The sequence below is a fragment of the Lynx canadensis genome, chromosome A2 (assembly GCF_007474595.2).
Source record: "Lynx canadensis isolate LIC74 chromosome A2, mLynCan4.pri.v2, whole genome shotgun sequence".
Lineage (NCBI taxonomy): Eukaryota > Metazoa > Chordata > Mammalia > Carnivora > Felidae > Lynx > Lynx canadensis.
The window spans coordinates 153,820,761-153,934,441 of NC_044304.2; the positions used below are offsets into that span (position 1 = coordinate 153,820,761).

Here is a 113,681-nt window from a genome sequence, read left to right on the forward strand (position 1 = left end):
TCCTATAGATTTAAAAAGTATCACCATCTTCCCGCAGAGGCTAAAAAATGTGTCCCCATGATGGGTATAAAAAGCACCATATGATTTTTAAGTTTAAAGAAGAATCACTGGAATTCTAATTTAGATGCATATTATTTAAACATATTTGTGGTGGGATGAAAATGGTTAGTTTCAGGTTAATAAGTGGGGAGGGGGAATAACACTAAGTTGCTTAATTGTAAGTAGATTTTCTTTTTTAGCCTTTTATGGTGTTAATACACGTGTGATTTTTGCCAAGGCCGTGGAGCTGCAGCTAGGTAAAGGTTGGGTGATTGGCTACTGAAGTTGATAAATGATCCTGAAAGTTTTTTCCGTCTCACTTTTCCATCTTCTCAGTCTGCTTTCCTTAGGGCACTTGTTTGGTGATGGAAAGCTAAGCTTTTAGCTTCTAAGCAGGAATGGACAACTCCTCATTCTTGTAAATCAGAGATTGTGTACTGTTCATGTCACTACTGGCTTCTCTGGCTTTGCCCTGAAGGAGCAGGCGCTACACGCAGTCAGCTGGGTGTACCGTTAGCCCGGCGACCTCTGTGTAATTCAGACTCCTTCCACCCACGACGGAGGCGGAGTCATCTGCCACTCAGGTTACAGAAGAATGGGGAGAGGGGAGGCAGGATTCACTTCTTAGCTGGGACACGGGTGGGAAGGGTGGGGGTAGAAGGAAACCGGTTTTTGCTCATCTCTAAGGAAGAAACGAAGATCATTTTATTCCAGTTTCCATCCTGGCATATTAAGTAGTGATGCTTACAATTTTCCTTTATCGTTTCAAACAACAGCAACAACGGGGAAAAATGGATGCTGCATTTTTAGTTAGGGCTAAATGCTAAGCAACAATTATTAGAGAGTGTGTGCAGAATTAAATTATAGCACAGATTCAGGGTCAGGAAGGAGAATGTAGACCGTAAGGAAGAAATTATCCAGCTCAAGTGAGTCAAGAGAAAGCACCATGCCCAAGCAGACCGAGCATCTGGGTTAATTCCCACAACTGGCCAAGGCCCATTTAATATCTAGTGATAGGATGTTTTTCCTTAAAAATCACTTTTTGGTTGTTTACTGCTTTTTCCAGATAAGGCCTTAGTTAGTAACCTCTGAATATCAGCTATGCAGATAAACGTACTCTTTATTTTCCACATTTCCCTCTTTTTCCATGCTTCAGATAATAGATGTTAAATGACTTCTACCCAAAGAAATAAGGCATAAGGGTTTTGTTGAATGTGTGTTTGTTCCTCTAGGGAAAATTAACAGAAGCATAACACAGAGATATTTTGTGTGTTCCTCTATCCTAAAATGTGAACTTTATATTCAAAAACTTAAGTACAGATCCTTTTACTGGTGCAAAACTGTAGTTAGAATCATGGAGTGTCTTTGGGTTGTTAAGATAAAATAGTCCCAGTGTTCAGTTCTGAGAACGTTTTAGATTCTGTGGCACAGTGTTCAGGTTTATAGAGCTGAACAGTTGGTCAGACTCTAATTAAAAATAGCTTTGAATATTTAATGTTGAATTCCTTCTTTCCTCATTCTTCTTACCTCTCGTTTGAGCTCTTAAGTGAACCATTTCATCAGCTAGTTGCTACACCAGAATATCACTTGCATGTTGTCAAGAGTCTGGAGCAGAAAGGTTAGACTTTCACCTCCTTTTCTCACTCACCTGGCCCATCTTTCCTGTGTCTCCACTGAATTCAGAAGGGAAGACTACAATACAGGCATCGTCCAGGAGACTGTTTATATCCTAGCACAGACTCAGACAGGAACTCAGAGGAGTTTAATCAGACTGTCTTTGAACAACTTGACAGTAAATGACATTTTTCTCAGATACTCCCAAAGTACTGTTTGCTTGAAAGTAGCTATTTGTGACCTTTATTTAATTTCCTCATACTGTAATTCTTGAACTTCTCAGTCTTTCTTACCTATTTCTATTTAGAATAGGCTAGCAGTTTTCTGAACTGTTTCCCAAACAGGTCAAGAATACTTCCAGAAATCTCGGTAGTATAATTAAGGGGGTCTGTATTTCCAGGATTCGGAATCATCACTGGTGACTGGAATTTTTTTTTTCTCTTCTCCCTTGTATTAAAAACTAGATTACTCTCCTACTACACAGTGTGGTAGCTGTAATTCATGGCCTCCTCTTGATACTTTTCAAGGTTATTCAAAAAAGATGCAGACTTTTATTAAGGGCTCTTATTTCTCCTAATACTCTTCCTTGCTTATTTTCATACTGCCCCTGGAATAAACCTACTTTTGCAAAGGTCTGAGTCACACAGGCCGTATAAATTCTTGCCAGTTTTAATGTTCCTCAGAAGACTCTGCCCATTATTTTCTCCCATTTTGCTAATAATAATATAATTCTATTTTACCTTAAATCTAGTTTTAAAATATTTTGTAATAGAGCACTAATGGAAACCTAATTGAAATACAAAAAAGATAACTATTCCTCAAGATAACTTGGAAATACTTCTGTTTTTGAAGTTAACAGCTCCACCCTACCCCCAAGCACATTTCAGAGTCAGCAGTAATGAAGACCAGCCACTTGGCATGTTTTTCTGTGTGACAACCTGCCTTTGATTTGTCAGGTCTTACCTACCTTGTATTTTCTGTCCTCGCAACCATAAACTTTCCTCATTTTTGGCTGTCGTGTGCTGTTTGCAGGGTTGACGTGCCCTGTGGCAGCACATAGGATTTTTCTGTCCCATATCTGCAAATTTACCAAGGATGACCCCGGTTTGGGCAAGGGGCATTAAAAGACAAAGAAGTTACTCTCAGCTGATAAAAGTATTGCTGTTTTTATATAGTGAGTTTAGAGAATTGGCCAAAGATGGCCAACTTTTTAAATCCTGGCTATGCCTACGTAATTAATTACATATCCCGTCTGAGACCTTCTGATAAGTAAGGGGCCCTTCCACCAGTAGAGGCAGGTTTGCAACCTACAGATAATTTCCTCTGACCTATGGCCAGCCATAGAAAAGATTCAAGCTTTGTACTGTCCTTTTGTTGGCTGTCGTTGAAAAATTATATTATAGAAAGTATCAAAATATCAAACTGTTCTTAAGAAGAGTATGTAATCTGGGGCTTGCCTTCGTGTTTTGCTCACTAAACGTTGTCAAGCTTAAAAGAAAAGGAAATGAAATCTCTGGCTGGTGAAAATTTTGTGCCCCAAACAATATGTTAATCAAAGTCTACCAAGGTAACTAAGCGATGGGTGTTTTCTCTCTTTCATTACAAGCAAGAAAGTTTATTCGCAGTTGTAAAATTATAGCGGAACTGCAGACCTATTTGCTATAACTGATTGGAAATAAAGATTCTGATTTTTAGTCTGGGTAAGCACATATTTCCAACACTTGTGGTATGCATTTTGATAAGGGAGAGACTTATGTTTGGTAACAGAAGGAAAAAACAGGACTTATTGATACAGTGAACGTTCACTCTGTAGAGGAACTTCCCTCCAGGTACACATCTTCCTCTTACCTTAGCCGCCTCCGCACTTGGTAGAGATGCCGACATGTTTCACAACCGATCTTGAAGGAAGGAGCCTAAAGAATTGCTGCTCCTCTGGGTGAAAGGCACTGATTACTGTATCGCGTTTGTTTGTAGGGAGGTGCGTTTTTGCTCACTTGAAGGGATATACTGTATTTTAAATAAGTGTGTGACTTAATATTTGGGGATTTTTTTTTTCCTCCTTTAAAACTGGACCTGAACACAGCTTTGAGTTGATATTTGTAATAATCTCAGGACCTGAAAGATTGTAGCATTTAGTGTGTCTTAAAAATTATGTACTGTACCAGCCATGGATTTTTGTAAATATACCTGTCTCCCTTTTTTGTATTATTTTAGTAAAAAAAATAATAAATTTAAATAAAAGGGGGTGGTGATGACATGTGAATGGGTGTGGGTATGTATGTGTGTGTGTTTGTATAAGGCTCTTTTGAGACGAACTGGTGCTTGTTTAATTTCCGGCTCTGAGGAGAGCAGGAATATGGCCAAACTGCTGCTACCGACCCTGCACTGAGCCCAGGTGTTTCCATTTTGTCTTTCCCAGTGCTTGATTGGACGCGGGCCACCAGGAAATGACTCAGAAGCTAAACTCTTCTTCCCACTGCCACCTTGCCTTTGCATTCTCGGTTCTGCACACCCTTTGAACTTCTGTGGCAAAGCTTTCCAAACTCTGGGTGGCTTGTCGGTCTGTAGTTTTCAGAGAGCTCTTGTCACTATTTTCTAAGAAGAAAGAAGGACAGGTAAATTTCGTAACCAAAAAATAATCACACATTTCATAAAACCCTGATGAATTCTGGACATGTGAGAGGGCTTAAACATTCCTAAATGTGGATCTGTGAATTGAGAAAATCAGCCCCGTGGATATACGCCTTCAGTGCAGGGAAAAAATTTTTTTTCTTTTTTTTTCTTTTTTTTTTTTTTTTTTTGTTGCAACAGCCTTGCTCATATTCCAGGTATAGTTAGCAAATCCCTGTTTTAAAGCAGGAGCCTTATTTGATTCCGTGTAGATGTTTCCTGTCTATCCTTTGTGACAGGACCTTTTACATGAGTGTTTTTTCTTTTTGTATGTGTTATGTGTTGTATTAAATAAAGAGGAATGTACATATTACTCTTGTGTCTGTTGTATTATTGGGCTAACTTGGATTTTAATACCTCATTCTTTTAGTAGTGGTTGAGCATCTGTTGTCTTTATTGTACTATGCTGAGCGCTATCGGATACAGAAGTAAAGGGCAGGGGCCCCACCTTCAGGGTATTGACAAACACTTTGCAATCTCATGACAAGTTAAAAGGTAACAATTCGAAATTTGTCACAAGGATGTGGTCCATTGCTGCCTGACATGTGAGTTCAGAACAGGGAAGAAATTGGACTGGAGCGATCTGGGAAGATTTTGTCAATTGGATGGCACTGAGCTGGGTCTCAGGATACTGGGATTTGGCTAGGAAGAAGGAAAGGGGAATGTCCCAAGCAGAGTCAGGAAATAGACGAGGCTGGTGTGAGGTGTATACTGGGATTGGTAGAAGCCAGACTGTGGAAGTCCTGGAATGTAGGCTTGCTAGGTTCTTCCTCTGGGTTATAGGGTGTGTGTGTGTGTGTGTGTGTGTGTGTGTGCGCGTGTGTGAGTGTGTGTGACAGAAAGCAAGGAATACTACTAGGATCAAAGTTTGAAATGTAGATATGGGAATTCGGCAGAACTGATCATCTTTGGGGTGTCTGGCTGGCTCAGTTGGTGGTAGAACGTGCAACTTGATCTCAGGGTCATGGGTTCAAGGCTCATGTTGGGGATAGAGATTACTTAAAAAAAAAAAAAAAAAAAGACCCCCAAACAAGAAGTGATCACCTTTTCAATCCTTACTTGTAGAAGACCTCTGGAGAAAATATTATTAAGATAAAGAGTAGAAAAAGAATTCAATCTTAGAACTCTGGTAAAAGAGTGGGGAAAAGATGACATAGAAAGCAACATGTGAGAGAAATTCAACAGTTTGTCATTTATAAGCGAATATGTATATATGCATAGAAAATACAGAAAAGACATATACCCCAAAGTATAGAGTGATTATATGAGTGTTTTTTTCCTTTTACTTATGCATATTTTTGGTGCGTTATCATTAAGAGGAAGAATTTTTAAAAGGATGGTCCTCATGCATGGGGGAGAGCGTAGGCTGCAAATGCCCTCACTAAAAAACAATATTTTAAGACAGATACGCCAAAGCAGATTCTTGGCAGTAATAGCCCCTAAAGATATCTATCGTTATTCAACTACATTCACCTATGTTGTCACCATCTAGTATATTAACATATTTAAAGGTGTTATTGTAAGCAAGATATTTTTAAATCTGTAATTTCCCCGAGTTTCTTTGACCATGGAATTTTTTCCATGTAACTCCAATTAACATTAGGCATGTAAAGCACTTATTAGCACGGTGACGCGTAGCAAGTACTAGGTAAATGTTAGCTTTTATCATCATTCAACCTAGTTCTGTTTTATTACTATTTCTGTAGTTTGGAAAAGTTTCTAAGAAGATACTTGGCCCAAGGAGTTAGGGATTTCAGAATAACCTTTAGAGAGCCAGCAAGTAATCCAGAAATGCTCCCAGCCTTCCAGAGTTGAACGAGGGCCAGGTGTCCAGAAGGGGTTTTTCAAAGGAGTATAGTGGAGTATGTGCAGCAGGAAGCACTTCTGACACTGTCCATGTAGGCAAGAAATTGTCTCAGGCCTGAGCTTTGCCACAGGAGAGTGGTTGGTTAGGAAACGGGTGCATGGAACAGTTCCTAGGGATGGAGTTCAAAGGCAAAGTGAACCAATTGGTGCTGGAGTTAGTTACTTTGCTTTTATAAGTTTATTCAAAGGGAGAAATGGATGGTACAAGGATTTCTGTACAGTGATGTAAACGATTGAAACAGTCTAATGCCATGTTAGGATTTGGTTAAGTAAACAAAAATAATACTAAGTAAAAAAAATTTTTTTAATAAGAAATGACCAAGATATCCAGGCATTAAGAAAGAGCAGACATAAATATAAATGCACACTGGCGCAGAAAAATAGAAAAACCAACACTCCCAAGTCCAGAGGCGTGGTGTGAGTGCTTGTTCTGTATCCTTTTACTTAAATGTATTTTCAACAAACGTGGATGATGTGAGAAAGGGCTTTTGTTGGTTTGTTTTTAAGAAACAAACAGGTGGGCTTGGTTGAAGAAAGAAACAAATGGGAAAGAGGCTCTTCCCTGTCTCATCACTGGGAAAAGGGAAAAGACCTTATTTCTTCTACTCAGATCCTGCTAGAGCCCCAAATTGGCTCTGTTTTGGAGGGAAGGCACAATGAACTGCTTGATTTAAAATAAAAATTTTCTTTGGAAAAGATTATCCTTGTACTTGGTTAAAAAAAAAAAAAAAGTACCAAGTACATGGGCATACAGAGTGCAAAGCGTGTCTTTCCTGGCTATAGTCCCTGTTTTCTTTCCTCAGAGCAACCACTGCTACGAATTCCTCCAGCTATAAGTATAAATATGTACCTGACTCTTTTAACATAAATTCAGCATACGCACTTTGCTGCACAGTACCTAGCATTTTTTCCAGTTGTCTCAGAGATCATTCCACATCAGTACATAGGGGTCTGTTCTGTTCTTTTTGACAGCTCACAGTCTTCCATACTTACGGTATCATCACGGTTTATTGTATTTATTTTTATTGATGAGCACTTAGATTACTATCACAAGGCAAACTGTAACATCCTGTGTATGTACATCACACGGAAGTTCGTTTTGGCGTGGGTAGTAATGACCTAACATCCTAGATTTGAAAGTCACGGTCTGGAATCTCTGACGTTGCTTCTCATCCAAGTAAAGCTTTGAGAAATGCCTGGGAAAATCAATCTCTTGTTTAAAGGAATTTGGAAAATTGGAAATAAAAGCAGAAGAGGTGACTCTGGGTACACCAAGGGTGGAGTCACACGCGAGGGAGATCATGAGTTTCTTCAAAAGACAGCCCCCTCTGATGTGTCATGCGTGTCCTTGCCTCAAAAACGATGGCCCTTCCTCGTCAGTGTGTGCCTTGACATGGCTTGTTTTTTTCTGTCTGTATATTTACCTCTTCTGTGCCCTGTGTCTTTCCCTTTACCATTTCCCCACTATCTTTTTTCTAGTAGGTGGCATAGCATGAAGGAAAACAGGCTGACATTAGATGGGTTCACGAGTCCCCGCTCTGAAGCTGTGATACTAATTCAGACAAGATGCTTACCTTTTAGCCTGTTAACTTATTTCTACAGTGATGATAGCAACGATGGGGTGTGTGGTTGAATTAAGAGACTGGCTATGGAAAGCACCTAGCATAGTGCCTAGCACATAGAGCTAATTAATGGTGGCTACATTATTCTCTCTCTCTCTCCTGCCTTTTTTCTTCTTCAATTCATACTTCCTCTTGCTCTCCTAACTTCCCAAACTATAGAGGTGAAACCATAGTGGTTTTTTTTTTAATCTTTCTTAAAAAAAAAAGCTTACAGTACAGGAGTGGATAAATATCAGAATTCTTTGATTGCAGATGTCAAACCCCTGGCTTAAAAAGTAACCAGAAACTTGTCTAAAAAGTAAAGTCTGTTAAACACAACAGTAAAGAGAATCTTTTGGTTCGTAGAACTGAGTTGTGTAGAGGTGAGCCTGGAGTAGGGGAAGCTTTATCCAGCGATTCGGCGTCCTCACCGTCTAGCCGTGTCTCTGCCCTGGCATTCGAAGTGCCAAGATTTCACAGATAGCCCTCTGACAGCCACAGGCTCTCCCTTCGTGGCCAAGTGGCCGCTGCACTTCCAAACTCCATGTGTGTGTCGTGTGTTGGTTTATTTTTGCCTTATTGTACCTCACGTGCAAAGCAGTGCGTTAATCACGTGCCTCCAATCATAGTACATGGTTCACCATCACTCAGTACAGCAACTCATTCCCTCATTTTATTATACATTCAGCTTCTCCTTCCTTCCTTAGTCCCCAGCGCCCTGTGTCTCATAGGTACCCTCTTGATATGTGCCCCTTGTTATGCATGTTCACTTCTAAAATAGTGCTATTTAGTGCGTGTACAAATTTCATTTGTACGAACGGTCTGGGCCTATACATTTTGCTCTTTCCTACTTTTCTCACTTTTCTTAAATTTGTCCATGTTGCTATGTGTACATCCTGTGTGTTGCTGCTTATCACCGCGTAGTATTCCATACTATGTATCAACCACGTTCTACATACCCGTTCCTCTGGAGGTGGATACCTAGGTTGCCTCTAATTCCCTGTTATTGCAGGAAAGGCTATAGGCCGTCTCCTGCCGATTGCCTGTTCATCTCCGCTTATTATTCGATTGCGTTGTATCCTTTTGTTATAGATAATACTCTCTTATCAGTTGTAGGTGTGCTTGATATTTTAGTCTGTGACCCCTCTTTCAACTTTGTGGAGGACATCCTGAATTGAACAGAAAATGTTAACTTGTAATAGTCAAATTGATCTATTTGTCTACATGTATGTTGAGGCGCTTGTTAGGAGATATTTCCCTATCCCTGTGTCACAAATATATCTTCCTGCTCTTTCTTCTATTAACTTTATAGTTTTAAATTTTCTCCGTAAAGGTATTGTTCATGTATTGATTTCTAGGTACTTTATAGTTGTCGCTTTTATGAGTGGTATATTCTTCTCCATTCGATACTCTCATGGTTTTTGTGGGTAACGAGGAACGCTGTTGATTTCTGAAAGTTGAGTTTGTGTCCAGCAACTTTGCTGAACTCTCCTATTCCAGTAACTCATCTGATTATTTTATTAGCTTTTCAATGAAGATGACCATATCATCTACAAAAAATGACAGGGCGCCTGGCTGGTTCACTTGAAGAGCATGCGACTCTTGATCTTGGGGTTGTGAATTCAAGCCCCATGTCGGGTGTCGAAATTACTGAAATCAATACATAACCTTTTCAAAATGACAGTTTAATCTCCCTTCCCAATTCTTTCACTTTCGTCTTATCTTCGAGCATTAGACTGGTCCTTTAATACTATTTAAACAGTAGTGTGAAAGTGACATCTTTGTTCCTTTGTTCCTTGTCTCAATTTTCTCAAGTGTGGTGTTTATTCTAGGTTGTTGGTATATAGATTTTAAGAAGTTAAGAAAGTTCTATTCCTCATTTTCTGGGAATGCTGATCATAAGTGTGAACTGGATTATAGCAAGTACATTCCCCCTAACCCTGATACATGATCAGCACTCCCAGAAAATTTCTGAGAAATGTATTCATAATTTTTTCATTCTTATAATCTTCATTTTCTTTGTTTTCCTCTTGCATTCTGTTTCATTTATACGCATCTTCTCCCTTGTCCTCCTTCAGTCTTGCCAGTTTTCTTCAGTCTTACTAATTTTTCAAGGAATCATGAATTTTATTGGGTGCACATATGTTCGTTACGGTGATATCTCTTTAATCTATTTTTTCCACCAATATATAATGTCCCTCATTTTTCTTTATGATGTGTTTTACCCTGACATCGCAGTTATCTATATTCTGAATAATATCCCATTGTATGAATATATCACATTTTTAATTTATCCATTTATCAGTTGATAGACACGTAGGCTGTTTGTACATTTTGGATATTGCAAATAATGCTGCTGTGAACATTTAGGTACCATACTCCCCCACCCCACCCCTGATCCAAGTGGCATACGTTCCGAGGGGGATCCCCAGGGGATGCCTGAAACCGTGGATACTACTGAGCCCTCTAGATCCTATGTGTTTTCCTATGCATACGTACTGATGATAAAGTTGAATTTGTAAATTAGGCACAGTAAGAGATTGTCAATAATAACTAAAAATAGAACAATTATAACAATATACTGTAATAAAAGTTATGTGAAGATGCTCTCTCTCAAAATATCTTATCGCACCGCCCTCGCCCTTCTTGTGGTGACGGGAGATGACCAAATGCCTGCATGATGAGATGAAGTGAGGTGAATGACGTAGGCAGTGTACATAGCATTAGACTACCCCTCACCTTCTGACTCTGTGTCCGAAGGCAGATCACCTGCTTCCAGCCCATGGTTGACCGTGGGTGACTGAAATTGCGGAGAAGGGGGACCACTGGACAGGTTTTTGAGTGGATGTATGTGTTCACTTCTCTCAGGTGTGTACCTAAGAGGCCATATGGTAACTCGGCGTAACTTTTTGAGGAACCACAAAACTGTTTCCCACAGTAGCTGAAACATTTTGCACTCCGACTAGCAATATGTGAGAGCTTAAATTTCTCTGCATCCTTGCCAGCACTTGATATTTTCCGTTTGTTTGATGATAGCCATCCTGGTGGGTATGAAGTGGTACCTCATTCTTTTGATTTGCATCTCCCTAATGACTCACGGTGTTGAGTATCTCTTCATGTGCTTATTAAGCGGTTAGTATATTAGTATAATTATAGTATACAGCTTAGTACATTAAGTATAGAAGTACTTTTTCGAGGCGAGTTCCCAAAGAGACTGTGTGCTGTAAACTCTCTGAGGCCTTGCATGTCTGAACAGATTATCTTTGCATTCTCACATTTCAATGAGAGTTTAGCTGGATATAATATTCCAGGTTATTTTCCTTCATCACTTAGAAAACATAACTTGATTGCGTTTTGTCTCCAGTGTTTGTTAGAAACATCGATGTCAATCTAATTCTTTTTTGTGGACTAGCTGCTCCTTCTCTCTAGCTTTTAGAATTTCATCTTTGTCTTGAATGGTCTTAAATTTCACTAGAACGTGTCAAAGTTTTAGTTTTTCCGTATTTACCCTGTGTGGTGCACCATGAGATCTTTGTATTGGAATCTTTTTTATCTTTAATTTTTGAAAGTTCTGTGGCGCCTGGGTGGCTCAGTCGGTTGAGTGACCGACTCTTGATTTCAGCTCAGGTCGTGATCTCATGGTTTGTGAGTTTGAGCCCTACATCGGGCTCTGTGCTGACAGTGTGGAGCCTGCTTGGGATTCTCTCTCTCTCCCGCTCTCTCTGGTCCTCCCCCACTTGTGATCTGTGCTCTCTCTCTCTCAAAATAAATAGACTTTAAAAATTTTTTCTAAAAAAAGTTCTTAGGATTTCTGTAAATATTCCCTTTCCTAAATCTATTTCCTCTCTTTCTGGGACACATATCATACATATATTTACATCATATCACCATCATCATCATCATCATCATCATCTCTTTAATGTTCTCTCATATTTTCCATCTCCTTCCAGTACCTTCTGAGAAAATTCCTTGAGCTGATCTGGATCATTATTCATTTTTCAGCTATGTAGTCATTCTTGTTTTTATCCAATCTTTTGGCTTTATTCACCTATCACGTATTTCATACCCACTATTTCCATTTGGTTCTTATAGCTGCTTGTTTGTTATTACTGTTCTCCTATCTTAGTAAGGATCTTTACCGTGCTTCTTTTTTTAAGTTCTTGTTTTGTCTTGTTCCATTCTGGCTTGTCTAGCATGATTCGTCCCAGTTATTGTCTCTTTTGTGGTGACTCTACTCCTCAAATATCTGATGATTTTCACTTGGGAGCTTGTTTTGTCCTGGGCTGATAAACAGCTTTTTTAGCTGGTGATGTATATACCAAGGGGAGGGGCCAAGCACCCTACCATGTGCTTTTAAGAAGTGGGTTGGGAACCTCAGGAGCATTTCCCAGAGCAAAGTCCCAGGTACCAGAGTCAGATTTTGACCCACACTGTGGGTCCAGTCACATGGGTCATTATTTTCTGCAAACTTGCTCACAGTGGCTTATTTCTGTATATTTGGTGATTTTTTAGTATATATCCCTGCACTTTATAACTTCAGCTCTGGGCATTCTTCGAAGCCTAGATTTTTATAAAGTATGTTCCTCTAAAGGGCATTTGAGTTTGCTTCTTCCAAGCTCCTAGGAACATTACCAACCCAGGACCACTTCAAACTAAATGTTAGCTTAGGGATTTCAGGGCCTCAGACATAGGATGAATTTCAGCCACAAATGCATGTGAATGGTTATTGCTAGTAGTTAGGAACTTTAGAAGAAGGCTCTCCACCCTGCTACCCTACCCTGAGCTGAGATTAAAACAGAAGGGTCTCAGGGCTCCTGGCTGGCTCAGTCAGTAGAGCATGCTACTCTCTGACTTAGGGTTGTGAGTTTGAGTCCCACATTGGATGTAGAGATTATTTAAACAATAAAATCTTATACACACACACACACACGCAGAAAAGTCTCTTCTTGGTGAAGTCAGGGATATTTTTTTCATTCCCACCAATGAGGCCAATGTTAGGGGTTCCATCATTTTGTAAGACTTTTTGATCTGACTCCCACCATGCTAGTCTGAGGCCTTTTTTCCCTTCTGTCTACAGTAAATTGAAATCCCGACTGTAGGCCACCAGGGATGAACAGATAGATATCTTCAGGGCAAATCAGTGCTCATTTTCCTGTTCCTCCTCCTTCCTCACCTCTGGCTACTGTGGCTCCCTTTGCTGTCAGCTCTGTCATGCTCTGAAAAAGTGTTTTTATGTGTTTGTTAAAATTTCACTCAGTGCTTAAGGCGTTTTATATTGAGAGATTTCTCTGCACGCCTAATCTTTCATAATGTCAAAAACAAAAGTCCTGTATGTATTTTGTATAAGCTCATTATCTATGTAAATATATAATATGCAAACATTAGTATTGAATATGAAATTATAATATATATGCTACTTAGCATTTAATTCTATATGAACTGTACATTCACATAAGCTAATTATCTATGTAAATATATAGTATGCAAACATTAATATTGAATATGAAATTATAATATATATGCTACTTAGTACTTAATTCTACATGAACTGTACATTCACAGTCCATTTCATAAGTCAGACTCTTGCAGATCACCTACAGCGCATCAGGTGTCCTGATGTAAGAACAGGAGTTCCATAAGGAGGAGGGGTTGACAATGGTGACTTCATTTACTAAAACGGGACTCTTTCTGTGTCAGTTTCACCAGAAACCCCAAAGGCTGAGAACAAAACCATAGGCGCCAATCTGTCCACATTCTAAAGGGAGGAGGAGCCAGATCACCTATGCACCCACCCTAAGAGGTTGTGAAATGGACCCCGGGAACCGCTAGCTCAATACTGGGAAGGATTAGCTCGGCATCCACCTCAGGCTATGGAAGAGAATGTCAGAGGATTTCTTTGGAAGTAGCTGTCTGTATGCTGGACGTTTCCCCTTCTCCCCAAGCAGGGGAGGGTGGAGGGTGCTCCCTCTTTGCTTCGTGCCAAATGAGGGGGCGCTTCAAGAGGACCACCTGGGGAGTTTGATACAGCCTGCGGAGTTTCAGGAACAAAGGGACTGGTGTCTGACTTCTTCCTAAAGTCTGAAGACAAACTGTCGGCGGCTAGCTCCTTGAGAAGACAGAAGAGGAGAGAAGACTGCGCTCCAAATGGCTTGCACGCCCCAAGTTCCTGGGTTCCCGAAGGCTTGCTGTGCTTCTTGAGAGAGGCAGGCAGGTTTGGCCATTTCAAGAAGGAGTCCAGCCAAAGGGAACACCTGGAGGGAGGAGATGACATCAGTGGCAGGGAGGCTGCTGGAGACCGAGGGGCTGGGGCAGGCACCCTAGGGAACTAGAGACGGCATGGCCCACAGGGGGACGACAGGTGCGAGATCCCCAGTGATGGACGGAGACTCGAGAACCCGTGAGGAAGCGCCTGTGGGACAAGCAGCCATGGCTTCTCCTACTCCCAGGGGACACCGGCGCCAGCTTACAACTCAGCCACTCACGTGAGACTTACCCCCTCTCCTTCCCCTGCGGCCACACGAGAGCAGGCCCGGAACAGCCACGAGTGGGAAGAGGTCCTGTGTGAGAAATCAAAATGACGCTGACCGTGACCCCCGTTCTCCCTCAGATTTCCGGGCCGGGGAAGGGAAGAAGTTTTAAAATTAACTGACATTTGAAGTTTTGATCGATCACTCGATGAGACTTGTTGATAGCCAGAACAAGAGACTATTTCTGAAATGATGATGATGATGACAACTCTTTGGCCTGTTTGTTACTTTGCAGAGACTGGAAAAGCTGTAAATTTCATCCAGGCACACGGGAGACCAAACCATGACCTCAGGTTTGTCGGGGCATTCACGAGAAAACAAAGTTACTTTCTTTTTACACAAGTCTGGCTTGTTCCAGGAACAGGTTGCCTTTGAAGAGGTGACCAGCCGATCAGGGGGATGGAGACGAGATGTTGGCCAGGTCCTCCAGCCCTCGCGGCTCACTTTCCAGCCGGCAGTCTCACCTTGTCAGTGAGGAGTCTTATTGGGTAAAGTCTGGGGTTTTAATGTTTTACAGACTGGACTTTTTTTTTTTTTTTTTTTTCCCAAACCAAAGCAAAACCGCCAATTGTCCTGTTATCTCTTGGAAGAGCTGCGTGAACTGCCGCCGATCTCATGCTGGAAAGGAAGCCTTCAGCCAGGAGGTCCGCAAGCAGCAGGGGTTGAGAGGGATACATCGCGGCTCTCTCTGCCTGCATCTACGGGTCAGCTCGCCTGTTAACAGTCACATTTGCTCCTGAGTATTATAACGTACTGAGCTGATATGCTACAGGATGTCATCAGTTAGGTTAATTGGATGAAAAGTAATACCTTTACATGGAAGAAACTATTACGTAATGCAAAATAGTCATGAAAATCCCGTACACCACAAAGAGACCGAGTGATTCGCTTGCTGCAAAGTATCTACCAGAGTTGCCAAACTTAAAAATGGCTATTTTTCGTTTACAGAAGTGTTTCTCAATTGCTCTCCTTTTCTGTGACGAGAGGAGGCTATCAGGAGTGTGCTGCCCATGAGGTCTGCAGTCTGTTTTTTGACAGCCCGCACTCATTCCCATATCCCTCTGTGTCATGCTGTCTCTGTGTCACAGGGACTGGACCTACGGGAACTACATCTCCCGAACTCCTTTGCCTTCCAGGTTCTGGATGTCACTTCTTTCTGCCAGGGTATTCATGTGAGATTTTTGTAGGTGGGAGGAGAAAGTGGTGTTATTTTTTTCTCTGGCAGCACCTTGCAAAGTGGGTAGGTCCCGGGAGAGCTGAAGCTCCGCCCCAGCCTCTAGGTGACCTGTCAGCCGGCGCGTCAGTACTCGGCTCAGCTCTGATGAGCAAAGGGGGCGCCCTGCATTCTTCTGACCTGGGTGACGGCAGCGACCTTCTAGTGACTGCTTAGAACTGCTGAACCTTCGTGGCAACTTCCCCAAACTCCGGCAGTCCTTCCCATAGTGCCGCAAGCATCCCAGTGCCCTGCACTCAGTTCCTGTTTGCTTGAACAGCCTGCAGTGGGTTCTCTCTTGGTGACTGACCCCTGATGGTCACAGCGCCTACCTAGCTGATATTGTGAGAGAAACGAACATGCCTAATGGGTCTCGTTGAGTTAAAAGTAAGTTTTTAAAGTGATGAATGAGGCCCTGACTGCCTCTTTAAAAGAAATTCATGCTATGAAGAGAGAAATTTAAGAATCGATCTTGAGAAATATTTATCACTATGTGATTCTGTGGCCCCAAATAATGTGTTAAACCAACATTTTCAAAATATTGAAACGTATTGAATTGCATTGTTTTCAATAAAGGAAACAATAATCTTTCTTTACTGAGAGAAATTAGGACGTTTTTTACTGTTAATAAATAAAATAAAAATATTTTCCAAATATTGTATATTTCATTTTTTTAAAAGCATCCTTTTAATTCTGTTTTGTGCATAGTTTCAATGTACGTGCTACATTCATGCAGTAGTGCATGTGTATGGTTTAAAAGTAAATACAAAGAATTATGGGGGAGGCACAAGATTTTTACCGCTATTGATACACCATCAAAAAAGTTTAGAGGGGTTGCCTGGCTGGCTCAGTCAGTAGAGCATGCGACTCTTGATCTCACAGTCGTGAGTTCAAGCCCCATGTTGGGTATAGGGTTTACTTACTTACATAAATGAATGAATGAATGAATGAATGAATAATAAAGTACTATCATTAAAAAATTAGAAATCAGTGCTTGGGACACACATCTAAAGTATCACAACTGATGGAAGCCAGCAGCTACACATATATATTCTCTCAGATATACCCTCTTTCATTGGTCCTGGCTCTTTCCCACCAACAATTTCCCCGGATTCCTGTGTGGCTGACTGGCTTGGCTACCCAGCTACAGTTGCAAAGTTAAGACTGAACGCTCTGGGTCTGTTCCCACAGTTTCACTGGCCACAGAAAACATCCTAGAATCCCTTCCTCCTTCACAGAGCTTGAAGGACCAGAATGGTATCCTCACAACGGTTGGGGAATGGAGGTTGGGTCTCTACTTAAAAGCATGGGCACTAGGGTGCCTGTGTGGCCCAGTTGGTTAAGTGGCTGACTCTTGATTTCACCTCAGGTCCCCATCTTGGGGTCATGAGTTCAAGCCCCATGTTGGGCTCCATGCTTAGCATGGAGCCTACTTTTAAAAAAGTATGGGCGGGGCGCCCGGGTGGCTCAGTCGGTTAAGCGGCCGACTTCGGCTCAGGTCATGATCTCGAGGTCCGTGAGTTCGAGCCCCGCGTCGGGCTCTGTGCTGACAGCTCAGAGCCTGGAGCCTGTTTCAGATTCTGTGTCTCCCTCTCTCTGACCCTCCCCTGTTCATGCTTTGTCTCTCTCTGTCTCAAAAATAAACGTTAAAAAAAAAAAAAAGTTTTAAAAAAAAAGTATGGGCACTGTCCCACCCCAACACATACACACACACAAGCTGACTATGCTTACACCATTTGCGTTTCTGCTCAAATGTCACCAAGCCAGTGAAGACATCCCTGAACACATTATAAAGCAGCAGGTCCCAAACCCCTGCCCCAGTTTTACTTTTCTCCATAGCACTCATCACCATTTGGTAAGTTTTGCTTTACCGGATTATTGTCTGTCTTCCCCTTTCTAGAACGGAAACTTCACTGAGTATCAAAGCTTTACCTACTCCGCTTGCTTTTGCTTCCTCAGCATTTGGAAGAGTGACGGACTCATGGCAGATGCTCACTAAAAATTCAAAGAATGATAAAATACTCGCTTTTCCCAGCCACCCTTGACCAAAACAGGGGGACATGACCCAGGCCATGCTCATCAGAAGTACTCACCCCAGAAAGGGACTCTTAGGAAAATACTTCATCCATTCCGGCACAAGTGAGAGCAGAGAAACCAGCCAAAACCAGTGTCCCGGAGCAGCAGCTTTGGTGCTGGCGCCCAGTCCCTGTCCATGGTCATTGTGTCTGCATCGTGAAGCTGTAGCAATTATGCCTGGTGGTGTTTTCACTGGATCAGATCTGGGGCAGGATAGTGGGTGAGGTTTCTGAGCCTGGTCTCTGGCCTTACTAGGAAATTCTGAAAATTATCCAGCATCTTTTTTTTTAATGTTTATTTCTGAGACAGAGAGAGACAGAGCATGAACGGGGGAGCGGCAGAGAGAGAGAGAGAGAGAGAGAGAGAGAGAGACACAAAATCAGAAGCAGGTTCTGGGCTCTGAGCTCTCAGCACAGAGCCCGACGCAGGGCTCGAACTCGCAAACCGTGAGGTCATGACCTGAGCCGAAGTCGGTCGCTCAACCGACTGAGCCACCCAGGCGCCCCACCCAGCATCTTTTTAATAAAAATCCTTTTTCTGCTGTAACTTTAAAAATGATTTAATAGGCTTTGGAGTCAGATTGCCTGAGGCCAAATACCGGTTTTCCACAGACCAGTTAATAATGTTGACTAACCCATGGAGCTATTCTGAGATTATTCCCACATTTCTAAGTGGGAAAAATCAGTACTACCTCATAGGATTGTGTGTGGCGAAGGTCAAATGGGACATTGCCTGCAAAGTCCTCCGGGACGCAGTTCACACATTTGCAACCCTAGGCTATGTAAGGCCAACAGAAGTGTTCTGTTTGGTAATTTATTGTTTTTAACTCGATTGCTAACGTTGAAAAGTCAGGGCACTGCATAAAAATGCTGGATTTACAACTACTGAAAAATCAGAAGCTCTGGCAACACTGGGTCCACGTGCCGACTTCACACCAATGAGACTGAGCCGAAAGCGTCCAGCTCCTTTGCGGGAAGTAGCCGCCCACCTGGCCTGATTTATTCTTGTGTTACCTGCCTGGTCTCTGCTGTAGGGTTTCGGGGTTGTAGCCCTGTAACTAGGAATAGAAAGATTTTCTAAAGCTGCAAAACCGAGAAATTTGGCTAAATCGTCTCTACAAACTTTTCCAGACTGATTCGGTGTTTTGTTGCTGCACAGTAATTCCAAAACTTAGTGGAATTATTCCCACACAACAGCCATCTTATCATCTTCAATGATTCTTCGGGTTAACTGGGTTTAGCAGGGCAAATCTCTGCTTCAGCTGACACTGGCAGAAACTGTGGACATCTGGACATTCGAGATGGCTTATTCACATAGTTGGCAATCGGTGCTGTCAGACGAGAGCTCACCTGGGTCTATCCCAGTAGCCCTCCTTGTGCCATGGGGTTTTCATAGCATGGTAGCTAGACAAGAAGCAGGAAGTGAAAGTTGCCGGTTTTAAGACCTGGTGTTCTACAGAAGTTCCAGAATGTCACTTCTGCTACATTCTATTGGTCAAAGGTAGTCACAAAGCCAGCTCAGATTCAAGAGAGGGAAGGGTACATGGGACAGGAAATAAGCTTCACCTCTTGATGTAGGGAGCAACATATGTATAAAAAGAGAAGACTGCTGGAGGGCCATCTTTGGAGACTAATGGCTACATATACATATACACAAACATTTCATGAGTATTCACCCTTTCCTAGTGTAAGAATGGCCTAGAGAAGAAGAGTCTCTTGGCCACGCAGTAAAAAGGAACTCACAATTAGTTATTGCCCGTATCACAACATATCAAGTTATTGAAGACCTACTTCCAAAACATTCTCCCAATTCCTCAGAGCTGGTTTAAATTCGCTACATTTTAGAAAGCTGGTTAAACAAATTTATATTGGTAAATAACAAAAATTCAGCCGAGTAAATTTGAAAGATCTAATCAACTTCGGAATCAGGCAGCATCCCCTCTAGCAAGTATAGGGGAGTTCCAAAGGGCTACAGAAAAGGAAAAGTTTTTAAAGGTAGAGAGTTGAAAAAAGGAAATTATTAGCTAAGAATCCATTGTTTTAGGCAAGGTTGCCCTCCTAAGGGGAACGGATGGGGTCTATCAGTAAATGTCTCAATGCTGACCAGGAAATTTCTGCATTGACTGGTTACAGGTTCCATTTGTGGGGGGGGGGGGGGGGGGGGCTAGGTGTTAATTCTTGGTTTAGTGACTTTCGGGCTTAACTAAACGACACCATTTTTGGCCTGTGGTTTTTCTCTTTAACAAGGTTCAGAGAAGAATAACTGATAGCATTCTCCCCAGCCCCTACTGCAGATGAGATGTGCCTTTTATTTTTATTTATTTATTTAAATGAAATTTATTGTCAAATTGGTTTCCATACAACACCCAGTGCTCATCCCAAAAAATGCCCTCTTCAATACCCATCACCCACCCTCCCCACTCTCCCATCCCCCATCAGATGTGCCTTTTAAAATCAGATACTTGTGAATTATAGGTTGATAAATATTTTATGAATGCCACAGGGAGAAATTAATTCACTCATATGAAGTCATTCTAGTCTGGTTTCCTCTAAGGTCGATTCTGGAGGTGTCAGGATTCCAGCCAGAGTATGAACCTTAAAGTTACCTTAAAGTTGGCCACTGTTCTCCAGACAGGGACCTAGGAGGAGGGACCTATTAAGAGTGGGAAGTAGGAGTCTGCGCGGTTGCATCCTGATTCACGGGAAAGATAATGAAACGGAGACACAGGTAATCCACACGTAAAAGGAAAGATTAACATGTCATCTAGAGAATCTAGAGGAATGCACAGGTGAAATAAATCATTTTCGCTTTACCATACTGACCACAAAGGCCTAAAGCAGTGTCTGACCTAGACTTCTCAAGGAAACTGGAAGCCCGAAAGGTAAATATTAATACAAATGGCTAAACTTCAGGCGGAGAAAATAAGACAAAGGGAGGCGAGGAAGACAGAGAAGTTGAGATACCTGGCGCAGAAAGAGTGTGAGGAAACGACTAGTGAGAGATGACGGTTACGATACAGGCAAGTCTCCGGGGCAATGGAGAGCCACTGCGAGATTTTAAACGAGGAATTAAGGTCGCTGATAACTCAAGAAACCCAAGTTATACAATTAGACACAGAATCAGAAAAAGAACTACTAATTATTTCTAATTAACTAATTCCTAGCGAATTAAATAATAAATTCCCGCTGTCCTACGTTCATCTCTGACGGGGCAATTCAGAAGCTACACATTCACAACTCGCCAATGCCTCTGCGGAAACGGCCTCACCCCTACAACCGGAAACAGAAAGTGACCGCTGCGGACGCCACCTAACGGCGTGCTGGAGCCAAGCTAAGTGGGAAAGCCGCACCACCGGAAGGGGCCGGCCGTTTCCGGTAAAAATCCGACCCAGCCGCAACTCAGAGGGCGAGTCTCCGAGATTCGGCCAATGTGCCCCGAGCGCTCGGCTCCGCGACATCGTATGCCCGCTTTTGCGCAGGCGCGGGGTTACCGGGCAGGCAAACGCGTACGCAAAACCGTGCGCGCGCCCGTCCTCCGTCCGGCGCATCGGTGCTGATTCGAGGGTAAAGCCTTTGGAGCTGGAACGCGGACTCTTGTTCTCTGAACTACAACTCCCAGCATGCCTCACCCCTCATAGTGGTACTAGGTGTGGTTTCTCAGGATAGGTTAAAAGGAGACCTAAGTGACGATGACGTACCAAAGAGGAAAAAAAATTGAATACGTTGTTGGAGCGCCTCGCTCACAGAAGCCCCAGTGGCCTAATGGATAAGGCATTGGCCTCCTAAGCCAGGGATTGTGGGTTCGAGTCCCATCTGGGGTGGCGAGACTTTTGTCTTGAAAAGGATTTTTGCTACTCAAAGAACTATACCGAAATATGCTAACTTAATTTTACCTTTTAAAAATGGGAAGTATACGTGTCGTTTTCCTAAGTGTTGGGCTACTGCTTGAGAGAATAAGCATATTCCATTTCCTTCTTCTGAGCCACCACAGTGCCGTAAGATTTCTGGAAAGTCAGTGCTCTGAATTCTGATATCCCCTCTGGGTATCTTTCGTATTCTAGTTCAAATCAACATCCATTCCCACCAGGCCCACTTATTGTCGAGACTCCGCGGTCAGTTAATGACGTCTTAAATGACGCAGTCACCAAAGACCCTCCTTTCCTCTAGCCCGGCCTTTCTCGGTGTTTCTTAAGGAACTTTGAGTCAGTTACACTCGGCTTTCGTTTGCTTCTGTCTTAACTCCTGAGGGCGCCTCTCGGCGTTTGATTAGTAAAGCTGTGCGGAGAAGGGAAGTGAGACATTCCACTACTCGGCGATCGAAGGGGGGACCCGGCAGTGTGGGTCCGACCGTACCATTAAGCAGCTGGGCGGGGGTGAGGGAGTTAGAGGAGCGTAGCGCGCCATTGGGCACCACGCTCCGAGGACATGAAAATGGCGGCCTTAGGGTCGCCGGCACGCACTTTACGAGGCCTTCTACGGGAGTTGCGCTACATGAACGCGGCCACTGGCCGACCCTATCGCGACACTGCAGCCTATAGGTACCTCGTGAAGGCTTTCCGTGCGCATCGGGTACGGAAGCCCGTGTCCGGGTGCTCCAGCGGCCGTTCCCTGAGGAAGGAAGGGGGAAGGGGGTGAGATCTAGCTGGGGGGTAGGGAGCGTCTGGCCTCAGCCCCTGCATTTCTGAAACCGACCCTCCCACCCAGCCCTGGTTCTGGCCAAGCTTACCCAGGCCCTAGTCCTTGGTCTATGGCCTAAGCCCGGGGACTAACCAAGGAGCGGGGATTTCATTGGCTGGTCTTTTGCAGGTGCAGAGGACAAAGTCAGAGCCTTGGGAAGTGGAGGGGATGGGGCGGGGATTGGTAAAGGAGAGATGCACTTGATGGAGAGTGTAGGGTCACTAGCCGCAGCCATCTATCAACCACTCTCCTCATCCTTCCCATGGTAGTTATTCTAAAAACCATTTTTTTGAGGCGGAAAATAACTGTAATAAGATGAGGAATATTAAGAATTTGGCAGGAACCGTGTTTCACTTATGTTGTATTTCATTCCCCATTTAAAGGAAATGGTGGCTGTGGAGCTGAACTAGAGAGATCTGTAATGACATTGCGCTATCACAACATTAATGTGATATCTGACCAGATATATTTTTTCCTTCTGTAGCAGATAAATATGAACATATGGGAAGCTATCCTTGGGAAATTCCTTTGTGAACTCCACACTCCATATTCCCGTTAGGCAAGATCGGGTGAAGATGTTTTATTTTTCTTTTTTTTTTTTTTTTTTTAATTTTTTTTTAATTTTTTTTTTTCAACGTTTATTTATTTTTGGGACAGAGAGAGACAGAGCATGAACGGGGGAGGGGCAGAGAGAGAGGGAGACACAGAATCGGAAACAGGCTCCAGGCTCCGAGCCATCAGCCCAGAGCCCGACGCGGGGCTCGAACTCCCGGACCGCGAGATCGTGACCTGGCTGAAGTCGGACGCTTAACCGACTGCGCCACCCAGGCGCCCCTAGATGTTTTATTTTTCAAATGGGGCAACTGAGGCTCAGGGACCCCGTGCGAGGACTTGTATAGGAACAACTAGAAGTTAAATTCCCAAATAATCGGTCTTCCATTTAATAGCTGTCTTTAGAGTTACGGATTGGGCTTTGAAGGAAGTTGCAAGCTATCTCCAAAATAGTACGTTGGAGAGTCATCTTGGGCTTTAGGGTAGGAAACTGTCTTTTGAGCAATGTGGGAAAAGGGAGAACCAGGATCCTGTTGAATCTTTAAGCTATGGAAGTTAGAATGCATTATGTTAGAACTAAAATGCAAACGTTTTTACCTTTTTATCAAGATAGATATATATATATATATATATATATATATCTCAAGATTATATATATATAATTTTATCAAAGTAAGCGCTATACCAACGTGGGGCTAAAATTCAAAAACTTTTTAAAGGCCACAGTGTTAGGGACTTCTAGGAACTTGGCTAAAATGATGAATCAGATGCACACGGGTCCTGTCTTTTAAGAAGTTTACGAAGAACCCTACAAGAAAGCACTTGGAATAAGAAAGTGCTAAGAGCATAAACAACAGGAGGTCCTTGTATAAAGAAGGATTTCAGGAGGAAACTAAGCAGGGACCTGATATGTAAATTGGAGTTTGCAAGCAAATGGGGGTTGGGGAAGATGAGGTCCAGGTCGAGAAGCTGCACAACTGAAAAGCCCAGAGGTGAGAACAGACATTTGAGACTGGTTGAAGCTTAAGGTGTGGTAGGTGAAGTAGAAGTTGTGGTAGGCAGGAACTTATTAAACTTCATTGTAAATGTAATGGAAGGTCATTCTAAGATTTTTAAGATGACATGATTATAGCTGTACCACCTTATGGGGGCATTATTGCTCTTGAGAGGCTCTCAAATTTTGTGTAAATTCATGTTACAAGTTTCAGAAACACAGCAAGGATATGAGGAATGGTTTGTTTCCTGCTGGCTCAGAGCTAGCTCAATAACCCATTTTCTATGCCCATTTTCTCCATCCTTTCCCTTAACTGAAGGGGTTCAGTTAGGGAGGAACCTCTGCCTTCTCCTCTGAGAAAAAAAAAATTTTTTTTTTTTTTTCACTTGATTTCATTTGGTCTCTTGTGATTCATATACTGTTTATATATTGCTGACCCTTCTGTCCTGACTCATGATTCAGGCTTAGCTGAATCATGGCCTACACTAACAGAATTCTTGTTTCCAATCTTTATCAGTTTTGGTGTTTATTATAGAAATGGATGTTAACCTTTTTTAAAAGTTTGACATTGGTGTTGTTCATTCACAGATTTTTACTTATAAAAAGTTAACTGATTAAAGCAGATAGTTCTTTTTTTGAGCAGCTTATGAGTGTTATTTTCACATATGTGATCTGCAGATCTTTTTTTGTATGTGTGATGTGCAGATCTTAAACCACACTTTCTGGTTTTCAGATTCCAACTCTACATATTCAAGTAAAGAAAGGTCAAAGGGGTTTACATAGGCAGTGGTACACAGAGGTTAATCTACATTTAGAGAAACACAGGGCTCCTTAAGTATTTTAAGCTATGTACACATCTCTGTCTCACCTTTTCTTCCTTTTCTCACAACTTCAGAACGCAAAGTTAGTCAAATAAAGGACAGTGTACTAAATCTGGGAATTAATTGTGATGAAGAAAAAACAAGTTTGGAATTATTGGCGACTTGTGAATGGATATCATTTCTAGCTACTTAACAGTTATCAGAATATGGGTTTTTCAGATGGATAAGTAAATTATAATGAATAGATGCATATTAATTTTATATATAAAGGCTTCATTTTGTTACCTTGAGGACAAAGCTATTATTTTTCAGACAAAATGGTTTTACTTTTCATTGAAATGATAATCATATACCACCTTGACCAAAGTCAGAAATATAAAAATCAGACTCATTTGTTTGAAGGGGAGAAAGTTCTATACACCTTAGGCGACATTAATGATTATAGTTTCCTATCTCTGCCAGTAACCAACTATTGAGCCCCTCTGGGCTTTAGTTTCCTCATTTGTAAAACAAGAGTGTTGAAATGACTTTTTCAGTTATTAAAATATGAGGACACTCAATGAAACTCCTCTGTGAAACTCCTTGTAAACTTCCTCTTCAGTTAATTAGAGGTCAGGTTCCCTAATCAACAGTGTCTCTACATATGTAATTAGTATATACATATGCATGTTTATATTTCCTCTGTGCAGTTTACTTCCATTCTAGAGAATGCTTATTAGATCTCTCTGGCTCTGTATCTGTAGCTGGGCTGTTAATAAAGTATGTGACCTTGCTGCTTCTCCAGGTTACCAGTGAGAAGTTGTGCAGAGCCCAACATGAGCTTCATTTCCAAGCTGCCACCTATCTCTGCCTGCTACGCAGCATTCGAGAACACGTGACCCTTCATCAGGAATTTCATGGCAAGGGTGAGCGCTCAGTGGAGGAGTCTGCTGGCTTGGTGGGTCTCAAGTTGCCCCAGCAACCTGGAGGGAAGGGCTGGGAGCCATGAGAATGGAGAGATGCCTTGGATGCTGCCTTCATACAAGAACTTAATCATTTCTATGTATTTATCATTAAATTTGTTTCTAAGTTTAGGGTTTTTCTCTAATTTTGTCAACTGAGTGTTTCTTAGGTTTTATTCTTACTCAGTGAATTTACCGAACTTCTTACATTAGGCTGATTGATGCTCTTCATTTTTTTAAAACTTTATTATTTTTATTTTTAAAGTATACAAACCTATTGTGTTAAGTAATTCAAATGGTATAGAATATCAAATAAAAGCTTCCTTTTCTTTTCCCTTGTCCCTCCCTTCTCCCATCCCTGTTAACTGGTGAGAAATGTTGCTAACAGTTTGGTGTGTGTCTTTCCAGCTATTTCCTGTCCTTATACAAGCATACAATTATATTTATGCATGCCCGCACACGTGCACACACACGCACACTTTAGTACAAAACACAAAAATATGATGTGTGTTAAGTTTCTGACAGGAAACAGGTGGCATACTCAATTAAATAGGGCTGCTGAGGAGAGTTAATGAAGGGGTAAAGATGCGATGCTCCTAGAGGCTAGCAACATAGGCTGAGTTGACCCTTAGGTGTAGGAATATGACCACCACTCAACTGCAGGCTGCAGAGAGGAAGTCCAGGGAGAGGGAGATGGAATGAGCATAGTGACTTATGCCTTCTAATCTGTCAAATTGTTATTCATCTTGAATTCTCTATCAGGGTAAAGGGCTCCCAACCACACACTTGGCTGACCGAGTAAACTACCTGGGCTTCATTCTGTATTCCTGACTCTTCTTAGTCTCCATATCTAGTCAATCAGCAGTTTTTGCTTCTGCAATGGCTCTGACATCCCACCCCCTCACCCCCCCCACCCGCCCCCGTCTCTTCATTGCCTCTCTTCTTGTTCAAGCACTAACAGTCTTTTGTCTGAACTACTAGTCTCCTAAATGGTCTTTTTGCTTCTAACATTCTTCAATAGAAATTACTCTTTCTGTGAACTACCAGTGGTTATCTGTGACCACTTTGTGGCCTAGGTTGGTTTCTTGTAGGCACGTCTTACAGCTTCTTTTTCCCTGGACTCAAGCTCCTGAAGAGTAAGGGCCAGTCTCATGCATCTTTGTAGGCTCCAAAGCACCATCCATGGTGACTTACACGTAGCATTGTTCCATATTCTGAATACATAGCTCAGTACTACTCGCTAGGAGTATAATCTGAACAGAACTATTCATAAAGCATTCCAAACACCATCTCTTCTAAGAGATCAACATAAAAACAATAGTATTAAGAGGTCAAACAAGCATTTATTCAATTAACAGATCAAAAAACTGGAAAAAAAAATTTTTTTTTTTTTAAGTTTTTTTTTCAACGTTTATTTATTTTTGGGACAGAGAGAGACAGAGCATGAACGGGGGAGGGACAGAGAGAGAGGGAGACACAGAATCGGAAACAGGCTCCAGACTCTGAGCCACCAGCCCAGAGCCCGACGCGGGGCTCGAACTCACGGACCGCGAGATCGTGACCTGGCTGAAGTCGGACGCTTAACCGACTGCGCCACCCAGGCGCCCCAAAACTGGAAAAATTTAACACACTTTGTTTCCCATTTTATTTCATGAGCATGAGTGTATTATTATTTTAATGTTTATTTTTGAGATAGAAAGTATGAGTGGGGGAGGGGCAGAGAGAGAGAGGGAGGGAGAGAATCTGCAGCAGGCTCCATGCTGTCAGCCCAATGTCCGATGCGGGGCTTAAATCCACAAACCGCAAGATCATGACCAGAGCTGAAGTCAGAGTCTCAACTACTGAGCCGCCCAGGCGCACCAGGTATGAGTACATTATCTGAAGATGTCTTACTTTTATAAAATAAAGAAAGCAAAAGGACTAGGGTATGTTGATGTTTTGATTTCCTTTGTTGTTACGATATCATATATACAATAAAGTTTGGGGTGCCTGGGTGGCTCAGTTGAGCATCCGACTTCGGCTCAGGTCATGATCTCATAGCTATTGAGTTCGAGCCCCACGTCAGGCTCTCTGCTGACAGCTCAGAGCCTGGAGTCTGCTTTGGATTCTGTGTCTCCCTCTTTCTCTGCCCCTCTCCTGCTTGTGTTCTCTCTAAATAAATAAACATTAAAGTTATAAAAAAAATAAAGTTTGAGGCAGAATTGCCTAACCAGGGTAAGATATTTATTATGGGTTTGAAGTGATAGAGATAGGTTTTAACCCACTTTTGTAATTCACCAGCTGTGTTATCTTGGGCAGATTAGTTGACCTGAGTTTGTTCCCTCTTTTGTAAAATGGGAATGCCAACAAGGTGGTTGTATGTAATAAATACATAAAATACTTGCACAGTAAATAAGGAGTACTTGACAAAAAGAAAATCTTACTATTTTAATCATTTGACTATACTTTCCTTCTTTTATCATGAACCCTTCTCTAAACCCCATTGCCACCTATCTTCTGGATTATAGACAGGGTTTTTTTTACTTTGATTTGCTCAGGCAAATCTTTTTTAAATAGATTTTTAAGATTTTAAGTATTCTCCATGTCCAACGTGGGACTCAAACTCACAACCCTGAGATCAAGAGCTGCACGCTCTTCTGACTGAGCCAGCCAGGTGCCCCTGCTCAGGCCATTTCTATCCATGTATGTTCAAACCTGTACCTTTTACTAATGGTCTTACCAACAAGAATTTAATGCACTTATCAGTTTTAGAAATAGAAGGAAATGATTTTGGACCACAAGCTATTCAACTTTCTATCTTGGGAGTTCCAAGAACTGAGGTTTTTGCACTGTGTTAATTTGCTGCTCTAGTGTTTGATGTGCTACATGCTTTGTCACATTCCTTTACTTTGCTGTCTCTTTTACCCTCGCTCCTTTATTTTCAACTGCTTCCTCTCACTGAATTATATAGTAGCATTTAAATATGTTCCAGGCTCTTTCATCTAAAAACATACTCAACCTCTTGCACAAATGCCTTTTCAGTTACTACCTCTTCATTTAAAATATGAAATAAGCTGTACTGAAGTATAATATAATAAATATATCCATTTTAAGTGTGCAGGCCAATGAATAATGACAAGTGAATACATCTGTGTAAGAACCACCCCGTGAAATTTAAAGAACCTTTCTGTAACCCCCAAAAGTTGCCCTGTGCCCCTCTGAAGTCAATCCAGTTCCCTTTCCCCACACCTCCCAGGCAACCACTGACTTGCCTGCTGTCAGCAGAAATTAGTTTGGCCTGCTCAGGGATTTAATCCAAATGCAGTCATATAGTATGCACTCTTTTGAGTAGCATACTGATTTTGAGGTTAATAATCCATGTTGCATGTGTCCATTTTCTGCATTTTTCACTGCCCAATTATCCTCAATCCACTGTAGTCTGGTTTCTGCCCCTCTACCAGAACTGCCTTGCAAGCTTACAAATGACCTTCAGGTCACTAAACTCAGTGGATCATTCCTTATCTTGTTTGATGGGGTCATGAATTCATGACCCTGAGACGAAGATTCCCATGTTCTACTGACTGAGCCAGCCATGTGCCCCTCTAGGAAGCATTTGACACTATTCACCATTATTTTCTCATGGCTTCGAGGACCTCACATTCTTGTTTTCTTCTCTTGCTCTAGCCATTTGTCTTCAGTTTCGTCTTCTGCATATCCCTTATATATGTTGATGTTCCTCAGGTTCAAATCTAGGTTGTTACCTCAAACTTGGTATGTTTTCCCTGGCTTCAATTATCATCAACAGGCTAACTCCAGCCAAGCCCTCCTGTAAACCTGTATGTCCAGCTGCTTCACAGACAACACTTAGATGATTCAAAGGCATCTTAAATTCAGTGCATTCAAAATAGAACTTCATCATCTTCCCCTATAAATCTCTCTGCCACTGCCACTTGTGCCAGTTGCTCAAGCCAGAAAATGGGAGTCATTCTTGATTGCTTCTGCTCCTTCATACCCTCAGTTAAATCACCACTGAATTAATTAGATTCTACCTCCTAAGAATCTCTTGAATCTCTAATACTCTAGGTCCAGACTTCGTACCTCTTGTATCTCTTTCCAGAACCACTTTTGTCCCTTATAAATGTAGCACATAAAGACACATATTTGGCTTCAGGGCATTTTCCAGTTTTGTAGTAACAGCTTCAGTATTAAAACTGAGCTGTAGTTTTGGTGGGTTTGTAGGGTTAGGGATGCAAAAGGCAAAGTCTAGGGCCCTTCAAGGTAGGCACTCTAAAAATCCACATCCACTTGCATCTAGAATCCTCAAGTTCACCCTAAAGGATGAACTGTAAGCAAAAAGTCCTTGCTAGGTTTTCAGCCCAGATTTTTGTCATTTTGGTGGTCAAGAGGAATTGAGACCTTGAACTTGTATTATGGTGGTCTTTGACTAGTAAGGTCTTCAGTGACCGACAGAGAAAAATAAAAATCTTCTCTGGAGGAAGATATTAGATCTTAGGCAAGGGGCCCCTGGGTGGCTCAGTCGGTTAAGTGTCCGACTTCAGCTAGGGTCATGATCTCACAGTCCATGAGTTCGAGCCCTGCGTCAGGGTCTGTGCTGACAGCTCAGAGCCTGGAGCCTGCTTAGGATTCTGTGTCTCCCTGTCTCTCTGACCCTCCCCTGTTCATGCTCTGTCTCAAGAAAATAAACGTTAAAAAAATTTTTTTTTTAGATCTTACTTAGGCTTATACTATTCCCATACATATTTTTTCAGATACATGTTCAGCACATAAAGATAACCAGACACACAAGAAAACAAGACTCCAAAAGTGAAAAACAGCAGAAATAATAGACAACAGAAACAAAACTACAAAAAACTTCAGATAATTAGATTTAGTAAACTCAGATTACAAAACAATTATGTTCACTAAGTTCAAAGAATAGCCAGGCTTGAAAATTTTATCAAGGAACCAGAAACTATTTAAAAAAAAAAAAAAAAAAAAAAAGACACAGAAGACTTGAGAAAGAACTCAATACAAACTATAGAACTGAAAAAAATAATTCAATTTATGGATTTAGCAGCAGGCTAGATTCAGCTGAAAGGAGACTAGTGAACTATAAAATTTGTCAGAAAACAAAAGTACCAGAAGGCAGCTTGTCAAGACAAGGTAGAAAATGCAGAGTAAAGAAATCTAGACAATACATTGAAAATTGTCTAATAAACACTTATTTGGAGGTCTAGAAATTGATGAGTGAGAAACAGTATTTAAGAACAGCTAAACACTTCTTGGAATTGACAAAAAACAAGTTTACAGATTCTAAAAGCTCAATGAATCCTAAAAGCAGAAAAAAAAAATATATGTATATATATATATCTCCACACCCAGAGACATTATAGTAAAATTGCAGAAAACCAAGAGCAAAAAGAACAAAATTTTAAAGCAGCCAACTATCTGCAAAGGAGTAACAGGCTGAAAACTGACTTCACAGGACCAAAGTTAAGCAGAAAGATGGTGTGCACATGTTGAAGAAACTTCAAACCTAGAATTCTATACCCAATAAAAATACCCATCTAGAATTAAGAAAAGCAAAAGAGCAAGCTTTTAAGGCAAAAAATGGGACAGTTCCCCACGAGCAGACCAACACAAAAGCAAACTCTGAAGAGGTTAGGCAAACTCCATTAAAATGCTAGATAGTAAATATTTCAGTCTTGCTGGCCATACAGTATGTTCTCTGTCACAACTACTCAACAATGCTGTCGTAGTGCAACAGCAACCATAGACAATAGTAAATGAATGAGCCTGGCAGCATTCCAATGAACTATTCAGAAAAATGGGCAGTGGGCTGGATTTGGCCTGTGGGCTGTAGATTGCTGACTCCTGTCCTAAAGTTTAAACTTCAGACAAAAGGGAAATGATTCCAGATGGAAAGGCAGAGATTCCAGAAGGAATGAAGAAAAAAGAAAGTGGTAAATAGATGAGCATTACGTGAAGTTTAGCTTCAAAAAACACAGAACTGAAACACATATGATAACGGGCATACAACTTCAGGAGAGGTTAAAAGGAGTCTTCTTTGTGTTATCTGGAGGAAGTGAAAAGGTATTAAGAATGCCTATTTTGGGGCGCCTGGGTGGCGCAGTCGGTTAAGCGTCCGACTTCAGCCAGGTCACGATCTCGCGGTCCGTGAGTTCGAGCCCCGCGTCGGGCTCTGGGCTGATGGCTCAGAGCCTGGAGCCTGTTTCCGATTCTGTGTCTCCCTCTCTCTCTGCCCCTCCCCCGTTCATGCTCTGTCTCTCTCTGTCCCAAAAATAAATAAACGTTGAAAGAAAAAAAAAAAAAAAAAAAAGAATGCCTATTTTAACTTTTAGGGTAACTACTAAAAGAATAAAAATAAGATGAAACTTCCAAATTATTAGAATGGATGATTAAAAAGCAGGCAAGAAAGGAGAGAAAATTAACTAGATGAAACAAATAGGCAAAATAGAAGAGCTTTAAGACCAAATGAGTAATTACACAAATATAAATGAATAATTGCTTCAATGAAAAGAAAATATGATTATTAAATTAAAAAAAGCCAACTATATGATGTTTATGATACATTTAAAATGTAAACAACCACTGAATGCTGGGACACTGGATAGTTCCTCCAGTTGTGTCTCAGGTCCTCATCTTGTAATATAAAGAAGTTGAACTGTAAAAAAAAAAATAATAAATAAAATGTAAGCAACCAGAAAAGTAGAAGGTAAAAGATAAAAACTAAATTCTCATTAACACATAGATATTTCAACATGTTAGCTTACTTCCCTCCTAAGTTTTTCAGAAGATTATATATATATATATATATATATAAATATATATATGCCTCCCACTAAGACATGATAATTTGTACACTTTTATTGCGAATTGTGTTCAGTAATATTCTTAGTATTTGGAGTTGCTGGAATTTTGAATTCTTTGAATAATTGGAGGGAAACTATTTTGTCAGTTACAAAAGACAGCATAATTTAAAATTTTTTATTGGCCCAATATAGATTCAAAGTGATACTGGGCCTAGGGCTACTATTTTATGTTTTTTACTAATCTTGCGAATAAATTATAAGTTCCAGGCTGATGCATATAAATTTTTAATGAAAAAATTTTAGTTATTTCCTTCCCAAGTATCTAGGAAGTACCTAGGTCTCGTTTTAAAGAATTAGTATTTTACAAAAAAAGTGAAAATGCCAGGCTAAGCATTTTCTGCTAGCTCATTTAACCCTCACAATGCTGTATGTATTTATATCCACAAACATGAGATTACGAAATAAACTGCTGAAGGTTCCAGTTAGCAATTAGTCGACTAAGATTTTGAATCCAAGGTGATGGCAAGCTATGAACGCACAGGCTTTCTTTCCCGTTGGCAATGCTGCTGATACACTGAAAAGGCCTAATTCTTCAAATTTACCTCTTAAGCAGGAAAAAAAAGAAATTCTCTTAAAAAAAAAAAAAGATCACCTCCTTTCCTTTCTGAAGATACTGCTCAATTTTTATAGTTCCAAATTTAGACTAACAGCTTCCTGTTATAAATAATGATAATCTGAATGGGTTAGATCATCTGTTTCCTAGTGTATTAAGTTCAGGTGTTATTTCATGAAGGGAAACTACCCAGACGTCAGTTCTCCAGGGCTCCTTTTATAGAAGGTCAAGGCAGCAGTGGGGAAAAGGTTGAGTGTACGAGATTCTGGGCGGGCCCCTGAAAGCGAGTTAATCGGTCAGTGAATAGTCGTTAGAAACACGCCTGCATTAACTATTAAGATTGCTAACCTCAGTAGAACCGATCCGCATGGTCTCCACTTACTTTCGACTCGGGGTAACCCTCTGGCACATTTGCTAATTTGAGTCCGGTTCGCCAGCACAGCGTGCCGCGCGACCCTAGCCCACTTGCAGAAGGGTGCGTGTAGTTTGGCGCCTCGGGCGGATCTAGCTCGAGGGTCGTTTGATAAGCACTCTCGCGAGATCTGGGGGAAAGGGGCGGGCAAAGCCCGCGTGCACGCGCCCGAAAGCCGTTAGGGCGGAACCTCTCCCGGGCGGGGCGGGTGGAGCAAATACAGTTGGACGCCAGTTGGTGGAGCCCCCGCGGGAAACAACTAAGCGCGAGGAGCGTGCGCGCTCACGTCCCGGCGACGGTGGCGGCGAGCGGCGTCAGAGCTTGAAGGGGGGGCTGACGGCTTCTGGCGGGTGGCGGTGTTGGAGGCGAGAGCTTGCTTAGCCCGTAACGCTTCTGTCCCAGGACCAGACGGAGAGTGAGGGAACGAGGGTTGCTTTCGGGGGCTGCTGCTTTCCACTTACGCATCGTCGTGAGGAGCGCAGCCCGGACTCTCCTACTACAAGCCCTCCAGCTCCCTTTCCACACGCCTCGAGGCGGCGGCGGCGGCAACTGAGACAGCGTCTCACCTTCCCCCACCCCTTCCCCTGTCCCCCCCGCCCGAAAGGGCCCGGTCTGCGCCCCACCCCCGCCCGCCCGCCCGCCCGCTTGCTACGCCGCCGCCATGTCGGCGCAGGCCCAGATGCGCGCGATGCTGGACCAGTTGATGGGCACCTCCCGGGACGGTAAGTGTCTGCCAGTGCCCTGGGGGTGGGGGAGGGGAAGGGAAAGCGAGGGGAAGGGGCTCCGCGGGCGTACCTGGGCTTGCGTGTGTGGCTGAGTAAGGGGCTCCCAGATTGGTAACACGAGGTCCCGGCTCCCGTCCCATCCAATCAGGGTTGGGCAGGCGGGCTTGGGGGGCGGTGACCGAGCGGATTGGCGGGAACTGCTGCCAATGGGGTCAGACGGGGCCTGGAGGCAGAAAGGAGAGTTTGAGATTCAATGTTGACTTGTCTGGGATGGGGGAGCCCACGTCTCTGTTGGCGTAGTGGGGCATCCCGTCTTGTGGCTGATAAGGTACCGGTGGACCGCTAAAGCCTCCGCCCCTGAACTAATTCCTTCACCCAGAGCTTTGGGATCATCCCTCGCCGCCGCCCTCCCGAGCATCCAGAGACAACTGGCCGCCCCCTCCCCCCACCCCACCCCCGCCCCTTACCTGGGTCCGGAGGAAACCTTCACAGTGATTCCAGCCCCAGAAGTGCACTCTCGATCCCCACAGAAACAACCATTCTTATGGAAAAAATCTGACCCAAACCATGGTTTCTTGAAGTGGGTGTGTTTGGCCCCATTTTGTGAAAAGAAAAAATGTTATGGCCTGTTTTTTCCGAGAGACCTCCATCTTGTTAGAGAATTTAATAGAAGCTTTGTTCAGTAAATATTGACAAATCTTGCATGTGCCCCAAATAGAGCCATTTTGAAAATGTGGTGCCCAGTGAAATAGAATTGAGGGAAACAATCCTTTTAAGCACTTAGGTTAGAGTTTGTGTAGAAAATCACTAATTGCTGGATATCTTGTCATAAAGAATTTCTAATAAAAAGATGAAATGCTGTTGCTTTTTTGGTGATGATAATAACAGTGTATTCTCAAATTGAGCTCAAATCCATGCTATTTGCGAGGAAAGATGTAGTTTAGTACTTTCTCTTATAACAGCAAAACACTTGCTCATTTTTATATGTTGCTTGTTTAGGTAGATTGTTTCTTAGCCATTAAAGAAATGCTTTTTTCTTGAAAAGTTATTTAAATTGCTTGACGTAAGAGAAAAGGCACACTTATATTTTTAACAGTTGCTCTTCTGATTTTCTTGAGTACTTTGCAGCAAAATATGTGAGTAGATTAAAAAATATGTACTGAATTCATATACTTTTCGTAATGCATATTAAGAGTGGCTTTTCAGTGTTCACATTTGAATTTTAATAGAAACCCACATTGGGAACTTGTCTTCATAGGACATATAAACAAATAGGTGGAGGTGGCAGACCTATTTGTGGTTGTGTAGAGAGGAGGGGAAGATTGGGAAGGAAATGAATTTTGTGTAGTAAACCCTTGAAAGTTAACATTAATTAAAAATGCCCCTGGAGAGACTGTTAACCTGTTCATTTTCCACTTTAGATAAGAATGGCTATTTTATAACTGCAGCATGTCTTGACATTGCTCCTTTTCCATAATGAAGACGGTATTGGGAAGAGACCTAATTCAGGATTTTAGTTGATAGAATAACTGATTTTTGGAATAGCAATTCGGAAATCATTTAAGATTTTACATGAAACTTTTAATCCTAGATGGATACCATTTTTGGTACCTTCTGCATGGATTGAATTTTCTAATGTTACTGGGAGGGTAGTTGGAGCAAAGTAACTGTTAATCAGTTGCCTGATAAATTTCCAAACTAGGTAGCCAATCTAGTATTGCAAAGCTGCATAAAAAAATACCTTTCTTTCTATTCCTGTGTGTGTAGACAGCAGAAACATGGGTTTCTTAAAATCCATTCTGCTTTGTATACAAATTTACATTTTTATGTGTCTGTTACTGGATTTTTTTTGCCTCCAGACTAAGAGGATTTACCAATGAACTCATGTAAACAAGTCCACGATATTATTTAGCTGAAATGACTGGATTTTCACTGCTGTGTTGGGCCAGAAGTAAGAAACCTACTACTTTCAAGGAAAAGAATTGAATGTTTTTTTAGATATCCAGATTAATTCTTTTATGTATACAAGATAAGAATCAGAACATTCTTTTCCTTCTTACTAGATGAGTTTACATATTTCATCTTATGATTCAGGACCTTTAAATAATTAGGATTGTTCTTTTTTAGCATACAGTCAACTTCAAGTTATCCAGGGGTAGGGGGACATGGATACGTTTCTGAATAACACCATATAATTTGAAACCACATAATGGAAAGCTTTGTATTGGACAAAGGAACAGCTTACAGGGAATGCTGTTGGGTGTCTTTGGCACTAAGAGGTGGAAATGGGGATCCAAGAGGTGGGAGAGAGATGGAAAAGGTAGGTAGGGGAAGGTATTTAAGGCAGCTTTGTCTCTCTCTCTCTCTCTCTCTCTTTCTCTCTCTCTCTTTTTTTAAATCACCCCAGAGACTATAAGACAACTACAGTCTTCTGGGATAGTGGGACTCAAAGTTGCAATAATGCCCCTCAACCCCTAGTGTCCTGTCTCGGGGAATCTGAAGTGGCACAAGAGGCCTAGGGCGCTGGGAAAACCTTTCCCTCTCACCTCCCCATCTCCTCCACCAATAAAAATATTTCTTCCTTCTTCCCCTCCCCCCAAATCAGTGTTTAATTCTTTTTAAAACTCCTTGGAGATGTAAATCTATTAAAAGTAGACCTTACTCTGAGTTACTTAAACCAGTTAATCATTTAGATTACCTAAACTTCATTGAAATTCTTAGAAATAGGAATTTTAGTGTCAGGGAAATGGAGAGGTAATTTTGGAACACTGGGCACTCCCAGGAAGGTCAGTCCTGGGTGAGTGGTGGAAGTGGGGGGCTTTGGACAACCAGAGGGCAGCATGATGGTGCTGGGAGGCTGGGCAGGGGGATGACCAGGAGGTGGGAGAGGAATGCATAAGGGTGGTGGGAGGGCCAAAGACAAACTTTGCCTTCTTTGCAATTTTGCCTAGGGCCCTGGTGGTGGCAACCGCCTGTGTGCCACTGAAAATCGTGCCGATGCCTGGCATACTGCATAAATGGAAGCAGGGTACCGCGTGAGTTGAAACATTGGTCACACTATATAAAGTTTGTATATGTGAATCAGTGTAACTCATACCCATGTAACTGGGGGTCTGACTGTATTTGGATTTTTCTGATAAGGCATCATGGGCTAAGGAAAAGAGCCCTGGGCTGAGACTCAGGAGACCTGGTTTCTAGCCCCAGCTGTACCTCTAATTATAACCTTGGGTAAGTCGCTTAACCTTTTTTGCCTCAAGTTAAATCAATAATTTGTTAAATGGGAAACCAAACAATTTCCTATGTTACACTCAGAAAGTATTGAAAAATAAGTATATTGTAAGCTTTTTAGAAGAGAGGAACCATAAGTAGATATAAATTAGTATATTATTTTATCTGAAGTTTGAGATACATTAAACTTTATAAATACTTTTCTGTTTCAGTTGTTAGCGTTAATAGAAGGGAGAGGGATAATTTATTTTCCCTGAACGTAGTCCATTTGAAAGTAGGGAGGAGTAGCAAAGGAAAATTCGAGCAGCAGTTTGAGAACTCTTTGTGACAGTTGGAGGAACTCTTGTGTCCTTTCACAGACTGTAGTCATTTCTTCGGAGTTAGGTTAATTGCAGGGATGTCCCTTAGCTAAAGCCCTATTGCCAACACATAAAATTTGGTTATAAGTCTCTGCTCCCGACCCCAAAAAGGCCTGGCAAGGTGCAAGGGATAGGAATTAAACAAAATTGAGGATATGAATTTAGATTACATCCTAAGTTTGGAAACTAGGGAATTTACAGTAAGCAGTTTTGAGGACTCTGTACATTTTAATTACTTAACAGCCTTTAAATAGAGATCATCTCTGAAAGGTTAAAACAGGCCAGGAATGGCATCACCCCTCTCCCCACCCCCACATCCCCTACCCCAAACAACCAGTAGACTAATAGAATATAGAATATGGAATAGAATTTTATAGCATCATTATTTGCCCATTATGGCTAGGAAATGTTGAGGGCAAGTTAAAGCTGTCAGATAATTTTACCTGTTTTTCAGGGTAATCTTTCTAACCATACAATGATGTACTTCCTCAGTTAATAGAGTACATTTCATCATAATTTAATATTTCTGCTAATCAGTTATATTACACAATAGTTTTCTGGAATCTAAAATTAAAAGGATACTACTCATCCTAGGAGATAGCCAGGAAAATAGAGTTCAGAAAATAATTTACTTGTTCTTAATGTAAGTTTAATGGTACGTAAGTGTTGAACCTGTGGGACAGTATGACATTGCTGCCTTTCTGCGAAATGAATAATTGAATCCAAGATTGAAGTAGTGTTTTCTTCAGTGGATTTTCTTCATAAAATCATCTTTACTGTAATCTGTGTTCCTTGACTTGTCATCAACATTGAGAGCATTTTTTTTTAATTTTTCTCATTAGCATAATGAACCATATTTATTTCTTGGTCAGTTGTAAGCCATTCTTCTATTCTACTTGGATTGTTCATTTTAAGTGAAGGAGGCATAGCCTTTGATGTACAAGCACACATTTTAAAAAATAATGGGGTGTATCTTACTCCAGAGCTTGTAAATTCTTTTAACGTAAGAAATTTTAGCAAAAAACAAAGGCTAAACAGTAGTTAAACATAAGCCTAGTAAGAGTTTTGGTAAATATTTGACTTCCATCAGAGGTCCAGGCATATCAAAACATTGAAAGCTCTGCTAACATCCATATAGTAAATCTGTTGTAAACAAACTTTAACTCATTTTGCATTTTGAACTCTGAATATTGCTGTCTGCAAGACGGTCCAGAAAATAAGAATAGTATCATTTCATATAATCTTGTATTGTCCTTGGGTTGTCTGTAGCTGTTTAGCTGTCTTCAAGGAAGCCTATGCAAGAGAGCCTATGCTCTCTTTTACTTAGGTAAATAAGTTGGAACCGAAGAAAAATCATTTTGTCTATCACTGCATAAGCTCTGTAAGCAGTAAGTAAATGATTTGGTTTGGATAGGATGTCCTACAAGGAGAAATGGTGAGCTGCATGTTCAAGATAGGTAGCAGGAACTCAAGGGCAAATTGAAGTCATGGATCATGGTCATTCAGTGAGTCAGATCGTGTTCATTACCAGGTGATTTCATACAGACCTTAAAGCTTGAAGTTGCTGAGTTCAGGCAAGTGGTGGGGTTACAAAGATAGATGGCTTTGAACTGAAGGTCACTAAGTGTAGGCAAAACTGTGATAAATGAGGCAGATGCTCCTCAAGAATGAAATTCTAGAAATGAAATAGGTTGAATCCTAAGAGCCTAGGGCTGTTATGTTAGTATAATCTATCAGAAAGTATAAGTGATTGTACTTGTCCACCTTAATCATTCTTAATAAGAAGTCGACTAAGAAGGTGAAGAAAGTTGGAACATTTTGCTGGAAAAAGAATGAGGGAGTGAGAGAGGGTACATTTCTGATGGGACTCTTACAAATTCAGCACCTTCAGAAAAGTCATTCTCCTTTTGATTTAAATTCTCATACACTAGTAGCTGCTAGGGTAGAAATTGGAAGGCAAGGCCAAAATACATCAGTTAATCAATTTTTGTAAGGTTATTGAGGTAATAGAGAAAAGTAGTTTGTAAACACTGAATAAATGTCATATTTTGCTGTTTAACATGGGCTAGAGAAAGGAGTCTTCAGAATTTTTTTCTAAAAAAACCTCTCACTAGATATTGATCCATATGTTCTAATTTAGTTGTGAACCATGTGCAGTGATGTTTGACCTGTGTGATTCAACACGAAAAGAATTTAACAAGCTGCCTTTGCTGAGTGTTTTGTCATGTCTCCTGAATGCATGGTAAATTGTTTTGTTTTATCTTCTTGAGACCTCAGTTTTTTCTTTCAGAGTTAAACTTTCCAAAGTTTTGCCCTTCAGTTAGATAGGTTGGATAATTATTGGATAGTATCTTCATCATACTCAGTTGCTCACTGCTTCTTTATTCTGTCCTACTATTAGATTACACAGTAGACCATTTTCAGTTATATTTTAGGTCAGGATTGGCACTGTGGCCCACTTGGCTTTTTGTAAATAAAGTTTTATAGGAGCACAGCCGTGCCTATTTGTGTACATACTGTCTATGGCCGTTTTGCCTTAAAACAGAGTTGAGTAGCAAGAGACATATGGCTGCAAGCTTAAAATGTTTGCTGTCTGGCCCTGTAAGAAAAAGCTTATTGGTCACTATTCTAGATGAGTGATTCTCAAAGTGTGATCCTTAGACCAGCAACTTTAGTAATACCTGAGAACTTGTTAGAAATGCAGATTCTTGGGTCCACTCCAGATCAACTGACTCCAGAAATTCTGGGGATTGGGAGCAGTAACGTATGATTTAAGAAGCCTTCTACATGACCCTGATGCACATTAAAGTTTGAGAAACCCTGTTCTCTAGGTAAATGTTTCCTGAATATTAGTCACACTACCACATTGACTATTTTTTTACTGTTTTCTGTTTTTTAATATTTTCTTTATTTCAACTCACTTTCTAAAATTTAATTTTAAAATGAAAATTTATGTCAGCAGAAAAATACAGTGAGAACAACATGGTATTTTAAGAGGTAACTTAGACTCACAAAAAAAGAGAGATAACCTAGACTGTGTTGTCACTTTGTGCTAAACATTAGAACTTGTTAGGTGTTAAGCATTAGATGGACTTCGTGTACTTTTCAACTTAATCGTGATAAAGAATCACCACTAAATGAGTAGTGCTTAAAATGTTGGTGAAATCCTGTTGGTAAAATCATACAACACCTAAAATCATCTTTTGTACAAATCTCATACTCTGGAATGAAAATTGTAGTTGTTCATATGAAAGAAAAAGCTGCTTGAACTGTACGTACCCAAGACCGGAAGTGGAAATAACTGACCAGAAGAAATATATACCTGTGAGATGGAGAGTTCTAGGAGTCCCTAGAGAGGTTCATCTAGACTTCTAGGGTGACATTACCTCATTTAGCTTTAATTCTCACCTCTCCAATAGTGTTTTGGTCTACAGTGACCAGTGGTTTTGCAGGATTTCACCAACCTGTGGGAATGTGAAAAGGTGCCTGGATGTGGGAAAAGTTGCTTATCAAAGATAACCCCTGGACTAGAAACTGGGGCGAGGTGGGGGGGAATGGCTGTGGTTTTACATTGTGGACAGGAGAACAGCGGGACATGCTTGTTAAGATAATAGTGGATTCATCTCAGGTTCTAGAAACCATGCGTTCGTATTTTGAGAAATTGCCATGTTATTTAATTTGCCTCTTAGTATTTAGAGGGATACTTCCCCTAGGCATGGTGTTCTGTATACTTATTGGCTGATGTGCTTTAGGGTATAGTAATTGTTGATAAGAATAGAATCTTTCTTTCCTGAATATCTCCAAGTTGCTGAGTTGATTTAGCTATTCCTTTCCTTAGAGATTATGGACATATTTGTTTTCTTATCTTTTGTCTCTGCAGTAAAGAGTGATACAAGACTAACCTTAGAGGGACTGAAAGTCTAGTAGGGAATGAAGATTTACTCGTGAGCAGTTACGTTTAATTTTAAGTGATGAGTTCTGTGATGCTGATTATAGGGGCCTAATTTTGCAAATACTGTTTAAAAATACAAAAGACTCTCAAACACCTATAGGAGTAAACAGATGTTATTTTGTATGTTTTCTTCAAATTAAAAAAAAAACCAAAGCATTACAAATGAAGTTCCTTCTCTTCGCTTCAGAGTCACAGTCCTTTCCCCAGAGGCAATCCTTGTGAATTTAGCGTGTATCCAATGTGACACAGTATTTCTCCTGTGTCGTTTCAGTAGTTAGAAGGCTCAGTCTCCTTCATGGTAATCTCTGTTTTTCATTTTAACTTCCTTTATCATTGAGATGTCTGTCACTTCTGTCCTTTGATATTCTCATTTCTTTTCCTTTTTTATTTCTTCATTATTTTTTGATTTGGGGAGGCTCCTACTTAGCTTTCATAGCTATAGCCAACCAGTGAGAACTTGTCTTTTTGGTAAATTAGCCAATCACTTTTTCTTTGGTTCTTTTCAGCTATTTCTTCATAGCCAGAGATAGCTTTCGTTACTTCTAATTTTGTGTATAGAAAGTTGTGGATGATAGAAGGCACCAGATACCCAGAGTACAAGTGTTACTGTATCAGAATTGCAGCTCTGCAAGTAAGTATCAAAATACAAAATTTAGCAGGCTGCAACCTTTTAATGACTAATTTTCCTTTATGACGTGTATCATAATAACAAATTCTGTATAATCTAGAACTTAATTTTTAGGTAACAATTTATTAATAAGGCTTTTCTGATGTGTTTCTTAAGTCTAAAAGGAGAAATCTATTGACAGATTTCGTGAAGTATGTATTCCACCACTACCCCTGCCAGTGGCCAAGACTCTGCTTGTGTAATGAGAGAAGATATAGTTGTGGCAAGGGGTGGAATAGAGCCTTTGGAATGTAGCTACTTTAGTATTTCTGTTCTCACATTTCCATCACCATTCTGTTAGCTCTTAAATATCATGCAAGCTTTTTCACCTAATAACAAAGGTTATTTCCCTGTCTCATTCTTTATAATTTGTTACAGGGATTTTTATAGACAAGTAGGCTGGTAGATTTAAAAAGTTGTTTTAGCGTTATTGATCTTTGATCATACTTGGTAAGAACGAACTTGTTCTAGAAATTTATTCTACAATGGGCATTGCATTTTTTAAATGTTGGGGTTGTCTTGGGGCTTCTGGTGGGGGTAACAGTACCTATTTGTAATTATAAACCTGTAGGATCATATGCAAAGATTAGGAGGGATAGCCTTTCTGTACCATATAGTACCCTTACTTTTGCATTTTCCGGGGTAAAGGAAATTTTCTCCTATTCACTCAGTATGATTTTATAAGTTCTGTTAGATAGAAGTGACTTGATATTACATTTGGGAGGGAGAATACCATAATTGGTTTTTCCCACTGCCACCTTCGGCTGAGTACATTTTCTTATGTAGTAAATATATTCTTGAAAAGTTTGACGTGTATCAAGTCACATTAACTGTTTTCAAAGCATCTGTAATCATAATATGCTAAGACATGGTAGTGAGTCCTTTTATGAAACAAATTCTGTACTTTGAAGTATGTAAACATGCGGTGAATCAAACTGAGTGTATTTATTAACAATTACATGGAGTAATAGATTTTTTAAAAGAATAATCACAAAAGAGTTCTTACAGATGAGTTTTAAGGCTGAATTCTAAAGGAACAGCAAAGGTAGGTGGGAGAAGTTAGTAGTTGATGAGAAACTTCAAGGAGGGTGTAAAAGTAAATCGGTTCTTCAGTGTAGTAGGCACTATGCAGCAGTAATCACCTGCTTTTACCTCTGAACACAAGGGTTTACTGAGGCCGGGCAAGTTTCTCCCTGCCCTAGACTAGAAATTGGCTATGGGTCTTTATATAGTTTCCTTGTTACTATATGGACTCAGTAGCTAATACGAGAAATGGTGGTAAGAAGGTGAAGCATTTCTCTGTGTTTGATGATTTGAGGGCACAGGGAAATGAGAAGCTTTAAGCGTTTGGTTAGATGCCTGTCTTTCTTGCTCTGCTTTCCTCTCACTGAAGGGGTATGCATTTTATTTCAGGGGGAATGTGCCTACTCTGTCCTAAGCCATTGGTGACACTTGGCCCATAATAAGTGTACCTGCGGGGAGGGCTTTTCTTTTTCTGGCCCCATTTATAAGCCAGGGGTTGCTTCCATTTGCTCTGTGTGCTGTTGAGTTTTATTCTCTCTGGTTTCCCTAAGCTAAGCTCTAAGCTAATTCTATACAAAAGAAATATTAATTAGTTGTTTTTATAAGTTGCTTGCCATTAATGCCTGATAATATGCAGTAAAATAAGGATTCTGCATACCATTATATATGTCAAATATTACAGACTTTAAGGTTCTTTTAATTACAATACTAAACTCAGTTCACTTTTGCTTAGCCTTCACAGTTGTTGATCACATAGCATGGTCATCCACTCACAGCTTAAAAAAATACAGGGAGCATCGGAGAGAATGGGTAAAGTAAAATTTTGATGTTTTTAAAATAGCACCTAAATCTATGAAAGTTTATTTGATTTATTGTTTGTATGGGAGGGAGAGGGTGGGTGGTACTGGAGGGAGGGTGGGGGGTGGGCATTGGTAAAATAGCATGCACCATGTAAAACGATGTCAGATACGATATAGGCTGGTTTTCATTGTTGCTAGTACAATTTAGGTCTTAAGTCTGTTTCAGAAAAGGTAGGACCATAAAATAGTGGTGTTGGCATTTTGCAGTGGGCTTATTTTTCCCTCCCAACAGATTGGAGGGGATTTTGAGAATAGCAATATTTGAGTACAGTTTGGACAGGAGCCTTCTTTTTAGAGCGGCCTGTTGGCATTCCCCAAGTGAAACTGCTTCACTGCCATGTTAGGCCCTGTTAACTTGCTGAAAAACTTTTGAGAGGAATATTAGGCATTCCAGTTTTTATTGTACCCCTGCAATCAGGTATTCCCAAATACAAATTACAATTTGTGAAGCTCATGAAGGGGTTGAATCAAAGAGAGAGGTAAAATAAGTTGTTACTCTGAAGTTAGTTGCTTGGTAGGAAATATTGACAGAAATTTTGATGCTTGCATTCAGATGAAAGGCACTTTGCCCAGCAAAGTTCTCAGTCAAGTTTCTTATTCTACAAACTTGGCATTGTAGGTATGTACAAAGCCTAATTAATGTAGAGGTTATAGGGCAGAGCAACCTCCATACTTTTATGGTTAGGACATTGTGTTGCTATTAAATCACTTGATCTAATCTCTGCCCCATAATTTTTAAACTTTTTTTAAAATTTTGTTTATATACTAAAAATCTGGATTGAAGAAAAAAATGAAAAAAATTAAGAAATCAGGTATTACCCACACAATATTCTGACCCCAACTTTGCTCTTCCCTTACATTGAAGTCATTTGCCAAAGTAAAATAAGACTTGCCGTGTTTACCATTTCCTAAGCCTTTCTGCCTCTATAAACTCTGTCAAAGATAATACTCCAGTTTGGAATGTTCTTCTTCTTTCCTGTGGTTTAAGTCCTATCTTTTCTTTAAAATTGGGCTTCTACTTTTTGCATGAAGCCTTTTTTCTAACCTCTCCATCCTTGGTGGCCATTCTATAGCGTCTTAGAAGTATTGAAGTACTACTGTTAGTGAAACCCATTTGGCACTCGGGTCATGCTACCTTTATTACTTGTTAAATGTCCTCTTTCTCTCTCAGAATCATGGACTCCTTGAGGGTAGAGAGCTTCTAATTATATGCCTATTTGTAGCCCCATTGACTAGCCCAGAGGAGATACTTTCACTAATAGGTTTGACTCTGTGATTTGGATCCAATGTTAGTGTAAGAAGGTAATTGTTTTTTCATAAATCAGGTAATTTTTATATGAATATAGGCCCAGAAGACCCAAAGATAAAGTATATTGAATTCATAAAGTAATTCTTTGTATTCAAAGATTTGATTCATAATTGTTTTTTATTAATTGTAGTCTCCCTTCCCCCTACCAACACCCCCCCCTCCCCCATGGGCACTGTTTTACCTAGTTTCTTTTGAAAAACATGGTTTGGGCCAGATACCTTGACAGAAACCAAAATTACCAGTATTTTTATTTTAAAAATTCTTTGTTGATTTAGCCAAATTATACTTCCATGGTATATGCCCAAATAAATTAATGAAATACTGCTTGGTAGTGTAAACAAATTATTTTAAAATATTAACCTTAAGACTCTTAAGTAAAGCTTTAAAAATACAAATAAACAGATACTTAGTTGCTAGTTCCTCAGGATATTTCTGTATCTTAAATTATTAGGGGTTTTATTATTTCATTGTCTTAAAGGTTTCTGTAATGCATAGGCTGATATTTGATAGCTGTATTTATTGTGTTTGCAGTTATCAAATGTTTTTAGAGCAAGTATTTTGAGGCACTGAGAAGTTACTTTAAAACACTTTTTGGCATTTATAGAAGTAGATTCTTTTTGTAAAAACTCATCAGAGATAGTCTTTGCTAAATTCATATTTGGAATTGTTTATATTTCACCTGATAGCTGTGTCTTCAGGGCACATATATCTTAATGTTGTGATTTCTGAAGCAAAAACAGTCGCCCTACTTCACAAATGTTTGATTAGTAAGATTCCTAAGAACCTTGATTTTATTCTAAAGCCTGGTTTATAATAATCTTGAGCCATTAGTTTGACATAGCATTGAAACAGTACTCTTGTTACATACTAAAAAGCTTAGATATTGTAGCAGGGAGAGTCCTAGATATGAAAGGGTTTTTTTTTTTCCTACTTAAAACCTACATGATCTTTAAGTTTCTTAATATAATTTGGGTAGAGATTTTAAATAAGACAGTTTTTCTTACATGCCAGTAAGCAAAAAATGTCTAGTATATAGCATTGCCTTTCTGGTGCGAGCTTAACTTATTCTAATGTGAACTTACTTAGGCCCTCCCCAAAGTCTAAAATGAGGTAAAATTTTTTAAAAAGCATTTTTTAAAAACCCCAGTTGGCCCACAGAGCATTTCCTAGAGTTCCAGCATTGGACTTTTTCCTGTGGTCAATCATATTCTTTTGTAGGGTTACACTTGTTAAGTCAATATTTTGAAAAATAAAACACCCTGATTTTGTTCACTTTTGTTTTCATATACAAGAATCTTTACAGTCAACATGTACTTCTAGATGCTGTATTGAAATTGCTGGCAGAGTCTATTCTATACAAACTGAACAATCTGGCCCCTTGTTTTATTTGTAAAGGTTCAATGTATCTATGCCTGCCTACTTCAATCTGCAAGGGAGTGTCAGAAAGGCCCCGCATTCGCCGAGCCGTGAGTTATCACTAACTTTTCAGATGTGTTAATGAATGTGGAACAAAAGCAGTTGTGTTTAAAAGGAAAAAAGGACCATCAAAATAACCTTTATTATAGTAGCAGGCGTGAACACTAAATGATTTATTCCAAATTGTGGTGTCAAAAATAACCTACTTTAACTAGAGACTAGCCTCTAGAAAACCTATTGTTGAACTGCTCTGAAGCTATCATTTTAGCTATAAATTATTTTTCTTAAATATAATATACCCTGATTGCAAATTAGAGTGTTAAGTCTTTTTAACGGAGTTAAAACAATTTGAACAAAATCTTACCCCACCTGAAAATGACATATTTAGTTGACTGCATTAAGCTCTTCAAATAAGACCATGTGAAAGGGGTAAAGGCTTAACCTTTTTGTTGCTCACGTGTGAAAAACAAATTAAATAATTGGATCACTTCCTAGATGAGTTTTTGGAGTGCCCCAGGCATCACATGAAGTACAGAGGTTTTTATAATCTCTTTTGGTACCAACAGTTCTCGCTTCAGTAATTCATCAGTAGGTTTTCATTCATCAATGATGGTATCAATTTAAGGCTAAAATAAAACACATTTCTTAGGGTTGATCATTCTACATAGAGGAAACATCCTTAAGAGATTTTCCCCCCCAAAGAGATTCTAAGCAAAAAAATTGTAACTAACATCTATATTTTGTTATTAGAGCTAGTTACCTTTATTTTTCTTAGACTCTTTAAAATTTGAGTTAGATAGGCCTATTTGATTAGCAGGTTGGATGCTTCTGTTGCTTAGGAGGTATATTGTGTTATATGAAGACAATAAATTTAAATGTACCCAGTTTGGCCATATATAGCACAGACCACCTAAAACGTGAAGGTATGGTACCTTTGGAGGCATTAAAGTTAACGTTTCATTTAGGCAATGTGCCTTTGTTTGACTGGTGTGTAAGTCCTTCTTCCAGGTTTGTACACTCTTAAACACGCTATTCTACCCTCTCTAACTCATCCCAGCAGCAAATGGGAGACACTTCAGCTGGAACAAAATAGTGGAAGAAATGGCGTCTGGGGTTCAGTGGGGATTCGCAGTGTGTATGCAATGTTTGCAAGATTACTTTTTATGTTTTTCAATTAATGTAAATAATTACAAAATAAATCTATGCTTAGCGTCAAGTAGGGAACATTGTATACCAGTAGAAACTCTCCTAGTGGGTCTGCTGCAAGTCGCTTAACCTCTTGGGGCCTCAATTTCCTCATCTGCAGTTTGAAGGAGTTGGACTCAATAATCTTTAAAGTCCATTCCTGCTCTGTATCCTATGCTTTTCTGAAGTACTCTGTTAACAATGCATTGCTTTCCCACTTTGACTATTTGAATTATATTTGCAGTACACATACTGCAGCTGCATGTCTAAAATAGTTTTTTCATGGGATATTATATAAAAAACTAATCCCTCTTGAGCTGATTTATAAATATATATGTGTGTATAGCCACACAGAAAAAGCTAGTGATAGTAGGGCTCTCAGAAAGTAAGTATTTTCCAGTTGTCTAACCTTGAATGTTATTAACTTTCCTATATTACAGGAGATACTACTCGCCAACGAATCAAATTCAGTGATGACCGAGTGTGCAAGAGTCACCTTCTCAACTGTTGCCCCCATGATGTCCTCTCTGGAACTGTACGTATTTATTAAATCTATTGTTTGATTATTGGTATCCTTCGAAAATGAACTACTTGATAAAGACTTAATTCCTTGTCAAGTTATTATGTGGTGATTTTTAAAAACACTGTTAGAGGAGGTATTTGCATCCCTTATATTGTTTGAGTTTCCCAATTGCAAAAATGGGATTCCTCCCAAAAGTAGTTGCTGTGCTTTATCATTTTTTCCTTCTTCAGAGCAGTTTTTGGAAAAGCCTTTCTTATTTGGAATATAGAGGCAATTACTGCACTATAGTTGCACTTTTAGTTCCAAAATAATATAAATGATTTTTAAAATAGTTTTTTTTTTTTTTTTTTTACCGTTGGGCAGAGTAGACTTTTATCCAAAGCATTATATGTTAAGATTTGTGCACTTTATATTGTGGAAATCATAGTGGAGAAAACATTTTAGTAAATAAATTCACAGAGCTTAATTTGCTAGTAATGTTGTCACTTAAATTCATTTTATATTGCTGACTTCTAATGTAAAAGCTCGTTTAATTTAGATGCTATATCTAGTCATGTTGGTTGACCTTGGAGTATCATCATTTTTTTATTTTTCATCATTTTAATTTGAAAGATAAACCACATGATGATGGACCTGTTTAAATGGAACAAAGGATCTGATTTCCTGACTTGATGTGGTTGAAATGGTTACTCACTGTAAGAGCTTCCCTTCTCTGGGTAGCTGTGATGGCAGCTAAACATTTAGTTGGCTTTATTTCTCATTTGCCTGAAATGATGAAAAGCTTTCTGATTTCCATTTTCAGAAGTGATGAGTTCCTGTAGTTAAATTAGTCTAAATGAATGGTTTCTTCTTAATAGGAAGAATTAAATACCTCTAACAGATAGATACCAAGGCATATGCGGTAGGAAACACTTTTGTCTTATTCCAGTAGGAAAGACTGTGGAAACTGTATTATGTTAAAAGGGAAAAGAGAGCCTACGTTTAAAAACATGTAATACTTGAATTTTTTTTTTTTTTTTTTTTAAGAATAACATAAGGTAAGAAATTAGATTCTGAGCATTTGAATTAGAACTATGACAGATAAGTTAGCCCTTGTATCTACTGGGTAATGTATTTTCTACTGTGATATAAAACATTTGAAATGGGAAAAATCGACAATTATCTGTAGTATCCTTTGATGATTCTTACTTACTATTGTAGTAAATTTAACAAAGTCATTTTATTTAATGGCTAAGTTAATCACTTCAAATAGATTTTGAGAACGGGATTAATTACCAAAATGACAAATTTAGTTTTATTTTTTTTAAGACTTAAAACCAGCCATAGCAAGACTTGGACACAGTGTTATATTCTTCAGATATGGCATTATTAGTAAGAATCACAGTTGTGCTTTACATTTTATAATGTACATAGGCAATTACGCTCATTTCTTAAAACTATTTTGTGAGGTAAATGATTCACAGCCTTAATGTTCGTAGGTGAGTTGCTCAAAATCACATAGTTCTGTTGATTTAAAGTAAAACTGGGACCAAAACTGAATTTTATTCAGCATGTTTTCTACTCTAGGGAGTACTTAATTTTTCATTATGTTAAATAAAAAAAGATGAATGGTTGGTCTTGGACTTTCCTTCTTGTAAAGTTCTTGTCTGGTAGATTTGTAAGATGCACATTTTCTCAAATGTTAACATCTCTGAAATGCACATTAAAAATTTTTTTTTTAATGTTTATTTTTATTTTTGAGAGAGAGATGGTGCAAGCAGGGGAGGGGCAGAGAGAGAGAGGGGGAGACACAGAATTCAAAGCAGGCTCCAGGCTCTGTGCTGATAGCACAGAGCCTGACACGGGGCTCAAACCCATGAACCCTGAGATCATGACCTGAGCCGAAGTTGGACGTTTAACCGACTGAGCAACCCAGGTGCTCCAGAAATACACATTTTAAATTGATGATAGAAAAAGTATGAATTGGTTACTTTTTCTTATGGTACAGAATTGAATGCTGAGGCTTAAAATTGATGGTGCTTGGATTATATTAAAAACAGTTAACAAAAGCCCTTCTACATGTACTTGTCAGGGAAACTGTGGATGAAAATACCTCATTTTGTCAGTGTAATAGGCAAGAGATTGTCGTATGTAAGAATGAGATTAAGTAGTTGTGAACCTCTTTGAGAATTAATCAGAACTTTATAGATTGGCTATAGGACTTTGTGAGAATCCAGGGTTATAGAGTGGTCTCCTTGAGAACTCAAAACTATCCATAGTGTGACTTTCTCATGACCCTTATTAGGAAAAAGAGCTATTTATAACAGTTCATCCTGTGTACAGATGGTTTGTAATTACAGAGTTATGACTTCTTTAGCAACCAGTCTCTGTAGAACAACTCCTTTTCTGGCATAGTCTAACTATTCATACATTGTTAGCCTGTTTTCATTTGCCTTTACATTGAAATGCCTGCTTCTCTTTTGTTGTTGTTGTTTTAACAAATTAGATGAAAAGAACTGAATTGTAACTCTTAATTTTATAATGCTTTTTCTTTGTTGCATAACTAAAGTTTACCCTTTGCTCAGATTTGTCACTTCCAACAGAATATGACTCACTAATACTCTAGATTATTTAGCAGAATACACAGAAATGTATTCTCTGGCATTTTTGGAGATGGAGAGTGTGATTTCTAAAAACGTACTCACAGCTATTAGTATGGAATATTTTTGGAATTTAGTTTGGTGAAAATGCTCTGTAATATTTTACCTTTCAGTAGTCTGATACTCTGGTATAACTAATTCATAAACTAATAAGAGGAGGTCAGGTGTACAACAGAGAGGCAAATAATTGTGTATATGTTTATTTGGCTTATGATTTTTAAAGAAGTGCGACTGTTTCTTTATAACTGAGGAAGCTGCTTTATTTTAAAGGCTTGGGTTATTTTCATATTCCTCTATAATAGTGTCTTGCTTTAGTCTCATTCATTGCCTTCTTTAGACACGCTTGGTTTCTTCCTGTTCTAGTCACTATGCAAACAGTAGGCAGCATCTGCTTTCAGGTCAGGCAAAACAGAAACCTAAACAAAATTGTCCTTTTTTCTCCTAAATACATTATTTCTGGTACATACCTTCCCTGAAGAAAAATAAGTATATTGAAGTGCTCAAAAACATATCTTTCAGTCTGGTTCCTTGTGATCTAGGAAAAAGATGTGTAGTAGTAATAATTTATAGAAGCATTAAATCTAAAGCAGAGATGGTAACAGAAGCTTGAAATTAAGATCTACAGAGATGAAAATGTACACTCTCGGGGCGCCTGGGTGGCTCAGTCGGTTAAGCGGCTGACTTCGGCTCAGGTCACGATCTCGCGGTCCTCTCGCAGTCCGTGAGTTCGAGCCCCGCGTCGGGCTCTGTGCTGACAGCTCAGAGCCTGGAGCCTGTTTCAGATTCTGTCTCCCTCTCTCTCTGCCCCTCCCCTGTTCATGCTCTCTCTCTGTCTCAAAAATAAATAAACGTTAAAAAAAATTTTTTTAAAAAGAAAATGTACACTCTCATGATGTGCCTGTCCTAAAATCAGAAATGGCCACTACTAATTTTATTATAGCCATCATAGTACAGTTGTAGGATTGACAGGCGTCATGATTATAGTAGAAGGTCGTTATTTCATAGATGGGAAAAATTAAGGCTCAGAGAAGCTGTGCTTGTCAGATGTCTGACAGAATTATAGAAATACACACGAATCTTAAGAGTTATTTAAATCTCCTTTAAAAAAAATGTTTCTGTTAATTTTTTAGATAGCACATTTACTTAAGGCAGTGACTTTGTAGATGCTTCTGAAATGTCCTTGGAGGCATTTCATGCACTAAGAACATGGGGACAGGCCAGTCTTTACTATTTCAACTAGAATTTTACACATTTTAAGTATAGAGCTTTTCCATGAAAGTTTGTTTAAGTAAAGAGATTCTACTGCTGAGAAATAGAATTTAAAGTTTAAAATTGAGAAATATTAAGGGACAGGGATAAAGTAAAAATTTTCTCTGTCTTTTTGAAGTGATTAGGTAGGATTATTAGTTTCAAAAATTCTGAGTTGATTTTATAGTGCCCCAATAGGTTCTGAGATCATGACGTGAGTCGAAGTCAGGAGTTGGACACTTAACCACCTGAGCCATCCAGGCGCCCCTATCTGAAGTGTAGTTTTTACTAATTGAAACTCCTTTATTGCTTCTCTAAACTATTCTGTTTAAGGGCTGGTCTAAAATCAGTTACTTGGATACATACAAACCTGAACTTTAAAACTGCTGCAGTCTTGGTAGTACCTATGTAAGAGACCCATGAAAGTATGGAGAAGAAGAATAGGTGGTAAGAAAGAAAAACCACAAAATTTTCTCAACCAGCCACTAGAATGTAAGTTTCACAGTAAGAACAGGGATGTTTTGTTGAGCGCGGTGTCCCCAGCATCTAGAACACTGTCCCTCCGTTGTGTTGAATGAATAATTGATTTACCCAAAGTAGAACACTAAATAAATCTGTTACAGAACTAACTTAAGTTTCAAGAATTAATGATTGTTAGTGGGAAATGTGTTTTCTTGCAACTTCTGAGGAGCTGGGCAGTATCTTGGGTTCTTTGAGCTGCTGATTAGAATATGACAGCAGTAGTTTCACATGCAGATGTGAAAAATTGGTTTGTAGATAAGCAAATCAACAAATGGTTTGTTTAGGGCTGCTTTGGTATTTTTTTAAATTTCTTTTCTTAATGTTTATTTTTGAGAGAGTGCATGGGGGGACAGGGGCGGGGGGGGGGGGGGGGGGAGGGACACAGAATCTGAAGCAGGCTCCAGGCTCTGAGCTGTCAGCACAGAGCCCGACGTGGGACCCAAACCCACAAACTGAGATCATGACCTGAGCTGAAGTCAGACGCCTAACCCACGGCCACTCAGGCGCCCCTGCTTTGGTATTTTTTTAAACAATTGTTTTTAACATTAGCCCACATTACTGACTTGATTTTTTTTTTTTTTAATTTACATAACATTTCTAGAGCCTTCCCACTTTGTGAAAATTCCAGTTTTTGCAACCTAGGTTTTACCAGTTTTGGCTTTTGAAGTATATTATATATAATGTCTTCATATCAAGCAGGTTTGCTGTTTGTATTTTCTTCTCAGTCTGTTAAAAAAAAGTATGCGTTTCTTTTTTCTCATAGTATTATAAAAATATGCATTTCTTTAACAAGCACTTGGAGAAACTGCCTAAACCAAAAACACCTTTGGTGTCCAGGAAGTCAGAGGCACATTAAAAGCTTCCCACTGAGGGGCGCCTGGGTGGCGCAGTCGGTTAAGTGTCCGACTTCAGCCAGGTCACGATCTCGCGGTCCGTGAGTTTGAGCCCGCGTCGGGCTCTGGGCTGATGGCTCAGAGCCTGGAGCCTGTTTCCGATTCTGTGTCTCCCTCTCTCTCTGCCCCTCCCCCGTTCATGCTCTGTCTCTCCGTCCCAAAAATAAATAAACGTTGAAAAAAAAAAAAAAAGCTTCCCACTGAATAATTAAAACGTTAAAAACCAAGCCCTCAATATTGTTTATAGCTTTATTGGCAAAGTAGCACATGAATATCCTAAACTATTCAACTTGGGGTACATATAACCTTGGGAAGTAACCTTTTTTTTTCATACTGAATAATATTGCAGTCATTCATTCTATATACTTAAAATAATACACTTGAGGCTTGTGGAAGTGATTTTTTTTAAATTTTTTTTATCATGTTTTATTTATTTTTATGAGACAGAGCATGAGCAGGAGAGGGACAGAGAGAGGGAGACACAGAATCCGAAGCAGGCTCCAGGTTCTGAGCTATCAGCACAGAGCCCAATGTGGGGCTCGAACTCACAAACCATGAGATCATGACCTGAGCTGAGGTCAGATACTTAACTGACTGAGCCACCCAGGCACCCCTGAAGTGATTTTTTTTTTTAAAGGTGATCCAGAGACCATGTATTCTAGAATCTTGTTATAGTTTTAGTATGACTTTAGTTGAGGTTGCTCAGCAAATTTGTTACTTAGATTAATGGCTAAATACAAATACAGGGACACCTGGGTGGCTCAGTTGGTTGAGCGTCTGACTTTGGCTCAGGTCATGATCTTGCAGTCTGCGAGTTCGAGCCCCGCATCAGGCTCTGTGCTGACCGCTCAGAGCCTGGAGCCTGCTTCAGATTCTGTGTCTCCCTCTCTCTCTGCCCCTCCCCCACTCATGCTTGCTCGTGTGCTCTCTCTCTCTGTCAAAAATAAATAAACATTAAAAAAAATTAAAAAAAATACAAATACACAGTTGACTGCTGACCAGCACAGGTCTAGGGGTGCTGAGCCCTGCACAGGCATAAATCCCTGTGTAACTTTTGACTTCCCCAAAACTGAACTACTGATACCCTGTTGTTGACTGGAAACCTTACCAATAACATTAACAGTCCATTGGCAATATTTTGCATGTATTGTATATATGTATTATATACTGTATTCTTACAATCAACCAGAAAAAATATTAATAAAGTCATGAAGATATATTTACAGTATGGTACTATAAAAAAATCTACATATAAGTGGATCCATAGCAGTTCATTAAAATTTTTTTTTTTTAATGTTTATTTTTGAAGAGAGAGACATTTTGTGAGCAGGGGAGGGACAGAGAGGGAGAGACAGAATCCGAAGCAGGCTTCAGCCTCTGAGCTGTCAGCACAGAACCCGATGTGGGGCTTGAACCCACAAACCATGAGATCATGACCTGAGCCAAGGTCAGTGCTCAATCGACTGAGCCACACAGGCACCCTTTTTTTAACTTCTTTAATAGAAAATTTCAACTATAAATAAAAATATAATTGTGTAATGAATTTCATGTACCCATACAGCAACTTCAATAAATCTTTTACCACATAGCTGCCTTATTTATAATCACTTATGTCCTTTGGTTTGTTTTTTTGAAGCAAATTTTAAATCTTGGACTTAACCTGATAGGATGAGTCTTGAAACAGTATAAAGTAGTAAAGATCAATTTTTTGGGGGGCGCCTAGGTGGCTCAGTTAAGCGTCAGACTTTGGCTCAGGTCATGATCTCACAGTTTGTGGGTTCAAGCCCTGTGTTGGGCTCTGTGCTGACAGCTCAAAACCTGGAGCCTGCTGTGGATTGTGTCTCCCTCCTCTGGCCCTCCCTCACTCATGCTCTGTCTCTCTGTCTCTCTCTCAAAATAAATAAACATAAATTTTTTTTAAGCAGATTGTTTTTCATAGTTTGGTACATGATTAACATATTTCAGTGTCACATTTACTTCTCTGTACAATGATTCTCAATAAATGCTTATTACCTGAGAACCTCAAATCATCCTCCAGGTATTCCTTGAATTCTTCAGATCTGTTTTAGAGATAGGTACAGTTTTGTAAACTGCGTTTTAACAAGTCTGAGGAAACTAGTGTCTCTCTGAAGCTATTTAATGAAAAAGAGAGGATGGAGTTATAAATGCATCATTTGGAGGATGAAGACAGTGAACACAGAATGGAACAAGCCCATGATAATAAATGAAAACTCGAAACAAATATTTGTTGTACGGGGATTAAACTACAAACATCAAGCAAACTCACAGATTCTCTCACTGGAAATACTTTTTTTTTTAGTTTATTTTGAGAGAGAGCCCATGCATATGCGAGGGAGGGGCAGAGAGAGGGAGAAAGAATGGCAAGCAGGCTCCGTGCTGTCAGCATGAAACCCAACATGCGTCTTGATTTCACTGAGCTGTGCGATCATGACCTGAGCCCAAATCATGCTTTGGACGCTTAACTAACTGAGCCACCCAGGTGCCCCTGGAAATATTTTTTAAATTGATGAATTCTACCTTGATGTGCAAAGACAGATGTCTTAAGAAAAATCCTTTTTAGTTCGACGATTCTCATTAAGGGAACTTGTAAAAGCATTTTTGTTTGTTTTTTGACCTGTATAGAGTTAAATATCTTGAATGTATTTTGTCCCATAGACATAGTTGGTCTACAGGATCAAAAAATATAGGCATAATTATTAATTTATTTGGATCATTTTATTTGTAAAATTTCCAAATTTAGGTTTTTCTGTTTTTTCCCATTTATGATATTTATTACAGTGTTTGGAGTAATGGCATTTAAGTAATATTGAAATTAAGAGGAGGAAGAAGTAGAAAAAAGGGAGCAAGAAATACTAGGCTAGTGAGGGTTGAATGGAGAAGGTAAAGGATTTACAGTAAAGATTAACAAAAAAATTTTCTCCAAAAGGTGATTTATTTTTTCATCTCTTTGGGAGTGGTACTGATTGCTGTGAACAACATTCATTCATTCGCCTAACAAGTACTTATTGAGGACATACTATGTGCGGTGTTGGGGATACAGAAGTGAACACGGGTTTCTCCTTTAGTGGTAGGAGCTTGCATTCTGATGTTGGAGACACACACTAAGTGAAAAGAAATAATGTGATTTCAGGTAGTGATTTAAGTTGCCAGAGGAAAAAACGCATGGTTAGGTAATTTAGACAGTCTGAGACAGTGGTCCAGAAGCTACTCAGGGTGGTTAGAGAAAACTTTTTTGATGAAATGACATTTAAAGAGATCTAAATGTTAAGAAATTTAAGCCAGTCATTTCTAAGTGGAAATAAACTTAGTGTATGTTGCTTCCCCACAGAAACTTTGGGTGTTTCCCTGTTATACATATGGCCCCCAATGTAAAATCCTTAGACCAATCTACCTCTTCCTTGAATGGATAAATCAGTTTGGGCCTCTCTTTTTCCCAGACTGATTAAAAAAAAAATTTTTTTTTTAATATTTATTTTTGAGAGAGAGAGTGAGACAGAGTGTGACGGGAGGGGCAGAGAGAGAGGGGGAGACAGAATCCGAAGCAGGCTCTTGGCTCTGAGCTGTCAGCACAGAGCCCGACGCAGGGCTCGAAGTCACAAACTGCGATCATGACCTGAGCCAACGTCAGATGCTCAACCAACTGAGCCACCCACGCGCCCCATTTACCAGACTGATTTATTCATTGTTGTCTATTTTCCTTCCCCAGAGTGCTTCTTATTTTTGCATCTCTTTCTTTTCCTGGGATAACTTTTCTCCTTTACACATTTGAATCCTGCTTGGCTTAGTACGTGTGATTGCCTAAGCCTGTAGCTGTTTAGCCTCTGACCCCTTCATATAGCACCTGCTCTCCATACTGCTGAATAGGCACTTGTTAGTTCATCTTGTTTATATGTGTGTTCTCTCTCTGTCTTGTCTCCGACAGTATAGTCTTTGTAAAGCAAGGATTTTTGTTTTAATGTTACCTAGATATCTTTGCATATGTTGGTTTGAAATGGATAAGAAAGTATTCTCTGCTATGTTCATCAAAAAACATTACCAGGGGGCTTCTGGGTGGCTCAGTTGGTAAAATGGCTAACTCTTGATTTGGGCTTAGGTCATGATCTCACAGTTTGTGATTTGAGTGCTGTGTTCAAGTTCATTGTGCTGAAAGTGCAGAGCCTACTTGGGGTTCAGTCTCCTCTCTGCCCCTTCCCCGCGGGCGCACGCAGATTCTCTCTCTCAAAAAAAAAATTAAATAAATAAATCCAGCAACCACCAATATTAAGAAAAGCTAGAAGAGGAGCTTTATTTTTCTTTATCCACTCAGGGAAAAATGGACTTGGAAGTGGAACATACGAGTGGGAACAGGTAGTTACTAAATAGGAAGTGGTAAAAAGCAGGAACTACTCTGCATGCACAGTGTGCCCCTTCCCTCTTCACCCAATAGTCATGTTGGACTTGTTAGTTTGAATGCCAGGATTGGAATTAGGAAAGAAAAAGCTTAATTTATTTATGTGTTTATTTATTTTAAATCTTTATTTTTGAGAGAGAGAGTGTGAGCAGGGGAGGGGCAGAGAGAGAGAGGCAGACACAGAATCTGAAGCAGTTCTCCAGGCTCTGAGCTATCAGCACAGACCTGATGCAGGGCTTGAACCCACGAACTAGGAAATCATAACCTGAGCCGAAGTCTGAGGCTTAACTGGCTGAGCCACCCAGGTGCCCTACTTAATTTTTATTTTTTAAGATAATATGTCATAACTTAAACTCATACTCAAGTTTTGTTATTTCAAGGGTTTGCCATATTAGACGACTTTCTCTTGTTCTTGAGCTGGGGCTTAACTCAAACATTGAACATGTATGGAAGAGAGATTTTACAAATGTGAAGAGAGAAAGTGAAGGTGCAAGAAGAATCAAAATGTAGGCAATTTGTTTTAGAAAATAGCATTGGCATTGGAAGGTATATGGAAGGGTTCAAATGGCCACAGGTTTGTATTTCCTGTGCGCTCTGTCCTGCTGTCATGTCACTGTTTCACTTGTTCTCTAGCTGGTGTGTATTCCTTTTAGCACTTTACCATTGTTGCTATCTATTCTTTGATTCCTTGCTATTTTTCTACTGTGAATTATTTATCATATTTCTATGTCTTTCACTCTTGAGACTCTTAAAATAGTGTAAGACAACATCATAAAAAGACAAGTAGGAAGAATTATTTTAAACAGACTAAGCAGTATAAATAAGTGAATGAATTAAAACCAGGTTAAATAACAGTGAAACTATTGCTCTAATGAACACAGGTTTTTAGAAAGTTAAATAAAAATTACCAAGCAGTGGGGGAGAAAATTACCAAGCAGTGGGGTTTGTTTTTAAATTTTAAGTATGATAATAGAAATTTATACTGTTCTTCCCCAGCATTCTTGCTCACCTTCCTTAAATTTTCCTGTGGCAGTATACTATTATCTTGCAGGTGGTACTGTTCTTTAGAAATAGTTTTCAGAATTTTGTTAATAAATTGACTTAGGGAGGTCAGATGTGGGGTTTCTATATAATTTTTTAAAGAGGGTCTCCTAGAAGAATAATTGAGATGTAATTCTAAGGAGAAATATGTCAACCTGTCTGTTTGGAAAACTTAATTGGATAAAGAAAGCCCATACTGGACACTGCTACTTAGATGTCCTATTATATCACATTACACATGTCCAGACAAATGTTTTCCATCACAGACCAGCTCTCCCGATTTATTTAGTTTCTTTCTTTTGGTGGCGTCATTGTTTGCTCATGTTTGAAATACTTGAAGCCTTGGTTAAGATTCCTGACTTTCTCCTCTCCACACTTCATTTCCAGTTAGTTAATTGATTAGGTGGTAGTTCCATTTAATTAGTTGTTTGAGAATCATTGTGTTATTGAAAGAATATTGAGTGATATTAAGGACTGGACTTAAATTTTTACTCCTGCTAAGCTTATAATCTTAGCCTTATGATCTTAAGATTTCTCTGAGCCTTGATTTCCATTTTTATAGGAAGGTAGTCGTGCAATAGATTTCAGAGATCCTTCCCATCTTTAAAATGGTTTTACTCCTCTTTAGCCCCTTATGTTACCTCCATTACCTGCCTTCTCTTTTCTTTTCTGATTTGATACTAAGGATTTATTTCTGGCTTATATTAGCCTTTCCCACCCTTGATCTCTTTCTTCTGGTCAGTCCATCTAGTAGTGTGGTGTTAATGCTTTTAAAATACAGATTTTATCACGTCATATTTCTGTCCAAGTAGTCAAGCATTCCTGTTTGCCTGATAGAGCAAATTCCACATGTTGCTTTGTATTCAGAATTTCCCATGATCTAGTCAGAGTTCGTAATTGGATTGATAAAGCAATCCTGAAGTGTTTGAGAAAAGACAAGTTTGGACAGACTTAGGGAATTTACCAGTGTTAAATGGATAATGACATGTAAAGGGAGGTCTTGTGTGTTGCTGAGTACCCATTGTATCTTATTTTGTTAATTACTTAGACAATATAGTCTTCGAGTATAAGTGAAAACATAAAATATGAATAATTACTATTAGATGTCATCCCCCATCCCAAACCTAAACCTTTTTCACTCTCTTTTCTGTACATTTACAAGTATGTGTGAGTGTGTTTTAACAAATGGCATTATATTGTTTGATTTGTTTTTTGTTTTTTTTTTTAACTTGGAGAAGTTTCAAATTACTGGTCTATATTTTATTTATTAAAAAAATTTTTTTAAATGTTTTTATTTATTTTTGAGACAGAGAGCATGAACAGGGGAGGGGCGGAGAGAGAGGGAGACACAGAATCTGAAGCAGGCTCCAGATTCTGAGCTGTCAGCACAGAGCCCGACGCAGGGCTCAAACTCACGGACTGTGAGATCATGACCTGAGCCGAAGTCAGACACTCAACCAACTGAGCCACCCAGGCGCCCAGTGGTCTATGTTTTTAAAACATGTCTCTATATTTCATAATATGGCTGTTTCCTAAAGTATTTATTCAGTGATTATTAATATGTTAATAGTTTTTGGTTTTGGTGCACAGTGTGGCAATGAAATCTTTGTACTTCTTTGTGTATCTTTGCAACCGTTGCTTTAGTTTGATGTCTAGAGAGTATAAATTCCTTGATAGAAGGAATGATATACTGTTTTATAATTCCCCTTAGGATCTAGCTCATGGGCCTGAGCAAATGTACTAAATACAACAAAGCAAGAATATTGCAATTCTTGAAGTAGTTACTGTGCCTAGTTTCTATCACAGATTTATTCATTAACCTATTACTGCCGTTCGTTTACACCTGGCAGCACACTAAAATGTATATAATATATACGTATAACTATAATACCATGTTTGTTGATTTTGATGTATAATTTCCACATGCTTCTGTTCTTATTATGTAGATTTTTTTGGTCCAAAATTAAAGTGACTTCATTAATTTTTTTTTTCTTCTGACTTTAAGAATAATACTAGTTCATTGCATTTAATTCAGCCAATATCAAACAGCAGTGCTTCCATGAATTTACAAAAATGGCATTTTTATTGCATTTTTCTTTGCCATCTCTTTACTACACTTAGTATCAAGATCATCATTTCTCTTGGCTATATAATGTGTTATATGGCTGTTCCATAATTCAGTTAATCAAACTTCTGTTCCTAGGCTCTTAAAATGTTTCTAATTTTTTACATCAAAAATATCATTGTTAAACTTCTGTCTGTTTAACCTCTGTGTACTTATTTCATTGTTTTTCCAAGTTCTTAGAATTCCTTATGTTAAATCATCAAGTTTATTTAGTAGTCATGGGTTGTGTAAAACCTGGTCTTTTATGTAGGAAGGGAAAAATGAGAGAAGCCATTTTCCTCATGAAGCTTAAAGTCCACTTAAGGAGATAACCTTCATTTTTGGAATTTCAAAACAACACTTAAAAAAGCACTTAACAGGGGTGCCTGGATGGCTCAGTCAGTTAAACATCTGACTTCGGCTTAGGTCATGATCTTGTGGTTCATGAGTAGTGAGTATAAGCCTCGCATTGGGCTCTGTGCTGACAGCTCAGAGCCTGGAGCCTGCTTCTGATTCCGTGTCTCCCTTTCTCTCTGCCTCTCCCCACTGCGCGCATTCTCTATCTCAAAAATAAATGAACGTTAAAGAATATATGTATACATTAAAAAAAAAAAAAAGCACTTAACAGAATCAAGTTTGTTAAACAGTGAAAGGTAGTACAAAGTGTTGAGAGGTTGTAAGAGAAGTTGCCAGAATCATATATAGTTATTTGGTCAAGACTTCATGGAGGAAGTAGATTTAAGACGGAGGAGACAAAATGCAGAACTGAATTTATTCAATTAAAAGTTTAAGTATTTTGGGGTACCCAAGTGGCGTAGTTGAGTGTCCGACTTTTGATTCTCCTCAAGTCATGATATCAGAGTTGTGGGATTGAGCCCTGCATCAGTCTCTGCCGAGTGTGGAGCCTGTTTAGGATTTGCTCTCTTTTCCCCCTTCCCTCTCCACCACTCATGTGCTCTTTCTCTAAAATAAAATTAAAAAGCATTTTTCCCATTTACAATCTGAGAATTTAGATGCCTTTTAATTAAAACACCAAGAATAATAAACTTGTGGGAAGAATTTAATTATGAAGTAAATTACTTGTTAAATTTAAAACTCAAATCTCTTCCTATGGCTTTCATCACAAATAGAGCCATTATAAGTTAAAATAAATAGCCAAACATTTTATTTGTTCACTTTGAAGCTTAATTATGTCAGAAGAGAAGCAGGGGCAAATATCTGTGCACTTCGTGTTCAAAGTACTCTTGAACCATCAGTGAAGAAGTCAGGATTGATTTGGTTTTTATTTATCTTGCCCTTTTTTTTTTAATGTTTAATTCTTGAGAGAGAGAGACAGAGCATGAGTGGGGGAGGGGTAGAGACAGAGAGGGAGACACAGAATCTGAAGTAGGCTCTAGGCTCTGAGCTGTTAGCCCAGAGCCCCATTCGGGGCTTGAACTTGGGAACGGTGAGATCATGGCCTGAGCCAAAGTTGGATGATTAACCAGCTGAGCCACCCAGGTGCCCTGGGATTGATTTGGCTTTTGAGGATTGGTTCATAGTTGGTCATAGTGTGGTTCTACCATGGTTCCCTTTGTAGTGGCTTTTTAATTTGATGACTGGTGTCCTGGAGAGCATTAACATGGGCATACTTGCCCCTCACTCTCTTTTACAGTAGCAGGTACTTGTGTTTATTTTGGCTTGCTTGTTTTTCATTTTAAATACTCTCTGCATGCATGTACATGCTCAGTCATGATGATCTGGACAGGAAGACAGATGACTAGTATCTAGAATTCTGAAAATTCTGCCTATACCTACTGTCCTGCTAAATCCTTGAGGGATAAGCACTGAGGCCATATACATACATACATACATACATACATACATACATACATACAGATAAATAAATAAACAAACAGCTACTGCATTTCCTAACGTTTTGGCCCCCAAATCTGCTGTTGTACGCAAGCCTAGCTGTAGGGCTCATGGTCGAGGATAGCATCAAGCCCAGGTGGTCTACTTCCTGGAGGACAGTAGCACATAGGAAAAAAGAGAGAAGAGCTTTAACTACTTATACTTAAAAAGGAAAGGAGTCCCAGCCAAGTTGTTAATCCATGGAGAGGCAAAGACCTTCCCCTTGAGAGCTCAGACCCGGAGCTTTTGTCCTGGGTTGCATCTTTTTTTAAAAAAAATTTTTTTTAACGTTTATTTATTTATAAGAGAGCCATGAGCTGGGAAGGGGATGCGGGGCGGGGGGGCGGGGGGGCGGGGGTGGGCGGGGGTCACAGATTCCGAAGCAGGCTCCAGGCTCCGAGCTGTCAGCACAGAGCCTGACGCGAGGCTCAAACCCATGAAACATGAGATCATGACCTGAACCAAAGTCAGCCGCCTAACTAAGTCACCCAGGTGCCCCCCCCCCCTTTTTTAAATGTTTGTTTATTTTTAAGAGACAGAATGCAAGTGGGGGAGGGGCAGAGAGCAGGAGACACAGAATCCAAAGCAGGCTCCAGGCTCCAAGGTAACAGCAGAGAACCCAGTGCCAGGCTCGAACTCATGAACCATGAGATCATGACCTGATGTTGAAGTTGTATGCTTAATTGACTCAACCACCCAGGAGCCCCACGTCCTGGGTTGCATCTTGACCACCCTTGCTTGTTAAGCTCAGGGTTCCCTGTGCCAAATGTTGTTCTTTGTCCTCTTTTACCAGTTTGATTCATTCAAAAGATATTATTAAACATTCCTATATACCAGGCCACAGGTACATAGTATATAAAACAGATAAAAAAAAATCCTTGTCTTTGTGAAGCTCACATTCTAGTAAGGTATTAAAAAATTTCCCCCTTCCACAAATCCTCCTCCAAGGCATCCAACTCTCCTCCTCTTACCAAAATTCCACCCTTACTACAGTGGTATAATTGTGTCCTTTTTGTGTTCATTTTGTCTTGATCCACATAGTTGGGGTTTTTCCTTTTGTTGGTTATATGATGTAAATTTAAAGATAAGAGTGGGGGAATTCCTGCCAATGTTTAGTATGGGTGGGTAACAGATGTTTAAGTAAAACACAGTGAGACAAGATTTATACACTACTTTTAGATCTTTGTGAGAACAGATTGGAAATATAGTTAAGCAGAGGATAAAGATAGGAAGATAACTAGAGGAAAGGCAGTGTAGATAACTGCTTTGAGTATCTGCAGTATGTAGAGGTTGTAGGGAGTGATTGTTACCTAGAAATATTAAAAGGTAAGTTAGTACTGATTTAATTGGAACTGGCATGGTTTTAGACTAGAAATCAGTTTAACCAGATTTTCTAGTAAGTACCTGGAATAAAGCCATCTTTCTAGGCCTTAATTCTTTGTCTGGAGAATGGGAGTAAAACTAGATCAGTGAGTGGTTCCCAACACTGTACATTAAAAACACCGGAGAGGCTTTTATAATTCTTTCTTTGGACAGTGGGGCTTGGACCTATTTTCAAATTCTTGCATCTGTATTACCCTGGGTCTAGGTTAGGAACCACTGCATTGGATCATTGGCATTTCCAACTGTGACATCATAACATTTTAGGAAATAAGTATAGCATCCCATTAACCACTATATCTATAGAAATACACATATAAAGGGAGTTGTTGGAGTGATTAATGTTAAGATATCGATTAAGAAACACACAGGTGTAGCAAAGATGGTAACAACCTTCTTTTGCAGTTAACTTCTTTCATTTCTGTCTTACTTTCCTACAATTTTAAGACTGTTAAACTTTTTTCTATAGGTTTTTAAAAATGCCACTTGATAAGCAGCTTTGAATTTCCACACATCAACAAGTGTCAGTTGGCTGTTTATTGTCATTAGAAGACTTCTTAACTAACCCATAGACTTATGAATGAGAGTAACAAGTGGAGCTTGGAAAAATCTCAGCATCCTCGGCAGTGCAGTGATCCGTGCTAGTCTTCAAGTGTGATAAGGACTTTTATTATACTAGTGAATATTCCTTATTATTTCTCAAAGGATCGCTTTGAAAATATTGTCTGTATTTTCCCATTCATTCTTTTATGTAATTAAAAATTGAGGTAATAGTTTTACAGAGGAACTTATTATTTTCGTCATAAAGTCTCACTTGGAAAGAGGAAGCTACCTGATAGTACCTGATATTCTTTTCCTCAGTATCCTAGATAATTGGTTGTCTAAACCATATTCGAATCTTTCCATTATCGGGGAACTCACTAACTCTTGAGGAAGATTTTTTCTTTTTAATGTTTGAGAGAGAGAGAGTACGTGCACGAGCGGGAGAGGGGCAGAGAGAGAGAAAAATCCCAAGTAGGCTCCATGCTCCATCCATCACTTGAACCAAAATCAAGAGTGAGATGCTTAACCAACTGAGCCACCCAGCTGCCTCTTGAGGAAGAGAGGGAGGATTCCAGGCTGGCTCTGTGCTGTCAGCTTGGAGCCCTTCAAGGGCCTGGAACCCACAAACCATGAGATTATGACTTGAGCTGAAATCAGGAAGTCAGACACTTAACAGACTGAGCCACTCAGGCACCCTGACTGGTATGTTTTTAAATTTGTCTTAATTTTCTGTTCATAGCTAATTATTTGTAAATTTGTCTTCTTAGATATGACTATAGGACTTCATATTTATTTATTTTAAATTTTATCTGGTCTATTCTTTTGAATATTACCTTTTTTAAGTTTATTTTTAATTTTTTATTAATGTTTTTGAGAGAGAGAGCACGCAAGCAGGGGAGGGGCAGAGAGAGAAACATAATTCACAGCAGGCTCCAGGCTCTGAGCTGTCTGCACAGAGCCAGACATTGGGCTCTAACTCACAGACCGCAAGAGAGCGAGCAGGCACGCAAGCGAGCAGGGGAGGGGAAGAGAGAGAATCCCGAGCAGTCTCCATGCTGTCAACAATAGAGCCTGATATGGAGCTCAAACCCACAAACTGAGATCATGACCTGAGCCAAAACCAGGAGTCAGATACTTAACCAATTGAGCCACCCCGGCGCCCCTACGTATGCTTGTTAATAGGGTTAGGTACTGATTCTTTGTGAACTTCTGTTGAGTCTTAATAAATTTCTTTTTACTAGTTCACCTACAGTCTTGTCTGAAATCCAGATTGAGGTTACTGGTCTCATGTTTTGAGGACTCCATCTTTATTTGAAAATCAGAATGTTCTTCAAAGAATACTGACTATAATTCGGCAGTCTGATTTACATATCCTTTTAGTTTGATTTTAAATTAATGTTATCTTTTCTGTGTTAATGGGCTGCTAGAAGCTTGTTTTAGATTCTGGCTGTTTTCCTTGTCCATGTGTTCTTAGGTACAAAAGTGATCACTCCTTCCATCTGCTGGTGGTCAGAATTGATGTTATTTTTTTCTGGCACCAAGTTTTATACTTGTCTATGAAATTTCGTAATTTGGAAGTCCGTAAATAAAGAAGCACCTGTGAGACTTAATATGTAATTTGAAGAGAACTGTGATTGTTAATGAATTTTTGCAAAATGTGTTTGCTCTATCAATAATGTCTTTTTTTTTCCCCTAGAGAATGGATCTTGGAGAGTGTCTCAAAGTCCATGACCTGGCTTTAAGAGCAGATTATGAAATTGCATCCAAAGAACAAGATTTTTTCTTTGAACTTGATGTATGTGATTTTTGCTTTAATGGGTTAGATTATTTTTTGCAGTAAAACATTTTGAATATGGATTAATATCTCTACAGGCAAAGGCTCTTAGCGAATTAATCTTTTTGGTTATATGAAGGACAGTACTAAATTAAGATGCTTTGTTGACTAGCAACATTTTTTTTAAGACTTTATTTATTTATTTTTTTTAAACTTTATTATTTTGGAAGAGAGCACAGGTAGGGGAGGGACAGAGAGAGAAAGGGAGAGAGAGAATCCCAAGCAGGCTCTGTGCTGCTAGTGCAGGCCCGACGTGGGGCTCAAACTCACAAAACCATGAGATAATGACCTGAGCTGAAACCAAGAGTCAGATGCTTAAATGACAGAGCCACCCAGATGTCCCAATGAGCAACATTTTTTAAAAATATAAGGTGAAACTGGGTGTTTTAAGAAAATGCGTAAAACTCACTCAATGCATATATTCTTTTGAAAAGTATCTTTCCGGTAAATCCATAATGATTACAGAAACATCAATTTAAGCACATGAAAACCAACACATTTTTAATGTATATGAGGCCCTTTAATAATCTATAGAATTTTTATATTTGTTTTTTGTGTCTGTAAATATGTTTATATAGAAAGAGGGAGGATCTTAAATGCAATGTGGATTTTTTTAAGTTTATTTATTTTGAAGGCAAAAGGGGCAGAGACAAGGAGAGAGAATTCCAAGCAGGCTCCATGCAGTCAGCGTGGAGCCCGACACTGGGACTCAATCTCACTAACCAGAGATCATGTCCTGAGCCAAAATCAGGGGCTTTACCTTTCCTGGGAATTATTTATGTTTATTCCTTGCCGGTTTGATAGATGATGAGTAGTATTTTTATTATTGAATCTGCTTTTGTTACTTTTTTACTTTTATTTTAGCATTTAAAAAATACAGTTTTTAGTAAAGATACTTCTTAAGAAATATCTAATTGTCTTTTAATTAAACTTTGCAGGCTATGGATCATCTGCAGTCATTCATTGCAGATTGTGATCGAAGAACAGAAGTGGCCAAGAAAAGATTAGCAGAGACTCAAGAAGAGATTAGTGCTGAAGTGGCCGCAAAGGTAAGAATGTCAATAATTTCATTAGTACAAAGTATAGTTTCATCTCACTAATTTTAGCTTTTTATTTTGAAATAATTACTTGCACAGATTACAGAGACATATATAGGGAATTCTCTGAACTCTTCCTCTAGCCTCCCCTTAGATGTTTACATCTTATACAACTGTAGTACACCATGAAAGCCAAGATACTCATACCACTCCAATCACAACATTTTATTCAGATTTTACCAGTTATGTGTGCACTTGTGTGTGTGTGTGTGTGTATGTGTGTATAGCTCTGTGCAGTTTTATCACATGTGTAAGTAACTTGGGTAACTACCATCATAATTATGTTACTTCCCTGTAACATCAACCTTGAGACTCCCTCATATTACCTCTTTGTAACCATACCTGTTCCTCCTTTTCCCCTGTCTTCTGGAGACCTCTATCTCAATAATTGTTATTTTACTGAATATTATATAAATGGAATTATGTGTCCTTTTGAGAATGGTTCTTTTCACTCAGCACAGCTTCCTTGATTCATACAAGTTGTTGCATGTATCAGTAGTTTATTCCTTTTTTTTTTTCTGAGTAGTATTCTATGGTATGGATATATTACAGTTCAACCACACATTGAAAGATGTTTGGGTTGTTTCCATTTACTGGGTTAACACCAATCAAACTGCAATAAGCATTTCATTTCTCTGGGATAAATGCCCAAGAATGCAATTTCTGGGTCATATGGTAAGTCCATTTTTAGTGCATCTCTTGATCTTGGGGTCATGAGTTCAAGCCCCACATTGAGTGTAGAGATTACACAAATAAATAAACTTTAAAAGTGCAAATAAGAAATGTAGAAAGAAAAGTACAGTAAATCCCAGTGGATTTGTAGTCATCAGTTTTTTGCTCATTTCATTATTTTAAAAGCAAATTCAGTATGTCACATGATACCACCTCTAAAACATAACCATAAAATCATATCCATAAAGCTATAAAGCTAGCAATAATTTTTTAATATTCCTTAATAACTAGAATGTGTTAATTTTTCATATATAGAGTTGATTTGTTCTAATGAGAATCCAAAAGAATTCCCTGTATTACAGTTTGATTTGATGACTTACTACTTAGTAACATTTTGTGCCATTCAAGATAGTTGGTACGTTTTATGAAAATGTAGAATGGAGGCAGACTTACCCAGATAGTTTGGATGACAGCATTAAATCCACTTCTCAAGAAATGTATGTACAAAGGGAAATGGATTCTCCTCTTTGAGGAACGGTCTTTTGTTTTAAATAATCTCTGCACCCAACTTGGGGCTCAAATTCATGACCTTGAGATCAAGCGTTGCATGCTCTGCTGACTAAGCCAGCCAGGCACCCTGAGAACTTCTGAAAATTCTCTAAAGATGGGATCCTAAAGTGCAAGGATCTGATATCTCATGGTTGAAAAACACCCATCAGTGCTATCCTGGTTTATATGGCCTTGTATTGATTATTGATCACCACAAAAATGCTACTTAACAAATTACCTCAAAACTCAGTGACTTGAAACAGTAGTATTTAGCCTTTGAGTCTTCAGTCAATGATTCAGGCTGGGGGTGCCTGGGTGGTTCAGTCAGTTAAGCATCTGATTCTTGATTTCTGTTCACATCATGATTCATGAGATCGAGCCCCGCGTTGAGCTTTCCACTGATAGCATGGAGCCTGCTTGGGATTCTGTCTCTCCCTCTCTCTCTGCTCCTCCCTGCTCACACTCTTTCTTCCTCTCAAAATAAATAAATTTTGAAAAAGTGATTTAGGCTGAACTTGACTGGGAGGATCTTCATATCTCAGCTGGGCTTACTCACATGTCTTACAGTCGTCCAGAGGCTACTGAACCCAGAAGGCTAGCCTGGCCATGTTCTCATGGTAGTGGTAGAGGTGTAAAAAAAATGTCATAGCTCTGTCATACAAGTGCTTTTCATGCCTTTTCCTTCTGTCATGTTTGCTACTGTCCCATTAGCTAAAGCCAGTTACGAGGCCAAATTCAGAATCAGAATGTGTATGATATTACTAGTTACATAACAAAGAAATGGATACAAGGAAAGGTAAAGAGTTTGGGGCATAATCCAATTTTTCTATGATGGATATTGAAAGAAAAATACCACTTTTGTTAAAGAGGTAAGAAAATGATAATAGCATTGAGAATTTCTTTGAGGGATGAATATTTTGGATTGAAAGACATTTGAGAAGTAAAGATTATTGGCACACTAGTTTGTTGGGACTGGATGTCCACATCAAATTAAAATCTTAGCTAATATAATTGGCCATGTAGCCTGAATACTTAACTTTGTGGCCAAAATAAAGATGGTGTATGTATCATATACCATTAAAACAGTAGGAATGAACTAACTACACTCTCAGGATGATGGTGAGGAGGAGGAGGAGAAGGACAGAATCCCAAGGCAAGAATTAATCCCAGTGAAAAAACATTCACTAAGGCTAAGGGAGAAGGAGTGCTGTGGTCGTATAGTGACAAATCAGTAATGTGCTGTGTAGTGTATGTGCAACGCACATTTTCTCATTTCTCACAACTTTGTGAGATACTAGTATTCCTGCTTCTCAGATGAGGAAGTTGATTCAGGTTAAGTAATATGGTCAAACTTACACATCTGGTAATTGGTTGGGCAATAAGCTAAAACTGTTGGGACTCTAAAGTCATATCTTTGACTTAAAGCGTATGCACCAGTTCATTCCTGTAACTCCTTTTTTTTTTTTTTTTTTTTTTTTTTGAGTCTATGCTGTTTCTTGGGCATTGGAAATGGGAAATATAAATAGCTATTTTGAAAGTGGTGTGGTAATGTATATAAAAGTAGTTGTTATAAAAGATACAAAGAGGGGCGCCTGGGTGGCGCAGTCGGTTAAGCGTCCGACTTCAGCCAGGTCACGATCTCGCGGTCCGTGAGTTCGAGCCCCGCGTCGGGCTCTGGGCTGATGGCTCAGAGCCTGGAGCCTGTTTCCGATTCTGTGTCTCCCTCTCTCTCTGCCCCTCCCCCGTTCATGCTCTGTCTCTCTCTGTCCCAAAAATAAATAAACGTTGAAAAAAAAAAATTTAAAAGATACAAAGATGGTACAAAGGCGGCTTTGGCTCTCTCTGTTTATGATTAAGTAGGGTGAAATGTGTTGATTGATCAAGAATGCTTCGTGGAGGGGCACCTGGGTGGCTCAGTCGGTTAAGCGACCGACTCTTGATTTCAGCTCAGGTCATTCATGATCTTACGGTTCATGATCTGGAGCCCCACATCGGGCTCTGCACTGACAGTGTGGAGCCCGCTTGGGATTCTCTCCCTCCCTCTCTTTCTGCCCCTCCCTTGGTTGCGTTTTCTCGTCTCTTAAAATAAATAAATAAATAGACATAAACAAGAAATAAAAAGGAATGCTTCACAGAATAATTGGATCTTGTTGAGTGAATAGACATACGTGAATTCAGGCAAGGGGAGATAAGGGATGATATCCCAGGAAGAGGGATGACATCCCTCTGCAGTCACAGAGGTAGAAAATTTTTATTTTTTTATTATTTTTTATTTTTTTTAACATTTATTTATTTTTGAGACAGAGACAGAGCATGAACGGGGGAGGGTCAGAGAGAGAGAGGGAGACACAGAATCTGAAACAGGCTCCAGGCTCTCAGCAGTCAGCACAGAGCCCGACGTGGGGCTCAAACTCACATACCGCGAGATCGTGACCTGAGCTGAAGTCGGACGCTTAACCGACTGAGCCACCCAGGCGCCCCCACAGAGGTAGAAATTAAGAGTAAATTTGAGTAACTGGGTGTAACTACTATATTGTGTTGTGAAGTGGGGGAACAGCAAGAGATGGTTTGGAAAGGTACATAGGGCCAGATTGTGTGAAAAAAGGTATTTTATACTTGGAATATACTGCCAAAGCAGAGGTTGGGAAGTAATAGTTTTAAATTGAGATTATTTGTATTCCTGACCTCACTGTAGTGAGAGCACGCAGGCTCAAAACATCCTCATATCCCACCAGTTCATGTATTATATGCTCAGAAAGCATTATTTGTACTCCTCTTGCTTTAGAGAACTTGTCTTTTCTGAGCATTTGTGAAATATTTTGAACTTTGATAATTGTGCTTTTTATTCATGATTTTCTTTTCTGTTGCTTTCTAGGCAGAACGTGTTCATGAATTAAATGAAGAAATTGGTAAGTTGTTGGCCAAGGTGGAACAACTAGGAGCTGAGGGAAATGTGGAAGAATCCCAAAAAGTAATGGATGAAGTAGAGAAAGCACGGGCAAAGAAAAGAGAAGCAGAGGTAATGAAATTCTTTATAGTATTATCTAGAGCCTTACTGTCTGTACTTCTTAACATATATTTAATTGGAAATTGCTGAAAAGTTAAAGCCAATTAAAAATTATTTTAATTAGCTGGTATCATACTAATGGATTATGTATCAAAAGTTGTGGGTTTGTTTTACTTTAGAGCCATTGACCTGTTGAAATTTGTAACTAGTAAATGAAATGAACTAAACTAGGTAGTCTTACAGAACAGTCACACACACACAACACACAGAGTGCATAAATGTCATAGTGATACCTTCCCCTCCCCCAGCTTAACACCATGGCAACCATTGCATTTCTTCTCTTCCTACCTCAGTACAAATATAGTACTTTGGCAGCCTCCTCTTATGCTTTCTTCACAGCACAGGTCAAAATCTAATGTCTGAAGACAAAGTTCTATTTTGTTTTGCCCACCTGATGTTTTTTAGAAAGCTGGATACCTTCAGATGAGGTTGTATTCTCCCATTTTACCATAGTGTCCATTGCTCTTAACTGTATCACACCATGGTTTAATTTTTCTTATTCTGTCCTCTCTTAGATAACTGATTTTAGCCCATTTACTGCTGTAAATTTTCTTCTACACACGATTGTAGCTGTATCCCACAGATTCATATGTTGTATTTTTATTTTTATTCAATGCAAATATTTGCTAATATTGCTTGTGATTTCTTCCTTGATCTATGGGTTATACAGGAGTGTGTTATTATATATTTGTTTTTTCTAAATATTTTTCTTTTCTGATTTTAATTTAGTTCTCTTGCAGTCAGAGAACATTGGTGTGATTTTAGGTCTCTTAGATATGTCAGTACTTGTTTTGTGTCCTGAATTTAGTCTTGGTAAATGTTCCATCTGCATTTTAAAAGAATGATATTCTCCCTTGTTAAATGGAGTGTTCTGTAAATGTCAGTTGAGTCAGGATGGTTGATTAATTGTTCAAATCTTTACACATCCTATTGATTTTCTGTTTATTTACTGAGAGGAATATTCAAGTCTCTACCTCTAATTGTGGATTTATCTATGCTTTTCAGTTTTGTCAGTTTTTGCTTCATGTATTTTGAAACTATTATTAGGCTAATACACCTTTAGGTTTGTTGTGTCTTTTTGAATAATTGGGCCCTTTATTATTTTGAACTGTCCTAGTAATGTCTTTTGCTTTCAAATCTTGATCTGATATTAATAAGGTCTTTTTAGCTTTTTTTAGATGTTAAAGTTGTATACTGTAAACTCCAGAGAAACCACTGGAGGGGAAAAAAGTATAACTAATAGTAGAAATAAAATGGAGTCCTAAATAATACTTAATCCAAAAGAAGGCAGGAGAAAAGGAACAAACAACAGATTGGACATAGAGAAAATAAATAGCATAGTGGTGTACCGATAATTATGTTAAATGTAACCCAGTGTACCAATAATTACATTAAATGTAAATGGTCTAAATATTCCACCTAAAAGGCAAAGATTGTGAGACTGGATTTTTTTTTTTAAAAAGCAAGAGCTAGCTATAATAAATCTACTTTAGGGGCAGTAGGTGGCTCAGTCAGTTACGCGTCCGAGTTTGTTTCAAGGTCATGATCTCACGGCTTGTGAGTTCAAGTCCCACTTTGGGTTCTCTGCTGACAGCTCAGAGCCTGGAGCCTGCTTCAGATTCTGTGTCTCCCTCTCTCTCTGCCCCTCCCCTGCTTGCACTCTCTCAAAAATAAATAAACTTTAAAAAAAAAAAACAACTACTTTAAAGTGTTTATTTTGAGAGCGAGAATGCATATGAGCAGGGGTGGGGCAAAGAGGGAGAGAGAAAATCCCAAGCGGAGTCTGTGCTGTCAGCACAAAGCCCAGCGTGGGGCTTGGTCCCATGAAGCATGAGATCATGACCTGCACCAAATGCTCCAAAATCAAGAGTCGGACGCTTCACCGACTGAGCCACCTAGTCTCCCCTGGAATCTACTTTAAATATAAATATATATTAAAGGTAATAGGATGGAAAAGAATATGCTGTGTAACCTTCTTAGTATTTTTGAAGTCTTAATATTGAGGATTTCTTTATTATTTTTTTTAACTTAGATTTTATATTTTTATTACCTATTTTTTTTTTAAATAGAATTGATTGTCAAGTTAGTTAACATACAGTGTATACAGTGTGCTCTTGGCTTTGGGAGTAGATTCCCATGATTCATCACTTACATACAACACCCAGTGCTCAGCCCCAACAAGTGCCCTCCTCAATGCCTATCACCTATTTTCCCCTCTCCTCCGCCCCCCTCCCCCAACCCTCTGTTCTCTGTATTTAAGAGTCTCATATGGTTTTCCTCCCTCTCTGTTTGAAACTGCTTTTTCCCCTTCCCTTCCCCCATGGTCTTCTGTTAAGTTTCTCAAATTAGCATTTCTTGAAATGTAATTATTACCAATCCAGAAAATAAACACTGAGTTTTTGTATTTTAAATGTTTATTTTGAGAGGAAGTGCACGCACGAGCAAAAGAGCAGAAGGAGAGGGAGAGAGAGAAAATCCCAAGCAGACTTCTCATTGCTAGCACAGAGCCCGATGTAGGGCTTGATCTCACGAACCATGAGATCATGACCTGAGCCAAAATCAAGAGTCAGATGCTTAACTGACTGGGCCACCCAGTTGCCCCAATTTTTAAATGCAGAGTATTTTATAGCTCATTTCCCCCAAAGACTCTGGTAGCGAACATAGTGATATTATTACTTGCATGTTTTGTTTTCATGAAATTTCATGCATATGTATTTGAAGATTTTCTAGTATCACACAGGGGCTTAACGTCTTTAATCTGTTATATTTTGTCTGCATTTGATTTTTACTAAGGACAGTACTTTAAAAAATGTGCTTGTCCATTTTGGATTGTGTTCAACTGCACATAAAAGAAAACTTAACTTACAGTGGGTTAACCAAAAAAGGGTTTTGTTGTTCTCCTTTAGTAAATACTCGTGGTTAGGGAGTCTAGGGCTGATATGGCAGCTCCATGATTCCATCTAGTATACAGGTTACTTACACCTTTATGTTCAGCCATCTTTATTATATGGATTCATCTTTATGTTTATCATTTTTTGGCGGTAATATGGCCACTATGCCTAAAGCCTTTCTACTGCATAACTAGAAAAAGGAATAGTAAGGCACAAAAATTGAGTTGACTTGCCTCTGTGTATCATGTGTTTGTGTTTATCTTTTTTAAAAACTTTTATTTTGAAATATTTCCAGAGATACAAAAGAAATAGTGTAAGGAATGCCCCTATATCCTTCACGTGGACTCCAAATATTAACATTTTTACCACATTTCCTTTTTTTTCTCCTATTGTATGTGTATTGTATGTGTAATGTTTGACATTAAGTTATAGATGTGAAGCCTCTTTATCCCCAAATACTCCAATGTGTATTTACTAAAAACAAGGATATTTTATTACATAAATGCAGTATAGTGATTTGAATGAGAAATTAAGATTAATACAATACTATTAATTGGAAGACTTTATTCAGATTCTTCTGAATTGTCCCAATAATGTTCTCTTTTATTAAAATTTTTTTCTTTGGGACCCCTAGGTGTCTTAGTCTGTTAAGTGTCTGACTCCTGATTCTGGCTCAGGTCATGATCTCACGGTTTGTGGGTTCCAGCCCTGCATTGGGCTCTGTGCTGATGGTGTGGATCTTGCTTGGATTCTCTCTTTCTCTCTCTCTCTCAAAATCATTGAATAAACATAAAAATTTTTTTTCTTTGTTTAAGGTCCAGTTCAAGATCATATGCTGCATTTATTTGTTCATGTTCCTCTAGGCCTCTTTAATGTGGAACTTTAGTCTTTGGCATGATCTTGACAGTTTTGAAAAGTACAGGCTAATTATTTTGTAAAATGTTTTTCAGTTTGGGTTTGTCTGATTTTCTTCTTGATTAGAATTTTGACAGGAGTACCATTTAAGTAATGTTATATGCATCAGAAGGCACATGCTAGTAATTTGTCCCATTTCTGGTGATATTGCCTCTTTTTCGACTGTGAAGTTACAGTGCTTTCCTTTTTGTAATAAGTGTCTTGGTATTGACACTTTTTTCTTTTTTTTAATGTTTATTTTTGAGAGAGAGACAGCATGCAAACAGGGAAGGGGAAGAGAGAGAGGGAGACACAGAATCTGAAGCCAGCTCCAGGCTCAGAGCCTGATACAGGGCTCAAACTCAAATGGCGAGATCATGACCTGAGCTGAAGTTGGATGCTTAACCAACTGATCCACCCAGGCGTCCCTTGGTATTGACATTTTTGAAACTGTAAATATTGTTTCCCATCACTTCTGATCCACAGGTGATAACAGCCATTAGTGATTTTTTTTCTCAGCTTACTGACTCCCTTTGAAAGAACTTTTCTATATATTCCCTCCAGCAGTGTCCACTTAAATATCTCTAAAGCCAAAGCTGCATAAAGGCTTGGAAATAGAATTTTTTTGTTTTTAAGTTTTTTTTTTTTATTTATTTTGAGAGAGAGAGTGCATGCACATGCTCAAGCAGAGGTGGAGGGCAGAGAGAGGGAGAAAGAATCCTAAGTAGGCTCCACACCATCATTGCAGAGCCTGATGTGGGGCTCTATCTCACGAATCAAGAGTTGGACGCTTAACCAACTGAGCCACCTAGGTGCCCCAAGAAATGTAATGTTTTTTAGGTAGAGAGGTGGCTGTGTCAGATGATAACCAGAATATTTTCAGTAAGGAAAAATGATTGAGTGTAAGACATCTTACTCTTGTTAAGGCACTTCCTCTCATTGCTTATAGAACTATTGCTTTTGGTGGAAAGTTATCATTTGTATGCCCTGTCCATATTTCCAAAGGGAAAAGAAATGACCTGTGGGTAAGAAGGCAGTGGAAGGAGGGGCGCCTGGGTGGCTCAGTCGGTTGGGCGGCCGACTTCGGCTCAGGTCACGATCTCGCGGTCCGTGAGTTCGAGCCCCGCGTCGGGCTCTGTGCTGACAGCTCGGAGCCTGGAGCCTGTTTCAGATTCTGTGTCTCCCTCTCTCTGACCCTCCCCCATTCATGCTCTGTCTCTCCCTGTCTCAAAAATAAATAAAACATTAAAAAAAAATTAAAAAAAAAAAAAAAAAGAAGGTAGTGGAAGGAAACTGTAATAATACCAAAGACATTCATTCCCTCTCTGCCAGTGTGGGTGACTTTTTTCTTGATCCTTCACTGATGTATATAGTTTTGGGGTTGCTTCGTTTCATTTTTAACAAAAATTGCAGAAAAGAAAACCCAGAACACTGAGAAGGCCTTTCCGAAAGTCGTGTTCTATGTCATGGTAGAATTCTTACAGTAGTTCTTGGCAAAATACAGTTTACTTCCATTGGATAGGTCCCAAGGACAGAGGATGAGGGTAATGGAAAACCCATGATTTTCATAACAAAATAGCCATACTTTTGCGTATTCATCAGAAAACTTTTCTTTATATGTACATAGTGTATTTTGTGTAGTGATATGACTCAGTGAGGTTTATATGAATATTGTTTTTCTCACTTTTGTTCAGGAAGTTTATAGGAATTCTATGCCGGCTTCCAGTTTCCAACAACAGAAACTTCGAGTCTGTGAAGTCTGCTCTGCCTATTTAGGTCTTCATGATAATGATAGACGACTGGCTGATCATTTTGGGGGTAAACTGCACCTGGGATTTATTGAAATAAGAGAGAAACTTGAAGAATTAAAGGTACATTGGTAAATTAATATCCTTCACTTTATCTAATTTAATCACTCGTTTTGATATGTATTAGTTATCTTTTTGTGTAATATCTTGGCTGAAATTCTGCTAACAATTCATACCAAATAGAGTAGGATTATAAATGGAGATAACAGCTGGTTTAATGGATGATGTCTGAAAAACAGACTTTAAATACTGTCCCCTTATTTTGGGGGATAGTGTTTTGTGTTGGATAGGACATTGAATTAGGAATCTTGCAAACTGAGTTCTGAACTAATTGTTTCATACAAATTCCCCCCAAATTTTTATTCTATTTTCTATAAAATAAACAGTATAATATTTACTTTAATTTTTTTTAATGTTTATTTTTGAGACAGAGACCAAGCGTGAACAGGGGAGGGGCAGCGAGAAAGGGAGACACAGAATCCGAAACAGGCTTCAGGCTCTGAGCTATCAGCACAGAGCCCAACGCAGGGCTCGAACCCATGAACTGTGAGATCATGGCTGAGCCAAAGTCGGACGCTTAACCAACTGAGTCACCCAGGTGCCCCGTTATAATATTTACTTTAAAGGAAGATTGAGAAAATGAGTCTAGTATTTTTTTGAAATATTTTGCAGTTCTTCATAACAAGCTTGTAGGACCTCTAGTTTTATTTTATGCTCCTACTCCTGTTTCAGAAAGGAATTAGAATGAAACCTATCTTTAAAAAAAGGACAGTTATTATCACTTAACATATGTATACCACTATTGTGAGAAAGGCAGTACAGTTCCTACTCGTGCTGAATTCTTTTGAGAAGACAGGAAAACAACAAACAGGGTATTTCTAAAGAGGTTAAAGATCAGAATAAATGGATATAGTCAATTTACTTTTCAAGAATCTGGTGTGGCTAGTTTTATTTGTTGTTTTTTTCTTTTTTTACATTTATTCAGTTTTGAGAGAGACAAGCATGCGAGTGGGGGAGGGGCAAGAGAGAGAGGGAGACACAGAATCTGAATCAGGCTGCAGGCTCTGAGCTGTCAGCACAGAATCCGATGCAGGGCTTGAACTCACAAACTGTGAGATCATGACCTGAGCCAAAGTCAGACAGTTAACTGACTGAGCCACTCAGGTGCCCCTGATGCAGCTAGTTTTTTAAAAATTTTGGCACTGTAGCATTTTGTTATGAGTAGGAGACTGGCTCAAAGGTGGCAATCACTGGATAGTGACTTTTATTACTGAAATTAACCCAAGATCTATAGTTTCACATTTAAAATAATGTGGAGTCAGAAACACTTAGGGACGTCTCTGTATTTGTAATTAACAGTGAGCTCTTCTAAGTATTCTGAGTAACTGGGATGATTTGGGGTAAGTTTTTTTAAATGACTAAGTTTCACTATTTCACATGGTTACTGGGGTCTAAGTTAAAACTCAGAAATAGTACTGTTTGGGAATCTTTGCAGATACAGAGCTAGCAACAGGACTGTTTAGCTTTTTACTGGTACTTTTTGAAGCAGCAGAATTGAGGTGGTAATTGGAAGTGACAGAAGACATTTTTATTTTGGAAATCATAGAGAATGGGAGCTTATAGTGATTTATAGTGCTTAATGTTCTTTAAAAAATACAAAATAGGTGTACCTCGCTGGCTCAGTTGGCATGGCATATTCCTCTTGATCTCAGGGTCGTGGGTGTAGAGATTACTGGAAAAAAAAAAAGACTTGAAATATACAAAGTAATGCTTGAAAATATTCAAAGGAGAAAAGTCTTGTAGAAATGATTTTGAAATATTAAGTCACGAAGAAACATGAAATTTTACAAATGTTCCCCAGAAGGGGGGAAGAAACATTTTGGAAACTAGACTTGCATAATGATTTTACCCAGTAAAACTTTTAATTGAACTGTTATTAAACAGATTTTGATGTTACCTGTGCTATATTGGGAACCACATGTCGTAGAGTGTAGGATAATTCTTATTAAGAATGGACTCAGTAACTAATGCTTCTCATTTTTTATTATTTGAATTGTCATTGTCTTTTAAGAGAGTTGTAGCTGAGAAACAGGAGAAAAGAAATCAGGAACGCCTGAAACGAAGAGAAGAAAGAGAGAGAGAAGAAAGGGAGAAGCTGAGGAGGTATGGAGTGATGAACTGAATAGTCCAACTATCTGATGTTGAATGTCCCTGGCTCTAAAAAGAGATGTGATTAATACAGGATTTTCGGTGTTACTAAATCTGCATGTGGGAAATTTCTGTTTACTCTTAAAAGTATTACTATGTGAAACAGTGTTTATAAAAATGTTAACTTACAGCCATTTAAATCAGGGTGATTTCCTTCAACATGTATGGAAGAGTGAGTAAAGAGTCACATCCTTATTTTTTGTAAGATTTACTACAAAGCTCTTTCTAGCCCTCTGGTTTTCATAATGGCTGCGTTTGTACCAGATTGGTATAAAACTATTTTTATTTTTGTGATCTGCTTTATTCTTAGTTTGGGTTTTGTTTGTTTCATTGGTTATCTTACATTGTGCTTTGATTCTATATTTCTTCAGTTCTAGGAGCTATAAACTTTTAAGATTGTATTAATTTAATAATAGCTAAGTGTATGCAATTTTTATATTGGTATTCATTAGTTGATAAAGTCATATTCTTCATATTTAGTAAACATTTAAACATTAATGTTCTGAGCCACTTTTACCCATTGGCAGCAAATTGTGTGGCATCGTGGTGGGAACCTTCTTTGAACTCACGTACATAACTTCTTTAACAACTTCAGGATGGACAGATATGCCACAAAAGAATTATGTGTAGTTCTCATTTATAGTGTTTCCTTAATTGTATTACACATCTCTGGAAGTTAAATACTTCCCAGCAGATTTTGTGCCTAATTAAAACCCTTTATGATATGTGACTTGGTCATGGCAACTTCCCCCAGACTTTGAGCATGTTTTTCCATAGTCTCTTTCAAGATGTTTAAACTAACTTTGTGTTACATGACTTGTAGCAGGTAATATTTTTGCACTGCAGTGAAGAAATGAAACAAAACTACACTTCCCTTTTTAAGGGGAGTGCTGTCGTATATCCATTGATATATATGTTCTTTATTTACCATAAATTTTACCTCATAGCTCTATCACTGTTCTCTTTTGTGTACACTGATTTTCTGTGGGAATATTGCTTAGCTTTATAAGACTGTATAAATGGCATTAGAAATCTCATTTTAAAATTCTGAATATAGTGCCACTAATTTATATAATTCAACTGAAATGATAGTTGGATGAGAACAAAAATTCTTTGCCATGACTGCATTTTCACATCTATGGCTGACAAGAAAGTGTACCACATCTTACTCCTTTGTTGCCAACTGGCAAATTTCTTTTAACATCGATGGTAAAATGTGACGCTATTTCAGAAATGTGTTTGAAGTTTTCTTTTTTTTAACCTGTGAACTTGAGGAAGTATCAGAACTAAGAATGAAAGATGAGAAATTACAAGCAAGTACGGAGTTATACAAGATGGGATTCCAGCTATGGTATTGAAAAGGATAATGATAAAAACTATTACTTACTGAGTGCCTGTTATGCACCAGGCCTGTGCTACGAATTGGCCTATATTCGTTCATTTAATCCTTACAATTGCCTGTGAAATTTACATTGCTGTGCTGCTTTTGCAAATGGCAAACAAAGCTGAGGGAAGATATATATTATCTGTCTGGGTCACAGGTAGTGATGCAGCTGAGTTAAAACTTAAATCAGGATGAGTCCAAAGCTCATCCTTCAGTTGTGCTGTATCTTCCCCACAAGACACCCATGGTTTCCTAGTAACCACAGTACTAGCCATTACTATTTATTGAGTGTTAATTATATGCCAAGAAATGTGAAGAGTGCTTTAATAAGGGTATCATGTGTCATGTTAAGAAAGATATTGTAAGATTGAGTTGGGTGTTGTAGCGATTACGCTATGAGGTTATAGTTCAAAAGTGAATATATCTCAGATAATAGAAATTTTACCCTGTTCCCACAGGGAAAGAAAAGATGACAGAGATATAAATAACGAATTTTTTCCAGGCTGGGAAGTATTTCCTGGGGAATTAGTGAATGGTTATTTATTGTGGTTTTTACTCCCAGGATCATGTTTTTTTCTCTCTTTTTTTTGTAATTAAAAAGAAAAAATTTTTTTAATGTTTATTTTTGAGAGAGACAAAGCATGGGTCGGGGAGGGGCAGAGAGAGGAAGACACAGAATCCGAAGCAGACTCCAGACTCTGAGCTGTCAGCACAGATCCTGACATAGGGCTTGAATCACAAACCATGAGATCATGACCTCAGCTGAAGTTGGATGCTTTACTGACTAAGCCACTGAGGTGCCCCTCCTAGGAGTGTATTCTCTTAGAGAGCTAGGTATCCTAGATAGGGGATCTCATATGCCAAGGTGGGGAAGTCTGTACGGTTTGTGGTGTATTTTGGAAAAATTTGCACACGTTCATATGTGTTTCATATTTATAGAATGAAAAGATTAGAAATCAGGGGGTGCCTTGGGGGCTCCTTCGGTTGAGCATCTGACTTTCGGTTTTGTTTGACTCAGGTCATGATCTCTCGATTTGTGGGATCAAGCCCCGCATCAGGCTCTGCACTGACATTATGGAGCCTGCTTGGGATTCTCCCATCTCTTCATCTCTCTCTGCCCCTCCTGCACTCTCTTTCCCTCAAAATAAATACACATTTTAAAAGATTAGAAATCAGGAAGAATGTAATTTTAACAGTGCATTGAACTTTTTCTTAGTCTTTTTTTCTAAAAATAGATACTCTTTTTTTCAGGTCTCGATCACATAGCAAGAATCCCAAAAGGTAAGTTTTACACAAAATGTACATAAGTATTGAAGTTGGGTTTTTTCCAGATGTTGTTTTCATAGATTAAATATTTTTTAAAAATGAATGAGAATTAATAGAGTAGTACTCTTAATTTCTTTTGTAGTTCAAGTATGGGCATTTTGTTTTAAGATGAAACTGGTCAGAAGGTACTCATGAACTACAGCCTAATTTTATTGGAGTAATATATGCAGTGCCCTGGAGTTAAAGGGAAAACTAAAAACATTGGGGCGCCTGGCTGACTCAGTTGGTAGAACATGCAACTATTGATCTCAGGGTTGTAAGTTCAAGACCCACGTTGGGCATAGAGCCTATTGGACAACAAAAAAAGGGAAAGCTAAAAATATTTTAGAATATTTCTTTGAAATCTTTAGAAGTGCAGGCTAAATATGCGACAATAATTTTCGTGGTGCATGTAAGAAACAGATCAAAGTAAGGAGGGAGGGTGTAGGGTGTACCTGTTGAAAATATAAGCAGGTTGAATAGTGAATACCTTTTTGAAAGAGGGATCCATAGTGAGATATTGAAGGGAAACTGAAATGTTTATTAGTTTATACCCTGGTCTTCACTTTATATGTTTATTGCTTATAACTTTGTACCGAGATCACAAAAAACTTCAGAGGGGCACTTATATCTTTAAAGAGGACAAGAGAACACTTTCTTTTTAAAGCTTTGACATTAATATTTGACGTCTTTTTGAAGACATTCTTTAAAAGTTTTAGTAGTTGCCAATTTTTGTCTGAGAAAGGTGGGGAAGCATGGTGTATGTCGTCATTTTTTAGATTTTTTGTGTGCAATTTTCATTCCTATCCTTGAGTCGTTCTTGTGAGCCATCCCCACTTAGAATGCCCTTTGTCATTCTTTGTCAAATCTTACAATTTTTCTTGTTCAGATAACTACTTTCTGAAACCTTTGGAGTACTCTTAACTCTAAAGTTAATTATTTCTCAAGAACTTTTCCCTGTATACTAGAGCATTTGCTGTTATGAAAGAAAAACCTGCATTTCTTTTAGATGCCCCATAGTACTTTTTAGGATCTTTCAGTGATGTGTTTCTGCTCCAAACACTAAAAAACTAATAAAAGGGACCAGTTGTGTCAGCCAGTTTATATTGTTGTTTCTGAAATCTAGGATGAATAGAAACATTAAATGTTGATAGTGTTCTTGTTTACCAGTTGATTAATGCAAATTAGTCCCTTTGTTGAAAAGATATTTAAACTGTTTGTACATAGAAAGTCTTCAGATATTGAGGCCAGAACGTTAATTTCTACCATTGTACTCCAAGGCACTTTTCTATACTTGGCCAATCCCCTTCTCTACCTCAATCTGTTTTTCATACATCAATCAGAATATGCCCTTTAAAAAGTGAAATAAATTACGTCAGCCAAAAGGTATTCCATTTCACTTAATGAGAAGTGGAAATCCTTGCCATAGCTTTTAAGTAATCAATCTGAGATTGGGGTAAGTAGGTACCAGTTTATGTCTTGTGTCAGCATATTTATTAATAGCTCGCCCTTGCTTTTTATATAATTAACCATTGAAAGCATCCTAGTTTGAATGATATGGTACTTGGTCATTTTGCCCTTAAAACCCTGAATTATTCCCCTTGCTGACTTCATTCCAGCCAACAGATCTTTTAGTCCTTCAATATGCTGAACTTTCTCCTACCTCCGAGCTTTTGCCCCTGTGTTCCCTCTACCTGAAGCAACCTTCTTTGAGATGGCTGATTACCTTATTTTGTCTTTGCTTAAATGCTATTTTACCAGAAAAGCCTTTCCTGCCTATTCTGTAAAAAGATTACAATCTTATTTCTCTGTCCATCTTTACCTTTTTAATATAACCTTTGTTTACTAGCCGACTTACAGTATTTACTGCTTACATATCTGTGTGGAATTCTGTGTGGACTAGAACCTCCATGAGGTTAAGGACTTTGCTTTATTTGCTGCTCAGTCTTCCTAGTACTTAGTGCAAGATGCACCCAGTAAATACTTTTTAAATGAACGACTAATTATCTAGAATTTTGTAAAAGAGGAATGAAATTATGCATTGAAAGACATAAATTCATTATAGCTCAAAATGAGTGACTAAATCCCATTTAATTAAACTTGCATTGAATGAATTTTATGTTCTTTTCCCTATGCTGCTTTTCAGAGAGATTTTATTCAGTTGTGGAAATATTCGTTCAACCGTAGTTGATGCTGGGTCCACTCTATATGCCTTCTTTTGAATATAAATGTTGACATAAGCTGAATGCTTTTAAACTTGATTTAATAATCACTTGAAAATGAGCTCGGTTTGTAAATTGTATCACCTGAATAATATGCTTTTGAATTTATTAAATTATGAGAAAACATTATATTTTTAAAGTGACTTTAACAATTTTTTAACTGCTTTATTAAGGTATAATTTACATGCCGTAAGTTCAGCCATTTTAAGTGTATAAGTCCATTAGTTATAGTTATGCAATGTCCATGTCAAGTTTAGATCATTGCTATCACTCTAAAAAGGGACAGTTAGAACAAAGTTTCATATCTTTCTTCCTGCTTGGTTTCCGTCACTTACCACACACACATGTTGTGAGTTTTGTGACCCAGTGGAAGCTCCAGAAGTGTTTTTCCTTCTAGCTACTTCAAAATGTTTTTCCTTGACTATAGTCCTATGTCCTATGTACTCACACTTTTTTTTTTATGATTAAAGTTCTCTAAAATGATTTATACATGTTTTTTTCCTTCCCAAGCTAAGTACTGCTTACAAGAGAACAGCCTTACTGTGTTGATTACACTGTGACTAGGCATATTGTGGACATTAAAACTTACTTTGATGGTCATAAGATACAACCTTTTAAATTCAGAGTTACATTGTCCTAAACACTGATCTCTCTTATGCCTCTCCTCCCTTTTTTATCCATGTCCATCAGATACATACTTTAGAAACAAAGTATACCAAAAAAATTTTAGAAATTATTTAAATGAACTACAGATCTCTAATAAATCATCTAGATAGTACAATCCCTGGCATATAGTAGTGGTATAGATTTAATTTTTATTATATTCTTGATATAAATTTATACGATATTTATTGACCTTTAAGAACTAATGTTTCATTTGGAAATTGCAGTATGTAGTTATTTAACATACCAGCATTTTACTTTGGTGTAGATTTAGCTGACTTGAAATAGAACTAGCATCAAGCTTACTGAGCGATTGTTTCTCTTTGAAGAAGAGGCTTTAGCAAATGAGAAGTGCATTGCTGAGAAAGCTAAAAACTAAAGCAAACGGGTTTTGTAGGTCCAGGTCCAGAGAGCATCGCAGACACCGGTCTCGCTCCATGTCACGGGAACGGAAGAGGAGAACTCGCTCCAAATCTCGGGAGAAACGCCATCGCCACAGATCCCGCTCTAGCAGCCGAAGCCGCAGCCGTAGCCACCAGCGAAGTGGGCACAGTTCTAGAGACAGGAGCAGAGAGCGATCCAGGAGGAGGTACTGAGGTGTCCATAAGAGGATATGGAACTACCTTTATTAAAGGTTTACACTTGGAATACTATTGGTTTGAGACTTGCATCTGGTAACATGTACACATTTGTGTGTGAGTTTGTAACATTTTTTCCCCTGATTATATGGGTAGTTAAATAATACACTTAGGAGCCAGAGTAAAGAAATTGGAACCGATATGGGCAGAGGTTATTGCTTTTTCTCTGCTTAGTGTGTCTTGGGGAAAAAAAAGTACTTTGTGGACAATTTTAGGTACCAGTACCAATTTTTTTCAGTATGTATTGGCGCATTAGGGGCTTTAAGAAGTCCTTTCATTTAAAGAGTTTATCTTTGTTTGACTTCTGTTTTCCAAACTTCTTTTGAGCTGGTGCACTTTTTCAGAGCAGACACATTCTGGTATATTGTTTAATCTGCACTCTAGGTATGCGTTGCTATATACAGTTAGCTTGGTGGGGCAGACTTAGACTCTTAAGGAGGGTAGACTTTCTTGGCATGGAAATTTAAAGGTTGCAAGGATGTGGTGTGTTTAAGGACCTGAAACTATATTCAGGATAAAGGATTAGTATGTAGTGGTGGAGCCTTAAGTACACACAGGCTACATCGACCAAGCTCCCAAAACTTCTCAGGTCACAAGATGGTCTTTAAAAGCCAGGTCATTTCTATGGCACATAACCCATGCTTAAAATTGCTTTTTTCTTGAGAACTCTTAACTATGTATGTGATAAATCTTTTTTGAGTGCCTAGCACCTACTAGTCTTAAATTTTCTATCAATTACTCTGCATAAAGCCCATGAGAGAATCCACATAAAGGTGGTAAAAATTTTTTGTTTGGGTGTGGGGTGGGAGGGAGGGAAGCCTTTGTTTGAAATCACTCACAAGCAGAGTTAATAGGTTAATACGATTTCACTAAATATTTTCTTATATTCTTACCTTGTTCTAAGTAGGTCTCTCCCCCCACCCCCAGCTTCATTGAGTTATAATTGACAAAATTATAAGATATTTAAGGTGAACATTGTGGTGATTAGATATATATATATATATATACACACATTATAAAAGGGGTCCCACCATGGGTTAATTAACCTATCCTTCACCTCAGCTGTTTTTCCTTTTTTTTTTTTTTTTTTTCTCCAGTGAAAAGATTTAAGTTCTCTTATTAGGACATTAAGTAGTTCTTCAGTTAACTTTTAATCAGTAAGAGTCGTATACTTGCTTCTATACTAGGCCTACTAAAAAAAGAAGTGTAACAGTTGAGCAATTTTTTCAAGTTAGAACACAAGACTAACATCTTTGACAATAAACAGACTGATCTCATACTTAACATATAAAGTGCTAAAGTATACATCAAAATAATACAGGAGTTTAGATGAGGGAAATACCAGAGAAGTAAAACAATGGGTTCAGATAGTAGGTAAAACCAGGTAGGAGAAAGATATTCCAGATGGATTATCATAGACACTTGCAGAGAATGAGGAGGGACTTTATAAGGGACATAGTTCCTAAAGTGATTTGCTTGCTGGCCATTCATCTCATACTCTTAAAACTGTAGACCCACAGTGCAGTGCCCAATAAATGCATTAAAAAAAGGAATCACCCTGTTGGTTGTTGGAAGGTCTAGAGAGTTTGTCTTGTGAACCTGCCCACCTGTCATTGTTTCTGGTATCTGTGAACTCTGATGTCTGTTGGTGGTGGGGATGGAAGGGAGGGGCATGTCTCCTCCCCTGGGATTGTGTTATCCTAGTCCTAAATGGTTCCTGCATTTATGAAGTTGTATAGGACATTTTTCCACTATCCCACATGCCACCCCTGGTGTTTTCAGCATGTTCATAAACAGGTTTATTTTTGTAAAACCATTAAAAGTTTTTGCTTTTCTCAAGAGCACTTCTAATCTCGACAACTTATTCTCTTTCAAAGCAGCATTGTGTTTTTACCAAAAATTAGCAGCCAATTGCTATTCAAACCTACATGTTAGTACATAAAACGTCAAGTTACTGCTATATATTTCAGTTTAAATTTCAAGGTAAAAGTCCTGATTCAAAGTCTTAATGATTTACTGTTTCTCCACCCCAACTGTGAAATACTGGTCTGAATTCTGTTAGTGACATTTCCCTGGCAACAGTTACCTTAATAAATGAGGACTTGGCTTGCATTTTTCTACATCCTGGTCTTTTCAAACACGTGATGCAGACTTCACAGATTAGTTGGGTTCGGTGGCTGTGGCCAAATAATCTAATTATCCTGTCATCTCCCATCTTTTAAGTACTTGGGTTATTAGTATTGGTAATTTGAATGAAATGTTGAGTGTAAATAAAATGCTTATGGAAGGGACATTGTAATCTCTCACAAGATCCTAGTTGATGCTCATCTCGTGGTTATTTTCCAGTTATTACTGACCTTTGAGACTTACCTGCCGTTTTATCTAATTCTTAGGCATCTTCTCTCCATGTTACATTCTTAGATTCTGGAGAGGAGCAGTGTAACCAGACATGCACTGTGATTTTTTTTTTTTTCCTACATCTTTTAAAAATTAAGCTTATTCTAACGTTAAGTAGAATGCTCAAAGTTGACATTTTAATCTTTCAACCTTTTTTGGTTCAGTCCTACCTTTTTTTTTTTTTTTCCTGCATTAGAAGCTCAAAGTATTAGCTAACCCATGTTCACACTTAGAATCTGAAGCCTGGTTAAGAGAGATGATTATGTAAAAGTACCATGTCACCTGTAAAGAACCAAATATATGTAATATATATTATTAATTCATTCTAGAGATTGAAAGTATAGATTTCATATTCTGATCCCATCATATCCTTTGGTTTTCCTTCTGATTGAATCTCTGCTAAGAGTTTGTTACCACTTACCTTTCTCATTGAAATTGGGTATGGGAATGGAGAGATGGTGTAAAGAAGCCATTATGGTTAATCAAGATGTAGTGTGATCATCTTTCTGTCTTCCATTCTTATTTTTTTCTGTTGGTTGAATGAGCTCACTCAGGAGGAGTAAAGATTTTAAAAATAATAAATGGTTATCTGAAGCCATATCATTAATTGAGTACTTCCTTATCTAAGTTGAGTGTTGGCAAACTATTGCCTGCAGGCCAAATCTGGCCCCATAGCCGGTTTTTGAATAGCCAGTGAGCTATGGGTGGTTTTTAAATTGTTGAAGGGTTGATAAAAAGAAAAGGAAGAAGAATATCTACCTAAAATATTTACTCTCTGGCCCAACAGCAAAGAAAATAAGATTTGCTGACCTCAGTTGTAAGTTTTAAATTTCCATCCAGTTTGGAACCTGTATTCTGTTTATAGATTTTTTAAAAATCGGTTTAACACTTTGATTTTTAGAGATACTGTCTATGTACTATTTTCATATTAAATACATTTGCCATGAATTAGAAACATTTTATGATTGCCTCTGAAATAATGAGCATATCCTAGAAGTCATTATTTTAGCTTACGGTTTTTGACCCTTACCTGCTTGTTTTCACCCATCTCCCTTGTCACCTTGGGTAGTGCTCTTTTCAGCCCGAAAACTGGCTCCTCTGTCTTTCTTGGATGTAGTCTGTATATCTTCAGCTATCAGTACCTTAATATTTATCCGATTCTTTGATTTGGATATTGGGTTTCCCAACACATTTTGCTCCTCAAATTAATATTTTTCAGATCCTCAAAAGAAAGATTCAGAGACCAAGACTTAGCATCACGTGACAGAGACAGGAATTCAAGAGACAGATCACCTCGTGACAGAGACCGAAAAGATAAGAAGCGGTCCTATGAGAGCGCTAATGGCAGATCAGAAGACAGGAGGAGCTCTGAAGAGCGCGAAGCAGGGGAGATATAATTAGCTGTGTACATATCCTCAATCCTTAAGCTTCCTATGGAGTTACATACTATTGTTTAGTTTACAGCTATTGGGGGTTACAGTGAGCAGTTCCAGACTCCAATCCAAGTAGGCTAGATGCACAGTATCTAACTCGATCTGAACTGAACTTGTTTTCCCTGATGAAGCCTAAAACTACATCCATAGTTTCTGGTGAACCTGTAATGCGATTCTGAAAGTACAGTTTTATATAATAAGATGCCGATATCTTTATTCTTTCTAGTAGGAGTGATAGTGAACGAATTGTGTTGCTTGCCTTGGGAATTTTTGAACATTTGTAAAATGCTGTCTTCCTTTCTAGTCCACAAACAACAGCTTTCAGAATTTTTCTTTTTAATTCTTCTTCCTCTGACTTTTGTATCCCCTAATACCTCCACCCTCTAATTATAGGAGAAAGGGGGAGCAGGGAAGCAATATGACTTCTGTTCTAAGGTTCTGTTCCCATTATTATGAGCTGATTACAGAGCATTTATACTGGAAAGTGTGCTGGAGAAATTTCAATACCCGGAGTTTTTGTTTTGTTTTACAGTGCCTATTTAGAGTTGGAAGTTGAACAGCCTGTTGCATCACATACTTTGCTTTTTTATTGAAATTTTGAAATCCAACATGTCTTGATTTTTCTGTTCTATTGAATTGCTATGTTCAGGATGTTTTGAAAAGGGGGGTGGGGCAGGGACTCTTTCATAAGCACTTGTTTTATTTTGTGTGTGTGTGTGTGTGTGGAGTATAAAGGCTACAACCTTATTGTAAAAAATAATAAAATGAAACAATCACCACCACCATCATTAAACTGTAACTTGTCTAGTAAATTGTCACTAGAACTATTTGATGTGGGCATTTCTTCTGTTCTATCATCAGTGCCTTACTGTGCAAGGCACCAAAGGAAATAAACACATACTTGCCAAGATGAACTGTTGCTCCGCCTGGTCCAGCCCGGGCCCCTGCTGACTGTATTCCAGCTGTTTTAGGGCTGTCTGCAACAAATGCTATAGAGAGGGACTAGACCTGCAAAAGAAATTGGGTTTTTCTGGTTTTGTTTTTTTCATTCAGCCAACCAAAATAAAAACATGGTGTAATCAATGTAATGAGCATAACAATTTCTGCACTGAAGAGCTAGGTACCTACCAGTGATTTTAAACAGTAGTGGGCAGGTATCACTTGTGATTCTAGAAAATCAAGGAACAAAAATACTTCAGTGAAGTTAGTGTCTGTGTTACAGTTAACAAACAGCACCTTCCAATAACTGTCTTCGGTCCCCTAAGTGTGTAGGCCATAGAGGGGAAGGGAACCTAATTTTAAGTGGCAAATTTGCATCTAAAAAAGGGACACTCACCAGGTTTACCAAGCTGTGCATCTTTACCTGAAAGTTTTCTACCATATTTGGTTCCATGTATTCCAGTTTATTCAGAGTTTAACTATCTGAGACCCATCTTCCGTCAGTGGCCCATTCTCTTTTATTCTTGATTTCTGAGAAACTGTTTTGTATCTACTTTGTTCCTAGTGGTCTGCTCTATTCTCAATCCTTACAAGTACTGTGGATTTAATACCTTCGGATCTGTAATAAGATCAAACAGGTTAAGCTGGTAGGTGCAAGAAGATTGTGACCAAACTCCCAACAAAACATTGGAAAATAGGTTTTACTTACCATTGTTTGTGTAGCTAGAATTTACTACCTGCTGTCTAATTGTATTCCTGCTGTATAATTATTAGTTGTTAATACAGTTGTCATTTATAGGCAATGCAGGCTACACAATCGTCAACAGGTCAGTGGTAGTCCATAAAGAATATCCTCATCCCAGGCTGGGCTACCATGATGGGTCACTTCAGTTGCAGGATTCTCTGATCAATCCCATTTAAAAAATCCTTTTTAGAACAATTCTGTTGCTTAGGTACTTCTAGCATTTGGACTTTAAGAAATGTAGATTTTTTTTTTTTTTTTTAATCCCAATCATCACCCTTAAGCCAGGGTGGCCACTCTGAATTAGAATAACCATAAATCTCTATCTTTCAGAAAACGGTTTGCTCCATACTGAAAAGGACTTAAGACCGATAAAGCAAACCTGTCTTTACTATTTATACAGTTTTATTCAGGGCAGCTTACTGACAAGAGGCAATTGGGTGGGTGCATGGATGATCCAGGTTACTGTGCAGATGTCCTCCACCCCTATTTCTAAGCCATATGATTCACAGCTGCATAGACCTTAATCCCCACATTTTTTTTTTTAAATATTTTTTTTTTCAACGTTTATTTTTATTTTTGGGACAGAGAGAGACAGAGCATGAACGGGGGAGGGGCAGAGAGAGAGAGGGAGACACAGAATCGGAAACAGGCTCCAGGCTCCGAGCCATCAGCCCAGAGCCTGACGCGGGGCTCGAACTCACAGACCGCGAGATCGTGACCTGGCTGAAGTCGGACGCTTAACCGACTGCGCCACCCAGGCGCCCCAATCCCCACATTTTTTAAAGCAAGGAACATGATGGTAAGGTCACAGTGTTATCCTAAGTGGCACCACCTGGTGGTGGTAGATGGCAGCAGAATACTAGGACCCTGGGCTTGCCTCATCCCACAATACGAGTAGGTAACTAGCAAATCATCTTAAATACCCCCAGAAAACGACTTTGAGACTGGCAAAAGAAACGCCACAGCTAAAGGTAAGGAAGATACCAAATCGAAGGTAGGAGGCACAGAGATCTAGTTTGGGGAGAAATGGATCCTGGCTGCTGTGGAGAGGAACACTAGGGGAACACAGAAGGAGAACGTTTCCTCATAGCCATTGGTTTGGAAAGTGAGAAGGGATTAATTTCTTGAGTTGTTGCACTGCTTTGGGGTTTAAAGCCTGAAGTTTTTGAGCGTTAGCAGGTTGGGCTCCTGGAGAGACCAGTCCATAGGCATCAGGGCTGCCCTTGGAGAAGGTAGGCAAACAATCTGGGGACATAGAGCTTGGAAACAGCAGAGCGCCAGTGGAACCCAGTGGGGAGATCATTTGCTCTTCTCAGAGTGTGCCCAAAGGCAGTGTTCACGGAGACACCTCTCCAATAACAAAGGAACTGGCTGGTGCTGTTACCCTCCCATGCCCCTCAGCATACACACTCAGAGCCACCTGCAGGAACCAGCGAAGTATAGTCCTTGGCTACCTAACTTGCTCACAGCCCTACCCCCTTACGCTCCAATAGAACTCCTCCCAGGCTTGCTTCAGTCCTAGGCTGGTGGGCCCCCTTATCCAGAAGACCAGCACAAAGCCCTGCCCCTGCATGTCTCCCAACTACAGTTTTGCAGGGCCTCAGTTTCACTGGAGGTGGTAACAGGTTTCATCTCACAAGCAGACCAAAATACACAACTGAAACTGGCCAGCTAGAACATTCAGGCCAGGGACCAAACACTGCTCACAGGAGGCAAGGAGAGCTGCTGCAGATGACAGGCCTGAAGGACAGAGCAGCCCGAACAGCAGCAGAACACTTAAAGCACCTATGGGAGACACACCCTGGAACACCAGTCCCCGGACACCACATGACATCTTCGTAACGCCAATACTTTCAGCAGCCAGAGACCTAACTGGCTAACCCACAGAAGCAGGCAGTGACTTACACAAAATGAGCAAATTTATCCCAAATGAACAAGTTAAGGCTATGGCCAGAGATTTAAGCCACATAGATAAAAGTAATATACGTGTTCAAGAATTGAAAGCAATGATCATTAGGATACTGGGCTTGAGAAAACCATGAAAGATCAGTGAGACCCTTATGACAGAGATAAAAATGTAAAAAGAACATGAGTGTAATAAAGGAGATTACAAATATGCTTGATGCAGTCAACAGTAGGCTGAAACAATCAGCAACAAGTTAATGACTTAGACTAATGGAAAGTAATCAAGCTGAACAAAAGAGAAAAAATTCTGCCAAACAAGAATAGACTTAAGGAATTAAGTGACTCCAAACAAAATAGCATTTGTATTATAGGAGTCCCAGAAGGGGCAGAGAGAGAGCGAGAAAAGGGGGCAAAAAATTTCTCTCAAGAAGTTGTAGCTGAAAACTTCCCTAATCTGAGGAAGTAAACAGACATCTAGATCCAGGAGGCATAGAGAACTCCCATTTAAAAAAAAAAAAATCAAAAGCAAGCCAACACGAAGACATACTGTAATTAAATTTTCAACATATAGTGATAAAATATCTTAAAGCAGCAAGACAAAAGACTCTTACTTATATGGGAAAACCCTTAGGGCTGTCAGATTTTTTCATCAGAAACTGCAAGCCAGAAGGGACTGGCATGGTATATTCCAAATACTGAGTGGTAAAAATCTGCAGCCAACAATGCTCTATCCAGCAAGGCTAACGTTGAAAGTAAGAGAAAGAATTTCACAGACAAAAACTAACATTCATGACCACTAAACCACCCTTGCAAGAAATACTAAAGGGGACTCTGCATAGAAAAGACACAAAGTGACAGTATGAAGGTAGGAAATATAAATGCAGTAAAAATGATTTTCAATTAAAAAAAAAAAAAAAAAAAGGACCCTGGGTGGCTCAATTGGTTGAACATCTGACTTGATTTCAGCTCAGGTCATGATTTCAGTTTGTGGGATCAAGCCCTGTGTCAGGCTCCACACTGACAGCACAGAGCCTGCTTGGGATTCTGTCTGCCCTTCCCTCCACTTGTGCTCTTGCTCTCAAAATAAATAAAAATAGGGGTGCCTGTGTGGCTCAGTCAGTTGAGCATCCAGTTCTTGATTTTGTCTCAAGTCATGAGCCCACTGCACCAATGGTGTGGAGTCTGCTAGGCTCTTTCTGACCCTCCCACACTTGCTCTCTCTCAAAATAAACTTTAATAATTAGAAATTTAAAAAAAACTTTTGAGAAAAATCAGTCGAGGAATTCACAAAACAACAGGATAAAAGGATGCAAAATATGACAGCATATACCTGAACTGTGTGAGGACAGGAGTCAAGAATGGGTCAAACTTAAGCAGCTATCAAGTTAATATAGACTACAATATGCAGAAGGTGTTACATGCAAACCTAATGGTAACCACAAAAACTAATAAAGATGGGAAGAATAAAGAGATAGAAATCACAGTCACTGAAGAAAACCAGAGACCATGAAATGAAGACAAAGGATCAGAAAAATTCTCTACAACCTGAGAACAAGTTATGAAATGGCAATAAATTTTTACCAATAATTACTTTCAGTGTAAATGGAGTAAATGCTCTATAATCAAAAAAGACATAGGGTGACAGAGTAGATTAAAAAAAAACCAAGACCCATCTATATGAGCCTACAAGAGACTCAATTTAAAAAAATTTTTTAAATGTTCCCAAAAAATCCAGTGAAGAAAGGGGCAGAAGACATGAATAGACACTTTTCCAAAGAAGACATCCAGATGGCCAACCGACATGAAAAAATGCTCAACATCACTCATCATCAGGGAAATACAAATCAAAACCACAATGAGATACCACCTCACACCTGTCGGAATGGCTAACATTAATAACTCATGGCAGCAACAGATGTTGGTAAGGAGGCAGAGAAAGAGGATCTCTTTTGCACTGCTGGTGGGAATGCAAACTGGTACAGCCACACTGGAAAACAGTATGGAGGTTCCTCAAAAAATTAAAAGAACTACCCTATGACCCAACAATTGCACTGTTAGGTATATATCCAGGAGATACAGGTATGCTGTTTCCAAGGGGCACATGCACCCCATTGTTTATACCAGCAGTATCAACAATAGCCAAAGTATGGAAAGAGCCCAAATGTCCGTCAATGAATGAATGGATAAAGATGTGATACACACACACACACACACACACACACACACACACAATGGAGTATTACTCAGCAATCAAAAAGAATGAAATCTTGCCATTTGCAACTACGTGGATGGAACTAGAGAGTATTATGCTAAGTGAAATTAGAGAACGACAAGTATCATAGGACTTCACTCATGTGACTTTAACACACAGATAGATGAACACAAGGGAAGGTAAGCAAAAATAATATAAAAACAGGGAGGACAAAACATAAACTCTTAAATATGGAGAACAAACAGGGTTACTGAAGGGTTGTGGGAGGGAGGATGAGCTAAATGGGTAAGGGGCATTAAGGAATCTACTCCTGAAATCATTGTTGCACTATATGCTAACTAACTTGGATGTATATTAAAAAAATAAATTTTTAAATGTTCATCTTTTGAGAGAGAGCACAAGCAGGGGAGGGGCAGAGAGAGAGGGAGACAGAATCTGAAGCAGGCTCCAGGCTCCAAGCATCAGCACAGAGACTGACGTGGGGCTCAAACTCACAAACTGACTGAGCCACCCAGGCGCCCAACGTTTTTGTTATTTTTTAATTAAAAAAAAATTTTTTTTTAAAGTAATCATTACCCAGCATTTGGTTCAAACAACCCAAGCAAGATCGAGTTTCATGCTTCACTGAGCCAGCCAGGTGCCCCAAGAGATTCTAGAGTTAAAGACACTTGCACATTTCAAAGTGAGGGTGTGGAGAAACATTAATAATTCAAGTGAATACCAAAGGAAAGCTGAAGTAGCAGTACTTACATCAGACAAACTAGACTTTACAAGAAAGACCGTAGAGGCACCTAACTCAGATGGTTGAGTGTCCAACTCTTGATTTCAGCTCTTGATCGGCTCAGGCCATGATCTCACAATTCATAAGATTGAGCCTTATGTCAGGCTCCACATTGTCAGCACATGCCTGTTTGGGATTCATTCTCTCTGTCTCTCCCTCCCTCCCTCCCTCCCTCAATAAACTTAAAAAGAAAAAAAAAAAAAAAACCAATTGTAAATCTTTCTGCACCCAAATGGGAGCACCCAGATACATAAAACAAGAATATAAAAGAACTAATTGATAACAATACCATGTTAGTAGTTAACACTGCACTTAAATCAATGGACAGATCATCTAAGCAGAAAATCAACAAGGAAACAATGGATTTGAATGACACACTGGACCAGATGGACCTAACAGATATATTTAGAACATTGCATCCTAAAACAGAATACACATTCAAGTGCACATGGAACATTCTCCAGAACAGATAACCTATTAGTCCACAAAACAAGCCTCAACAAATTTAAGATCAAAGTCCTACCATGTACCTTTTTTGACCACCACACTATGAAACTACGAGTCAACCACAAGAAAAAATCTGGTAAGACCACAAACACATGAAGGTTAAATAAATAGCATGCTACTAAACAATGAAATGGGGGTGGCAAAAACAATGAATGGGTCAGCCAGGAAATGGAAGAAAAAAAATCTACGGTAACATGAAAATGAAAACAATGGTCTAAAACCTTTGGGATGCAGCACAAGTGGTCCTGAGAGGGAAGTATGTAGAAATCCAGGTCTGCCTCAAAAAGCAAGAAAAATCTCACAATGTAACCTTACACTTAAAGGAGCTAAAAAAAGATCAAAGTTTAAAGCCAGTAGAAGGAAGGAAAGAAGATTAGAGCAGAAATAAATGATAAAGAAACTGGAAAAAAAAAAAAAAAACCACCTTAATAAAACCAGGAGCTGGTTCTTTGAAAAAATTAGTAAAATTGGCCAACCTCTAGCCAGACTTAAGAGAAAGGACCCCAAATAAATATCACAAATGAGAGAGAAGTAACAACCAACACCACAGAAATACAAACAATTTAAAAAGATTGTGAAAAATTACATGCCAACAAATTGGACAAGCTGTAAGAAATGGATCAATTCCTATAAATTACCTATAGGTAACCTATAAATTACCAACACTCAAGAAGGAATAGAAAATTTAAACAGGTTGATGACCAGTAAAGAAATTCAATCAATAATCAAAAATCTCCCAATAAACAGAAATCCAGGGCCAGGTAGCTTTACAGGCAAATTCTACCAAATTAATTTAAAAGAATTAAAGGAATTATTAATTCTAAAAGAATAAAAGAATACCTATTTTCAAACTACTCCAGCAAAGCAAATAGACAAGGAAGGAAAACTTCCACATTCATTCTATGAGGCCAGCATTATCCTGATCCCAAAACCAGATAAAGACACGGCTAACAAAAAAAACAAAACAACCAAAAAAACGAACTACAGGCCGGTATCCCTGATGAACAAGGATGCAAAAATCCTCAACAAAATACTAGCAAACCGGAGCCAACAGTGTATTAAAAAAATCATTCACCACAATCAAGTGTGACTTATTCTTGGGTTGTAAGAGTGGTTCCATATTCACAAATCCATCAACGTGCTACACTCTATTAATAAAAGATTAAGGACCATACAGTCATTTTGATAGATGCAGAAGCAGCATTTGACAAAGTACAATACCCATTCAGGATAATGGGTACAAAGTAGGTTTAGAGGGGACATAACTCAATTTAATAAAGGCCATATATGAAAAACCCACAGCTAATATCATCTTAAACAGGGAAAAAGCAACAACTTTTTCTCTGCTGTCAGGAACAAGACAGGGATGTCAGCTCACCACTTTTATTCAGCATACTACTGGAAGTCCTAGCCACAGACAACAAAAAGAAAAACATCAAAATCCGTAAGGGAGAAATCAAACTCACTGTTTGCAGATAATATGATACTATAGGTAGAAAACCTGAAAGACTCCACCCCAAAACTGCTAGGATTTATAAATTCAGTGAAGTCGCAGGATACAAAAATCACTATAGAGAAATCTGTTGCATTTCTATATACCAATGACGAAGCAGCAGAAAGAGAAACTAAGGAATTAGTCCTGTTTAACAGTTGCACCAAAAATAGTAAGATACCTAAGAATAATTCTAACCAAGGAGGTGAAAGACCTGTACTCTGAAAACTAAAACACCAATGAAAGAAATTGACAATGACACAAGGGAAATGGAAAGACATTCCATGCTTGTGGGTTTCAAGAACAAATAGTATTAAAGTGTCTATACTACACAAAGCAATTTACAGATTTAATGCAATTCCTGTCAAGTCGTTTTCACAGAACTAGAACGAGCAATGCGTAAATGTGTATGGAACCATACAAGACCCTGAATAGCCAAAGCAATCTTGAAAACTAAAAGCAAAGCTGGAGGCATCACAATTCCAGACTTCAAGTTATATTACAAAGCTGTAGTAATCACAACAGTATGGTGTTGGCATAAAAATAGATACAGAGATCAATGGATCAGAACAGAAAGCCCAGAAATAAGCCCACCCTTATATGGTCAATTAATCTTCAATAAAGGAGGCAAGAATATGCAACAGGAAAAAGACCATCTCTTCAACAAATGTTGGAAAAACTGGACCTCTTTCTTACAGCACACACAAAAGTAAACTTAAAATGGATCAAACACCTAAATGTGAAATCCTTGAAGAAAACACAAGCAGTAATATCTCTGACATCAGTTGTACCAACTTCTTTCTAGATAGGTCTCCCGAGGCAAAGGCAACCAAAGCCAAAATAAACTATTGGGGCTATATCAAAATTAAAAGCTTTTGCACAGCAAAGAAAACAATCAACCAAACTAAAAGGGAACATACTAAATGGGAAAAGGTATTACAAATGGTATATCCCATAAGGGGTTAGTGTCCAAAATCTATAAAGAACGTATTCAACTCAACACCCAAAATGTTAATAATCCAATTAAAACTGGGCAGAAAACATGAATAGACATTTCTCCAAAGAAGACATCCAGATGGACAGCAAACACATGAAAAGATGCTTAGCATCCCTCATCATCAGGGAAATGCAAATCAAAACTACAACAAGCTATCACCTCACACCTGTCAGAATGAGTAAACTCAGAAATCCAAAAAACAAGTGTTGGCAAGAATGTGGACAAAAAGAAACCCTCTTGCATGGCTGGTGAGAATGCATACTGGTGCACTATGGAAAACGGTATGGAGGTCCCTTACCCTACCATCCAGCAATCACACTACTGGGTATTTAACCAAAGAATACAAACACACTAATTCCAGTGCATGTGGAATGAATACATGCATCTGATGTTTTAAGTCAGTACATGCATCTGATGTTTATAAGAACATTATTTACAATGGCCAAATTATGGACACAGCCCAACTGTCCATTGATTGATGGATGGATAAAGAATATGTGAGATAGATACAGATATAGATAATAGATATAGATGTGAGACTTAGCCATAAGAATGAAATCTTGCCATTGCCAACAACATGGATGGAGCTAAAAATGATTATGCTAAGAGAAATGAGAGGAACACACCATATTATTTCACCCATGTGGAATTTAAGAAACAAAACAAAGGGAAGAGAGAGAGGGGCAGACCAAGAAACAGACTTTTAAGGTATAGAGAACAAACTGATGGTTACCAGAGGAGAAGTGGGTGGGGGGATGGGTGACATAGGTGAGGGGGATTAAGGAGGACACCTGTGATGAGCACTGGGTGATATATGGAAGTGTTGAATCACTATATTGTACACCTGAAACCATTATACTGTATGTTAACTGGAATTTAAATAAAAACTTCAAGTGTCACCACCTGTGCACCAGAGGGTAGAACAAGATGGAAGACCAAAGATGGAGTTGGTGTTGCCAACACTCCTACACTTTACTCCTGACATCTTTATGGCCCATATAACACCTGTGTGCCATTCTTCCTCTATGACCCTGGAGCTAGATATTGGGAAATCCGTTGCAGCCCCAAGCTACAGCAACTATATAAACAGCCAACAGGAGATTCCTAGCCACCTGGTCAAGAGGTCCTTTCCTCACCCAACAGTTGGAGGGATTGTGAACTTTAGCTTACGTAATGGTCCAGGACAGGAAGACATTTCCTGATGCAAGAGGAAGGTACATTAGTGCAAGACTAGGGGCGATAAGACTCATGGTTTTACAGACCATAGACATGGCAAATTTTTCTTGAGCAGTAACGCAGTAGCTGTTTGGTCCTCATGAGCTAATAGCAGCTCTGGCTTTTCAACATTTTTCATTTTTGAGGAATAGGGGCTATGAACAGTCTAGCTACTTGCTGCTGAAAAGGGACGTAGATAGCTTTGACAAATGAAACTGCCTTGCATCTAACTGCAGACATTCCCTAGTACTAAGTTGAATCCCCATCCTTCATAGAGCCATTATTTTGGAACTCTGGTGTAATAGATCTAAGCTCTTATTCTGCATTTTGTAATGAGGTCAGGTAAGTTAGTTCATTGAAACAGTGGTGTCTTTTCAGGAGGCTGTCCTGACAGCTTTCAAAGTCAACCCTAGCACATGCAGTCAAGTAGAAAATTAGCCAGATATGCAAGGAAACCAGAAGAATTCAGGATCCAGCCTAGTTTTATAGGTAAACAATCATTCAAGGATAATCAGAACTAGAATGTAACTCCCATATGAAAACATATGAAAACAATTTCCATTTTTCCTCTCTAAAAATCACTCTGTCAAAGGTAGCCAAATTAAGAGTCAGTTGTTTGTAAAGCAAATCCAGTTTTAACAAACTTGGCCAAATTATTTACCCAATTGCAGCAAGAATAGTGATTGATTAGGTCCTTTTATATCTGCTTTGCTAGAGCTTCTCATAAGGAATTTCAGGTTGAGCCTGCAACAGCTTTTCTTTTTTTTTTTTTTTTAATTTTTTTTCAACATTTTTTATTTATTTTTGGGACAGAGAGAGACAGAGCATGAACGGGGGAGGGGCAGAGAGAGAGGGAGACACAGAATCGGAAACAGGCTCCAGGATCCGAGCCATCAGCCCAGAGCCTGACTCGGGGCTCGAACTCACGGACCGCGAGATCGTGACCTGGCTGAAGTTGGACGCTTAGCCGACTGCGCCACCCAGGTGCCCCTGCAACAGCTTTTCAAGGCTAAGAGCCAAACCAAATACTTGCCACCAGACTTGCCTACAATACCTGTAGGTTTGGGTTACTTCTTTCACGAGGTCCTCAAGATATCCTGAACTTCTTGAGCCTTCCAGGAAGTGACCCTCCTTACTCACCTGGTAGGGTTCCTGGGAACACTCACAAGCAAGGTACCAGGCCAGTTGTTTCCAAGGGGCTTCATAGGCTCCATAAAATCAACCTTAGTGCCTTAATGCTGTCTGGTCGTATCTGAGCCAATGCAGACCTCTCTCAAATAGGACATTGCAGTCAAAGCCTTGACAATATGACCAGTGTTTCCAGTGGGGTCCTGTTACAAGGAGAACAGATTCTTACTGGATTTGCTCGGGTAACTTTAATTGATTTCCCATTTTGTCATTGCTGCAAGCCCCAGCCATACCCTTCTGGATATGAAATTCCCTCAAATTCACAACACATCCAGCATTAAGACCCCTAGGTCCTGTACTTGTTTTACTATCATTTTTCCTTTAAGAAAGCTTCTTATTGGTTAGCAACTCAATCCAGTCCGCTTCCCTTCTTAGCCAAGGCATATAAAGGGTGTTCAAGATTTTTTATTTTTAAAATCTCAACACCCAATGTGAAGCTCAAACCCACTACCCCAAGATCAAGAGTCACATGCTGTACTGACTAAGCCAGCCAGGCATCCCTTAAAGGTCTTGATATCTGGATTAGATGGGAAATAAAAGGTCTCCAGTAACTCAGTAAAAAACCAACAAGCCTGTAATCCCTTTCCCGTTTTAGAGATTGGGAAGGTTTGTTTTTTTTTTTTATCAGTAACCACCTTTTGTCTTACACAACCAGATGATGCCCAGGAACTTGACTAATTAACCTGGCCCTTGCATCTTGTAGCTATTTCCCTCCCATCTTCAGGACTAAGTACACAGCCGCTTGAGTCGGAGGATAAATCATCACAGGTTAACATCATCTCCATAATGAGAGAGCACCATAGCCTCAGGCAATCGTCCTATTTATTGCTCTCCAGGGACCAGCAGCTGTATTGTATAGGTTCCCATTTTGCATGACCCACGAGGATAGGTTTCGCAACTCAGCTACACAACCTGAATTCACCTGTTGTAGTTAGATCCAGATCCTGTAGATCTCTATACCCAAAATATACTCCAGAAAAGGAGCGGGGGGGGGGGGGGGACTATGCACTAGAAAACATCAGGGAGGAAGCCTGCTGATCTGTAGATAGAGACTAGTTGGTCTAACCTTGATAATTTGTCCCTCATGGCCATCAGTAGCCTTTATTTCTCCCCCAAATTTTGAGGGGTTTCCATAGATCAGTGTACATTCGGCCCCATTGTCTGTTAGAGCTAGTACAGTCTGTTAGTGGGACACCAATAAATAGTGAATTAAACTGGATCCTCTGGTCGCCACCTATTGCAGGAACTAGAGAGCAAAGCACTAGAGGACAACGTTGGCCTAACCCCCCAGTTCTCAGAGGGGCAGTCGGTGACAGTAGGGCAGTGGCATCAAGGCAATAAGCTACTTTCCCTTAGGTGATGCCTTCAGTAGGTCCAGCAAGACTGAACTGGGCTGTGTGTATTTTCTCTTGGGGTCCCAGATAATATTAGATCTTGCCACAGTTGTTCATAAGCAACCTTGATGGGCCCCCCTCTCTGCCATTTTGTCGTAGTCAGGGTCCTTTGATTTTCAACCTACTTCCCTTCTGAGGGATCCTTTCAGTTTCACTTATGTCAGTCAACATGAAGCTACTGGAGAAAGGGGCTGATTTACCACAGGGTCCAGGACAGATGCCGAAGTCCTATACCACGCCCTTGGGGCTGACTGTAGGCCACAGTTCTTCATACCAGAGCAAAAGAATTCTTCATCTGGGCCTCTCATTTACGCTGCATGTAAATGGCATGTTTCGTTCCCAGTTCACGTATAAGTTCTTGTAGTCCTTCCATAGAGGCCAGGTTATCTTAATGCTCTAAGTTATCCAGTCAATCAACCGAGCTAAGTGCCTGCATTTCTCACCCATGCTTGAGGCACGTAACCTTTGTTGCAGTGACTGAGGCTATTTTTTATATCGCACTTAACCCATTGAACCCAGCACCATCTCCCCCAGTATCCCACAGTTGTAACACCCAAGCTGCCACCCCTTCTCAGCCCTTTTGCTTCCCCGCCACGTCAGGCAGAATACCTAACAACTCTTGGGGCCACTTTGAGGCGTCCCCATACTCACGCACTGGTCTGAAACGCTCCAAAGAGCCAAGTCTCCCCCTGCGGCCAGGGCTGGTCAGCTTGGGCTTGAACCCCGGCGTCTGGCTCCTCCCCCCACCCCCCTGTGTTTCCCCCCCTCCTCCAGACAACCCATTCTCCCCCATCCCTGCATGGACCCCCTACCCAAGCTCGTTTTGTCTTGGGCATCCTGTTGACTACACCGACTGTTAAAAGGTAGAGGAGGGTCACTATCCTCCAGCCTTAGACGGCCTTTTTAGAGCGAAAACCGAAACAGGCCACTCCACTGTCTTCCTCACGGCCACTTACTGACACGGGCGGTGGTCCAGGGCGCCGTGCAGGGATCTTCCACTGCTGCTCTCTGAGCCATATCCCCCGAAGCCACCCAGACCTTAATCCCTAGCTTTTACGGAACGAGAAGCGAGCTGGCGAGGACCCAGGGTAGTTACCTCGAGTGGTGTCACCTGTGCGCCAGAGGCTCTAACGTGGTCCCACCTGTGTGGCAGAGCGGAGAACAAGGTGGGAGGGCCCAAGACGGAGTCAGGCTGTCCGCACTCCTACACGACCTTTCTCCCGCACAGTTCTCAGCCCTGTTGTGTTATCTGGGGACCGTAGCAGAGAGAAGTTTAGTCACAGCTGCTAAAACATTTATTTGGTCCTCCGGGGACATCATGCTTCGCGTTTCCTTCATGGGGGCCTGGGTTTTGCTGTAACCAGGCATTTCCCTCAAAGCTGAAACTCAAGGGAAAAAAAACCTCCATTTCTAAGTAGACTTGTTTTTATTTTCAAGAAAGACTTGCTCGCTCCTCCGATAACCCTAAAGCTAAGGTGGACTTTTCTTGATCATTTCCAACTTCCTGTTTTTTCCCCCGCCAAGTCTGATTTTAAGAGTCTGCTTTTATAGAAACTATTTAACAGTAGCTTTCTGCATGATCCCATTATCCCATCGAGTCACAGCCAAGCCTGCGACGCAGTGTGAATACTTCTGACAATTAGTGTGATAGTTTGTCATTCCGTGTGGTACCTAGTAAAATGATAGTTTTAGCCAATGGCCCATTTCATAAGCTACTTACTTTTCAAAAGTTACTTTTTCATAAGTTGTTATAAATGTTGGTGACAGTTTTAAAAATCAAAAACCTTTATAGGATTTTCCACATTAAAAATCCAAGTAAGGGGCGCCTGGGAGCCTCAGTCGGTTAAGTGTCCCACTTCGGCTCAGGTTCGTGGGTTTGAGCCCCACATCGGGCTCTGTGCTGACCGCTCAGAGCCTGGAGCCTGCTTCGGATTCTGTGTCTCCCTCTCTGTCTGCCCTCCCCACTTCACGCTCTGCCTCTCTCTCAAAAATAAACATTAAAAAAAATCCAAGTAAGTGTTATAGAGTTTAACAAATGTATACATATCCAAGATGGATACTCAGCTGGAATTTACTGGTAAGGACTGTTAAACCACTCAAACGTGCCCTTCCAACCGGTAATCAGCTGCTGCCCTGGCCTTGAACTCCTTCCTCCCCGATGCCTACCCCCACCCAAGTCCATGCCACATCTCTCAAGGTTGATGTCTGGCATACTGGTCCACTACAACATGCTATATCCTGACTCAAGTATTTTGAAAAACATTCTTGTCTGTTCTTCCCATCTGGAAAAAAAACAAAAACAAAAACAACACAAAGCTGCTTACATCATGATTTTATTACACCTTGACTGTGGAGATTTAAATTTTCCCAGAGTATAAGTAAGGCCTGTTTTCTTCTCCATTGCTTTTTCTAATTTGGAAAAAAAAAATTTTTTTCAATAAAAAAATCCCAGCTTCAGGGGAGTTAGGAAAGGCAGGAGAGAGCCAAGGGAACAGGGTTTTCACAGCAGAGGCCCCCCTGGGGGAAACAACCAGACGGGGCCTACCAGTAGGGTGGTGCAGCAGGGCTTGGGGGCGGGGGATACTGGCACCCACAAAACCCAGGAAGTCAGATGTTCTTGGTGTGCAAGTACTTATGGAGACCAGTCCAAACTCATGACCAGTGTAACAGGGCTTAGGCTGAAAGCAAGGCCCTCAGCCTCACAGAACTGGGCTCGCAGTCAAGGACCCAGCAAGACAAGGCCACATAGGAGGAGACAAAAGCTGGCACCAGCACCAGAATCTGCTCGAATGCTGCTTTGGAAGAGTGGCCCCCAGGTGCCAAATGTGTGTACCCCCAAATCTGGACGCTATTGACTGCCTGTAACAGAAGATTAAACTCAAATGGGCTTAAACAGGGATCTTATTGGCTCACGTGATTGAGTTCCACGTTAACAGCTCCGTCTGTAGGTTTAACACTTGAGCCTTCTATCCACATGACGAGAAAACATTCCAGTTTTGTGTCCCAAAGACCAAGGCATCTTTTCCCAGAAGCCTTTGGAAAACTTCCTCCTATCTCTGGGGCCCAGATTGGGTTGTGTTCCCCTCTGGGAACTAACCAAAGTGAGCAGAGCAATGACATCTCCGGCCGGCTTAGGCCTGGGCTCTTGAGCCAAACGTTAGCCGGGGGGCTGGGATTGCGAGGTTGGCAGGATTGACTCAGGTGTGTCAAGTGCCTCCCAAACTATCCCCACCCCTCCCCACTCCCAAACTGGGGTCACTGCCAGACCACACGGGCGCTCCACAGTGGAGGGGGTGGAAGGGTGGAGCCGAAGAGGCAGAGAAAACCCCAACGTTCCCGGTGATTCCTTCGCTTGAACACACGGCGTGGTGTTGGCAGTCAGACCAAGTGCTGGGGCAGAGAATGGACCTTGTTTTCTGCATCCTCTCGTGAGCCTGGTACAGAGCCCCAGCCAGTGTTCAAATAAATGGGGAATGAATGGAATGTCTCATTACCAACATGATCTCAATGGATCCATAGGTCACTGTATCATATCACCACACTCACTTTACAGGGTAGGAAACTCAGCCATGCCAAGTGACCAAAGTCACAACAAAGTGGACACCTTTTTGTCGGTGACCCCAAGTCACTTCCCATCCTGACATTAAGACAGGTATGTCTTGGGCTGGGAAAAGCAAGAAGGGACCAAGTAACATCCCAAGAGGGAACAAAAAAGGCTCAAACAAATGAAAGTAGAATAAAACCTATGTATAGTACAGTATTATTTCTGAAACCTTTTAGGCTCATTTTACTTTGACACTGACCCTAAAGCTGAGAATAACAGGCGAAAAGCCTGTATGTATCCAAAATGGGATATATGAATTGTTTTAGTCCCCTGAACTTTTTGAGAAGGTTTTGGTACAAATTACTTGAAATCAGTGTTAAAAATCTATCGAATGATATATATCTATATCTATATCTATATCTATATCTATATCTATATCTATATATCTATATCTATCTATCTAGATAGATAGATAGATAGATATCCAGTGATAAATCATGAAGTACCCTGTGTCACAACGTATTCCTGTCAAAAATGTTTATAACCGAATCTCAGCCTAACTCCCACAGTCAACGGGAAACAAGTCAAACCCAGAATATTTGTCACTTTATGAGACAGCTGGCCTTGTCTATTCAAAGAGTCAGTGTTGGGGCTCTGGGTGGCTCAATCAGTTAGACATCTGACTTTTGATCTCAGCTCAGGTCTTGATCTCAGGGTTGTGAGTTCAAGCTCCACACTGGCTGTGAAGCCTACAAGAAAGAAAGAAAAAGAAAGAAAGAAAGAAAGAAAGAAAGAAAGAAAGAAAGAAAGAAAGAAAGAAAGAAGCCTATGAAAAAAGAAAAAAAAAAGTTCTAGGTTTAAAGAGATTAAAGGGACCAATAACGGTGCTTAGACCCTAATTAGATCTTTGTTTAAAATACATTAAAAAAGTAATAATAATGAAATAAAATACATTAGTGGAAGAACCAGAAATATTGGAACATGGATTGAATGTGAACTTAACGTTAATTTTATTAAGTATAGTAATGGTGGAATTGCAATTACACAAAAAAATATGCTTATTTTTAGTGGATGCATGCCAACGTATTTAGGGGTGAAGTGTCAAAGCGTCGAAGTCTACAATTTATTTTTAGATGGTTCAACCAATTTATATACAAACACATACACATAACTAGAGAGTAAATGTGGCAAAATGTTAAGTTATCAGATCTAGGGAGAGGGCATACGGGTGTTTATATCTTTTTTCCCCAACTCTCCATTTTGAAATATTTCACAAAGTGGAGGGATATCCTAGATTTTCCATTTAGGGTGCTTGGGTGGCTCAGTTGGTTAAGGGTCTGCCTCTTGCTTTTGGCTTAGTCATGATCTCACAGTTTGTGAGATAGAGCCCCACGTCGGGCTCTGTGCTGACAGCGCGTGCTCTCTCTCTCTCTCTCAAAATAAATAAATACACTTAAAAAAAAAAAATCATCACTTTCAAAATGCTGTGTCCTGGCAGGCACGTAGGTCTTTCAGGTAGGGTTTCTCCAAGTACGGTCTCTCACCATCAGTATGAGAACCGCAAGAGAAAATATAGGAATGGTCAACGAGCACATGAAAAGAAACTCTGCATCAGTCGTCAAGAAAATGCAAATGCATGGGGCGCCTGGGTGGCGCAGTCGGTTGAGCGTCCGACTTCAGCCAGGTCACGATCTCACGGTCTGTGAGTTCGAGCCCCGCGTCAGGCTCTGGGCTGATGGCTCAGAGCCTGGAGCCTGTTTCCGATTCTGTGTCTCCCTCTCTCTCTGCCCCTCCCCCGTTCATGCTCTGTCTCTGTCTGTCCCAAAAATAAATAAAAACGTTGAAAAAAAATTAAAAAAAAAAATGCAAATGCAATTATAGTGCCATACGCCTGAAACTAATGTAACATTGTGTGTCGACTATATGTCAATGGGAAAAAAATGCGAAGGGAAACCACGCTGAGAAAGCACCACACGCCCACCAGAATGGCCGAACAGAGAAAGGCCGCAACATCAGTGTCGGTGAAGATACGGAGTGTCAGGAACGCCTGTATTTTGTGGTACGGGGGGTTGTAAAATGGTACAGCTACTCGGGAGAACGATGTGGCAGTTTCTAATAATTCAGCATATCCTTGGTTAAACATCCGACTCGATTTCGGCTCAGGTCAGGAGCTCACGGTTCATGGGTTCGGGCCCCACGTAGGGCTGTGTGCTGGCAGCACAGAGCCTGCTTGGGATTCTCTCTCTGCCTCTCTCCCGCTCACGTGCACGCTCTCTCTTTCTGTCTCTCTCAAAATTAATAGATATTAAAAAAATAAATAAATTCAGCGTATCCTGCCCACACAACCTTCCTCTCAGGTCCCCAGAGGAATGAAAACCTACGTCCAAAGACTCGTATCCCAGTGTTCACGGCAGCTGTATGGACAACGGGCAGACCCTGGAGACAGCCGTGCAGGGTGTCACCAACCCGAGTGCAGATAAACCCTGAGGCAGCCCCGCATAGACACGTGCAGGAACGCGAGTGTTTGAAAGCAACCACGAGAGGACGCACTACACGCTTCTCTTTTTATATGAGTTCCTAGAACCAGCTGGACCTACCTATAGAGACGGAACGGATGTGCCTGGGACTGGAGGTCAGGAAGGATTGGCGGCAAAGGGACACGAGAGAACTTTCTGGGGCCTGTGGAAAAAATTCCGCATCTTGTCTGGCAGTGGTCACGTGGGAACCTGCGTTTGTCCGAAAGCACTCTCGAGACAGGTGCATTTTCTTTCGGGCAAATTCTGTCTCCATAAAGCTGACTTAAAACACATTTACACATCTTTTTTTCCCCGCTCCAGTGGTGAGATGGGCTCTTTCAGACAGGGTTTCCCAAAATATGATTTCTGGGCTTTGTGCATCAGCCTCACCAGGAAATCTGACCCACTGAGTCAGAATCTCAGGACTGGGTGGGGAGGAGTCACGGGCACCCCAGAGGCTGCCTGAGCCGCCCGTGCCAGAGGCCGGTGTCACAGCTCGGGGACACAAGCCACGTCTGGATTTCACGCAATAGCAGCTGGTGGTGCCCGGTGGGGAAAGAGACTAGAGAAATGACTCGAGAGGAATCCCAGGCCGACCAACCTGCCGCTTAACTTGCCAGCTTCTGTTCTGTACAAAGGGAAAGACAGGCTCTGAAGGCCAGGCTGGAACTTGTGAGAAGGGCCCCCGGCGAAGGAAGGAATTATGGGCTGCGAGAAAGGGGGGCCACGGGGCTCCCTTCTGAAGCCCGCCGCTCTCCAGCCAGGCTGTGCCTCGGAATCTTGGGGACCTTTTCAAAAAGTCTAATTCCTCTTTTTTTTTTTTTTTTAATTTATTGAGAGAAAGAGAGTGCAGGGGAGGGGCAGAGAGACGGGAAGAGAGAGAATCCCAAGAAGGCTCCACGTGGTCAGCCCAGAGCCTGACATGGGGCCCGAACCCACGAACCATGAGATCGTGACCCGCTTAACCGACTGAGCCACCCGGGTGCCCCGTCCAACTCCTCTTTTAATCATAGTAGTACATAAATACAGGGTCTTAAAAAAACAAACATGTGAATATGGCTTTAGTAACACTAAAAATCAAAAGAGATTGGCCCCTCTGTGAACTTATTTCTGCTCCTTGGAGACACTGAGAAGCTTTTCACTTTTTTTTTTTTTTTTTTAATTTTTTTTTTTCAACATTTATTTATTTTTGGGACAGAGAGAGACAGAGCCTGAACGGGGGAGGGTCAGAGAGAGAGGGAGACACAGAATCGGAAACAGGCTCCAGGCTCTGAGCCATCAGCCCAGAGCCTGACGCGGGGCTCGAACTCACAGACCGCGAGATCGTGACCTGGCTGAAGTCGGACGCTTAACCGACTGCGCCACCCAGGCGCCCACACTCTTAAGTGTGCAGCTTGATGAATATTTACATGTGTGCCCCCTCCGAGCCCGCCTAGACGAAGACCCAGACCGTTTCCAGCACCCTAGAATGTTTGCTAGGTGCCCCTTCTCGGTTCATATTTCCCCAGACAACCACTATTCTGACTTCTGTCACCACTGGTAAGTTTCAAGGCAACCACTCTAAATTATTTTTGTCATGGGGCGCCTGCGTGGCTCAGTCAGTTAAGCGTCAGGCTTCAGCTCAGGTCACCATCTCACGGTTCATGGGTTTGAGCCCCACATCCGGCTCTGTGCTGTCAGCACTGAGCCTGCTTTGGATCCTCTGGCCCCGTCTCTCTCTGCCCGCCTTCCCCGCTGGTTCTGTAAGTGAACGAACTTTAAAAAAATTGTTTTTGTCCTTTCTTCTAGCATTTGTTTCTGTATTTCTAAATGATATAGTAACACTGCTATTTCCGGGTCTGCCTGCTTTGGGCAGGAACTAGCAGCTTCTTAGGACGCTAGATCCCACGTTCACTCTTCTTGCCCTGCCTCACCAAGGGAAGCTACAACACTTGCCAATTTCTAGGCCCCGCCACCAAACCGCCACGCCCTGGGCACCTGTGCCCCTGCAGCCGCAGGCCCGCGGTAGCTGCGAGCCGGGCCCTCTGCCTTAAGCCGGCCCGACACGCCGGACTCAAGACGTCTGCGGAGAAGGGCTCCGCGGTGTGAAAGCGGAACCTGTTACCAGGCTGCGGGGTTCAACTGGAGTTGGAATAAGCAAGCCAAGAGAAACCCCAGTGTTTCTAAGGACCCCCCCCCTTTCCGCCGGTCGGCCCATCCGTGCCGCGCAAACCTCTGGTCTGAACGGACCCCTCAAGGCTTCTGACAGGAACCCGAATGCATGGCCTACCTCCAGAGAGGAAGGCCGGTCCGCACGGGACAGTCGCGTCGGATGTTCAGCGCCAAGATGCGACACAGGTACAGCCTCCTGTCACTTGGAGAGAGGTCTATGCCGGCTGGAGACACTGAATCAGTCCTTCCAGCTCACCCTGTGGCCACTCCCTCGGCCCAAAGGCCCCTCACTGAACCCCAACACAGACCTCTTCAGGCCGGTGTCCCCACAATTCTGATTTCCTTTCTCACTGGGACCCCACGCTCTGCGGCTCGCGTGGCATCTCCGGCCCCAGGCGGGAGAGCTGCACCCTCCCTGCCTCGGGAGCCCCGCCAGCCCGGCACCCACCCTGTGCCAGCCCGGGAGGAAACCCTCTTCCCGCCTCCCGGGGGGGGGGGGGGGGGGGACAGTTCACATGTGCTGTCCTGCAGACACTGCTGGGGGGTGGTGTGCCCCCAGTGCCCGGGGATGGCGCTTCCGGCGGCTGCCAAGTCCCCGGGCTCTGCGGGCCCGGGCGAGAACCGACGGGCAGCACCTGTGATCGTGAAGTCCTCCTGGTCCTTAAGACCGAAAGGGTGTGCACGTGTGACCAAACAGGTACAGGGATAGGATGGGAAATGGCCATTTTAATGAGGGAGAAACCCAGGCTCCAAGATGCTAAGAAGCCATCCCACGGTCACCGAACAAGTCCGCTTCGGGAGCCGGAGACTAAAATACACTCTGCCCGGGGCCACAGGAAACCTCCTTTCCCTTGGACGTGATCTGCTTGCACCAGAAGTCCAGTCCCGGGTTCGCTCAGGGAGGGCCCCTCGAGCACAGGGCAGGGACACCTGGAAGCCTGGGTCCAGGGGAGCGGCTACCCCAGCCGGCACCCTGGCCTCCACTGACGGGCCACAGGCCCTGATGTCTCTGGATGGGCAGAACCCAAATCACTTGGTCCCCTTGGCACAGACCCAGGATCTTGGAGAGGCACAGTCCCAAGCCACAATCTTGCCTTCCTCCAGGCCCCCGCACTTGAGATCCGGCTGGTCCTCATCTTCCTCCGGGAGTCTGGGGAGGGTGAGAAGAGGGGCCGGGCTCAGGATGACGGGCTCTGCCGGCCGGTGCGCCCGATGCCAGGGCTGGTGTGGGGACTGCGTGACCACTGCACAGAGCCAGGAGAGTCTGCAGAGGGCTCTGGGGTTGGAATGAGGATGCCCCATAGCTTGAGAGAACCACCTGCCCCCTCCGTGCAGTGCCCCTTATCTACCGAACAGGGTGACGCTCCTGCTCGGGTGGGTGCGCTAGGGGGCCCAATAAGGGATGGGGTGACTGGGGCTAAATGAAACCAGGCCCTGAGCGGGGCAGTGGGGGAGGGGTGTCTCCCAAGAGCCACCCCAGGCTGGTGGTGGAGCAGGGGGCTGAAACTGGGAACGGAAGGAAGATCCAGATCAACAGTGGGGGAGGTGTCAGCGGAAAGGAAGGCCTCGACCCCTCTTCGGTGCCTGCCGTGATGTCATTGTGGTCACACTGGGGACAGAGAGGCCGCCCACCCAGGCCCACGGTCACTTACAAATGGGGTGGTAGTGGAGCCCCATCAATCCAG

At 40.1% G+C, this 113,681-nt stretch overlaps 3 protein-coding genes, 1 long non-coding RNA gene and 1 other non-coding gene across 12 annotated transcripts in view; 3 read left to right on the top strand and 2 right to left on the bottom strand.

Annotated features, from left to right (window-relative positions):
• Positions 1-13,317: 13,317 nt before the first annotated feature.
• LOC115501998 lies at positions 13,318-20,905 on the bottom strand. 2 transcript variants are annotated; one of them, XR_004343317.1, is made up of 3 exons: positions 20,801-20,905; positions 17,624-17,906; positions 13,318-14,041 (listed from the first exon to the last, which is right to left on the bottom strand). It is a non-coding gene; the product is annotated as an uncharacterized LOC115501998 (long non-coding RNA). The 2 variants fall into 2 exon arrangements; XR_004343316.1 differs by lacking the exon at positions 13,318-14,041 and adding an exon at positions 14,783-15,031.
• A 448-nt stretch (positions 20,906-21,353) lies between these two features.
• TRNAR-CCU lies at positions 21,354-21,426 on the top strand. Its single transcript has one exon. It is a non-coding gene; the product is annotated as a tRNA-Arg (tRNA).
• A 510-nt stretch (positions 21,427-21,936) lies between these two features.
• Positions 21,937-25,924, top strand: FMC1 (formation of mitochondrial complex V assembly factor 1 homolog). The gene is made up of 2 exons (XM_030308549.1): positions 21,937-22,174; positions 25,434-25,924. The coding sequence occupies exons 1-2, from the start codon at positions 22,031-22,033 to the stop codon at positions 25,635-25,637; spliced, it is 348 nt and encodes a 115-aa protein (XP_030164409.1). The 5' UTR covers positions 21,937-22,030; the 3' UTR covers positions 25,638-25,924.
• Positions 25,925-33,753: 7,829 nt separating this feature from the next.
• LOC115509245 (putative RNA-binding protein Luc7-like 2) lies at positions 33,754-91,320 on the top strand. Of its 7 annotated transcripts, XM_030308541.1 has the most exons (12): positions 34,068-34,149; positions 37,104-37,187; positions 46,946-47,016; positions 48,592-48,686; positions 67,045-67,143; positions 68,121-68,231; positions 72,376-72,519; positions 78,047-78,223; positions 80,232-80,323; positions 83,004-83,033; positions 86,340-86,531; positions 90,197-91,320. In XM_030308541.1, exons 2-12 carry the CDS (start codon positions 37,150-37,152, stop codon positions 90,372-90,374), a joined length of 1,227 nt encoding a protein of 408 aa, XP_030164401.1. In that variant the 5' UTR covers positions 34,068-34,149; positions 37,104-37,149; the 3' UTR covers positions 90,375-91,320. The 7 variants fall into 7 exon arrangements, with proteins under 7 accessions (XP_030164403.1, XP_030164401.1, XP_030164408.1 ...); XM_030308547.1 differs by lacking the exons at positions 34,068-34,149; positions 37,104-37,187; positions 46,946-47,016 and adding exons at positions 37,214-37,380; positions 44,115-44,191; XM_030308546.1 differs by lacking the exons at positions 34,068-34,149; positions 37,104-37,187; positions 46,946-47,016 and adding exons at positions 38,175-39,981; positions 44,115-44,191.
• A 21,382-nt stretch (positions 91,321-112,702) lies between these two features.
• KLRG2 (killer cell lectin like receptor G2) overlaps positions 112,703-113,681 on the bottom strand; it is a 12,093-nt gene continuing 11,114 nt past the window's right edge. The window contains exons 4-5 of the mRNA XM_030308550.1: positions 113,649-113,681; positions 112,703-113,146 (exon numbers count right to left, since the gene is read on the bottom strand). The exon at positions 113,649-113,681 is cut by the window's right edge and continues 71 nt beyond it. Of these exons, the coding sequence (XP_030164410.1) occupies positions 113,026-113,146; positions 113,649-113,681 (154 nt within the window). The 3' untranslated portion in view covers positions 112,703-113,025. The remainder of the gene's footprint in view (positions 113,147-113,648) is intronic.

Bases quoted from the DNA above. Each gene is read 5' to 3' on its own strand.
- LOC115509245 (XM_030308541.1), top strand. From the start codon at position 37,150: ATGCCTGGCATACTGCATAAATGGAAGCAGGGTACCGC. The intron at 47,017-48,591 runs GTGAGTTATCAC...CCTATATTACAG, and splicing joins GGCCCCGCATTCGCCGAGCC to GAGATACTACTCGCCAACGA. The intron at 67,144-68,120 runs GTATGTGATTTT...TAAACTTTGCAG, and splicing joins ATTTTTTCTTTGAACTTGAT to GCTATGGATCATCTGCAGTC.
- FMC1 (XM_030308549.1), top strand. From the start codon at position 22,031: ATGAAAATGGCGGCCTTAGGGTCGCCGGCACGCACTTTACGAGGCCTT. The intron at 22,175-25,433 runs GTACGGAAGCCC...CTGCTTCTCCAG, and splicing joins AGGCTTTCCGTGCGCATCGG to GTTACCAGTGAGAAGTTGTG.